General features: G+C 43.4%; 1 protein-coding gene across 2 annotated transcripts; it reads right to left on the reverse strand.

The window, feature by feature from the left end:
• Positions 1-37,433: 37,433 nt before the first annotated feature.
• VIPR1 (vasoactive intestinal peptide receptor 1) lies at positions 37,434-113,381 on the reverse strand. 2 transcript variants are annotated; one of them, XM_039366753.1, is made up of 13 exons: positions 113,032-113,381; positions 81,375-81,471; positions 63,523-63,630; positions 57,891-57,997; positions 55,636-55,736; positions 53,847-53,979; positions 49,350-49,503; positions 47,352-47,412; positions 46,311-46,377; positions 44,771-44,862; positions 42,357-42,495; positions 41,069-41,110; positions 37,434-38,199 (listed from the first exon to the last, which is right to left on the reverse strand). In XM_039366753.1, the coding sequence occupies exons 1-13, from the start codon at positions 113,092-113,094 to the stop codon at positions 38,008-38,010; spliced, it is 1,356 nt and encodes a 451-aa protein (XP_039222687.1). In that variant the 5' UTR covers positions 113,095-113,381; the 3' UTR covers positions 37,434-38,007. The 2 variants fall into 2 exon arrangements, with proteins under 2 accessions (XP_039222687.1, XP_039222688.1); XM_039366754.1 differs by lacking the exon at positions 44,771-44,862 and having other exon boundaries at positions 38,027-38,199.
• Positions 113,382-144,179: the final 30,798 nt, after the last annotated feature.

The raw sequence follows: 144,179 nt of genomic DNA on the forward strand, positions 1-144,179 counted from the left end.
GCAGGCGGGTGTCCTGCCGTCAGCACCCTGCTGGCTGCCCCTTCCCCATGGAGCCAGAGAGCTTGGCACACCACTACCCAGATGCCCTCACTCCCCCCCCCAGAAGTTGTATTTCTTTCCTTACCTGACTCCCAGCCCCGTGCCGTTTCCCCTTCGTGATCCGCCACCGCCATGTGCAGGGAAACAAAAGGTTTTTTGGGGGAAAGGTCAATCAATTCCAACTTCTCGTTAAAAAAAAAAAATCTTGCGAAGTTGGAATTGATTGATGCATCTTTTTCACACACCCCCACCCCCCAAAAAACTTCTTTTGTTTTCTTACAAGCAGTTTGGAAACGGATGGGAAAAGCCATTGTTTTTTTCCCACCCAAGTTTTCCCATTTTTTTCCCCCAGGGCTTCCCATTTCCCGTTAGGGCAGTGGTTCTCAACTTGTGGGTCGGGACCCCATTTGGGGTCGAACGACCATTTCACGGGGGTCGCCAAACAATACAGTCCGCCATTTTTTCCCCTTTTCCTTAGCTGTGCTACTCCCTTTTATTCTGTTGGCTTTTGAAAGACAATAGAATAGACTCTCTTGAATAGAGCCTAATTCTATTGGCTTTCCAAAGCCAATAGGAATTGTCCAGGCTGTCTCTGCCCTGCTGAGCCCGCCAAAAGTCCCATTCTGCAAACGGTGCTGCACCAGTTGAGTAGTCCTTGACTTACGACCGGTTGAGTAGTCCTTGACTTACGACCAGTTGGGGGTCGCGGCATTAAAAAGGTTGAGAACCACTGCATTAGGGTTGGGGGGCAGTGGGGGTTAGAGTTAACGTATGGTAGGCCTGGCAGAGATATTGGGCACGACACGTGAGGTGGCAAACAGCTGCCTTGTGCCCAAACCAGCTGTTTGCCACCTGCCCAATGCCACTGCCATGAGGCCCCCAGAACAAGACAAGCAGCGGTAGAGAACCAGTATACTGGTATCATGGATCAGATCCCCCCTGCCCCATTGTCTTTGCCTCATCACAAAGGCAGGCCATCTGTGTAGGCCCTTAACTAGGGCTTGCTTTCAGGGGGAGGGCTTATATTAGCCCCCCCCTGAAAAACAGCCGGGGCTTACTTTCAGAGGTGGCTTTACTTTCGGGGAAACACAATACTAGACCTCATGGCAAGGAACACAAGACTAATGATGTTACCCAGCTGGGTCACGAAATGTCTGCAAGAAGCATCCAAGCTCAGAGAGCACCGAGAACCCCACAGCTGTCCTGAATTGTGTTCGTAAGTCGAGGACTCCTTGTACTGTTCTTATCCTCAAATTATGACCCTTCATTCAGCAACTGCTCAAAGTTAATGACGGTGCCGAAGGAAAGAACTTATGGTCGATCCTCAAAGTTCGAAAAGATTCTTTATGAGAAGCGCTTTTGGGTAATGGAAGGAAAGATTTGGGTAGCGTTGAGTTAAATCTGTAATTTCCCAATTGCCTAGCTTGCAAAACCTTGCAAGTTGCTGTCTAATCTGCTAAGTTTCCAAGTGCAGGGACATGGTGAACCTTTCAGACACGCCTCCTTTGAAAAAGAGGTGTGGCTTCCATCAGCCAATTGTCCATCTTCTTGACTATTTTGACCTACTTGAGCCCACCCTAATCGCCTTGCCTTGGCAAAGGGCTCTTTTAATTTTGTGACCTCAGTTTATGACCACAATTGAGCCCAAAGTTGTTAAGTGAATCTGGCTCCTCCATTGTTTGTCAGAAGGTCGCAGAAGGGGATCACGTGACCCCGGGACACTGCGACCGTCATAAATACGGGTCAGTTGACGAGTATCTGAATTTTGATCACGTGACCGAGGGGAGGCTGCAATGGACGTAAGTGTGAAAACTTTTCGTTAGTTCCTTTCTTTCGATGCCGTTGTTCTTCAAAGGGTCACTAATTAAACGTTTCTAAGTCAAGGACTGTCTTTTAACATTTTTCTTTTAGGAAACGCAACATGGTTTTTAATCTTCTACTGCAGGGCTTTTCAACCTTTTCACCCATTGTACCACTTTTAGGATATGGCAATCCTAGGCAACCAGTCGCCTAGCAATGTGTCAAAACTTGACCCCCCCCCAAATGAAAAAAAAGTGATAAAAGTACAGGTAGTCCTCGAGTTACAACAGTTCGCTTAGTGACTGAAATTACAATGGCACTGAAAAAAGTGCCCCCCAAGCCACAGCCGAGCAAGACACCTGCCTGCCCACCCAGCGGTGTTCTTCCTCCTGTCCGAGGTTTTCATTGTTGTGAGCATTTCTGTTGAGGAATGGCAGTGGGGGTGGGGTGGGTGTGTGTGTGATTTTTATTCCCCCCCTGTCTGCTGGGTGGTTGCAGTAGGTTTTGGTCACTTCACATGAACCCGGGACACTGTGACCGTCATAAATATGAATCAGTTGCCAAGCATCTGAATGTAAATCACAAGACCCTGGAGAGGCTGCAACATTCCAGCTGATTGGCGCTTCTTCTGGGCTCAGCAGAAGTGCCAGGATCAGTGCTGAGCTCCAGCTGGAGCCTGGCGCTGATCCTGGCGCTTTTACTGAGCCCTGACAGCCCCAAGAAGTGCCAATCAGCTGGAAAGTGGCACTGATCCTGGCGCTTCCGCTGAGCCCTGACAGCCCTGCAGCTCCAGCCGTCTCTCGCTCAGGCTTGTGCGGTGCTGCCACCGGCTCAGCTCATTCCCCTCCCTCGCTACTCCTTATCTAGGATGGTCGCGTACCACCTGCCAGGGGCCAATGTACCACAGGTGGTACCCGTACCACTGGTTGAAAAGTCCTGTTCTACTGTGTATTTTAAAAAGAAATGTATCCCTGTTGGTACAGGGATCTGATTTCCCCCCCCTTTTCTGAATGAAAGCCAACATGTTAAAACCCCCAGTTGCTCCATCTTTGAAATGATCAGAGGATTTTAAACACATTCTGCTTTAAATTTTTAAACCAAAAAACCTTTGGTGTGTTTCTGATTCTCTTTGTCCAGTTCTCCTTTGCACTGAGTTCAAAAGACTCGACTTCTAAATGTCTGGTAGAAAAAAATTGAATTTGTGTATACAAAGAGCAGGAATCAATAAAAAGAATAAAGGATTACATTCCATTTTTGATATGTATTTATGAGTGATGTTTCTATCTTCCCCACCGTCTAGGATCTGGGTAGATTTTATTCAGAGATCATGTTTCTTAAACATCTGTTAAAATCAATGGAGGAAAGTAAGCTTCGGGGAGCTGAAGAGCAGCATAAAAATTTAATAAATATAAATAAATAAAAAGCAGCCAGCAAAATGAGGAACATCCCTCTGCAGTATCAGGAACCAAGAAAAACGTAGAATTATTTCCAAGCAGTTTGCTTTAGCCTTCCTCACTTACAGATGGAAGACTTGCTAAACCAATGTAACTGCAGATAGGCCTCAAAGCTCCAACGGCATTGGAAAAAATAGGACTTAACAATCAGTCCTCACACTTACGACTGCCGCAACATCTTCCCCCCCAGTTGTGGGATCAAAACTTGAGCGGTTAGCAACTGGCTTGTATTTGCAATTGTTGTGTTGTCCTGGGATCACATGATCACCCTTTTATGCCTTCCCAGTAAGTTTCTGACAAGCAGTGTCAACAAGGGAATCTGGTTTCACTTAACGACTGTAGTATTTCTCTTAAGCAGGGCAAAAAAGGTATAATTGAGCGTGACTCCCTTAACCACCTTGCTTACCAATGCAAATTATTGTATTGATTGTGGTCGTAAGTTGAGGAATTTGCAACACTAAAGATATAAGGAAGTCCTCTGGTTAATGAACACAATTGAACCCCGAATTTGTGTTGCTAAGCAAGACAGTTGTTAAGTGAGTTTCTTGTCCCAGTTGTTAAGTGAATCCCTCTAATTAACATGGTTAAGTGAATGTGGCTTTGTTTAGTGACTGTTTCTGGTCAACAACAGCACTGAAAAGCACTTATGAGCGTGTTTCATACTTACAACCATTTGCAGCATCCCCATAGTCACGTGATCAAAATTTGGTTGCTTAGCCACTGACTCATACTTGACGACTCTTGTAGTGTCCTGGGGTCATGTGATCACCATTTGTACTTTCAGCTGGCTTCCCACAAACAAAATCAGTAAGGGAAGCCAGAATTCACTTAACAGCTGCATGATTCATTTAACTGCATGATTCGCTTAACAACTGCAGCAGAAAGGTCACAAAATAAGGCACGACTCACAAGGTGACTGCCTTCCTTAGAAACCAAAACATTGTGGTCATAAGCCAAGGACTACCTGTAGCTTGCAGATCATTCTAGTATGTGAACCCATCCTAGGAAAGAAGCAGGCGGATGTAATATTCACAAGAACATCTTAAACACAAATTCCCTTTTCTGTGCTGTGGAATAAAAAAGCCACTAGGGGTCATTGGTGAGTTAACACTGCATCAGTATATAAACAGGCTGTATTTCAAAATTAACTGCTTGATCTGGTTTAGTTTTTTTAACACAGGTAGTCCTCGACTTATGACTGTTATGGAGCCTTCCTTCCTTTCCTTTCCTTTTCCTCTTTCCCTCCCTCCTCCCTCTTTTCCTTCCTTCCTTCCTTCCTTCCTTCCTTCCTTCCTTCCTTCCTTCCTTCCTTCCTTCCTTTCTCTTTTCCTTTTCCCCCCTCCCTCTTTTCCTTTCTTCCTTTTTTCTTCCTTCCTTCCTTCCTTCCTTCCTTCCTTCCTTCCTTCCTTCCTTTCTCTTTTCTTTTCCTCTTTCCCTCCCTCCTTCTCTTTTCCTTTCTTTCTTTCTTTCTTTCTTCCTTTCTTTTCTTTTCCCTCTCTCCTCCCTCTTTTCCCCTTCCTTCATTCCTTCCTTCCTTTCTCTTTCTCTTTTCTTTTCCTCTTTTCCTCCCTCTTTCTTTCTTTCTTTCCTCTCCCTACAAAATGATTCTGGGTGGCTTAAAAGTTATAAAACAAGTAAAAAGATTAAAAGATTAAAACAACACAGAGTTAAAATATGATTAATAGCTATTCTAAAACCAAAGTAAGATAGCAAAAACCCGGATGAGACGGGGATGAGATGTTCTTTCCCCATCAGCCACTTTATGGCTGTAATTTGAGACCGTCGTAAAGTGGGACACCCACGTAGCAGCCTTTTACAACCTTTTGCAGAGAATGAATTGTTCAACTGTGGGCTGATTTTTCCCAAAACACCAGAAGGAAATGACGATTTTGTGCAAAAATGATGTATAACGTGGGCCATGGGACTCTGCAAATGGTTGTAAATAAATCATACGTCCTTGAGGGCATTATTAATATTGTGTGTGTGTGTGTGTGTCCATCATAGTTTCAACCAGTCATAAGCCAAGGACTACCTGAATGGCTTTGAAAAGGTGTTCTGGCTTTTTTTTTTTACATTTAGAGAAAGAAATTTGTTTTACAGTCTGCTCAGGAAATAGGGTGAGTTTTTTTTTTAAAAAAAAACAGGTTTAAATCCATGATTGGATAATGGGATTTTGCCAACATCTCCTTGCCTTTCTGTGTTCGATGTTCATTTGGTGGAAACTTCTGAATAATTCAGGGATGGAAAGCTTTGTCTGCGGGCTATTCTCTTTGGGAGAACATTCTCGCACTGAGGATTGGAAAAGCAGCTTAAATGGCAAGATCTTTCTTTAGATTCACCCTAAAATGGAACCTGACTTGTTGGTGGACACACACAGACGACAACTTGAATAGCAGAATCACGGAGTTGGAAGGGATCTTGGAGATCTTCAACCCCTGTTCAAGCAGGAGAGCCTTTATACCAGTGGTTCTCAACCTTTTTAATGCCGCGACCCCCAAGTCGAGGACTACTCAACCGGTCGTAAGTCGAGGACTACTCAACTGGTGCAGCACCGTTTGCAGAATGGGACTTTTGGTGGGCTCAGCAGGGCAGAGACAGCCTGGACAATTCTTATTGGCTTTTGAAAGCCAATAGAATTAGACTCTATTCAAGAGAGTCTATTCTATTGGCTTTCAAAAGCCAATAGAATAAAAGGGAGTAGCACAGCTAAGGAAAAGGGGGGGGGAATGGCGGACTGCGTTGTTTGGCGACCCCCGTGAAATGGTCGTTCGACCCCAAATGGAGTCGCGACCCACAGGTTGAGAACCACTGCTATATACCATTCCAGACAAATGTTATTCAATCTCTTCTTTAAAACCTACACAATTTCTGAAGGCAAGTAGTTCCACTGGTTAATTGTTCTCACTGTCAGGAAGTTTCTCCTTAGTTCTAGGTTGCTTCTCTCCTTGATTAGTTCCCATCTGTTGCTTCCTGTCCTGCCTTCAGGCGCTTTGGAGAATAGCTTGACCCCCCCTCTTCTTTGGGGCAGCCCCTCAAATACTCTGCTGTGAAGCCAAAACCCAGTAATAAGTCAGAATCTTAACAAAAACCCTACAAATTTATATAGATATATATTTAAAGACAGAAATTGTTGGTACTAGGAGCTTTTAATCCTTGCTGGCCGTTAATTTAACCCAATTTTTGAGATTTTTGTCAAAACAAAACACAACTGTTGGTACGAAGAAAAGCTGGCTTGCAAATCTGTGTTCTAGTCTGTTTTGCACCATTTTTCAAATGCTTTCAACACAATCAACCATTATTTGGGGGCGGTGATGATTACCAGCAGGCTTTACCCCTCGGTAACCGAAAACACAATTAGAAAAATCCTTTCTTTAATTTAGACAGATACCGAAATTGCTTGCTACCTGTTTTAAGTTTGCAGTCCAATCTCAGCAATTTTTGTTTTTTCATTTAAAAACAGGAAAATCAACAAAAACAGATTCTCTAATTAACACTCCCCTGCGGGGAATAGCTAATGAGGACAAATTGTTCGATTACAAAGAGTGAATTAAATCAGGAAGATTCTGGAAGGGAAAAACTTTTTAATGAAAAGATTTAGTAGCACGGACTGGATTCTTAAAAGAGGAAAAAGAAGAAGGCAAAAATGGCTAAAAGGCAAGGAAGCAGCTAGAATAATCTGTAAAAAATAACACTGAAAGGATATGTAGGTGGTCCTTGACTTATGACCACAGTGAGCCTGAAATTTCCTTTGCTAAACAAGTTGTTAAGTGAGTTTTGCCCCATTTTACGATCTGTCCTGCTATAGTGGTTAAGTGAATTGTTGCAGTTCTTAAATTAGTCTCGTGGTTGTTAAGTGAATCTGGCCTTTGCTCACAGGAGGTACGTGACTGGTCATTAAGCAAAGACTCACAGTATTTGTGGAAGAACAGCTAGTAAGAAAAGCATTTCTTTGACAAGGGCAGGCTGTCACATCAGGCAGGCTCGGAAATGTAGCAGAGCCAGGATGGGAGACCACCAAGTGATTCCAGGACTATGAACTGGCTGGAAAAGGAAGAGAAGGCCATCACGTGATCCCCTTTTGCGTCCTTCTGTTAAGCAAAGTCAGGGGGGGGAAAGCCAGATTCACTTAACGACCATGTTATGTAAAATGGAACAAAACTCCCTTAACAACAGTCTCAGTTGGCAACGGAAATTTTGGACTGTTGTGGTCGTTAAGTTGAGGATGACCTGTATTGGCATTACTATTTTAAAATATAGCCAAACACAGCCTCTACCTACATCTTTTCTGTTTTCTGCCCAGCAATTAGGTCCAAACCATGCAAATCTTCTCTATCCCTTACAGCAGGGGTGTCAAACTCAATTTCATTGAGGGCTGCATCAGCATTGCGGTTGCCCTCAGGGGGGGAGGGTGGGTGTGGCCAGAGTGGGTGCAGCCTACTGGGTGGGTGTGGATGGAGTAGGTGTGGCCTATTGGGTGGGCGTGGCCAGTTCTACATCATTTCTCGTCAAGGGTGCCTGTGGGGGGCCTGGGCAGGAGTGGGACAGATCTGAGGGTCTCTGTCAGAAGGGGGTGGGACTGGGGCAAGTGCCAAGGCATGGTTCACCGGGGCAAGTGCCAAAATGGCCACCACAAAATTGTACATTGGCTCCCAGCCAGCCTGGGCCAGGGACAAGGCAGCGGGGGCCGTTCCCTCACTGTTTCCAGGATGGCTTCGCGGGCCACATGAAACACTTCGCAGGCTGCATCCGGCCCCCCGGGCCTTGTGTTTGACATGTCTGCCTTACAGGTAGTCCTCAACTTACAACTTAAGCCCAATATTTCTGGTGCTAAGCGAAGCAGCTGTTAAGTGAATTTAGCCCCAACTTTTACAACTTTTCTTGTCACTGTTCTTAAATGAATCCTTGCAGCTGTTAAGTTAATAACACAGTTGTTAACGGTTGTTGAATCTGTCTTCCCCCATTGACTTTGCTTGTGAGAAGGTCACCAAAGGAGAATCATGTGACTCCGGGATGCGGCAACTGTCGTAAGTACATGCCAGTTGCCAAGTGTCTGAATTTTGATCACGTGACCCATGCTGCAACTGTCATAACTGTGAAACTGAACTTTTTTCAATGCCGTTGTAACTTTGAATGGTCACTAAACGAAGTCTAGGATGGCCTGCAGCCTTTCCGTAGGTAAGTTGTGCAGTTCTTTCCCCGCCTTGTTTCTCACACAGCTGGATGAGAAACGTGCTATCTCGTTTTCTTTGAAGGCTTCCAAAGGTTTTTTATCAGCATTCTGGACCGCTTTGAAGCAAGGAAATCAATTGTTTTGACAGCAGCCCTTCAAAAAAATCTTGTCTCTGGCAACATGCCAGGGAAGACCCAACCTTCAACCAGAAGCTGATTTTGTATGTGGTGTGGGAAAAAATCAGAGGCAAGAAAGGGGCTTGTTGTGACAGGGCTCAAGCATTGCCTGATTAAACCCTCACGCAGAAATTGTGTTATCATCCATCTGGATGGGGGGGGGGAAATTGGCTCATTGCTTAATTAGGATCACCTTCCTAAAGCACACCCAAAAACTAGTCCTTTCAACAGTGGCTTTGCAGCTAACGTGGCCCCATTGGCCAAAACCCACTTCCAACCCTGATTGGCTGATTTAAATGCCTGTTTTCCTTCATTAGACCAATGAGGGTGGATTGGGGAAGTGATCTGTGGTTGTTCAAATCACTGGCATCTAATAAAAGAGAATATATTGTAATTCAGAGCTGAGCTGTGGGTCCTGGGTGCTCTCTGAGCTTGCTTGCTTGCTTGAAGACGTTGCATGAACCAGGTAGGGAACATCATCAGTGCTAGAAGGGGGTGGGGTGTATGACGGAGGAGGAAGAGGAGGAGGAGGAGGAGGAGGAGGAGAACTGTGGGGTCCTTGGTGCTCTCTGAGCTGGGTGGTTTTCTTGCAGATGTTTCATGACCCAACTAGGTAACATCATCAGTGGGACAAAAGGAGTAGGGTTTGCTTTCTGTTTAAATACAAGTGGATTGCCCTGTTAGTGTTGGTCAGTGTTCTTGGTGGTTTCTTGGTTAGATTGTTGTTTACCGTTAATTTGCATATAGAGAACAAACCCTATTCTGCTATAGCACTGATGACGTTCCCTAGTTGGGTCATGAAATGTCTGCAAGAAAAGAACCAAACTCAGAGAGCCCCAAGGATTGCACACTTGTCTTCCTCCTCCTCCTCCTCCGCCTCCTCCTCCTCCTCCTCCTCCTCCTCCTCCCTTCCTTCTATCACTGATAATGTTACCTAGCTGGGTCATGAAATGTCTGCAGGAAAAGAACCAAACTCAGAGAGCAGCAAGGATTCCACAATTGTCCTCCTGTTCCTGTTCCTCCTCCTCCTCCTCCTCCTCCTCCTCCTCTTACTCCTCCTCCCTTCCTTTTATCCCTGATAATGTTACCTAGTTGGGTCATGAAACGTCTACAAGCAAACAACCAAACTCAGGGAGCACCAAGGACCCCCACAGTTCAACCTTGAGCTAAAATATTCTCTTTTATCAGAGACAATCATCCCAGCTTGATATTGAGCAAGTTTTAACCCTGATTGATTCATCTCAAAAACAAACAAGTCTACTTTGAAATAATCCTTTGGAATATTTCCACTGCTTTCCATGTGTGATTTTTCTCCTAATGCAACCCTGATCCAAGATTTAATGGAAATAGCATGACATCTGTTTGGGCAGGTGCAGAAAAAGAGGCGGGGTGGAATTTAGATGGTAGTTCCACAGGGGAAGTGAGGTTGAAACCTAACCCACCTGCTAGCATCTTGTGAAGGACTGCAGCATCCCATTTAATGTCCATGGAGCTTCTCAGTCATCCGGATCATGGTTGATCCAAAGGTGCTTTTTTTCAGGAGGCAACTGGACCTTCTCATTTTGCTTTCTCTTTGAAGACTTTTTGCTTCTCATCCAAATACAAACGACCAGCTGTCTGCAAGGAGTATCAATCCTTCCATTCCCCACCATCCAGTCAGAGCTGAAGAAGCTTCTGGGATGAGAAGGACAACATCTTCAAAGAAAAACAAGAAAGTCCACTTGCCTCCTGAAAAATCACCTTTGGGAATCCCACTTAATGCCACAGCTGTAAGCATTAATTACATGTCTACAGGAGTCACCTTTGCTGTAAAAACTATTACCTAATTCTCATTTTTAATGCAACAGATGTGGGCTCTGATTAAGTGCATCAAAGATCTTATCTGCTAACAGTAATTTGCAATCCATCAAGGCTTGACTGCAATTAAGTCCTTCTCAGCGGTCTTTATGGGGTCCTTGGCCTCAAAGGAAAATGTCAGTCCTGTTTTATGTCATTAGTTGGTTATTTTTTTTTTAATTTAGGTTCTCTATCTATAGCAGTGGTTCTCAACCTGTGGGTCAGGACCCCATTTGGGGTCGAATGACCATTTCACAGGGGTCGCCAAACAACGCAGTCTGCCATTTCCCCCCCCCCCTTTTCCTTAGCTGTGCTACTCCCTTTTATTCCATTGGCTTTTGAAAGCCAATAGAATAGCCTCTCTTGAACAGAGTCTAATTCTATTGGCTTTCAAAAGCCAATAGGAATTGTCCAGGCTGTCTCTGCCCTGCTGAGCCCGCCAAAAGTCCCATTCTGCAAAGGGTGCTGCACCAGTTGAGTAGTCCTCGACTTACGACCGGTTAAGTAGTCCTCGACTTACGACCGGTTGGGGGTCGCAGCATTAAAAAGGTTGAGAACCACTGATCTATAGAAAAGGAATATGTGGGATAAGTCTTTGAGTATTGCTCCGGTCTAGTTCTTAAAATTTCTGACCAGGTATGGATAGTGCTTGATTTACAAACATTCCTTTAGTGTCTGTTCAAAATCACAACGGCACTGATAAATGGAACTTGTGAATGTTTTTCACATGATGTTGCAGCATCCCTGTGGTCTCGTGATCCAAATTCACGTGTCCACTGGCTCATATTTATGACATATGTAGTATGTAATAGAGCCAGGATGGGAGACCAGCAAGCGATCCCAGGACTATGGACTGGCTGATAAAGGAAGGAAAAATAATCACATGATCCCCTTTTGCGGCCCTCTCTCACTTAACAACCATGTCACTGATTTAACAACTGTAGTGATTCACTTAACAACTGCAAAAAAGTCATCAAACAGGGCAAAGCTCACTTAATAACATTCTCGCTTAGAAATAGAAACTTTTTTTTCATTTACAATCTTTTTTGTCACGGTCGTTAAGCAAATCCCTGTCGTTAAGTGAATCATGTGGTCGTTAAGTGAATCCAGCAAAAAACCCATTGACTTGGCTGGTCAGAAGCCAGCAGAGAAGGTGACAAAAAGTGATCACATGATCCCGGGATGATGCAACTGTCTAAAGTACATGCCAGTTGCCAAGCATTCTAATTTTGATCACATGACTACAGAAATGCTCCAACGGTCATGTGAAAAATGGCCGTAAGTCACTTTTTTTCATTGCTACCGTAACTTCAAATGGTCCCTAAATGGATGGTCGTAAGTTGAGAACTATCTGTAGGGTGCAGAGCAAGTAATTCAATTGCAGTTTTGCATTGCAACTTTTAAATTAGCCGTATAGTTCAAAAGAACTGCATCACGGCCACGCAATGGAAAAGGAAAGACATAGCTGTTTTTAAGGAGTGGCAAGGATATCTTACACGCATTCCCCATGTGCTTATTGCTATAGTGCAGGGAGTTGGACTAGATGACCTCCAAGTTCCCTTCCTACTCTATTATTCTATGTTAACAATGAAGGCGGCCAAGCTTGGACATAATTAATCTATCTGTGCTAAGAAAGGTTCAAATAACTTTTTGGGAGACTGATTTCAAAAGTTTACACAGCTGCAGAAGATATTTTATTTATTTATTTATTATTTAAAAGAGAATTTCCAGCTTATTTTTTTAACCATACTCAATGAATGTGCCAAAAATCTGGAAAAAACTAATGGATAGCATTAAGACCTGGAGCAAGTTTAGAGCAAGTTTTTCTTCATTGTTTACTTATTACAATATTTACATAATGCTGACTGTATATAAAGTTTGCAGGCAGCTGATGTCTCTCTCCGTGTAAAATTAACATAACGATAAACCACAAAGCATTAAAAATAATCAATCATTACTCTGACAAGCATCCGTCGATCCAACAATATTCTTACTAAGGCTTTGCAAAGAGCAAAGGCAGTCCTCAACTTACAACAATTCGTTTAGCGACTGTTCAAAGTTACACTGACAGTTATGACCATTTTTCACAATTACAGCTGCTGCAGCATCCCCATGGTCATGTGATCAAAATTCAGATGCTTGGAAACTGGCATGTACTTATGACAGTTGCGGTGTCATGGAGTCACATGATCCCCTTTTGCGAACTTCTGAGAAGCTGGATTCACTTAATAACTGTTTGACTAATTTAACCGCACTGATTCACTTAACAGCTGTGTTCAGAAAGGTTGTAAAATGAGGCAAAACTCACTTAACTAATGTCTCTTTTAGCAACAGAAATGTTGGGCTCTATTGTGGTCATAAATCGAGACCTTTTCGAAAATCTGAATTTCTGGAAATAGGCTTTTGAAAAAAAAATATATTTGAGAAGTCTCTGTCTCATTTGGTTTGTTCTTGTCCATCCATGGATCTTTTGGGAAATCAACACATTATATCTGTCTGTCTGTCTGTCTGTCTGTCTGTCTGTCTGTCTGTCTGTCTATCTATCTATCTATCTAAATCTATATATATATATAGTTGTTGTTAATTGCGAAGTCGTGTCCGACCCATCGCGACCCCATGGACAACGTTCCTCCAGGTCTTCCTGTCCTCTACCATCTTCTGGAGTCCATTTAAGTTCACACCTACTGCTTCAGTGACTCCATCCAGCCATCTCATTCTCTGTCGTCCCCTTCTTCTATTGCCCTCAATCTTTCCCAGCATTAGGCCCTTCTCCAGTGAGTCCTTCCTTCTCATTAGGTGGCCAAAGTACTTGAGTTTCAACTTAGGATCTGGCCTTCTAAAGAGCAGTCGGGGTTGATCTCTTCTAGGACTGACCGGTTTGAACACCTTGCAGTCCAAGGGACTCGCAGGAGTCTTCTCCAGCACCATAGTTCAAAGGCCTCAATTCTTTTGCGCTCAGCCTTTCTTATGGTCCAACTTTCACAGCCATACATTGCAACTGGGAAAACCATGGCCTGGACTATACGCACTTTTGTTGGCAGGGTGATGTCTCTGCTTTTTAGAGTGCTGTCTAGATTTGCCATAGCTTTCCTCCCCAGGAGCAAGCGTCTTTTAATTTCTTGGCTGCAGTCCCCATCTGAGGTGATCTTGGAGCCCAGAAAAATAAAATCTGTCACTACCTCCATTTCTTCCCCATCTATTTGCCAGGAATTAAGAGAGGCCGGATGCCATGATTTTGGTTTTCTTAATGTTGAGTTTCAAGCCAACTTTTGCACTCTCCTTCTTCACCCGCATCAAGAGGCTCTTTAGTTCCTCTTCACTTTCTGCCATTAGAGTGGTATCATCTGCATATGTTAGGTTGTTGATATTTCTCCCGGCAATCTTAATTCCAACTTTTGATTCATCTAGCCCTGCCTTTCTCATGATGTGCTCTGCATATAAGTTAAATAGGCAGGGCGACAGTATACAGCCTTGCCGGACTCCTTTTCCAATTTTGAACCAATCAGTGGTTCCGTGTTCGGTTCTCACTGTTGCTTCTTGACCCGCATATAGGTTTCTCAAGAGACAAATGAGATGGTCTGATACTCCCATCTCTTTAAGAACTTGCCACAATTTGTTGTGATCCACACAATCAAAGGCTTTTGCATAGTCAATGAAGCAGAAGTAGATGTTTTTCTGGAACTCCCTAGCTTTCTCCATGATCCAGCGTATGTTGGCAATTTGATCTCTAGTTCCTCTGCCTCTTCGAAATCCTGCCTGTACTTCTGGTAGTTCTCGATCCACATACTGCTGGAGTCTAGCTTGTAGGATTTTAAGCATAACTTTACTAGCATGTGAAATGAGTGCAATGGTGCGATAGTTTGAACATTCTTTGGCATTGCCTTTCTTTGGAATTGGAATGTAAACTGACCTTTTCCAATCCTGTGGCCACTGCTGAGTTTTCCAAATTTGCTGGCAAATTGAGTGTAGCACTTTTACTGCATCGTCTATCTCTATCTATCTATCTATCTATCTATCTATCTATCTATCTATCTATCTATCTATCTATCTACATCTATATATCTATATCTATATATTTATATATCTATTTATATTTATATATTAATAATTTTGCCACTGAGTGGGGTTTGAGGAATTGACAGCTTTTATTAAAGCAAAAACATTATTCAGTTTAAAAATCCCCAGGGATTTCCTTTCTCTCAGGGAGAGGTTAAAAACAACAACAACAACTATTTTCTTCTGGATTTAAAGGAAGAAGTGATCACAAGAATATTAGGAGGAAAAAGATGGATGAATATAAGCAGAAATGTCCAGGCTTCCCTTCAGAGGAATTTTAATATCAAAGCTTTTTGGGGGGTGGGGGGTTAAACAAAATTTCTTTTCCAACACAAAGAGACCCCACAGTGGACAGGGCAATGTGCTTTAAACAGTGGCTGATTTAGACAACAGCTGTTCTCACGCTGTCTTTGACAACCCCAGAATTAGCAAAAACAGGCAATTCTCAATTTATGACCATAATTGAGCCCAACATTTCTGTTGCTAAGCAAGACAGCTGTTACATGAGATTTGCCCACTTGACGACCATTCTCACTACAAAAGTTAATCACTGAAATTGTGAAGTTTGCTAAGTGAATCTGGCTCACCCAGTGACTTGCTGGTCAGAGGGTTCCAAAAGGGGATCAGGTGACCCCCGGGGTGCTGTGACCGTCATAAGTATGAGTCAATTGCCAGCTGTCTTGAATTTTGATCACGTGATCACAAGGATGCTACAATGGTTGTAAGTGTGAAAAATGGTCATAAGTCAGTTTTTTTCAGTGCGGTTATGGTATAGGGTTTCCTGCCTGAGCAGGGGGTTGGACTAGATGACCTCCAAGGTCCCTTCCAACTTTATTATTATTATTATTATTACTATTACTATTACTATTATTATAGTTGTAAGTTGAGAACTAACAGTAGAAGGCCGTGCATTTTCACTCTGGAAAAATGCATTTTGAATCTGAACATTCAACCAGCAACTTTAAAATTTGTGGGTTCGAGGCTTTTCCTTCCTTCCTTCCTTCCTTCCTTCCTTCCTTCCTTCCTTCCTTCCTTCCTTCCTCCTCCCTCCCTCCCTCCCTCCCTCCTCCCTCCCTCCCCCTCCCTCCCTCCCTTCTGATTCATGGAGGGTTCATCTGTCTGTTGGGGACTTTTAGGGAGAGTGGTTTTTCTCTGAGATATTTTGCAGGCATTCCTTTTTATTTATTTATTTTCTTTCTAGCAATGACCTAGATTTTATTGACAAAATCCAGGCTCCTGGAATAAAGGTGAGAGACGGCCTCAGTCATCCAACAGAAGAGAGAGGGGGGGGGGAATGAGAAGCCCTGGCATGTCTTTAGTCAAACTGCTGAGGCTACAATATGGAAAAATGTTTTGCTGCTTGTGATTGATTGTAGTTTACGAGTCCTGGGCCTCGTATAAGACAGCTAGGGGAGAGAGAGAGAGAGAGAGAGAGAGAGAGAGAGAGAGAGAGAGAGAGAGAGAAACTGGAGGAAGGGGAGGGAGGAAGGCATCATGAGGAGAGAAAAAGAAAGAGTAGAGGGAGGGAGACGGAACGGTTACTGGAATTGCTGGAATTGGGTATGTCTAGTTCAGGGGTAGGCAGCTGACTCAGGAATTCTGGGAGTTGAAGTCCACGAGTCATAAAAGAGCCAAGGTTGCCTACCCCTGGTCTAGTTTAATGAAAAGAAGGACGACGGGGGACATGATAGCAGTCTTCCAGGATCTCAGGGGCTGTCCTAAAGAAGAGGGAGTCAAGCTATTCTCCAAGAATAGGCAGGAACAGCCAACACTCCAGAAGACAGGCTTAAGATACAGAAGGATCTGGACAGACTTGAACACTGGGCACTAACTAACAAAATGAAATTCAAGGGTGAAAAAAACTAAGGTTCTACATTTAGGCAAGAAAAAACAAATGTACAAGTACAGCATAGGTGGCACCATGCTCAATAGTAGTAACTGTGAGAGGGACCTTGGAGTCCTAGTGGACAATCATTTAAATATGAGCCAGCCATGTGCTGCAGCTGCCAAAAAGGCCAACACAGTGCTAGGCTGCATTAACAGAGGGATAGAATCAAGATCACGTGAAGTATTAATGCCACTCTTCAATGCCTTGGTAAGGCCACACTTGGAATACTGCATCCAGTTTTGGTCACCACGATGTAAAAAAGATGTTGAGACTCTAGAAAGTGCAGAGAAGAGCAACAAAGATGATTAGGGGACTGGAGGCTAAAACATATAAGGAACGGTTGCTGGAATTGGGAATGTCTAGTTTAACAAAGAGAAAGACAAGGGGGGACATGATAGCAGTATTCTAATATCTCAGGGGCTGCCATAAAGAAGAGGGAATTAAGCTATTTTCCAAAGCCCCTGAAGGTACGACAAGAAGCAACGGGTGGAAACTAATCAAGGAGAGAAGCAACCTAAAACTAAGGAAAAACTTCCTGACTGTTAGAACAATTAATCAGTGGAACAGCCTGCCTCCAGAAGCAGTAAATGCTCCAACACTGGAAGTTTTTAAGAAGAGACTGGACAGCCATTTGTCCGAAATTGTGTAGGGTTTCCTGCCTGAGCAGGGGGTTGGACTAGATGAACTCCAAGGTCCCTTCAAACTTTATCATCACCACCACCATCATCATCATCATCATTAATATGAGAGGAGGGAGGGAGGAAACAAAGAGGAAGGAAAGGGAAGGGAAGGGAAGGAGGGAGGGAAGGAAGGAAGATGAGAGAAAAAAAGAAAAATAGAGGGAAGGGAGGAGAGGAGGAAAGAAAGAAGGATGAGGAGAAAGAGGAAGAAGAGAGGGAGGGGAAGTAGGAGAGGAGGAAGGAAGGAGTTAAGGAAGAAAGAGGAGGAAGGAAGGAAGAGGAGGAGAGAAAGAGGAAGAAGAGAGAGGGGGGAAGGAAAAGAGGAGGGAGAGAGGGAGGAAGGAATTAAGGAAGAAAGGAGAGAAGAAGAAAGGAAGGAGTTAAGGAGGAAAGGAAGAGAGGAGGGGAAGGAGGAGAGGAGGAAGGAAGGAAGGAAACAAAGAGGAAGAAAAGGAAGGGAGGGGGAGAGAGAGAGGAAGGATGGAATTAAGGTAGGAAAGAAGGAGAGGGAGGGAGGGAGAAAGGACATGGAAGGAAGGAAGGAAGGGAGTGAGGCAGGGAGGAAGGAAGGAAGGAAGGAAGGAAGGAAGGAAGGAAGGAAGGAAGGAAGGAAGGAAGGAAGGAAGGAAGGAACTTTCCTCAGCTTTTCTAAAATAAACTTCCTACACCAATTTAGGGAATCCTCAATCTTTCTCCTAGGGAAAGTTTTTCAGGCAGAGAAACTGCTGGTTCCTCAAAGACTTTTTCATTTTCTTTCCTTCCCTCAATTCCAGCACCAGCATATTTTGGCCTTAGGGTGCAATTTCTAATTCACAACTCCTGGGATCATAAAAGGATGCCTGGACTGCTATACGAATATGTTTCGTTTTTACAGCATTAGATTACATCTCCTTTCATCTAAATGTGGAACCTTACTTTTTTCACCCTTGAATTTCATTTTGTTAGTAGATAGTGCCCAGTATTCAAGTCTGTCCAGATCCTCCTGTATCCTAAGCCTGTCTTCTGGAGTGTTCTGCAAATGTCATGAGTTTGACTCTTTTTCATCAAAATGACCTCAGTTTTCTGGAATAATTACTCAAATTGGGAAGGAATGGTGTCAACCTCTCCCCAAAGGTGCTTTTTCAAATGGCAACTGGACTTTCTTTTTAACAACAACAACAACAATAACAACAACATAACACCCCAGATTTAACCATTGTCGATAAGAAAGACAAAAAAGTCTGGATAGTGGACGTGGCAGTGCCTGGAGCCAGCAGAATAGACGAGAAAGAACTGGAGAAGATAACAAAATACAAAGACCTACAAATAGAAATAGAAAGACTGTGGCAAAAGCAAGCAAGGGTAGTACCAATAGTCATAGGCTCCTTGGGTGCAATCCCAAAACAACTGGAGCACCACTTGAACACCATTGGCATTGACAAAGTCGCTATTAGTCAATTGCAAAAGGCGGCCTTACTAGGAACTGCTTCCATCCTGCGACGATACCTGTAATACCATCAAACATCCACATCTGCCTATCACAGGTCCTGGGTAAGGACTCGATAGTTAGACAAAATGCCAAATCCAGTCTGAACATCTGGCTGACTGTGCGATGATCCATAATAATAATAATAATAATAGAGTTGGGAGGGACTTTGGAGGTCATCTAGTCCAACCTCCTGCCCAGGCAGGAGATCCTCTACCATTTCAGATAAATGGTTGTCCAATCTCTTCTTAAAAACCTCCAGTGATGAAGCACAACTTCTGGTGGCAAGCTGTTCCACTGGTTAATTGTTCTCACTGTCAGGGAGTTTCTCCTTAGTTCTAAGTTGCTAGACCAAACTAGCTCAAAGACGTTTCGTTTCTCATCCAAAGAGCTTCTTCATTTCTGACTGAATGGTGGGGAATGTGAGGATTTATATTCCTTGCAGTCATCTGGCTGTTAATGCTCTCTCTGAGAGCCGTTGAGGCCACCTGGAGGTTTATCTGTGTCCTCAGAGTCACCTGAATGGTGCAAATGGATGTGGAGCCATCTTGGAAATGCTGAAAGGACCGTGTGATAGACTGCAGATAGATGATGTTTTATCCCTCCCCGTGTTTCAATCTTAATTTAGATGGCCTCTTTGACCCCTTTTTCAAGTGGCCTCAAAAAATCTCAGAAAGAGTCCTAACGACCAGATGACTGCAAGGAATATAAGTCCTTCCATCCGCCACCGTTCAATCAGAATGGAAGAAGCTTCTCGGATGAGAAGTGAAACATCTTAAACAAGGCAAAACATAAGGTGACCACCCGTCCTCCTTTAGGGAGGACAGTCCTCCTTTTGTAACTTCTGTCCTCCCTCGAAAAGTGTCCTCCTACATGTCCTCCCTTTCAATATTTGAAGACTAATCTCCAGGGCTTTTTTTTTCCCCTCATAGACCGCTTAGAATGGCGTTCCGGCACCTTTTTTTGATGTTTTTTTTTTCAACTTTTGCATGAGCTGTGCTACTCCCCCTATTGGCTTTCGAAAGCCAATAGGAATTGCTGCTGAGCACGCCAAAACACCTGGCTGGCAAACTTTGCACATGCAAGTCGTCTGTATTATTGTTGCCATGAATAAAATGTTTCTTTTATTTACGATATTTTTTTCTTCACTTTATTTGTGTCCTCTTTTTCGTTGTAAAAAAGTTGGTCACCTTACAAAACACCTCTGGCACAACCATGATCTGGATGACTTAGAATCCCCACAGACCTCCATTCCAAAGCTTTGGCTGTTTTGCGTCTCCGACTCTCATTCACACATCCTGGAGGCTGTTAGAAATTAAGTGGCAGGTGTGGGTTTCAAGCTGTTGGATTAAAGTCAGCCAAGAAGCACATTTTTTTAAATAATAATAATAATAATGGCCTCCTCTTGAGTTCCTCCTACAAGTTCTTAAATAAATCATAGCAATATGCATCAGTGATGGAGCGGCTTTGGTCCTTGAGGTTTTCAGAAGTTGTGATACAAAGTACTTCCAAAATGGGATGAGAAGAGCACTAGATCAGCTGGATGATCAGAGGCAAGGTTGTGGCTGGGATTTTTCACGGACACAATTATTTTTCTGCAGGGGTGTTGAGGAAGCAAGACGGGGTGTTCCCAAATGTTTAATTGGGAAAGGACAGGTTAGGAATATATTTTCTCCTTTATAGTCAGTATGCTGCAGCTGCCAAAAAAGCCAACGCAGTGCTGATCTGCATCAACAGAGGGAGAGAATCAAGATCACGTGAAGTGTTGATACCCCTTTGTAAGGCCACACTTGGAATACTGCATCCAGTTTTGGTCACCACAATATAGGTAGTCCTTGACTTACAACCACACTTGAGCCCAAAATTTCTGCTGCTAAGCAAGGTAATTGTTAGGTGAATTTTGTCCCGTTTTACTACCTTTCTTGCCACAGTTGTTCAGTGGGTCACTGCAGTTGTTAAGTTTGTAACACGGTTGTTAAGTGAATCTGGCTTCCCTATTGAAAAGCTCTTTGTTCAAAATGGTTTAGGATCACCTGCTTGAGCAGGGGGATAGATTAAAAGGAGGAGGAGGAGGAGGACTGTGGGATCTTTGGTGCTCTCTGAGCTTGGTTGTTTTCTTGCAGACATCTCGTGACCCAGCTAGGGAACATCATCAGTGCTAGAAAGAAAGAAGATTTGCAGAGTGAAAGAGAATGGGAGGAGGAGGAGGAAAGGAGAAGGAGGAGAAGAAGGAGGAGGATGACAACAACAACAACAACAACTGTGGGATCCTTGGTGCTCTCTGAGCTTGGTTGTTTTCTTGCCGACATCTCGTGACCCAGCTAGGGAACATCATCAGTGCTAGAAAGAAAGAAGATTTGCAGAGTGAAGGAGGAGGAGGATGACAACAACAACAACAACAACAACAACTGTGGGATCCTTGGTGCTCTCGGAGCTTGGTTGTTTTCTTGCCGACATCTCGTGACCCAGCTAGGGAACATCATCAGTGCTAGAAAGAAAGAAGATTTGCAGAGTGAAGGAGGAGGAGGATGACAACAACAACAACAACAACAACAACTGTGGGATCCTTGGTGCTCTCTGAGCTTGGTTGTTTTCTTGCCGACATCTCGTGACCCAGCTAGGGAACATCATCAGTGCTAGAAAGAAAGAAGATTTGCAGAGTGAAGGAGGAGGAGGATGACAACAACAACAACAACAACAACTGTGGGATCCTTGGTGCTCTCTGAGCTTGGTTGTTTTCTTGCCGACATCTCGTGACCCAGCTAGGGAACATCATCAGTGCTAGAAAGAAAGAAGATTTGCAGAGTGAAGGAGGAGGAGGATGACAACAACAACAACAACAACAACTGTGGGATCCTTGGTGCTCTCTGAGCTTGGTTGTTTTCTTGCCGACATCTCGTGACCCAGCTAGGGAACATCATCAGTGCTAGAAAGAAAGAAGATTTGCAGAGTGAAGGAGGAGGAGGATGACAACAACAACAACAACAACAACAACTGTGGGATCCTTGGTGCTCTCTGAGCTTGGTTGTTTTCTTGCAGACGTCTCGTGACCCAGCTAGGGAACATCATCAGTGCTAGAAAGAAAGAAGATTTGCAGAGTGAAGGAGGAGGAGGAGGAGAAGGAGGAGAAGGAGAAGGAGGATGACAACAACAACAACAACAACAACTGTGGGATCCTTGGTGCTCTCTGAGCTTGGTTGTTTTCTTGCAGACATCTCGTGACCCAGCTAGGGAACATCATCAATGCTAGAAAGAAAGAAGATTTGCAGAGTGAAGGAGGAGGAGGAGGAGAAGGAGGAGGAGGAGGACGACAACAACAACAACAATGACTATGGGGTCCTTGGTGCTGTCTGAGCTTGGTTGTTTTCTTGCAGACATCTCATGACCCAGCTAGGGAACATCATCAATGCTAGAAAGAAAGAAGATTTGCAGAGTGAAGGAGGAGGAGGAGGAGAAGGAGGAGGAGGATGACAACAACAACAACAACAATGACTGTGGGATCCTTGGTGCTCTCTGAGCTTGGTTGTTTTCTTGCAGACATCTCGTGACCCAGCTAGGGAACATCATCAATGCTAGAAAGAAAGAAGATTTGCAGAATGAAGGAGGAGGAGGAGGAGAAGGAGGAGGAGGATGACAACAACAACAACAACAATGACTGTGGGATCCTTGGTGCTGTCTGAGCTTGGTTGTTTTCTTGCAGACATCTCATGACCTAGCTAGGGGACATCATCAGTGCTAGAAAGAAAGAAGATTTGCAGAGTGAAGGAGAATGGGAGGAGGAGGAGGAGAAGGAGGACGACGACGATGACGACTGTGGGGTGCTCTCTGAGCTTGATTGTTTTCTTGCAGACATCTCGTGACCCACCTAGATAACATCATCAGTGCCAGAAGGGAGTAGGGTTTGTGGAGAGGAGGTCAATAGGGAAGCCGCCAGAGGAGGAGGAGGAGGAGGAGGAGGAGGAGAAAAAGTCCTATGCTTTAGAACCAATCTATAGATCAATCTTCGCTTCTGTTAGTTAAAGAGCAAAATTGAAGAAAATGCAATCAACTGAGATGTTAAACCTTCCACACTCCCTATGTTGTGGTTGTGTTAAGAGCCTCTGGCTGGAAATTAACCTTCTGCCTGCTTCAGATTAAACCATCCCGCAAAGAGCCCTGATATTGATGGTTATTGCTTGAATTAACACTCTAGCTGGAGATCACCAGAGGATTAGAACAAATATTTCAAAATGTTTCTTTTTACAAAGGAGGGTAACCCGGAGGAGGATGTTAAAATGGTCCTTTTTGAGGGTTATTAGTCCTCGACTTACGACCACAGGGGAGCCCAAAAAATTTCTGTTATTAAGGGAGACATCTGTTAAGTGAATGTTGCCCCATTTTACAACCTTTCTTGCCACAGTTGTTAAGTGAATCGCAGCAGTTATTAAGCAAATAACACGGTTGTTAAGTGAATCTGGCTTCCCCCGTGGACTTCGCTTCTCAGAAGATGGCAAAAGGGGATCACGTGACCCTGGGACATTGCATCTGTCATAAGTACAAGTCAGTTGCCGAGCCTCTGAATTTTGATCACATGATCCTGGGGATGCTGCAATGGTCGTAAGTGTGTAAAACGGTCATAAGTCTGCTGTTGTAACTTTGAGTGCTCACTAGAGGAACTGCTGTAAGTCAAGGACTGTCTATATGTAGAATTATTTAGCATTTGGCACATCATACACAGACTAATATTTGATATACTTGATGGTTAGGGGTCTTATATGAAGATTGAGCTATAGAGATAAAAATCAAATAAAGTGCTGCCAACTCTGGCATTAGCTGATGGACCCCCTATTTACAAACTTCAGGTAGTCCTCAAGTTACATCAATTCATTTAGTGACCATTCCAAATTACAACGGTGCTGGAAAAAAGTGACTTAGGACCATTTTTCACATTTACGACCGTTTTGCAGCATCTGACGACGGTTGCAGTTTCCTGGGGGTCACGTGATCCCTTTTTGTGACCTTCTGACCTTCTGGGGGAAGTCACATTCACTTAACGACCATGTTCTTCCCTTAACAACTGCAGTGATTCACTTAACAACTGTGGCAAGAAAGGTCATAAGCGAACCACACCTAACAGCTGGATATTTGGGGCTCATTTGTGGTCGTAAACCGAGGACTTACCTGTGTGAATAAAAGTGAGTCTTTTTTATATGGTTCTTCTAGTTTTATAAACTCGCCTTCCGAAACTGGCCTTTGTCAAAGAGACACCGGTTTATAAAAAGCAATTTCTCCTTCGGTGCTTCTTGAAAAGGTGTTTAGCTTCAAGAGACATTGTCAAGAGGTCTTTTTTCCCTCTTTCCTCCTCATATTTAAAAATAACATTCCCCCCTCCCTTTTTTTTCTTCTTCTTCTTTTACCTCTGTCTTAACTAAAGTCACACAGCTGCATACAGAAGAATGGAGGAAAAGAAAAAAAAATACAGGTAGTCCTTGCCTTAAGACCACAACTGAGCCCAAAATTTATGTTGCTAAGTGAGACATTTGTTAAGTGAGTTTTGCCCCATTGTATACTCTGCCTTTTCACAGATGTTAAGAAAATCACTGTGGTTAAGTTAGTTAACACGGTTTATATGATTTTCCCATTGACCACCTTTCTACAAACCTCATTCTCTTCTAGCACTGGTGATGTTACCTAGTTGGGTCATGAAACGTCTACAAGAAAATCACCCAACTTGGAAAGCACCAAGGACCCACAGTCATTTTCCTCCTCCTCCTCCTACTCCTCCTCCTCCTCCTACTCCTCCTCCTACTACTCCTCCTCCTCCTCCTCCTCCCCCCCTCTAGTACTTGTGATATTACTTAGTTGGGTCATGAAACGTCTGCAAGAAAACCACCAAGTTCAGAGAGCATAGAGGACCCCACAATCCTCCTCCTCCTCCTCCTCCTCCTCCTCCCTGCAAACCCCACTCCCTTCTAGCCCTGACGACGTTACCCAGTTGGGTCATGAAACATCTGCAAGGAAACCACCAAGCTCAGACAGCACCAAAGACTCTTAATTTCAACCTTGAAACTCTACAAATATTCTCTTTTTTTTTAAGGGCGCATGTGATGGTTAAATTTCCACTCTTCTTAAAATTTCTCTTTTCCTTCAGGGCTGTGTAAAATATATGTCACCCATTAAATGCCAGCTTGTTTCCTTTAATTAATCACGAGGGCTGTGCTCCAGAATGAGGCTTATCAGCCTTTCTGAGTGCTTTTTCGTGTTCATGAAATTAATTGTCTCTCTCAGGACAATATTTGCAGTTGCTGATTTCAGAAAGGAATCAGAGAGTAACATCAGTGCAAACCCAGATCTGTCAAGGCTGGAATTTAAGATTTCACTTTTTCCTCAATGTCACCTTGTTTAATGATTTAATTTAACTTAACTTAATTCAGTTTAATTTAATTTTAGTCTATATAATATATTGCATTATTCTTTTTTTCTTGTTTTAAAAATAAGTGTTTAAATTCTGTTTTTCACTCTTACATCCAATTTAAGGTAACATTCTTTTTAATGTTAGAATTTGTCCAAGACTTTAAAATAAATAACCAGGAAAACTGTGTGCTTATGTCCCTAATATTTTATCTCAGACCTTACATTCACATATCGACTGTAACAGCATTTGGAAAATATTATATGTTTGAAAACATCTCTAGGAAATATTCAGCACAGCAACAATATTTTACTGGTTCTGTATTTTTACACTGTTGAAAGGCAGATTTTTTGGATTCGGTTTAAACTAAAAAAAAATCTCTTTTTGTATGTAATTTTTATTATAACTTTGCAACAAGAAGAACAAAATGAACACAAGCTAATGTAGGTAATCCTCGATTTACGATCACAATTGACCCCACAATATCCACCGTTAAGTAAGGCAATTGTTAAGTGAGCCGTGTCACATTTTATGACCTTTTTGCCACAGTTGTTAAGTGAATCACTGCAGTTGTTAAGTTAGCAACTCGGTTGTTAAATGAATCTGGCTTCCCTTTTGACTTTGCTTGTCAGAAGGTTGCAAAAGGGGATCACATGACCCCAGGACACTGCGACCGTCGTAAATGTGAGTCAGTTGCCAAGTATCTGAATTTTGATCACATGACCACGGGGATGCTGCAACGGTCGTAAATGTGAAAAATGGTCATAAGTCACATTTTTCAATGACGTTGTAACTTCAAATGGTCACTAAATGAACTGTTGTAAGCGGGGACTATCTGCAATAGTAAGACCTGCCATTTTTAAAAAAAACAAAACAAAAAACCCCCCTAAGTTTTTGGTTAAATGTCATCATAATTCCTTGTTTCGATTAAAGCACATTATTTTCAAGAAGTGGCAAGCTTTCTATCAGAAGAATAATTTGGGGTTCAAACTTAGTGCATAAGAATAAATAAAAATGAGATCCAGACAGCTGTGAGGAAAAGAGAAGTATTTATTCCTAAAAGCAAAACAGTTTGGTTTTAGGGGGCAGTCTGCAGAGAAATGGGGTACAGTAGCAGATTTTTATAAGGGGAGCTAGTTTTGGGTGTCACATGGTGATTCTAAGGCAGGGGTAGGCCACCTTGGCTATTTTATGACTATGGACTTCAACTCCCAGAATTCCTGAGCCAGCATGGCTCAGCTTGGAAACCTCTCCCTTTCCCCTCACCATGGCTGGCTCAGGAATTCTGGGAGTTGAAGTCCACGAGTCATAAAAGAGCCAAGGTGGCCTACCCCAATCTAGAGTGACACTTGAGAGGTGTGTGTGTGAGTGTGTGTGTGTGTGTGTGTGTGTGTGTGGTGTGTATGTAAGTATGTTTATTATTGTGAACTCTGGAGACATAATTTAATTAACTCTGTATTTGAAGACCTTATCCTTTAATATGTGGATTAGATCTGGGTAAATTACTTCTGGGTTTGAGAAAGTTTGCCAATTTGATTAACTTGGAGACTCTGATCCTCAGACCCTTGCAATTCTGTTAATATTTTAAGGGAAGATGGAAACAGTATAAAGAATAAAATATATTTGGATATAAATGTTTTCACATTTCTAACAGAAGAGGAAGATCAGGGGGAAAAATTATCTAATTTGATAAGGGCGTTTTAAAGAATTTAAGGAGCCAAAGCACCGTGTATTAACTAAACTGAGTTAAATTGTTCAAGTTTTCTCAACTTCCCCAAGCTGAAACTGGGTGGACTTCAACTCCCAGTATTCTCCAGCCAGCCAGAGAATTCTGGGAGTTGAAGTACTCACAACAAACTTGCTGAGGTTGAGAAACACTGACAGTTGTTTTTTTTTAATATCAGGTATCATCCCTGTGAGAGAGGGCTGGGTTTGCTCCCTGTTTATGTGCAGTAATTTGCCCTACACATGCTGGTTGGACTTTCTCCTTGTGCATCTGTCTGTCTGTCTGTCTGTCTGTCTATCTATCTATCTATCTATCTCCCCCTCTATCATATATCCACCCACCCACCCACCCACCCACCCATTCATTCATCTATATCTGTCTATCTATCTATCTATCTATCTATCTATCTATCTATCTATCTATCTATCTATCTATCTATCTATCTATCTATCTATCTATCTCCCCTATCATATATCCACCCACCCACCCATCCATCTATGTCTGTCTGTCTGTCTGTCTATCTATCTATCTATCTATCTATCTATCTATCTATCTATCTATCTATCTATCTATCTCCCCCTCTATCATATATCCACCCACCCACCCACCCATCCATCCATCTATGTCTGTCTGTCTGTCTGTCTGTCTGTCTGTCTGTCTGTCTGTCTATCTATCTATCTATCTATCTATCTATCTATCTATCTATCTATCTCTATCATATATCCATCCATCCATCCATCCATTTGAAGGAAATAAAAGTTATTCTTTTATAAAATTGTAGAAAAATAATTGTAGAAATGTAATGCCAATATATCAAACTGTCTCTTTAGTACAGATGTAACACTGTAACACAAATGTAGCAATACACTGCCAAATGTGTGAGAAGGTTTGTTCAATGTTTACTGCCTAAAAATCCTCTAGACACAGGAACTTACACTTTGAGTAGAAATCACTATCAAAAAGGGGGATTTTGACCCAAACTGAGAATTACAAATAAACAAGATAACAGCAGATGGACGGAAGAGGTCAGGTTAACAAAGTACAACTTCAGAGTACATCTATAAAGATGAAAGAGCTGTTTAGATGTTATATGCATTTTAGGGGGTATAAAATGCAGATCTTGAAACCAGGCCAGTTTGCTCCTGGAATCCAATCTCTTTTCTCTTTTATTCTGTTTATGTTATTCTCCAATAAACCTTTATTTTGTTAACCAGACTTGTCTTTGTATTGTGAGTATCAAAATTTGGGGTTTTTACATCTCACACATCCATGTCCGTCTGTCTGTCTGTCTGTCTGTCTCTGTCTGTCTGTCTGTCTGTCTGTCTGTCTGTCTGTCTATCTATCTATCTATCTATCTATCTATCTTTATCTCTCTCCCCCTCTATCATATATCCACCCACCCACCCATCCATCTATATCTGTCTGTCTGTCTGTCTATATCTATCTATCTATCTATCTATCTATCTATCTATCTATCTATCTATCTATCTATCTATCTATCTATCTATCTATCTCCCCCTCTATCATATATCCACCCACCCACCCACCCACCCATCCATCCATCCATCTATATCTGTCTGTCTGTCTGTCTGTCTGTCTGCCTGCCTATCTATCTATCTATCTATCTATCTATCTATCTATCTATCTATCTTTATCTCTCTCCCCCTCTATCATATATCCACCCACCTACCTACCTACCTATCATCTCTCTCCCTCCTATCTATCTTTCTATCTCCCTTCCAGGGATTCCTGCCAAATTCTCTCTAGCTGTGAATTTGAGCAGCTAAAATCCAGCCTCTTCAGGGAGCAGGCAGGCCATTTTAGACTGCAATGCTCTCCCATCTTGTTCTCATTTGGGAACTTGGACGCCTAAACTGCGTGAAGCCACAGTCTCTTCTAACCTGATGTGTAGAAAAGGATGCCGTTTTTATCCTTTTTCATGCTTGCCCGACTTCTACTCTTTTCCACTTGACATTTTAAACTCTCCGGGTTTTGCAAAAAAAAAAAAAAAAAAAAGATGGTTTAGTGTTTCGAAATGCCTGCAGAATCCTTCCATGCTTTATTATTTTTTTTCAAAGATCAGTGGATCATAGCGGGAACCGAGGCAACTTTCAAACCTCACCCAAGTTGATTGACTCCTAGGAGGGATTTGAAAGAAATCCATCTGTCATCACCCCCCCCCCAAACTCCCCACGAAGAGCCCACTCCATCTGGCATTTGCAGACCGAGTTTGCAAGAAATGTTAAGGGAGAACGATAAACAAAGGCAAACAAAGCAAATGTGTTCATTTGTCACCAGTGACTCGTTGTTTTCCCTAAATCGAAGGATGAATGAAGGCAGGGTCAGGGGTTCAGAAAATCTCTGCAGCTTTTGGGGAGGAAAAAAGAAAAACTTGGCCAGCAGTGCCATTGGGAGCAAAAAAAAATTCAAGGATCCATCCATTTCAAAAGGGCAGAAAACCCAGAGGACTCGTTTAATTAATCAGCAGGGCGTTAAAACTAACAACATCCTTCCTAGTAGCCATTTGGGGATTGTAGAAAAAAGGGAGAATGAAAAAAGGGGGGTGATTCTATCCCATCTCATCCCACCCTATGCTCTTCTGCATCCTATCCTATCCTATCCTGTCCTATACCATCCCACCCCATCCCATCCTATTCTATTCCATTTTATTCCAGCTCCATTCTAATTCTAATTCTAGTTATTCTTCTATTCCTATTCTGTTCTGTTCTATTGTTTCCACTCTATTCTATTGTTTCCATTCCTATTCTATTCTATTCCATTCCATTCCATTCCATTGTTTCCATTTCATTCCATTCCAGCTCTGTTCCACTCCATTTAATTCTAATTCTAATTCTTTTTCTGTTCTGTTCTGTTCTAGTCTAGTCTAGTCTAGTCTATTCCATTGTTTCCATTCCATACCAGCTCTGTTCCACTCTATTTAATTCTAGTTCTAGTTCTAGTTCTAGTTCTAGTTCTATTCTATTCTATTCTATTCTATTCTATTCTATTCTATTCCATTCCATTCCATTCCATTCCATTGTTTCCATTTCATTCCATTCCAGCTCTGTTCCACTCCATTTAATTCTAATTCTAATTCTTTTTCTGTTCTGTTCTGTTCTAGTCTAGTCTAGTCTAGTCTATTCCATTGTTTCCATTCCATACCAGCTCTGTTCCACTCTATTTAATTCTAGTTCTAGTTCTAGTTCTATTCTATTCTATTCTATTCTATTCTATTCTATTCTATTCTATTCTATTCTATTCTATTCCATTCCATTCCATTGTTTCCATTTCATTCCATTCCAGCTCTGTTCCACTCCATTTAATTCTAATTCTAATTCTTTTTCTGTTCTGTTCTGTTCTGTTCTAGTCTAGTCTAGTCTAGTCTAGTCTATTCCATTGTTTCCATTCCATACCAGCTCTGTTCCACTCTATTTAATTCTAGTTCTAGTTCTAGTTCTAGTTCTATTCTATTCTATTCTATTCTATTCTATTCTATTCTATTCTATTCTATTCTATTCTATTCTATTCCATTCCATTCCATTCCATTCTATTGTTTCCATTTCATTCCATTCCAGCTCTGTTCCACTCCATTTAATTCTAATTCTAATTCTTTTTCTGTTCTGTTCTGTTCTAGTCTAGTCTAGTCTAGTCTATTCCATTGTTTCCATTCCATACCAGCTCTGTTCCACTCTATTTAATTCTAGTTCTAGTTCTAGTTCTAGTTCTAGTTCTAGTTCTATTCTATTCTATTCTATTCTATTCTGCTTCTATTCGCTTCCCTTCCCTTCTCCCATCCATCCTATTCTCTGTTGGAAGGGCACTGAATGTGATCTACAGCTGGTCCTTGTACTTACAACGTTCGCAGCATCTCCACGCTCATGTGATGAAAATCCAGGCACTTGGCAACTAGCACGTATTTATCATGGTTGAAGCAACTCAGGATCACGTGATCACTATTTCTGAACTTCCCAGCTGGCTTCTGACAAGCAAAGACAATGGGAGGGGGAGCTGGATTCACTTAAGGACCATGTGAGTCATTTAACCACTGCACTGATTCCCTCAACAACTAGGTCAAAAATGGCCAGAAAATCAACTGTTGCTCATTTAATGACTGTCTTTCTTGGCTTAGCTGTGGAACTGCTGATTCCAGTTATGGTCATAAGCCGAGGACTGCCTTTGCAGGAACGAGGAAGAGAGTAAAAGAGCAAATTGCATCTGTTACGTAGCTGGCTTTTCGGCTTTTCTCTCTTTCCTGCAACTCAGCCAGAGAAATGAAAGGCTGCAGACAGGATTATTTAGGTGAAAACTGCTGGAAATCACTTAGGGGAAGAAACATATATATTTTCTTGGCAGGAGACAGAAAATTTGGAAGAAGGCAAGCTCCATAGGAACTAAAAGGTATTAGGGGTGACACGATAGCCGTGTTCCAGTATCTCTGGGGCTGCCCCAAAGAAGAGGGAGTCAAGCTATTTTCCAAAGCGCCTGAAGGCAGGACAAGAAGCAACGGGTGGAAACTAATCAAGGAGAGAAGCAACCTAGAACTAAGGAGAAACTTCCTGTCAATGAGAACAATTAACCAGTGGAACAATCTGCCTCCAGAAGCGGTGAATGCTCCAACACTGGAAGTTTTTGAGAAGAGACTGGACAGCCATTTGTCCGAAATGGTATAGAGTTACCTGCCTGAGCAGGGGGTTGGACTAGATGATCTCCAAGGTCCCTTCCATCTCTTTCTAATTCCAGGGAATTATTGTCTAGTGCTCCAGCAAGGAAACCAATGTTTGTATGAACCACCCCAAAGGAAAAGATAAATTAGTGATCATTATCTGGCATCTGATTAAAACTATCCTGTGTGGAAATTTAGGAGAAATCCATCCAGGCTAATAAAATACAGGTTTTAATGAACAGGAGGCTGCTTTCCATACAGGTAGTCCTCAACTTATGATCAGAACGGTATAAGGAACATTTGTCATTTGTCTGGAATCGTATAGGGTTTCCTTCCTGAGCAGGGGGTTGGACTAAATGACCTCCAAGATCCCTTCCAACTTTATTATTGTTGTTGTTGTTATTATTATTATTATAGAACTGGGCCTAACATTTCCGTTGCTAAGTGAGACAGTGTTTGGCCCCATGTTAAGGATCTTGCTTGCCCCAGTTGTAAAGTGAATGACTGCAGTTGTTTAGTAACTCAGTCGCTAAGCAAATCTGGCTTTCCCCTTGACTTTGCTTGTAGAAGGGGATTCCATGAGCCTGGGATATTGCAACTGTCATAAATGTGAGTCAGTTGCTAAGTGTCTGAATTTCGATCACGTGACCACGGGGGATGCTGCAATGGTCCCTCCTTCAGTGCTGTTGGAACTTTGAATTGTCACTAAATGAATGATTGTAACTTGAGGACTATCTGTATCATTCTTCATTCTGACTTGTTCTGAGAAATCAGATGGATTTGTTGGAGTTAATTAATTTACTTTTATGCTATCGTTATCATTTTGAGAAATAACTCAAGGCATTCAACATACCTAATGAGGTTGTTTCCTCCTGCTTCCTCTTCCATGTGGGCTGGGCTGGCCTGGGCAACATGGACTGATGGCCCAAAGTCAGCCAGCTGGCTTTCATGCCTCAGGCAGGACTAGAACTCCCCGTCTCCTGGTGATTGGCCCAAAGTCACCCAGCTGGCTTTCATGTCTAAGGTGGGACTAGAACTCCCCGTCTCCTGGTGATTGGCCCAAAGTCACCCAGCTGGCTTTCATGTCTCAGGTGGGACTAGAACTCCCCGTCTCCTGGTGATTGGCCCAAAGTCACCCTGCTGGCTTTCATGTCTCAGGTGGGACTAGAACTCCCCGTCTCCTGGTGATTGGCCCAAAGTCACCCTGCTGGCTTTCATGCCTCAGGCGGGACTAGAACTCCCCGTCTCCTGGTGATTGGCCCAAAGTCACCCAGCTGGCTTTCATGCCTCAGGCGGGACTAGAACTCCCCGTCTCCTGGTGATTGGCCCAAAGTCACCCAGCTGGCTTTCATGCCTCAGGCGGGACTAGAACTCCCCGTCTCCTGGTGATTGGCCCAAAGTCACCCTGCTGGCTTTCATGCCTCAGGCGGGACTAGAACTCCCCGTCTCCTGGTGATTGGCCCAAAGTCACCCAGCTGGCTTCCATGTCTAAGGTGGGACTAGAACTCCCCGTCTCCTGGTGATTGGCCCAAAGTCACCCAGCTGGCTTTCATGTCTAAGGTGGGACTAGAACTCGCTGTGGCCCAAAGTCACTTGGGCAGTTTTCATTCCTAAAGCAGGACTAGAACTCACCATCTCCTGTTGAATCGCCCAAAATCATTCAGCTGGTTTTCATGCCTAGGGCAGGACTAGAACTTACCATCTCCTGGTTGATTGTCACAAAGTCACCCAGCCGGCTTTCATGCCTAAAATGGGATTAGAATTCAAGATCTGGCGATTGGCCGAAGGTGACCCTGCCCCATTCATGCCTAGAACTGATCGTCTCCCCTTTTCTACTCCTGGAGCCTTAGCCACTAGACCAGACTGCCTCAAAGTTGCTGAAAGAATAGTTGGGAAGTTGGAATTTCTCCAGCCATCTAAATTCTGTTTCTGCCAATGTCCACCACGTCTCCAAACCTGTCAGCCTAAAGTTATATTCAATAATAAATTTAGTGCAGTGGTTCTCCACCTGTGGATCAGGACCCCATTTGGGGTCAAACGACCATTTCACGGGGGTCGCCAAACAACGCAGTCTGCCATTTTTTTCCCGTTTTCCTTAGCTGTGCTCCTCCCTTTTATTCTATTGGCTTTTGAAAGCCAATAGAATAGACTCTCTTGAATAGAGTCTAATTCTATTGGCTTTCCAAAGCCAATAGGAATTGTCCAGGCTGTCTCTGCCCTGCTGAGCCCGCCAAAAGTCCCAGTCTGCAAATGGTGCTGCACCCGTTGAGTAGTCCTCGACTTACGATCGGTTGAGTAGTCCTCGACTTACGACCGGTCAGGGGTCGTGGCATTAAAAATTTGAGAACCACTGATTTAGTGGGTGATATTCAAGAGGCTGCCACAAAGAAGAGGGGGGGGGGTTTTCAATTTATTCTCCAAAGCCCCTAAAGTCAGGACAAGAAGCCACGGATGGAAACTAACCAAGGAGAGAAGCAACCTGGAACTAAGGAGAAACTTCCTGACAGTGAGAACAATTAATCAGTGGAACATCTTGCCTCCAGAAGTTTCATTAGAAGTTAAGAAGAGATTAGACAGTCATTTGTCTGAAATGGTATAGGGTCTCCTGCTTGAGCAAGGGGTTGGACTAGATGACCTCCAAGGCCCCTTCTGACACTTATTCTGTTATACTTTCATCTCTGTGAGAGGTGGCAGCAATGAAAGAAGAGATGCTATAATATGCTTAGTTCCTTCCAATAAGTATATCTGGAGTTGGACAGCCCACACCGGGTAACCCTCAGCCAAACTACAAAATTGTGAAAAATTAATGACCAAGTCTACAAATTAATGGATTTCCGATCCAGCTGCCTTTCTTAATTTTACATAAATACTTTATACTAATGCGAACTCAGTTGCAGCAAGCATACAGCCATCCTTTTCTCCAACGATGTGCAGTAATTTTATTTTTTTTTGGCAATGATAATCACACACACACAAAAAATCACCTGGTCCTACTCATCTCCATCTCACTATTCTGAATTTTTATTTTTTTTAAAAAACCAAAACCTGAGATGAATCCATGGAAAGCTCATATTTACAGTTCCGGCTCAATAAATAACAGAAGGTCCGTCAATGGAAACGAGAAGTCTTTGCACGTTTGATGGATTTTTCTTATATAGAAAAATCATAATCGGTGGAAATGTGAAATACCACTTAAAAAATATGTTCAGATTTCAGATGGTGGCTTGGACGGGTCTGAAATATTTACAAGATGGAAGCCACAGTGGAGAACTATTGACTGAAGATTGGTTGAACATTGAAGTTAGGTGTTCCTCAGCTCCTACATCGAAAACAGGTAGCAAGAGATGGTAGGTTCTCCAAAAATGTCCACATCTGTTGGTTATCTTCTCAATTTTCATCCTTGTTAGCTTTGTGGTGCAACAATGAAGGAGATAGAAACCAACAATGTTGATGTTCTTCAGAGATATATCAACAGAAACCAAAATGATCTACTATGAATGGAGGCTTTCATGGGTAGTATCCATCCAATGATGATGGACTTCTGGATCACAGGACATGATCTTGGATCATGGCAAATCAGCACAGAAGCTAACTACCATTGAAAAATGGTCAATGTTGGTCAGTCAAGGTTTGGAGAAGGATCTTCCAGTGTGTGGCTGCTCAGGATTTTCTGGAATAGTTTGAGAAGGACAAACTATTTTCTTCCTCAGCCTGGATATAGGAAGATTTCATGCCTTATCAAGAAGTGCTGCTTGCAGGCTTGACAACGTGCTGTGTGAACTTTTTCTAACCATCATTTGCAGCTTGGCTATCATCTGTAGGTCCAGACCCAACACCAATCAGAAATATGTTGTGAATTTGGAAAGTCATCTTCACTTCTAGCACCAACAGCTTCTAATTTCTACAACTGAGAAGCTGCTACAATAGTACAGGTAGCCCTCATTCATTTAGTGACCATTTGAAGTTACAGTGGCATTGAAAAAAGGAGACTTACGACCGTTTTCCAAGCACTCCCGGAACAAAATTTGGATGCTTGGCAACTGGCTTGTATTTATGACGGTCGCAATGTCCCGGGGTTACGTGATCCCTTTTTGTAACCTTTCAATGAGCAAAGTCAATGGGGGAAGCTGGACTCACTTAACAACCATGTTATAAACTGAACAACTGGAGTGATTCACTTAACAACTGTGGCAAGAAACCTCATAAAATGTGGAAAAAACTCACTTGTCTTGCTTAGCAATGAAAATTTTGGGCTGAATTGTGGTTATAAGTCACAAGTGGTTACATGATTGGAACCGAGGACAGAATTATGATTGTATGTCATTGCAGACAAGGCATCATATGACAGGACTTGATTTTAGGACATTTTCATTAAGCAAACCTCATAGTTGTTAAGTGAACAACATAGTTTTCAGTGAATATTTTCCCCAATTGGTGGTTTTTTGTTTGTTTGTTTTGCCAAAAGCTGGGAATTAATGCCAGGAATCGGTAAACAACCTCACAAATTGTGGTCATGCAACCCCAGGACACGGCAAATGGCTGTAAAAACGAGCTGGTTGCAAGTACTTAAAATGCAATCACATGACTGGGGGAAGGTGTGTGGGTGTCGTAACTCTGAAAACGGGACTTAAGTAGCTTTGGGAAGTCCATTATAATATCAGAAGTTTGTTAAGCAACTGGTCGTAAGTTGAGGACTACCTGTATTTCAGCACTCGAGGTCCAGGAAGTTTCTGTATAGAAAAAGAAAAGGTCTCCCACTGAAGGAAGATGGTTTTCTGGGTTCTGAAACTCACTAGCAAAAAAGAAGAAGAAAGGAACAGATTCTAAGGGCCTGGGAACACGATCCCATCTCAAAAGTTCCTTTGGGTCTTTTCTTGTGGAATCTGCTGGCAAATGAAATAATTGGGTGAAGTCCTGGGCGCCCTCTGAGGTTGGTGGTTTTCTTGCAGACATTTCATGATCCAACTAGGAGAGGAGGAGGAGGAGGAGGAGAAAGAGGAGGAGGAGGAAGATAAGTGTGGAATCCTTGGTGCTCTCTGAGCTTTGCAATTTTGTTACAGATGTTTCATGACCCAACTAGTCCAGGGCTTTTCAACCAGTGGTACGGGTACCACCTGTGGTACATGGGCACCTGGCAGGTGATACTTGACCATCCTAGAAAAGTGGTAGCGGGGGAGGGAAATGAGCTGAACCGGTGGCAGCACCGCACAAGCCTGAGCGAGAGACGGCTGGAGCTGCAGGGCTGTCAGGGCTCAGTGGAAGCGCTAGGATCAGCACCAGGCTCCAGCTGGAGCTCGACGCTGATCCTGGTGCTTCTGCTGAGCCCTGAAGAAGCACCAATCAGCTGGAAAGCGGCACTGATCCTGGCGCTTCTGCTGAGCCCAGAAGAAGCACCAATCAGCTGGAATGTTGCAGCCTCTCCAGGGTCTTGTGATTTACATTCAGATGCTTGGCAACTGATTCATATTTATTTATTTATGAGACTTATTTATTTATGAGACTTATATACCGCTTTAAGTGCAAGCACTCTCTAAGCGGTGTAGACCAGTAAGCAATGTATATATATATATATTTACATTGCCCCCAACAATCTGGGTCCTCATTTTACCTACCCCGGAAGGATGGAAGGTTGAGTCAACCTTGAGCCGGTGAGATTTGAACCCCTCACCTGCTGAACACAGTCAGCTAAAGTGGCCTGCAGTACTGCACTCTAACTGCTGCGCCACCTTGGCTCATTTATGACGGTCACAGTGTCCCAGAGTCATGTGAAGTGACCAAAACCTGCTGCAACCACCTAGCAGATGGGGGAGGGGGAATAAAAACCAAACACCCCCCCACCCCACCCCTGCTGCCAATCCTCAACCGAAATGCTCACAACAATGAAAACCTCGGACAGGAGGAAGAGCGCCACTGGACGGACAGGCAGGCATCTTGCTCAGCTGTGGCTTGGGGAGCACTTTTTTCAGTGCCATTGTAACTTCGAACAGTCACTAAGCGAACTGTTGTAAATCGAGGACTACCTGTACTTTATCCCTTTTTTCCTTTTGGGGGGGGGTCTTCAAGTTTTTGACACCTTGCTAGGTGACTGGTGGTACTCGGATGTTGCCTTATCCTAAAAGTGGTAGAATGCATGAAAAGGTTGAAAAGCCCTGGACTAGATGACCTCATCAGGGCTAGAAGGGAATGGGGTTTGCAGAAAGGAGAGGGGGAAGAGGGAAATAACGAGGAGGAAGAAGGCCTGTGGGGTCCTTGATGCTCTCTTGAGCTCAGCTGTTTTTTTTGCAGACATTTCACGATCCAAGAAGTAGGCAAGGGCAAGGCCATCTGCCAAACGTTTGTTTTTCACAGCTGGTCTTCCATTTGTTCCTGTCCATTCCAGCCAGGCCAGTAGAAGCTGGCGGGGACGTCTTGCAAAAAACCACAAGCCCTCAAGTCTTCGCCTTCAAAGCTGTGAGCAACGCTCTTCGGTTCCAGAACGGAAAAAGGACGAATCTGTCCAGATTTAACCTTTCTCGTTCTGAGTCTCTGGGTCCCAGAATGTTGTCCCGGTCTGCTTGCAAAAATGGGCTTAAATAGTAATAATAATAATAATAATGCCAAATACTGTTGCCATCGCCTTTCTTTGCATCTTATACGCCAGGCGTGGTTGGCTGGTCAGGCTTCTCACACTAGAGTCTTTTCAGCTTGAAAAGTGGAGCTGCGTTGAGTTTTGGGGCTGCAGGTGGCCAGCATGGAAATCTGGGTGCTAAAGTTGGTGCCGCTGCTTCCGACGGACGGGTGGTGATACTTCATATCCGAACCCAGGAAGTGTTCCAGGTGCCACCTACGCCATTTGCGTTTCATTTCGGCTTGAACCTGAGAGAGGCAGGAGGGGAGAAAGGCACAGGAGAGAAAAACATATTATGAGTACTCCTCCATCAATCAGAATAGGGCTGGAAGGGACTTTGAAGGTCTTCTAGTCCAGTGGTGGCGAACCTATGGCATGCGTGCCAGAGGCGGCACTCAGAGCCCTCTCTGTGGGCACGCGCACCGTTGCCCCAGCAGAGTTCGCCAGAGTAACGAGCACTTGGTGTTTGGAAGCGACAGGGCAGGAAATGAGCGAGCAAGTGGCATTGCCGCCCCCCCCCCAGGGATGCCCTGGAAATAGCAAGGAACTGGCCCTGGCCACGTTCACCCAGTCTGGCGTGACCATTGCAGCCAAGCCCACCCAGTGAGCCATGCCCCCCATGAGGGCACCACAATGCTGATGTGGCCCTGGCACTTTGCAATAAATAAGTGGGTTTTGGGTTGCGGTTTGGGCACTCGGTCTCTAAAACAGTGGTTCTCCACCTGTGGGTCGGGACCCCATTGGGGTCAAACGACCATTTCACGGGGGTCGCCAAACAACGCAGTCCGCCATTTTCCCCCCCCTTTTCCTTAGCTGTGCTCCTCCCTTTTATTCTATTGGCTTTTGAAAGCCAATAGAATAGACTCTCTTGAATAGAGTCTCATTCTATTGGCTTTCCAAAGCCAATAGGAATTGTCCAGGCTGTCTCTGCCCTGCTGAGCCCGCCAAAAGTCCCATTCTGCAAACGGTGCTGCACCAATTGAGTAGTCCTCGACTTATGACCGGTTGGGGGTCGCAGCATTTAAAAGGTTGAGAACCACTGCTCTAAAAGGTTCGCCATCACTGTTCTAGTCCAATCCCCTGCTCAACATGAGCCAGTTGTACTAAGGACCTGAATTTTGCTTAGATGTGATGTGCCGGTGCCTGGAAGATGTGAGGGTCTGGATGGGGGTGAACAGGCTTAGACTCAACCCTGACAAGACCGAGTGGCTCTGGGTCTTGCCTCCCAAAGGACAACTGAATGGTCCATCATTAGTCCTGGGGGGGGGGAAATTTACCTCCCTCAGTGCAGGCACGCAACTTGGGTGTCCTCCTGGACTCACAGCTAAATTTGGAACATCTATCGGCTGTGGCCAGGGGGACCTTTGCCCAGGTTCGCCTGGTGTACCAGTTGTGGCCTTATTTGGACCGGGAGGCTTTACTCACAGTCACTCATGCCCTTGTCACCTCAAGACTGGATTACTGTAACGCGCTCTACATGGGGCTACCCTTGAAGAGCGTTTGGAGGCTGCAGTTGGTTCAGAATGCAGCCGCGAGGGCGATTGTGGGCGCGCCAAGGTAAGCCCACGTGTCACCTATCCTCCGCGAGCTGCACTGGCTTCCTGTGGGTCTCCGGACGCAATTCAAGGTGTTGGTTATCACCTTTAAAGCCCTTCATGGCATAGGATCAGGTTACTTACAGGACCGCATACTGCCGCACAGTTCCCAGAGACCGGTGAGGTCCCACAGATTGGGCCTCCTTCAGGTCCCGTCGGCCAGACAATGTCGGCTGGCGGGGCCTCGGGGAAGGGCCTTTTCTGTGGTGGCTCCAAGCCTGGTGGAATCAACTTCCCCCTGAGGTTCAAACTACTCCCACCCTGCCGGCCTTTAAGAAAGCCGTTAAAACTCTCCTGTTCCGGCAGGCCTGGGGCTGATGTCCCTGGGGGGGGGGGCGGGATATGATCGGACATGCTGTATGAATGTATTTATTTTATTGTTTTATTGTCAGATTATTGTTTTAATTTTGTACGCCGCCCTTAGTCCCTTGGGATTGGGCGGCATATAAATTTTAGAAATAAATAAATAAATAGATGACTGCAGAATTTGGAATTTACGTTTTTTAAGTGCTACCGTCATTTAAAGCGATCACCAAATGAACGGTCGTAAGCTGAGGACTGCCTGCAGTGCTTCAGACAACTGATAGTGCCAGCAGCAGGATTTCCTTGGGAAAATCTGCTATGGGCCGGGAGCTGGAAATTCTAGTCCTCTTTTGCAGATGGAAGGCAATTCCCCCTAACCCTGGGCATTTTTAAGGAAGTACAGATAGTCCTTGACTAATGACCGCAGTTGAGCCCAAAATTTCTGTGGCTAAGCAAGACAATTAAGTGGATTATGTCTCATTTTATGACCTTTCTTGCCATGGCTGTTAAGTGAATCACTGCAGTTGTTAAAGTTAATAACTCGGTTGTAAAGTGAATCTGACTTTATCAGAAGGTCGCAAAAGGGGATTATATGACTCCGGGACACTGCGACCGTCATAAATATGAGTCAGTTGCCAAGCATCTGAATTTCGATCACGTGACACTGCAACGGTCGTAACTTTTTTTTTAGTGCCGTTGTAACTTTGAATAGCCAATAGATGAAATGTTGTAAATCGAGGACTATCTGTCTCCATGCAACTGCTGGGCACACTCCTGGGACAATTTCAATTTTCAAGAGGCATTTTATTGGATTGATATTCTGTGTCTGTCGGGACTAATCTGGAAACTCAAATTTAATCAGAGCCACTTTGCATTAAAATCGAGCAGTAATTAAAAAAAACAAGCCCTGGCTTCTAGATTTATCTTACATCAGGCAGTTATCAGAGAGAGACTGCTTTACAATTATTCAGATTAGGTTCTGCACCCTTGGCCAGGTCTCCTGAGTTATTGCAGAAATTCCTACTCGGTTGTTACGGGCTGCACACCAGCCCCTTCATTGTAAATGCCCCGTTGACCTTACAAAATTAAAAAGCAAATGTAATTAAATTTAAGCCCTGCATTAGCTGGCATGACAGCTAGAAAGAAAAAAAAAAAAAAAGGAAGATGATTAACTTTGGAAGCTGACACTCTGTGGTGAAGGATGCATCCAACTTCTTACCTCGCCATTGATGAAACAATACAGCACAGCCACCACGAAGCCCTGAGAGAGAAGAGAGGGAGAAAAAAGAGGGGAAGGATTTCAACAAGGCAAACCCTGTGCGGGATGCGATGCCCAGTACATCGTTGTGCATTCTGTGGGGGTCCCGCGTGCTCTTGGGGGTTTTTTTTGCAGACGTTTCGTGACCCAACTAGGTAACGTCTTCAGTGCTGGAACGGAATGGGTTTAGGAGGAGGAGGAGGGGGAAGGGGTTGGGGAAGGAGGAGGAGGAGGAGGACTGAGGTTGGTAGTTTTCTTGAGATATTTCATGACCCAACTTCATAACATTATCAGTGCTAGATGCTGGAATCCCTTCCTTCCCTCTCTCCCTTTTTCTTTCTTCCTCCTTCTTTCTCCTTTTCTTTCTTTCTTTCTTTCTTTCTTTCTTTCTTTCTTTCCTTCCTTCCTTCCTTTCTTTCTTTTTTCTTTCCTTCCTTTCTTCTTTCTTTCTTTTTCTTCTTTCCCCTTCCTTCCTTCCTTCCTTCCTCTTTCTTTCCTTCCTTTCTTCTCCTTCCTCTTTCTTTCCCCTTCCTTCCTTCCTCTTTCTTTCCTTCCTTCCTTTCTTCTTCTTTCTTCCTTCTCCTTCCTTTCTTCTTTCTTTCTTTCTTTCCTTCCTCTTTCTTTCTTTTTTCTTCGCTTCCTTCCTTTCTTTTCCTTCCTTCCTCTTTCTTTCTTTCTTTTTTCCTTCCTTCTCCTTTCTTTCTTTTTCTTTTTTCCCCTTCCTTCCTTCCTTCCTTCCTTCCTTTCTTTCCTTCCTTTCTTCTCCTTCCTTCCTTCCTTCCTTCCTTTCTTCTCGTTCCTTCCTTTCTTCTCCTTTCTTTCTTTCTTTCTTTCTTTCTTTCTTTCTTTCTTTCTTTCTTTCTTTCTTTCTTTCTTTCTTCTCTTCCCTCTTCCTTCCTTTCTTTCCTTCCTTCCCTCCCTCCCCTTCTTTCTCTTCCTCTCCTTCTAATTCTTCCATTCTTCCTCCCTCCCTCCTCCTTCTTTCCCAGCACCTACTGTTTTGGGGGGGAGATTCTATGGCTCAAAGCCCCCGGGGGCATAAAATACAACCCCCCTCTCCCGCCTGGACCCCAGGCTCTCTTTGATACTGAGTATTCTAGGGAAGAACTGTGCCGGGGGGGTCTCCAAATGTGGCCACCTTAAGACATGTGGACATGCCTACCTGAGGAATTATGGGAGTTGAAGTCCACAAGTCTTAAAGTCACCAAGTCTGGAAAACTCTGGACTATGGGGGTGACAGAGGGCTCACCTGGAAGGACCCCAAAACAAGTTCGAAGACCAGCTTGACATAGAGCACTTCTTTCTTGGCCGTGTCCGGAAAAAAGGCAAATATGGTGTAATGGATGCCAAACAGAGGGATCAGAAGAAGAGTGGATTTGGCTAGTCTCCTGAGCAAGAGAAAAACTGGGGATTAACAGGGGCTAGGAGTGGAGTTTTGCGGTTTAGCTAGCTACAGAATAAGAGTTGGAAGGGACCTTGGAGGTCATCTAGTTCAGGGCTTTTCAACCTTTTCACCCATTGTACCACTTTTAGGATATGGCAACATCCGAGTACCACCAGTCGCCTGGCAAGGTGTCAAAAACTTGATGACCAAAAAAAAAAAAAAAAGGAAAAAAGTGATAAAGTACAGGTAGTCCTCAACTTACAACAGTTCGCTTAGTGACTGTTCGAAGTTACAATGGCGCTGAAAAAAGTGCCCCCCAAGCCACAGCTAAGCAAGACGCCTGCCTGCCCACCCGATGGTGCTCTTCTTCCTATCTGAGGCTTTCATTGTTGTGAGCATTTCTGTTGAGGATTGGCAGCGGGGGTGGGGTGGGGGATGTTTGGTTTTTATTCCCCCCGCCTGTTGGGTGGTGGCAGCAGGTTTTGGTCACTTCACATGACCCTGGGACATTGTGACTGTCATAAATATGAATCAGTGGCCAAGCATCTGAATGTAAATCATAAGACCCAGGAGATGTTGCAACATTCCAGCTAATCGGCACTTCTTCTGGGCTCAGCAGATGCACCAGGATCAGCACCGAGCTCCAGCTGGAGCCTGGTGCTGATCCTGGTGCTTCCACTGAGCCCTGACAGCCCTGAAGAAGCACCGATCAGCTGGAAAGCAGCACTGATCCTGGCGCTTCCGCTGAGCCCTGACAGCCCTGCAGCTCCAGCCGTCAGTCCAGCCATGTGCGGTGCTGCCACCGGTTCAGCTCATTCCCCTCCCCATCCCTTTTCTAGGATGGTCACGTATCACCTGCCAGGTGCCAATGTACCACAGGTGGTTGAAAAGCCTTGCTCTAGACCACCCCCCTGCTGAAACAGGAGACCCTTACAGAATGACAGAATAATAAAATTGGAAGGGACCTTGGAGATCCTCTAGCCCAGTGGTTCTCAACCTTTTTAATGCCGCGACCCCCAACCGGTTGTAAGTCGAGGACTACTCAACCGGTCGTAAGTCGAGGACTACTCAACTGGTGCAGCACCGTTTGCAGAATGGGACTTTTGGCGGGCTCAGCAGGGCAGAGACAGCCTGGACAATTCCTATTGGCTTTTGAAAGCCAATAGAATTAGACTCTATTCAAGAGAGTCTATTCTATTGGCTTTCAAAAGCCAATAGAATAAAAGGGAGTAGCACAGCTAAGGAAAAGGGGGGGAAAAATGGCGGACTGCGTTGTTTGGCGACCCCCGTGAAATGGTCGTTCGACCCCAAATGGGGTCCCGACCCACAGGTTGAGAACCACTGCTCTAGACCAACCCCCTGCTGAAGCAGGAGACCCTTACAGAATGACAGAATAACAAAATTGAAAGGGACCTTGGAGGTCCTCTAGACCAACCCCCTGCTGAAACAGGAGATCCGTACAGAATGACAGAATAACAAAATTGAAAGGGATCTTGGAGGTCCTCTAGACCAACCCCCTGCTGAAACAGGAGATCCTTACAGAATGACAGAATAATGAAGTTGGAAGGGACCTTGGAGGTCTTCTAGTCCAACCCCCTGCTCAAGGAGGATACCCTATAATGACAAATTATTTGGAGGACAGGAGAGAAGATCAGAGATTCACATTCTGGCAATCATTCTAACCCTTAACTGTTTGGCCTAGTGGTGAAGGCACCACGTTACAGAAACCAGGAGACAGTGAGCTGTAGTCCCATCTTAGCCATGAAATCAATTGAGTGACTTTGGCTCAATCACTAGGAGACAGTGAGTTCTAGTCCAGACAGCATCCCAATGATCAAAATTTGGACACCTGGCAAATGGTTCACATTTACGACGGTTGCCATGTCCCGGGGTCATGTGATCCTCATTTGCAACCTTCTGACAAGCACAGCCAATGGGGAAAACCAGATTCACTTTACGACCATGTGACTAACTTAACAACTGGGGTAGTTCACTTAACAGTTGTGGCAACGAAAATCGACAAAGGGGGGCAAACTCACTTAGCGACTGTCTTGCTTAGCAGGGAAAATCTGGGACTCCATTGTGGCCGTAAGTTGAGGACTGCTTGTCATGCGCATGAAAACGGGGCGGAGCTTAATTGCACGATTGTAAACCCCCCCCCCCTTTTTTTGTGAGACTCTCCCTGCAGAGGTCTCCGATCCTGTGTCAGATCCAGGAGACCGGCTCAGGACAAACCCCGGGGTTTTCAGATGACCCTCATCCCCCAGGTCCGAACTTACGAATATTGGCTTGCTTCATTTCGCCCGACATCTGGAGAGTGAAGCTTCTGAACCAGGATCCGAATGATGCAAATAAAGAGCACGAAATTGACCTGTGGATCATATTATTGTTTTTTTTTTTTTTTTTTTTTAAAGCATTAAAATTCCTTGCTGTGCAGAGGACAAAATCCATACAGAGCATCACGGATATTGATCATCTATTTCTGAGACATTTTTTCAGAAAAATGGACAGGCAAAAGGCATAGGAAACGGATATTGTACAGGTAGTCCTCAATTTATGACCAGAATTGGGAGCAAAGATTTTAAAACCTTTTTTTGTCACGGTCATCAAGAAGTTACTACGCTTCAGTGAATCTAGGGTTATTAAGTAAATCTGGCAGGTATTAAGTGAATCAGGCGGTCATTAAGTGAATTGAGCAGTCATTAAGTGAATCCTGGTTCCCCCCATTGCTTGTTGGAAGCCGGCTGGGAAGGCCACAAATGGTGATCACATGACCTTGAGACCATGCAACCCATCATCCATACATGCCAGTTGCCAAGTGCCTGAATTTTGATCATATGACAGTGAGGTTGCTATAAGGGTCGAAACTATGAGGACCGGTCATAAATTACATTTTTCAGTGACATTCCAAGACTATCTGTACCCTGTTTTTTCTCTTACAATATATTTTGACAATTTTATCTTTCGGCTCGGTTGCATTTATTAAGCAGGCCTGAAGGAAAACTCTCCATTTTCCTTCTTACAAGAAAACTGAGGAGGGCGAAGCAAGATTCACTTAACAACCGTGTGACCGACTTAACAACTGCAGTGATTCACTTAGTAACGGGGGCAAGGAAGGTTGTCAAAACAGGGCAAAAATCACTTAACTGCTGTCTTGCTTAGCAATAGAAGTTTTGGGTTTAATTATGGTCATACGTCAAGGACCATTTCTACTGTTTATTTGCACAGAAGCAAACAACAGGGTAGTCCTCAACTTACAACAGTTCATTTAGTGACGGTTCAAAGATATCCCTGAAAAAAAGACTTATGATCATTTTTTCACACTTACAACCACTGCAGCATCCCCATGGTCACGTGATCAGAATTCAGACACTGACTCATATTTATGACGGTCGCAGTGTCCTGGGGTCATGTGATCCTCTTTTGCGACTGTCTGACAAACAAAGTCAATGGGGAAGCCGGATTCACTTAGCAACAGGCTGACTAATTTAGCAATGGCAGTGATTCACTTAACAACAAAGAATGCCTTTACATGGGGCAAAATTTCACATAATGACTGTTTTGCTTTGTAATGGCAGTTTGGGGTTCCATTGTGAACGTACGTTGAGGACCTATTGTTCATTTACACAGAATCAAACTATGGAGATGAAGGAAGTTATTTCAAGGTATTTAGATCAGAGTTCTCCAAACTTGGCAACTTTTAAGACTTGTGGACTTCAACTCCCAGAATTCCTCAGCCAGGAGTTGAAGTCCAAAAGTCTTACATTTGCCAACTTAGATGGTGAAAAAAATAAAAAAAAACCCACACAAATTCCTTACCAATATAGAAACCAAAATGGGAGCTTTGATAATCCACCAATACGGAGATTCGATTAAATCCCAGCAACTGAAAAGAAATTGTCAAATTATCAAATTAGATCAAACCCAAGGGGTCACAGAGGAAGCAAACAGAAAAAATATGATTTTGATTAAAATGACACAACTAAAATACACAACTGGAATGCTCCAGAAGCCCACCCAAATGCAGGCTATACAGATAGTCCTTGAATTAAAATCAAAATCGAGCTTATAACTTGTGTTGGTCATTAAACAGGTGATCACACGATCGGGCTCAATTTTCCAGCCTTTTTCTACATTGGCTGCTAAACAAACATGCTTGTTAAGTCAACGCTGGGGTTGTTCAGCGACCGCTACTGTGGTCATTAAGTGAATCCATTGTTATTATTGGGTAATTTTTTGGTCAGAAATTGGAAATATTGTAAGTGCTGGTTTCCAACAAAAAAGGGTCAGAAATTATGGTTGTGGGAGGCTGCAAATAGCCATGAATTAATATTTTAATGTTTCAACTTTTACTGCACCAATGTTTTATGTTTTAATATTTTGAAGAAGAAGAAGAAGAAGAAGAAGAAGAAGAAGAAGAAGAAGAAGAAGAAGAAGAGGAGGAGGAGGAGGAAGGAGGAGGAGGAAGAGAGGAGGAGGAGGAGATGTAGAGAGAGAGAAAAGGAAAGAAGACAGAAAAAAGAAAGAAGGAAGAAAGAAAGAGAAAGAAAGAGGGGAAGAAGAGAAAAATAAAGAAAGAAAGAAAGAAAGAAAGAAAAAGAGGAAGAGGAAGGGAGGGAAAGAGAAAGAAAGAAAGAAAGAAAGAAAGAAAGAAAGAAAGAAAGAAAGAAAGAAAGAAAGAGAAAGGGAAGGTGGGAGGTAAAGAAAGAAAGAAAGGAAGAAAGAAAGAAAAGGATGGAAGGAAGGAAGGAAGAAGGAAGGAAGGAAGGAAGGAAGGAAGGAAGGAAGGAAGGAAGGAAGGAAGGAAGGAAGGAGAGAGATGTAGAGAAAGAAAGAAGCAGAATGGAGATGCCTGCTTACCCCGTATTTTCATAGTGTATCCTCGTGATGGTCCAAGCCAAGATGAAAAGCATCGGAGCACCTGAAACAGGATTAAGGATTTGTCACATTTTTTTTATTGCACACCCTAAAGGCAATAAAGGCAGAACAACAACAATCAAGAAGTCGCACAATCAGATGTGCCAAATTAGCAGCACAACATTATTTTGCCTGCTGGACACCATTTTGAATATTATTATTATATAGGAAGACGTGGGAAATGGCCTTCATTACCTACTTACAGGTAATCCTCAACTTATGACAGTTCATTTAGTGACTGTTTGAAAGGACAACAGCACTGAAAAAATGATTTACGGCCCTTTTTCACACTTATGACCACTGCAGCATCCCCAGAGTCACGTGATCAAAATTTGGGCACTCGGCAACTGACTTGTACTTATGATGGTTGCAGCGTCCCAGGGTCACCTGAACCCCTTTGGCGACCTTTTGTCACACGAAGGCCAACGGGAAAGCCACAACACAACAACTGTGTTGCTAACTTAAAAATTGTGGTGATCCACTTAACCACAGTGGCCAGAAAGATTGTAAAATGGGGAAAAACTCACTGAACAACTGTCTCACTTAGCAACGGACATTTTGGATTCAGTTGTGACCATCTGTTGAGGACTACCTGCATTGAGATAAATTCAGACATAATTCAATGCTCATAATTATTATAAGGGGAAACTCTCTAGTCTGAGGAATTAAAAATGCTATTTACAAATTGAGTTTCAGCAGGATCACAATTCTAACATTCTGGCTTCCTCATAAAAATGTTATTTTTATGTGGACACCAACTCCAAGCTCAGCTTTCTCCATCCTGGGGACCATGGCTCCATCACCACTGGTCAAGCGTTGCTCAATTGTGATAGGGGTGCAAGAATTCTAAGCCTAACAGCAACCAACCATTTAAATAAGTAAAGGATTATTATAATAAATAGAGCCAGTTTGGTTAGTGTTTAAGCCACCAGGCTACACACCAGGAGGCCGTGAGTTCTAGTCCTGCTTTAGCCACCAAAAGCAGTTGGGTGACTTTGGGCCAATCACCAGGAGACGGTGATTCTAGTCCTGCTTTATGCATGAAAGCCAGCTGGGTGATTTTGGGCCAATCACTTTGGGCCAATCACTAGAGAGAACTAGATGGTGAGTTCTAGTTCTCTCTTAGGCACAGAATCCAACTGGATAACTCTGGGCTAATCAAATGCCAGAACATTCAGACCAATCAGTGGCCTAGTGGTTAAGAGACCAGGCTAGAAACACGGAAACAGTGAGTTCTAGTCCTGCTTTATGCATGAAAGCCAGCTGGGTGACTTTGGGCCAATCCACCAGGAGACAGCGAGTTCTAGTTCTGTCTTAGGCACAGAAACCAACTGGATAATTCTGGGCTAATCAAATGCCAGAGCATTCAGATCAATCAGTAGTCTAGTGGTTAAGGCACCAGGCTAGAAACCCGGAGACGGTGAGTTCTAGTCCTGCTTTATGCACGAAAGCCAGCTGGGTGACTTTGAACCAAACACTAGGAGACGGTGAGTTCTAGTTCTGCTTTATGCACAAAAGCCAGCTGGGTGACTTTGAACCAAACACTAGGAGACAGTGAGTTCTAGTCCTGCTTTATGCATGAAAGCCGGCTGGGTGATTTTGAACCAATCACTAGGAGACAGTGAGTTCTAGTTCTGCTTTATGCACAAAAGCCGGCTGGGTGATTTTGAACCAATCACTAGGAGACAGTGAGTTCTAGTTCTGCTTTATGCACAAAAGCCGGCTGGGTGATTTTGGGCCAGTCCCTCTCTCTCAGCTCAGCCTACCTCACAGGGTTGTTGTGGGAAAAACAGGAGGAGGAAGGAGTCTAAAACATGTTCGCAGCCTTGAGTTATTTATAAAAATATTAAAGACAGGATGCAAATAAACTAATCGATAAGTACAAGAATATCGGCAATGTGTGGAAGGCATCTGTGTAGGGAAACGAGAAAGGCACCATACCCCAGCCTATGACAATGTACCACCAGAAGTATTTCTTCTCTGAAAAGAAGGAGATGACCAAGAGGGTGTGAAGATACAAGCCCTCGACCAGAAGCCAAAAGAAATTAGCCATGATGCAGTACTGGAAAAACACCATCGCAGCTTTGCAACCCACCTGAAGAAAGAGAAACAAACCAACTTGGATTAAGGATTCAGATTGCAAAGATGAATTTGCTGTTTATTTGCTGTCTAGACACACTTTTCTAATAATGCGTGTGGCTCTAAAACAACCCTTTGGTGGCCGACACAGTTTCTCAGTTTGCTTCTAGGTCATCCTCGAATTATGACCGCTTACAAGTAGGACTCAATTGCTAGGACATGGTGAGTTCTAGTCCCACTTTAATTCTAGATCCCACCTGGGTGGGTGTCTTTGGGCCAATCACAAGAAGACAGTGAGTTCTAGTTCCACCTTAATTCTAGATCCCACATGGTTGAGTGACTTTGACTCAATCACTAGGATGTGGTGAGTTCTAGTCCTACTTTAATTCTAGATCCCACCTGGGTGGGTATCTTTGGGCCAATCACAAGAAGACAGTGAGTTCTAGTTCCACCTTAATTCTAGATCCCACATGGTTGAGTGACTTTGACTCAATCACTAGGATGTGGTGAGTTCTAGTCCTACTTTAATTCTAGATCCCACCTGGGTGGGTGTCTTTGGACCAATCATTAGGAGATGGTGAGTTCTAGTGCTGCCTTAGCCATGAAAGCCATCTGGGTGACTTTGGGCCAATCACCAAGAGATGGTGAGTTCTAGTCCCACTTAATTCTAGATCCCGCCTGGTTGAGTGACTTTGACTCAATCACTAGGATGTGGTGAGTTCTAGTCCCAATTTAATTTTAGATCCCACCTGGGTGGTTGTCTTAGGGTCAATCATTAGGAGAAGGTGAGTTCTAGTGCCTCCTTAGCTATGAAAGCCAACTGGGTGACTTTGCGTCTATCACCAGGAGACTGGGAGTTCTAGTTCTGCTTAGCCATGAAAGCCAGCTAGGTAACTTTGAGCTATCTCTCTCTCTCCCCAAGCCACCTCACAGGATTGTCGTTATGGGGAAAATAGAAGGAGGAAAATGTATTGGATGTGTTGGTTGCTTTGAGTGATTTATAAAAGCAATAAATAAATAAAATATTTATTTATAAGACACCCACCAAAAGTGTTCAGGGAAGCAAAAACTTTGGCCTCCAGTTTAAGTCTTGTTCCCCCCCCCCCCCATGGCCAAAGAAAGAAAGAAATAGCCATGAATCAGAAAGAATATAACAGGTTATTAAGGCTGTTTGTCTTTTTTATAGTATCTCTTTGAGTAATCCTTCTGTCACCCGTAAGAACAATGACCCAAAACGACCTCTTTATAGTTAGAGATTGTAAAAATGACTTGGCAAAACTTTTTTCCTCTCTCTTTCTCTCTCTCCAGGACTAAACCTGCTGTCACATACGCTAAGAAGGGGGGACTATTACGCAATATTATGTATATTTGTTTGTTTTTCCCCACCGGTTGGTTTTTATTAGCTTGTGCCGGCTGGCTTACATTAGCAATATCCTGCTTGCTTTTTACACTCCGGATGTGTTTTCACACAAAGTTTGCAACGGACCAATTTAATTAGGCAATTAAAAAAGAGCACTGTTCATTATTTGAAAAGGTGAGGCTCCGTTCGATCTGCGGTCAAGTATTCAGTGAGTATTCATTTAGTGACCGTTTCAAATTACAAACCAAACTTGAGGGCATAGTTTGACTTACCACAATTCGTTTAGTAACCATTCAAAGTTACAATGGCACTGAGTTATGACCGTTTTTCACACTTACGACCGTTGCAGCCTCTCCAGACTCACGTGATTAGTATCCAGTTGCTTGGCAACTGATTCATATTTATGACGGTCACAGAGTCCCAGGATCACGTGATCCCCTTTTGCGACCCTCTGACAAGCAAAGTCAATGGGGGAAGCCCGATTCACTTAACAACTGTAGCACAAAAGGTGATAAAATGGAGCAAAATTCACTTAGCAACTGCTTTGTCTAGCAATGGAATTGTTGGGTGCAATTGTGGTTACAAAATTGAGGGCTACCTGTATTATTCCTCTAAAAATGTTTTGAGTAGCTTATTCAATGGATACTTTGACGACTGATTGGTCTTTTCATGGCATGACTAAGCATTTAAAAGAAAATTACAATTATTATACAAAATATTATACAAAATAATTACAAAATTATTTTTAATCATTTCATTCACCAATCGATTAAAGTAATTAAATTAAATTAAAGCAATACAAAGGTAGTCTGCAATTTACAAATCATTTAGTGACTGTTTGAAGTTACAACGGCAACAAAGAAGTGATTTATGACCATTTTTCATACTTAACAACCTTTGCATCATGTGATCCAAATTCAGGCGTTTGGCAACTGATTCACATTTATGACGGTTGCAGGCCCTGGAGTCACATGATCCTCTTCTGTGACCTTTTGTCAAGCAAAGTCAATGGGGGAAGCCGGATTCACTTAACAATTGTGTTACTAACTTATCAACTGCAGTGATTCACTTAACAACTGGCAAGAAAGGTCGTAAAATGGGGCAAAGCTCACTTAACAACAGTTAGCAACACAAAGTTTGGCATCAACTGTGGTCAGGGACTATCTGTATATTATTTGATATCACAATTATGAGTATGGGAAACTTCTATAAAATTTCTTTTGCCTTCCCTAAACAAGCAATTTAATAAAACCTGATTGCTCGCTTGCTCTTTGGTGTGGATCAAGCAAACACAGCTACCAGGAATGGACAAACAACATGAACAATTGTGCTATTTGTGATGTGTGTTATCGTAATATCAGATGGGCAGCTTTCAAAACTGGAGACACAAGGCTGTAATATAATTCTGAGGTATAAATGCAGAACTTCAGCAAAAATGATTGGGAAGAAAACCAATTACGGCAGGGAAGAACAGAAGTGCTGGTTAGCATCATTCTTTAATGTTAGTTAAATCTATGGAAGCCGACAATGAGGATCTCCCTCCCTCCCTCTATCCCTCCTTCTCCCCTTCTCCCTCCCTCCCTCTCTCTCCCTTCCTCCCCCTCTCTCCCTCTCTCCTCCTCTCTCCCTCCCTCTCTCCCCTGTTCCCTCTCTCCCCCCTCTCCCTCCGTCCCCCTCTCCCTCCCTCCCTCTCCCTCCCCCCTCTTCCCCCTCCTCCCCCTCTCTCTTCTTCTCCACTCCCTCCCTCTCTCTCCCCCTCTTCCTCTCTCTCTCCCTCCCCCCCTCTCTCCCTCCCCCCCTCTCCCACCCTCCCTCCCTCCCTCCTGCTCTCTCTCTCGTTCTCCCTCCCTCTTTCCCTCTCTCTTTTTCTCTCTCTCTCTCTCTCAAAAAAAAATACATTGTTAAACTGGGATCAATGCAGAATTGGCTAGAAAAATGCAGGGGTCACAATCACTTGACCGTGGGAAAGCTGCAACGGTTATTAAGTATGAAAAATGATCATCAATCACTTTTTTCAGTGCCATTGTAACTTTGAATGGTCACTAAATGAACTGTTGTAAAACCGAGGACTAGTTGTACCCTCTAGAACAGTGGTTCTCAACCTTTTTAATGCCATGACCCCAACCGGTCGTAAGTCGAGGACTACTCAACCGGTCGTAAGTCGAGGACTACTCAACTGGTGCAGCACCGTTTGCAGAATGGAACTTTTGGCGGGCTCAGCAGGGCAGAGGCAGCCTGGACAATTCCTATTGGCTTTGGAAAGCCAATAGAATTACTCTATTCAAGAGAGTCTATTCTATTGCCTTTCCAAAGCCAATAGAATAAAAGGGAGTAGCACAGCTAAGGAAAAGGGGGGGAAAAATGGCGGACTGCGTTGTTTGGCGACCCCCGTGAAATGGTCGTTCGACCCCAAATGGGGTCCCGACCCACAGGTGGAGAACCACTGTTCTAGAAAATGAGGGTAGGGAATTCTCCAGATGAAAAAATGCGCTCGTATTTATGCATTTTAGGAAAGGAGGGGAAAAAAAATGATACACTTGAATATAGGTAGTCCTCAACTTACAACAGTCCATTTAGTGACTGTTACAACACTGAAAAAGTGACTTATGACCAGTTTTCACATTTATGACTGTTGCAGCGTCCCCATGGTCACGTGATCAAAATTTGGCCGCTTGGTGACTGGCTCATATTTATGACGGTCACTGTGTCCTGGGGTCACGTGATCCCCTCTTGTGACTTACTGACAAACAAAGGCCATGGGAAAACCAGATTCACTTAACAACCTTGTAACTCACTTAACAACTGCAGTGATTCACTTAACAACTGGAGCAAGAACGGTCCTAAAACTCACTTAACAAATGTTTCCCTTAGCGACAGAAACTTCGGGCTTAACTGTGGTCGTAAGTCAAGGGCTGCCTGCAGTTAAATTACGGGGAATGGAGAACCGACATTCCAAGGTAGGAGGACACTGGACAGAGTGGACAATAGGCAAGACTGACCGAGCCTACGAAGCAATATTCCGATTCTCCGTTTTCAAACAAAATGATGTCCTTGACGAAGACAGCCACGGCACGCAGGATGAAGGACATAAATAGATGCATGTGGATGTAATTCCGGGTGCAATGCAACTTCCTGGAGAGGAGAAAGAGGACATGTTGGACATTTCACGTATCTGAAGGGGCTTCCGATCATCTCCGGTGGACCTCAAAGGAACCTGAGAATCGGAAAGCTGCTTAATTCGGAGAATTCTTCAGCTGAAAGTTCAGACGAAGCCAGAAGCTTCTCTTTTAGGTTTGATGGATAACCAGGTTGAAAAGAGGGTTAAAGTGCGTAGACTTCAACTCCCAGAATTACCTTGCTAGTAGGGCTGGATTTTGGAGGAGGAGGAGGAGAAAAACGATGAGAAGGAGGAGGAAGAGGCGGAAGAGGAGGAGGAAATGGAGGAGAAGGTAATGAAGGAGGAGGAGGAAGAGAAGGAGGGGAAGAGGAAATGGAGGCGAAGAAGAAGAAGAAGGTAATTGAGGAGGAGGAGGAAGAGAAGGAGGAGGAAGAGGGGAAGAGGAGGAGGGGAAGAGGAGGAGGAAGAGGAAATGGAGGAGAAGAAGGAGAAGAAGGTAATGGAGGAGGAGGAAGAGAAGGAGGAGGAAGAGGGGAAGAGGAGGAGGGGAAGAGGAGGAGGAAGAGGAAATGGAGGAGAAGAAGGAGAAGAAGGTAATGGAGGAGGAGGAAGAGAAGGAGGAAGAGGGGAAGAGGAGGAGGGGAAGAGGAGGAGGAAGAGGAAATGGAGGAGAAGAAGGAGAAGAAGGTAATGAGGAGGAGGAGGAAGAGAAGGAGGAGGAAGAGGAGGAGGGGAAAAGGAGGAGGGGAAGAGGAGAAGGGAGAGGAAATGGAGGAGGAGAAGAAGGTAATGGAGGAGGAGGAGGAAGAGAAGGAGGAGGAAGAGGAGAAGAGGAGGAGGAGGAAGAGGAAATGGAAGAGAAGGAGAAGAAGGTAATGGAGGACAAGGAGGAAGAGAAGGAGGAGGAAGAGGAGGAGGGGAAGAGGAGGAGGAAGAGGAAATGGAGGAGAAGAAAGAGAAGAAGGTAATGGAAGAGGAGGAGGGGAAGAGGAGGAAGAAGAAATGGAGAAGAAGGAAAAGAAGGTGATGGAGGATGAGAAGAAGGAGGAGGAGAAAGAGAAGTAGGAGGAAGAGGAGGAGAAGAGGAGGAAGAGTAAATGGAGAAGAAGAAGATGATGGAGGACAAGAAGGAGGAAAAGAGGAGGAAGCTAGAAAAGTCCACATATCTTCAAGTTGTGAAGGTTGAGAAACACTGTTACAGGTAGTCCTTGACTTGTAATCATTTGTTTAGTGATGAAAGATACAACGGCACTGTCCGTTTTTCATCCTTGCGACATTTGCAGCATCCCCAGGATCACGAGAGATCACAATTCAGATGCTTGGCAACTGACTCATATTTATGACGGTCCCGGTGTCCAGGGGGTCACGTGATCCCCTTTTGCGAATCCTTCTGACAAACAAAGCTACAGGGCAAGCCCAGATTCACTTAACAACCCTGTGTCACTAACTTAAACAACTGCAGGGATCCACTTAACAACTTTGACAAGAAAAGTTGTGGCGAAACACGGTAAAAAACCGCTTAAGAATGGTTTTGCTCAGCAATGGAAATTGGGAACTCCACTGTGGCTGTAACTTGAGGATGGCCTTTATAGAGGGCTGCATTTGGGGGGGCGAAGAAGCCCAACCTCTGTGCCCCTCCCCCAATCCCAGATTCAGGTGATTCCCATTACCTGAAGATGCAGAGGACCATCATGGCAGCTGCCAAAGCAATGAGAGACAAGCTGTGTCCAATTGTGTAACCGGTTTTCACTGTGCCGTAAAAGACGACACTCTGAGAAAAGAGAGAGAGAGAGAAAGTGGTCAATACTTCCATATGGATTGACAAATACAGGCAGTCCTCGACTTACGACCACAACACTTAATTTCCGTTGATAAGCAAGACAATGGTTAAGTAGAGTTTTGCTCCATTTTACGACCTTCTTTGCCACAGTTGTTAAGCAAGTCCTTGCAGTTGGTTAAGTTAGTCACACAGTCGTTAAATGAATCCGGCTTCACTCATTGAATTTGCTTGTCAGAAGGTCACAAAAAAGGGATCACGTGACCCCAGAGACACTGCAACCGTCGTAAGTATGAGTTAATTGCCAAACATCCCGAATTTTGATCACGTGACCCTGGGGATGCTACAACGGTCATAAGTGTGAAAAATGGTCATAAGTCTCTTTTTTCAGTGAGGTGGCCACTTTGAATGGTCAGTAAATAAATTGTTGTAAGTCGAGGACTAATTAAATCAGGGGTCTTCAAACTTGGCCCTTTGATGACTTGTGGACTTCAACTCCCAGAATTCCTCAGCCAGCATGCCTAGCTGAGGAATTCTGGGAGTTAAAGTCCACAACTCGTAAAAGGGGCAAACTTGAAGACCCCTGAATTAAATGAACTGAGAAGCCATTAAATCCTTGTTCTGAAGAATCTTTTGTCTAGTTATCTCTAAGGGTAGTCCTCAACTTACAACAATTTGTTTACCGGCCATTTGAACTTAAAACAGTACTGAAAAAAAGGACTTAGGATGGGTCCTCACACTTACGACTGTGGCAGCAAAAATCTTCCCATCCACTTTCTGGCAAGCAAAGTCAGTGGGGAAAGCGGGATTGGCTTCACAACTGTGGGACTCATTGTACAACTGCATGCTTCATTTTACAACCAGGGGAGATAAAGTGGTGAAATCGAGTGTTAAGTGAGTACTTAACAATCAATTGCCTTGCTTAGGCATCCTGTGGTTATAAGCCGAGGACTTTCTTTACCTGCAAACGGAGCCTTACATGGAGTAGACTTCAATGACAGTCTCAACCACAAAAACAGCAACACAATTCTCCTGCAAGGACACCATCTGTGCTCTGCTTTTATCAGTGCTGCAGCCATCCATCAAGTACAAGAGAGGCAGTTTGGTCCAGTGGTTATGGCACCAGGTTAGAAAACAGAAAGCTGCGAGTTCAAGTGTTGCCTTAGATATGAAAGCCGGCTGGGTGACGTTGGGCCAATCACCAGGAGACAGGGAGTTCTAGTCCCGCCTTTAGACATGAAAGCCACCTGGGTGACTTCAGACAAGTCCCTATTCTCAGCCCAACCCACCTCACAGGGTTGTTGTTCAGGGGAAAACAGGTTTGGTGGATATGTTTGCTGCTGAGTTATTTGTAATAATAATAAAGGTTGGATACAGCTAAATAAACAAAGCCCTCTTGGTCAACTTCCTTCTTTTCTTTTTGGTCTCCTTCCTTCCTTCCTTCCTTCTTCCTTCCTTCCTCCCACTCTCCCTCCTGTCCTCTCTCTCTCCCTTCCTTCCTCCCTCCCTCCTGTCTTTCCTTCCTTCCTTCCTTCCTTCCTTCCTCCCTCCTGTCCTCTCTCTCCCCCCCTTCCTTCCTTCCTCCCACTCTCTCTCCTGTCCTCTCTCTCTCTCTCCCTTCCTTACTTCCTCCCTCCCTCCTGTCCTGTCCTGTCCTTCCTTCCTCCCTCCCCTCCCTCCCTCCCTCCCTTCCTTCCTTTCTTTTTTTTCTTTCTTTCTTTCTCTCCCTCCCTCCTGTCCTCTCTCTCCCCTTCCTTCCTCCCTCCCTCCCTCGTCCTCTCTCTCCCTTCCTTCCTCCCTCCCTCCCTCCTGTCTTTCCTTCCTTCCTTCCTTCCTCCCTCCCTCCCTCCCTCCCTCCCACTCTCCCTCCTGTCCTCTCTCTCTCCCTTCCTTACTTCCTCCCTCCCTCCTGACCTTCCTTCCTTCCTTCCCTTCTCTTTCTTTCTTTCTTTCTTTCTTTCTTTCTTTCTTTCTTTCTTTCTTTCTTTCTCTCTCTCTCTCTCTCTCTCTCTCTCTCTCTCTCTCTCTCTCTCTCTCTCCCTCCCTCCTCTTCTCCTCCTCCTTCTCCTTCTTCTTCTCTCTCTCTCTCTCTCTCTCTCTCTCTTCTTTTCTTTTCTCCCCCCCCAACTAGGTTCCCCTTGTACTGACCTGTTCCTCAGTGGTTGTCATGTTGGAGTCATACCCACAAGCCACTGGATAGGGGGCAGGATAAATTTCTGACCAGCCATCCCTGGTGCAGTTCCTGCTGATGTTACCTAGATGGGCAACAAAGAAAGAGAGCAATAGCAATAAGACTTATATACCGCCTCACAGTGCTTTACAGCCCTCTCTAAGCGGTTTACAGAGTCAGCATCTTGCACCCCTCAACATTTTGGGTCCTCATTTTACCGACCTCGGAAGGATGGAAGGCTGAGTCAACTTGAGCCAGTTAGGATCGAACGGCTGACGGTCGGCAGAATCAACCTGCAACACTCCATTCTAACCACTGCGCCACCACGGCTCCTTATCATAAAATGTGCTCCCCCCACTTAGAGTTATACTGTCCACTATCATAAGTAGTCCTCGACTTACAACCACAATTGAGCCCCAAATTTCTGTTGTTAAGTGATACGTCTGTTAAGTGAATTTTGCCCCATTTTACAGTCTTTCTTGCCCTAGTTGCTAAATGAACCATTGCAGTTGTTAAATGAGTAACATGGTCGTTAAGTGAATCAGGCTTCCCCATTGACTCTGCTTGTCAGAAGGTCGCAAAAGGGGACCACATGACCCTGGGACACTGCCACCGTCATAAATACGAGTCAATTGCCAAGCGTCTGAATTTTGATCCCGTGACTACGGGGGATGCTGTAATGATTGTATGAAAAATAGTCATAAATCATTTTTTTTCAATGCTGTTGTAAGTTCAAACAGTCACTAAACAAACGGTTGTAAGTTGAGGACTACCTGTACAGCTGGAAAGGGCTGGTTGATGGTTAGAGGAGGCTCTCTCCACATTTTAAAGTCCAATTTTGCAAGGTTTTTTTTTTTCTTCCCTGTAAACGACTCAGAGCCACTTTGATACTGAGCAAGATGGTGTGTAAATTTGATTAATAGATAATTAAATAGAAAGAAAAGATTGCTATCCGGTCTTCTCTCCCAGGATCTGGAATTCATTTTGCAGGATCCAATCCGGGACCAAAATTCTTTCAAACTTTTGGACTCATGTTAGAGTCCATTCTCAGGAAACTTCTTTTTACAGAACGTGTGCTTTGGGCTATTTGATGTGTCATATTCATGTGGTGCCTGGTTGTGTGTGGTCTTTCAGTTGTTGATTGGAATGTTGATGGCCAGCTGTCATTGGCTGTTGTTTCCTTGTGCTGCCAAGTCATTGGCTCCCAGATACCCGATAAGCTGGCGGTGAATCAAATAAACAAGGACATACATTCATTTTCATAGCTACTAAGATTGTCGGCCGAGCAGGTACAAAAACAGCCAAGGAAATGATTGAAGCCTGGGAAATGGCCCTTTGTCAGTCCACAGGAATGCTGATTTACCACCAGTTTAACAAGGTACTTGGGGGCCAAGGGCTTGGCAGCACAAAGAAACAACAGCCAGCCATCGACCCCCCCCCCAAACAACAATTACACACAACCAGGCACCACATAAATACCACACATAGAATAGCTCAAATTACACACTCTACTAGAGAGAAGTTCTTCAAAGATGGAATGACTGAAAGCTCATAAGTCAAAACCTCAGATCCCAGAAAAGAGCCCCAATTGTGTCCTGCAACATTATTCTGGGACACGTGTATTTGCCTTTACCCAGAATTCATTTTATTTGCATTAAATTCTTTATTCAGCTTGATTCACAGATTCAAATGTGAGCAGAACTCCCAAAGAACTCAGAATTGGCATGCAAAAACTCGGAACTGGAAAGCGTAAAAGAAATATTTAGAGTTGTCGCCGACTTGCAGGGACCGCAATGATTAATTCCTGGGGCGGGGTGACGCATTCGGAGAACACAATGATCCATGTGTGTTTGCATTAGGGATTGAGACATTTCCTGGTTTGTCATTCAATACAGAAACAGAGATGCAGAGAACGCAATAACTTTTCCGAATAAACTTCGAGGCCAGAAAAAAGGAGAAATTGTTGATTTGAGGCAGAATAAAAACCAAGAATGCCTGAGGCGATAGGGTTGGAGATAATAGCTGGGTGTGTTACACAAAAATTGTATTTTTGTGACACTGGTGAATAACATTTTTATTGGCCTAACTACTCTGCTCAAAGCAGTCCTCGACTTACGACTGCAATTGAGCCCACAATTTTGGGCATAAGTCATGATAGTTGTTAAGCAGATGACTGTGTAAGCTGATTTTACAACCTTTTTTGCGGCGGTCATTAAGTGAGCATGGCGGTCATAAAACATACACAAACATACACACACACACACACACACACACACACACACACACTTGGAGTCCTTGACTTATGACCACAATTGAATTCCAAATTTCCATTGCTAAGCAAGACAGTTGTTAACTGAGTTTTGCCCCGTTTTACGACCTTGTGGCCACCGTTGTTTAATGAGTCCCTGCAGTTGTTAAATGAGTAACACGGTTGTTAAGTGAATCTGGCTTCCCCATTGATTTTGCTCGTCAGAAGGTCGCAAAAGGAGATCACATGACCCAGGTCACTGCAACCATCATAAATACGAGTCAGTTGCCAAGGGTCCAAATTTTGATCACGTGACCAGGGGGATGCTGCAACGGTCGTAAGTGTGAAAAACGGTCATTAAGTCACTTTTCTTCCCACGCTTGCAGAATTTCAAATCGTTGTAAGTCGAGGTCTACTTCTATTTGTGTAAGTGCGGATTTATTTATTATTTATTATTTATATTATTTATATGTCAGAAACCGGATGCAAATGCAAGTTTCCACCAAAAACATCACAAATCACGATTATGTGACCACAGGATGCTGCCGATGGCCGTAATACAGGCCAGTTATTGAGCATCCAAAATGCAGTCACGTGACTGGGGTGGGGGTGGGGAGACTGTCCGGATGTGAGAACTTTTGAATCTAGAGTGATATGTAGCATTTTTTTGTGATCAGTACGTGTCGAACAGTCAGTAAGCAACGAGTTGTAAATCGGGGACTTCCTGTACACTCAGAATGAGAAGATAAGAAAAGAAGTGTTGGGTCTGGCTGACTTCCTGTAGAAATTTCATAACCCAACCAGATAACTTCGTTAGCTTCTGGGGTGCTAATCTCTTCTTGCATGGATGATATGAACTAGTTCGGTAATGAAATGTCTGCAGAAATACAGCCAAGGACAGACCACCAAAACCCTACAATGCTCCTCCTGCTCCTCCTCCATCCTCCCTCTCCTCCTCCCTGTCCTCCTCCCCTCCCCCTCCTCTTGCTGCTCTTCCTCCCCTGCTACTCCCTTCTTCCCTCTCCCCTTCTCCTCTTCCTCCTCCCCTCCTCTTCCCCCTCATCTCTTCTTCCTCCTCCCTTCTCCTCCTCTTCCTCTTCCCCTTCCCCCTCATCTCTTCCTTCTCCTGCTCCCTACACTTTCCCCCCCCCTTCTAGCCCTGATGATGTTACCTAACTGAGTCATGAAACGTCTGCAAGAAAACCCCCAAGCTCAGAGAGCACCAGGGACCCCACAATTTAACCCTGAGCTGCAAATATTCTCTTGTCAACCATCTGTGGGAAATCAGCCTCCCCCCAGAGAAAGAAATATTTAAAAGGCAGAATATATTTCGCTAAAGGATTTTAAAAGCAAAAACCAATCCCGCCTCAAGTCTCTCTGTCCCAAACAGAAACCAGGTCTGCAGAAATGCAGATGTGATAATCTTGTCAGAAAGACTGGAGTCAGGAAACTGGAATTAGGAAAAAAGATCCCTACAATCAACACACCAAAAATCTAAGAGTCATCAGCCACAGTCCCAGGGAAGCAGGATATGACCTTTGGGACATAATAGGATTAACTCACCACCATCAGAATACCAGAAAGGCACAGACTCAGGTCAAAGTTCATGCCACAGGAACAACTCCAAGCAAAAGGCTCTAGAGGGTATAAAAACCCACTCCCTACATGTGCTCATCCTCTTTTCTTCCAGAGCCATCTTTCGGTCTGGCTCTCCTCTTCAATAAATTGCAGCCTTCTTTCTAAAGCAGTCACCATGTTGTTTATTCCCGGCTTGGACTGAACCATGATGAAGACTTTTCCTTCAACACTTCTTTTTTCTATCTAGGGATAATTTAATCATTGGTTCCCGATGAGAAGAAAACTTACTCCTTTAGACAGAAAGCTGTCTGGCTGTTAATGATAAGCCTGCCATTTGACAGTCTTTAAGATATATGATATTCATTGCTTTTTCCTGAAAGTTGGCAGGAGGCCGCCTGCAATTTCAGCCTTCACACCAGGTTGTATCATATTTCCACACCAATGATAGCAATTTGTTCTGGGATCATTTTGCCAGTCAAGTCACTGGTCGCCAGTGATGGATATCGTGGCATAAAGAGTTTGTGGTCAGGGCACAAAGTCTGAGGTTTAAATTATCAGCTTATTGTTTCAAGCATCCTAAGCAGTTAACCATGATATGCATGTTGGCATGCTGTCTGCATGAAAGCCCTGTGAGCAAAAAAAAATCTTTATTTCCAATTTTGGGCTGAAAGAGTAAATCAGACAGGAATCAGATTAGATGCACTAATTCTATCTTCTTATAAGCTATACAGGCAGTCCTCTACATATGACCATAAGGGAGCCCAAAATTTCCATTGCTAAGCGAGACAGTTCTTAAGTGAGTTTTATCCCCATTTTATGACCTTGCCACATTTGCTAAGTTTGCTTGTCAGATGGTCGCAAAAGGAGATAACGCAATCATTATAAATATGATGCTTGGTAACTACCGTGTCTTTATGACAGTTTCAGTATCCTGAGGTCATGTGATCCCCTTCTGACAAGCAAAGTCAATGGGGAAGCCGGATTCATTTAATGACCGTATTATTCACTTAACAACTGCAGTGATTCACTTAACAACTGTGCCAAGAAAGATCATAAAGTGTGGCAAAATTCACTTAACAAATGTCTCACTTAACAACAAAAAATTTTGGGCTCAGTTGTGGTCGTAAGTTGAGGACTACCTGTATTTATTTGTAAATGTATCAGTCGCCCAGTTGTGGTCGTAAGTTGAGGACTACCTGTATTTATTTGTAAATGTATTAGTTGCCCATCTTAACACTGGTAAGTCTGAGTAACTCATACTGTATAGATAGTCCTTGACTTACAACCATTCACTTTGCGACTGTTTTAAGATACAATAGAACTGGAAAAAGTGTTTTATAACCAATCCTCACACTTATGACCATTATAGTATGTGATCAAAAATTGGGAACTTGGCAACCGGCATATATTTATGATGGTTGCAGCATCCCAGGATCACATGATCACTATTTGTGACCTTCTCAACTGGTTTCTGACAATGAGGAAAGTCAGATTCACTTAACGACCGCATGATTCACTTAGCAACCATGGTGATCCACCTAACAGCTGTGGCAAAAAAGATCATCAAACTCGTTCTGATTTTAGTACCAGATTGGCCAAATTAGAGAATTAAAACTATTTCACCTAAATTACAAAAATTGCGAATCATTAGATGGCAGCAAAGAGTTCACAGGCGTTTCCTTGCTCTTTCATGCCATCTTGTGGTAGATCGCATCCCAGATTATGCACAGCACAAAATTACATTGATCAATTTTTGGAGAAAAAAAAACTTTAGGTCAACTTACCTTGAATTTTTGAAAAGTAGGTGAAAAGGAGTGGGCAGGAGAGCACTTTCGTTTCCCCGAAATTTACGGCGGGCCAGCAACTAATGTTATCCCAGAGGCTTCCACAACCTGTGGGAAAAGAATAACACATATTTTACAACCTGCTTTTATTTTTTTATAAACAATGCAAGGCAGTGAATGTATCTAATATTCCTTCCCTGTCCTCTTTTACCCACCATAACAGCCCTGTGAGGTAGGTTGAGCTGAGAGTGAGAGATTGGCCCAAAGTCACCCAGTTGGCTTTTGTGTCTAGGGAAGGACTAGAACTCATTGTCTCCTGGTGATTGACCCAAAGTCCCCCAGTTGGCTTTTATGCCTAGGATGGGACTGGAAAATGGCCTTAGTGAAAAGCACAAGGAATAGAATAGAATAGAATAGAATAGAATAGAATAGAATAGAATAGAATAGAATAGAATAGAATCAAAATAGAGTAGAGTAGAGTATAGAGTAGAGTAGAATAGAATAGAAGAATAGAATAGAATAGAATAGAATAGAATAGAATAGGAATCAAAATAGAGTAGAGTAGAGTATAGAGTAGAGTAGAATAGAATAGAATAGAAGAATAGAATAGAATAGAATAGAAGAATAGAATAGAATAGAATAGAATAGAATAGAATAGAATAGAATAGAATAGAATAGAATAGAAGAATAGAATAGAATAGAATAGAATAGAATAGAATAGAATAGAATAGAATAGAATAGAATAGAATAGAGCAGTGGTTCTCCACCTTTCTAATGCAACCCCATAATACAGTTCCCCATGTTGTGGTGACCCCCAACCACTTATACATCATCAGGTGCCAGGGGTGTAGCCAAAGAAAAGGGGGAAAAAATGGCGGACAGCCTTGTTTGGCAACCCCCGTGAAATGGTCATTCGACCCCAAATGGGGTCCCGACCCACAGGTTGAGAACCACTGGAATAGAATAGAGCTGGAAGGGACCTTGGAGGTCTTCTAGTCCAGCCCCCCTGCTTAAGCTGGGGAACCTACACCATCTCAGACAGGTGATTGTCCAGTCTCTTCTTAAAAACCTCCAGTGATTTAGCACCCACAATTTGTGGAGGCAAGCAGTTCCACTGGTTAATTGTCCTCACTGTCAGGAAGTTTCTCCTTAATTCCAGGTTGCTTCCCTCTTTGGTCAGTTTCCATCCATCGTTTCTTGTCCTGCCTTTAGGTCAGTGGTTCTCAACCTTTCTAATGCCGTGACCCCATAATACAGTTCCCCATGTTGTGGTGACCCCCAAGTGGGTGTGGCCACCAATAAGAGGGAGTAGGACAGCTAAGGAAAAGGGGGGAAAAATGGCGGACAGCGTGGTTTGGCGACCCCCGTGAAATGGTCATTCGACCCCAAATGGGGTCCCGACCCACAGGTTGAGAACCACTGGTTTAGGCGCTTTGGGGAAGAGGTTGACCCCCTCTTCTTTGTGGCAGCCCGTCAAATACAAAGTTATGGGATTACATATAGTCCTCATCTTATAGCCTGCTGCTGAGTGACCATTAGAGGTTACAACAGTTTTCTTGCAGACGTTGCATGACCCAACTAGATAACATCATCAATGCTAGAAGCTATAAACCCCTTCCCTTCCTGGCCCCTCTTTTCTTTTCTTTTCATTTCTTTCTCCTTCCTTCCTTCCTCTCCTCCCACTTCTTTCCTTCCTTTTTCCTCCCTCCCTCCCACCTGAGCTTAGTTGTTTTCTTGCAGACATTTCATTACTAAACTAGATACGATTATGAGAGAGGGGGGGGGGAATGCCATTCCTTTCTAGCATTGATGATGTTACCTAGCTGAATTATGAAATATCTGCAAGAAAACAACTAACATCAAAGAGTATCAAGGAGTTCTCAATTTTTCTCCTCCTCCTCCTCCCCTTCCTCCTCCTCCTCCTCCTCCTCCTCCTCCTCCTCCTCCTCCTCCTCCAACCGCACTCCCTTCTAGCACTGATGATGTTACCTAGTTAGGTCATGAAATGTCTGTAGGAAAACCACCAAGTTCAGAGAGCACCAAGGATCCCACAGTCCTCCTCCTCCTCTCCACCAGCCCCATCCTTTTTACTACTGATGATGTTGCCTAGCTGGGTCATGAGACGTCTGCAAGGAAACCACCAAGCTCTGAGTGCACCAAGGACCCCACAGTTCAGCCCTCAGCTGCAAACTTTCTCCTCCAGAATCCTGTGAAAAAGCAGTTGAGCTATTTCTTATTTGGCCAAACTGCTCAGGCTGAAGTTGGAAGAACTGCGCTTTTTTTTTTTTTTTTTTTTTAAAAAAAAGAAGAAACATGCCGAGTCAGTATGACAAAGGGAAATGTGGGATACGAGCCCTGAATAGTGGATGAAATAGAGGTGGGCCTCAACTTACCACAATTCATTTGGTTCAAAGTTACAACAATATTGAAAAAAGTGACTTATGACCATTTTTCACACTTATGACCATTGCAGCAGTCCTATAGTCATATGATTTATATTTGGAAGCTTGACAACCGACTCATATCTATGATGGTCACAGTGTCCCCCCCGGGGTCACGTGATCCCCTTTTGTGATCTTCTGACAAGCAAAGTGAACGGGAAAGCCAACAACTGTGTTACTAACTTAACAACTGGAGGGATTCGCTTAACAACTGTGGCAAAGGAAGGTCGTAAAATGGAGCGAAATTCACTTAACAATCGTCTCACTTAGCAACAGAAATTGTGGACTGAATTGTGGTTGTAAGTCAAGGGCTTACAACATCTTGCAACATCTTTGGTGTGCCTGCCTTCCAGGTCCTAAGCTTTGCAGACCCTCCCCATGGAAGGTAAAAAAAAATAGTGGTATACTCTAAAGGGCAGGGAATGACTTGAGTTGTGACACACAACATGCTTCCTTGGGTCAAGTGAGGGCCAAGCAGCCTCACTGGCTAAATTTGGATTAGTGTGTGTTTGTACACTTTAGCCTATTTGGTCAGTTGTGATCCAGTTGGTTGAGCTAATCTTGAAAAATGAGCTCCTTCTGTCGCCATGTGTGTTATGTAAACACAACTGGAGGTTTTTCATTTTTGTTCAGTGATAACGTAGCCCAGAATAACCGGCTGGGTGGCGAGTCTGGAAATGAGAAATTTCTGAAAAGATCTCCAAATACTTTGGTTGCTCCAACACTGGGGGATCTTAAAGAAGAGACTGGAATGGTATAGAGTCTCCTGCTTGAGCAAGGGTTGGATTAGATGACCTCCAAGGTCCCTTCCAGCTCTGTTATTCTATTGTGGGTGCTCCATCAAGAGTCTACCACCTTAGGATCCCCATCACCTGTATGAGATCCCCACCATGGGATCAGTATGAAATCCCCATCACCAGTATGAGATCCACCCCATGGAATTTCTATCACTAGTATGAGATCCCCATCCTAAAAACTAGTATGAGATCCCCACCATCATTATGAGATCTCCACCACCAGTATGAGATCCCCATCACCAGTATGAGATCCTCACCATGAGATCCCCACCATCAATATAAGATCTCCACCACCAGTGTGAGATCCATATCATGGAATCCTCATCACCAGTATGAGATCCTCACCATGAGATCCCCACCATCAACATGAGATCTCCACCACGTATAAGATCCCCATCACGGGATCCCCATCACCAGTATGAGATCACCATCCTTGGTATGAGATCCCCATCAGGAGGTTCCCATCGTCAGTATGCGATCCCCACCATGAGATCACTGTCAGATCTCCATGGCTGAATCTCCACTGCTCCCAGATTGAGAGATTCTCACCGGACTCTTCCATTGGTGTTATTGACTCAACCAATCAAAGAAGGAATCTTCCAATTAGCACCCTTTTGCAGTAGATCCTCACCCCCAAAGACCGCCTCTAGATCTTTCCCTCAAAAGCTCCTGCCCAGTTCCATCCAAGCTTTTGGTGGTCTTAGATCAGGGGTCTCCGAACTGGGTAACTTCAAGACTTATGAACTTCAACTCCCAGAATTCCTCAGCCAGCCATGGGGAATCCTGGGAGTTGAAGTCCACAAGTCTTAAAGTTCCCAGTTTGGAATCCTCAGTCTCAAATTAAAAAAAAAAAAAAAAGATGCATTTCAACCAAAGTGAGAGGAACTCCCGGATTCTCTTTGCTCTTCTGTTAAGGAACAGCCACACAGATCTCTAAAGTTACTGGTAGTCCTTGATTTACGACCGCAATTGAGTCCAAAGTTTCTGTTGCTAAACAAGACAATCTGGCTTACCAATTGCCAGCTTTTGAGAACAGCCATTGCGGTAAATTTCAACCAAACTAGCTTGACCCACATCTCTACTTCCTGTGATGTGCGGTAGAGGTAGTCCTCGCTTTACAACTGTTCGTTTAGTGACGGTTCAAAGGTACAACAGCACAGAAAAAAGCGACTTATGACCGGTTCTTGCAGTTATATTCCTTGCAGTCAACTGATCAAAATTCAGACACTTGGCAACCAGCACTATTTATGACTCTTTCAGCATCCTGGGTTCATGTGATCACCGTTTGCGACCGTCCTAACCACGCAAAGTCCACGGGGGAAGTTGGAGTTGGTTAACAACCGCATGCTGAACTTACAACTGCAGTGATTGACTTAACAACCATGGCTGGAAAAAAAAAATCATAAAATCAGATGCGACTCACTTAGCGACCGACTTGGGAAATTCTGGTACCAATTGTGGTCGTTAAGTCGAGGACTCCCTGTGAATGAATAACATTCTTGTCTGAATTTTTCTCTGCTGAGATATTGATCGGTTTTGTGCTCTCTATCTCTGTTTGCTTACTGACTCAGCCTGCAAAATGTAAAATCCCAGGATAACTGACTCAGCCAAGCCAAATATTGAATTTTTTTAACTAAAGAAGCTCGAGAGAAAGCAATTTGCAGTCCCTGAGGTGAGTTTTTCTTTCTGAACTGTCAACTATTTTTATTACCGGGCTAAAAAAATAATAAACAAAACATTCATTTAGGGGGTGATCTAACCCACCAATTTTCCCTGCAGCAAATATTGGATTTTTGGAGGCAATTAACTGGGACAATATCTCGATTATCCAGACAATCAATACATTCCGAAATCTAGAAAATGCCTTTGGATCCAGCTTAAGAAATAAGACTCATTTAGGACAGACACAATGCTAGAAAAGGTACAGGTCATCCTCGACCTACGACCACAGTTGAGCCCGAAATTTCCGTCGCTAAACGAGACAGATGTTAAGTGAATTTTGCCCCACTTTAAAACCTTCCTTACCACAGTTGTTAAGTGAGTCACTGCATCTGTTTAGTGAAACATGGTTGTTAAGTGAATCTGGTTTCCCCGTTTGACTTTGTCTGTCATAAGTTGTGACCCTGGAACACTGCAACGATCATAAACACGAGTCACTCGTCAAGCGTCTGAATTTTGATTGTGTAGTGCAGTGGTTCTCAACCTTTTTAATGCCGCGACCCCCAACCGGTCGTAGGTCGAGAACTACTCAACCAGTCGTAAGTCGAGGACTACTCAACTGGCGCAGCACCGTTTGTAGAATGGAACTTTTGGCGGGCTCAGCAGGGCAGAGACAGCCTGGACAATTCCTATTGGCTTTTGAAAGCCAATAGAATTAGACTCTATTCAAGAGAATCTCTTCTATTGGCTTTCAAAAGCCAATAGAATAAAAGGGAGTAGCACAGCTAAGGAAAAGGGGAAAAAAATGGCCGACTGCATTGTTTGGTGACCCCATGAAATGGTCGTTCGACCCCAAATGGGGTCCCGACCCACAGGTTGAGAGCCACTGGTGTAGTGCTTCCATTCTCGTAAGTGTGAAAAGTCGTCATAAGTCGTTTTTTTCTGTGCTGCTGTAACTGTCACTAAATGAACCGTCGTAAATAGAGGACTACTCAGGGAGTTGGGAGGAGTTTCTTTGCTTCATCCTGTGATATTTAAATACTGTTTTATTGATTGGAAAGGGAGGCGTTGAAGAAAATTCAAAGGGAGAATTAAAGGAGATAGGGCTTGGCCAGTGGAACTACTGGCCACTAGAATTCTCTCTAAATAAAGATCTTCTATCTGCCCCGGGTCTGGGGATACGGAGTATGGGTGGAAAGGACCTCTTGCTTTTCTCTGCCACTTTTCTGTCAATGCTCCAGTGCCTCCCCCCCTCTCCCCGGCCTGTGCTGTGTCATTTTTGTTTTCAGATATTTTTTTATCTCTGCATCCCCTTAACTGCATCTGCTCTGATTTGCTCTTCGCTGTTCTTTTGCCAAATTCTCCTACACTAAATCTGGTTTCATTTTGCTCCACCATGGATGGATGGGTTGAGGTTTTTGTATAAATTCTATGCAACATGCTGGGAGGGAGGGAGGAAGAGGAAGGAGAGGAAGGGAGGGAGAGTGGAGGGAGAGAGGGAAGGAGGGAGGAAGAAAGGAAGGAAGGAAGGAAGAGAAAGGAGGAAGAGAGGGAAGGAGGAGGAAGGAAGAAGGAGGAAAGATAGGAAGAATGCAAAAAGGAAGGAAGGAGGGAAGGAAGGAACAGAGGAAGAAAGAGGAAAAGAGAAAGGATAGACGGAAGAAAAGAGAGAAGGAAAGGAAGCAAGGGAGGAGGAAATGAATCAGGAAGGAAGAAAGGAAAGGAGAGGGAAGAGGAGGGAAGGAAAGAAAGAGGAAACGAAGGAAGGGAGAAAGAAAGAGGAAAGATAGAAAGAAAGGAAAAAGGAAGGAGGGAGGGAAGGAACAGAGGAAGAAAAGAAAGAGGAAGAGAGAATAATTGAAGAAAAGAGAGAGGCAAAAAACGGAGGAAGGAAGCAAGGGAGGAGGAAATGAATCAGGAAGGAAGGAAGATAGAAAGGAAAGGGAAGAGGAAGAGGAAGGAATGAAGACAAGAGAGGAGGGAGGGAGGGAGGGAGGGAGGGAGGGGAGGAAAAATCCCTAACCCTAACCCAACTTTGATTCCTAGTTGGGGACCATCGCCTTTAAAGGCCCGGGTGGGAGTGGGGAAGAATTGTGCTTCCAGACCTGCAAGTTGGTTTTTTTTTAAAACTTCCTCCTTGTCATAAAAGTAATTTTAAAACTCCCGGTAGTGATTTCTTGTCTGGGCTGACAGATCTCCCGTATCGTCTTTCAGAGGTTATTTTCCCGTAACAGGCATTAAGCAAACATTCTCCACTTGTCTGAAAGAATTCTCCCACGTTATAATGTTTTGACATCTTTATTGCAAGAAGGAAAAAGTAAAAAAAATAAAATAAAAAATTCTCCATATATCTTGCTGCTGTTTTAATGGGAAAAAAAAACCAGAAAGTCTATCTTAACGTTTCTCTGTTACCCCTTCTATACAGCATGGTAGCTAAATTAACACAGGTAGTCCTGAAGCAGGGGGTTGGACTAGATGACCTCCAAGGTCCCTCCCAACTTTATTATTATGATTATTATTAACTGACAACAGTTCATTTAGCGACCGTTCGAAGTTACAACAGCACTAAAAAAAGTGGCTTAGGACCGTTTCTCACACGGAGCACCTTTGAGGTCACATGATCAAAATTCAGACGCTTGGCAACTGACCTGTGTTTATGACGGTCGCAAGGTATGAAATGCAGAGGAGGAGGATAAGATCCACGGTGAGGGATCTAGGTTGCAACTTCGTGGAGGCAACTCCAATAGATCGTCAAGATCGACCTACACTTACAACCACAATTGAGCCCGAAATTTCTGTTGCTAAGCGAGACAGTTGTTAAGTGAGCTTTGCCCCATTTAATGACCAGTTGTTAAATGAATCCCTGCAGTTGTTAAGTGAGTCACATGGTTGTTTAGTGAATCTAGCTTCCCCATTGACTTTACTGGTCAGAAGGTTGTGACCCCGGGACACTGCATCCGTCATGAATGTGAATCAATTTGCCAAGCGTCTGATGTTTGATCATGTGACCAGGGGATGCCGCATTCTAGGTCATAAAACGAATTATTGTAACTCAGGAATTACCTGTACTCTAGTCTAGAGCAGTGGTTCTCAACCTTTTTAATGCCGCGACCCCCAACCGGTTGTAAGTCGAGGACTACTCAACCGGTCGTAAGTCAAGGACTACTCAACTGGTGCAGAAATGTTTGCAGAATGGGACTTTTGGCGGGCTCAGCAGGGCAGAGACAGCCTGGACAATTCCTATTGGCTTTGGAAAGCCAATAGAATTAGACTCTATTCAAGAGAGTCTATTCTATTGGCTTTCAAAAGCCAATAGAATAAAAGGGAGTAGCACAGCTAAGGAAAAGGGGAAAAATGGTGGACTGCGTTGTTTGGCGACCCCCGTGAAATGGTCGTTCGACCCCAAATGGGGTCCCGACCCACAGGTTGAGAACCACTGGTCTAGAGACATTGTCTGACTTTCCAAATTTTGATAAACCAGGAGGTGTTACCAAGGGTGAGGAATGCTGGAAATTGTAGTTCAGCACCTGTAGAGTTTGCTCATCATTGGTCTGGAAGACACAGAAGACCATGGGAGCAATCCTTAATTTGGACTGAGAAAGAGGGACTGGCCCAAAGTCATCCAGCTGGCTTTCATGGCTAAGATGGGACTAGAACTCCACATCTCCTGGTGATTGGCCCAAAGTCACCCAGCCGGCTTTCATGGCTAAGGCGGAACTAGAACTCATTGTCTCCTGGTGATTGGCCCAAAGTCACCCAGTTGGCTTTCATGCTTGAGGCAGGACTAGAACTCTCCATCTCCTGGTGATTGGCCCAAAGTCACCCAGCCCGCCTTCATGGCCAAGGCGAGACTAGAACTCCCTGTCTCCTGATGATTGGCCCAAAGTCACCCAGCCGGTTTTCATGTCTAAAGCAGGACTAGAACTCACTGTTTCCTAGTGATTGGCCCAAAGTCACCCAGCTGGCTTTCATATCTAAGGCGGGACTAGAACTCACCGTCTCCTGGTGATTGGCCCAAACCATTTCCCAGATGGTTTTTATGCATAAATGGAAATTAAAATTCCAGTTGCCTGGTGAATGGGCAAAAACACCCAACCCTATTTCATGGCTAAGGCAAGACTAGAACTCACCATCTCGGTGATTGGTCCAAAGTATCCCTGCCAACTTTCATGTTTGAGACAAGACTAGAACTCACCGCCACCTGGTTTCTACTCTGGTGCCTTCCCCATTATACTATGAGATGACTCTCCTCTTCAGCTAACAGAATGCCTCGGATTCGAATTCCAGTATTCTCCTATGATCCCTGGAATTCCGAATTTAGCAGAGTCTGTTCGTTAGTGAATCAGAGACTCAAAGCATTAGAAGGGGCCTGGGAGATCATCCAGTCTCCCCAACCCCTCACTTTAAAACCACACTGACAGAGGAAGACGCTCCTTCCCTTCTTCCTTATCTCTGCAGAGTTGAGCAACATCCCCACTGCTCAGGCCTTAATTCAGCCGCACTGCTGTAAAGTCATTTTAACACCATGCTCATTTTTAATTTTTTTTTTTTTAAGCAGGTGGCAGCGCATCAACCCAATGCAGGAAAAAAAAATCCATTTTGTTTTTTTTCTGCTCCTTTTCCCACCCTTGTGCTCCACGAACCTGGGTCCCCAGCGTTTGTCTCTGATTCACTTGTTCCAGCCCCGAATTATTAACGCATTTGCCGAGCACTTAATGAGGCTTGCAAAATTTGCTGGCCGGCATTGTGGTTATCCCAGTTGCTTCCTTTCAGCATGTGGGGGGGGGAAGGAGGGGGGCATTGCCCTGTTTCTTGTTTTTTGGGGACGTGTGTGTATGTGTCTCTCTCTGTGTGTTTGAGCACAGAAAAGCTGCAGGCTGTCTGAACACCAAGATCCAGCTGAGTGCACACGCAGCAGTGCGTGTCCAAAATTGTGCACATATTTGATAAAAGGAAGAAACGACGCCCGGGGACACCGATTAGCGCTCTCCGGATCACCAAATGACCCAGAGGTGGATAAATAGCTGTGACACCATTTCCCCGTATTTTGGGAAGATAGCTATGACATGAAAACCGAGTATAGGTAGTCCGTGAGTTACAACAGTTTGTTTAGTAACCGTTCGAAGTTACAAGGACGCTGAAATTTCCTGACCGTTGGAACAATTAATCAGTGGAACTCCTTGCCTCCAGAAATTGTAAATGCTCCAACACTGGAAGTTTTTAAGAAGAGACTGGATAATCGCTTCTCTGAAATGATATAGGGGCAGGGGGTTGGACTAGAAGATCTCTGAGTTTCCTTCTAACTCTGTTATTCTGAAAAAAGTGACTTATGACCGGTTTTCACACCTACGACCGTTGCAGCATCCTAATGGTCATGTGATCCAAATTCAGACGCTTAGCAACTGACTCATATTTATGACGGTTGCAGTGTCCTTCTGACAAACAAAGTCAATGAGGGAAACCCAGATTCATTTAACAACCGTATTACTAACTTAACAACTGCAGTGATTCATTTAACCACTGTAGCAAGGAAGGTCGTAAAAAGGGGCAAAGCTCACTTGACAAATTTTTCACTCAGTAATGGAAAGTTTGGGCTTAATTGTGGTCGTAAGTTGAGGACTACCCATACCATCATGCAGGAAAGATTTGATAAGGGTGAAACTGGGTGCTTTTTGCCGTAAAAATATGATTTTCCTCTTCCCTTTATGTAAGAGAGGAAGAAAGATGGGGAATGGTAGACAAATGGTAGTTAAATGTTGGTCTGTGCTGAGGTAGCCTTTTCTTGCAGCAACTGTCACCGTGAGAAAATCTTTGGGCAAAACAAATCAACCCAGCCAATACCTTGTTTACGAAATACTAATGAAATGTAATAATAAAAAATTAATAAAATATTATATATATAAAAAAAATCTTTGGACAATCAGGAAGGAAAACCAGAAAAAAAATTACACGTAATCCTCAACGAATAACAACAACAACAATAATGTTGGAAGAGACCTTGGAGGTTTTCTAGTCCAACTCCCTGTTCAGGCAGGAAACCCTGTACTATATTCTCCAAAGCGCCTGAAGGCAGAACAAGAAGCAACGGATGGAAACTAACCAAAGAGAGAAGCAACCTAGAACTAAGGAGAAACTTCCTGACAGTGAGAACAATTAATCAGGGGAACAACCTGCCTCCAGAAGTTGTGTCTGTTCCATCACTGGAGGTTTTCAAGAAGTCATTTGTCCAGAATGGTATAGGGTTTCCTGCCTGAGCAGGGGGTTGGACTAGATGATCTCCAAGGTCCCTTCCAACTTTTTCTTCTTGTTCTTGTTTTTCTTGTTCTTCTTATTCTTGTTCTTGTTCTTCTTCTTGTTCTTCTTGTTCTTCTTGTTCTTCTTCTTCTTCTTCTTCTTCTTCTTCTTCTTCTTCTTCTTCTTCTTCTTCTTCTCCTCCTCCTTCTTCTTCTCTTCTTCTTCATCTTTTCCTTCTTCCTCGTCTTCTTTTCCTTAATCTTCTTTCTCTCCTCCTCCTCCTCCTCCTCCTCTTCTTCTTCTTCTCCTTCTCTTCTTCTTCCTCGTCTTCTTTTCCTTCTTCATCTTTTCTCTCCTCCTCCTCCCCTTCTTCTTCTTCTTCTTCTTCTTCTTCTTCTTCTTCTTCTTCTTCTTCTTCTTCTTCTTCTTCTTCTTCTTCTTCTTCTTCTTCTTATTATTATTATTATTATTATTATTATTGATGATTGATCATCGCGCAGTCAGCCAGATGTTCAGACTGGATTTGGCATTTTGTCTACCTATCGAGTCCTTACCCAGGACCTGGGATAGGCAGATGTGGATGTTTGATGGTATTACAGATATCGTCGCAGGATGGAAGCAGTTCCTAATAAGGCCGCCTTTTGCAATTGACTAATAGCGAATTTGTCAATGCCAATGGTGTTCAAGTGGTGCTCCAGTTGTTTTGGGATTGCACCTAAGGAGCCTATTACTATTGGTACTACCTTGCTTGCTTTTGCCACAGTCTTTCTATTTCTATTTGTAGGTCTTTGTATTTTGTTATCTTCTCCAGTTCTTTCTCTTCTATTCTGCTATCTCCAGGCACTGCCACGTCCACTATCCAGACTTTTTTGTCTTTCTTATCGACAATTGTTAAATCTGGGGTGTTATGTTGCAGGTGCTTGTCTGTTTGAATTCTGAAGTCCCAGAGCACTTTAATTTTATCATTTTCTATGACTTTCTATATTTTATGATCCCACCAGTTTTTGCTTACAGGCAAATGATATTTTTTGCAGATCTTCCAATGCACCATTGTTGCTACTTTGTCATGCCGCTGCTTGTAGTCAGTCTGTGCAATCTTCTTGCAACAGCTTACCAGGTGGTCCACTGTTTCTTCAGCTTCTTTGCATAGGCGGCACTTATTGTCTGTTGCTGTCTTTTCAGTTTTGACTTTATATGCATTTGTCCTTAAGGCTTGGTCTTGTGCAGCCAGAATTAGTCCCTTGGTCTCTTTCTTCAATTTTCCTGCTCTTAGCCATTGCCAGGTCTTATTATTATCTGCTTTCCCAGCTATTTTTTTAATGTATTGGCCATGTAGTGCTTTGTCTTCCCATGCCTCTATTCTATTCTTCATTTGGTCTTTCTTGTAGGCCAGTTTGGTCTCTTCAGTAGTCAGTAAGCCTTCCTGATATACTAATTTCAGTGCATCTTCATCATTGTTCTTCAGATATTCTTCCAAAGCCATTTTTTCTTCTTCAACCATCTGATATTATTATTATTATTATTATTATTATTATTATTATTATTATTATTATTATTATTATTATTTCAGACAAATGTTTGCCCACTCTCTTCTTAAATTTACAATAGTTCATTTAGCAAAGCCAGATTCGCTTAACCGCTGTGTCTTGCTAACTTAACAATTGCAATGATTTGCTTAGCAACTGTGGCAAGAAAAGTCATAAAATGGGGCACTGTCTCACTTAACAACAGAAATTTTGTGGCTATAAGTCAAGGACTATCTATATTCCTTTTTACTTTAAAGGACACATTTGGACTTCTCGTTCTTAGCAAATCCTGCACAATCACGGTTCTAAATTTGAGTCACAGAAGCCCTTGTCATGGGCTGTGTTGATGCATCATGTTAAGCCATGTTGGGTTAAACAGGGTTTGTTGAATAAACTGCATTTGTCTGGGTAAGCACACCTTAAGTGATAGACAATAATGTCTACCGGATAAGATTAAATAAGCCATATTGCGGGAAAGATACAGGTGGTTCCCAACTTGGGACATTAATTGAGTCTAAAATTTCTGTTGCTAAGTAAGACAGTTATGTGAGCTTTGCCCCATTTTATGACCTATCTTGCCACAGTTGTTAAGTGAATCTCTGCAGTTAAGTTAGTAACACAGTTGTTAAGTGAAACGGGCTTCCCCTTTGACTTTGCTTGTCAGAAGGTCACAAAAGGGGATCACTTGACCCCGGGACACTGCGACCGTCATAAGTATGAGTCAGTTGTCAAACAGCCAAATTCTGATCACATGATCATGGGGATGCTACAACTGTTTTAAGTGTGAAAAATGGTCTGTTATGGAGAAAGCTGGATTCACTTAACAATTGCATAACAATAGCAGTTATTTCCTTAACTACCGTGACAGAAAAGTCTTAAAATTGGGTGGAACTCACTTAATGACCGAAATTTTGATCCCAATTATGGTCCTAATTTCGAGGACTGCTTGTAATTACTTCAAACTGATGCTGCATTGACTACCAGGGATGGTTACTAATTACACCCCCTTTTCTGAATGATTCATAGCAGGAAATTGCTTTTTATACCCAGCATCTGGGGGGGGTAGAAGAGGGAGGGATGATGGATGAAGTGTTAAGCTGGACTGTTGTGATGCATGACTTGTTCCAGGGCAAACTTAACTGAGTCTGACGGGATGAATCAACTCGGATCAAGGCGATTGATCACGGGGTGACTCAATCCAATGCACTTTTCAGTTTATCCTGATTATAGCTGACTGCTTTCTCTAAGGAACCGCTGCTCATTTAATTAGAACTGCAGAATAGACGATGTCTGCAACGCCAGCCCATAATTCCACCTGGCAACGGGATGCAAAACAGCCAGCAGTTTCTGTGCAAACCCACCTAGGAAATGTTTTACAGGTACTCCTCGACTTACGACCACGATGGAGTCCAAAATTTATGTTGTTAAGTTGGGCAGCTGTTAAGCGGGTTTTGCTCCATTTTGCCCCCTTTGTTGCTACAGTTGTTAAGTTGATGACAAGGTTTTTTTTAAATAAATCTGGCTTCTCCCCATTGCTCATCAGATAGTCGCAAAAGGGGATTACGTGACCCCCGGGACAATGCAACCGTCATAAATAGGAGTCAGTTGTCAAACATCTGAACTTTGACCGCATGAAAAGGGGATGCCACAAGCTTTCTAAGTGTGAAAAAGAATGGTAACTCACTTTTTTCAGTGCTGTTGTAATTTCGAATGGTCGCTAAATGAATGCTTGTAAAGCGAGGACTGCCTGTGTTAGATTTGAGGGGATCAAAAAACTTGCAACCTTAATGCTCCTCATACTGAAATGCATTTTAAGTAGGAAGGAACAGACTGGCAATGCTAGATTTATAGAGCTGGCTTGCAACTCACAGAACAGCCCATAGATGGCAGCTAAGAGGCACGAATTCCACATCCCCTTGCGCCACCTGGTGGCCATCTGATGTACTGCAAGGCAGGTTAGGTTGTCAGAGTTTAGGCTGGGTCTGAGATCAAGATAAAGCCAACGGAAGAGAATATGTGTAGCTCGGTCTTGAACTATGGCAGTGGTTCTCAACCTTTCTAATGCCACGACCCCATAATACAGTTCCCCATGTTGTGGTGACCCCCAACCACTTATACATCACCGGGTGCCAGAGGCGTGGCCAAAGAAAAGGGGAAAAAATGGCGGACAGCCTTGTTTGGCGACCCCCGTGAAATGGTCGTTCGATCCCAAATGGGGTCCCGATCCACAGGTTGAGAACCACTGAACTATGGGGTCCGTAGTACTCTCTGAGCTCCGGTATTTTCTTGCGGACATTTCACGACCCAGCTAGATAATGTCATCAGTGCTAGAAGGGAGTGGAGGGTATAGAGGAGAGGAGAGGGAGGACTGTGGGGTCCTTTGTGCTCTCTGAACCTGGTTATTTTCTTCCAGATGTTTCATTAGCAAACTAGGTAACATCATCAGTGCTGGAAGGGAATGGAGTTTATGGAGTGGAGGAATCCAGATTAGGTATCATCAGTGCTAGAAAGGAGTTGAGTAGGTGTAGTAGAGAGAAGGGGAAGGAAGAAGAACAGGTGGAGAAGGAGGAGGAGGAGAAGGAGGAGGAATCTGGGGTATTTGGTGCTCTGTGAGCTTCGTTGTTTTCTTGCAGACATTTCATAACATGACTAGGCTACAGTATGTCATCAGTGCTAGGAGAGAGTGGGGTTTTCTCTTTTTATACTCTAGTGCACGGGTCTTCAAACCTGGCCCTTTTATGACTTGTGGACTTCAACTCCCAGAATTCCTCAGCCAGACAGGTGTGCCTGGCTGAGGAATTCTGGGAGCTGAAGTCCACAAGTTATAAAAGGGCCAAGTTTGAAGACCCCTGCACTAGTGCCTTAGCCTGTCAGTGTTGGCACTCAGTCAAATCAGCCATCAACAGGCACAGAGAGATAAACAACATCTACCTGCTATTCAAAAGAAACAATCAAACCACCAAAATGGAAGCAAAAGGACTAAGCACCTCCTGGCCAGCAATCAAAACCCAGATAAGCAGAGATTAATCACAAGAACAACACCAGACTCGTAATACTCCAATCAAGGAAGTGCCAATTCAGAGAAACAATCCAACAGTAACAGAAGCAGCCAAATCAAGGAATCACCAAGAACGCTCCTGCCCACACTGACAGGGCAAGTCACTAGTACTGGAAAATGGAAAAAAGTTCATTTAGTCACTGAAAAAAGTGACTTATGACTGTTTTTCACACTTACGACCGTTGCAGCATCCCCATGGTCATGTGATTGAAATTCAGACGCTGGACAACTGACTCATATTTATGACGGTTGCACTATCCTGGGGTCATATGATCCCCTTTTGCGACCGTCTGATAATCAAAGTCAAATGGGGAAGCCAGAATCACTTAATCATGTGATTCACTTAACAACTGTGGAAGAAAGGTCATAAAATGGGGCAAAACTCACTTAACAATGGTCTCGCTTAGCAACTGAAATTTTGGGCTCCGTTGTGGCCGTAAGTCGAGGACTACTTGTATATAAATACATATTGCCAGGAAAAAAAACAACTGAAAGTCTATGGATGTATGATAATATTAAAGGAACCTCATGACAGCTCACTTTAAGTGATTTAATAGAAGTTAATTCAGTTCCTGAATTAAACAATAACACAACTCTTCTGTTCTCTTACTTCCTTACTTTTCATCAAGTCAGATTGCAAAGTCAGGAAGAATTTGAGAGGGCCGCGAAACTGAGCGATTGTTCAGAGTTTATATAATATTATGGATTACCTTTATATGCTTACAATAAAAAAGAACCCAAGGAATTTGCATGGGCAGATGCATAAACTAGAAAGTTTTCCAGAAGTCTTTGTAGAGTTCATTTTTTTCCTATGGAATATTCCACATACAATTTATTATTGACCTGCTAGTATGATAACATGAACAGGGGGTTGGACTAGAAGACCTCCAAGGTCCCTTCCAACTCTGTTATTCTGTTATTATCTGAGGCTGCTGAGTCTTTTGCTTTGCCTCAGCCGGCTCGATGGAGGTTTAAAACAGGATCCCCTGGTTTATGAGTCCCTGTCCGTTGTTAAACACCAGTTGGCACCAACAGAACCACTGATTTGCAATTGGTTACCTTGCATAAAGCGAAAAACAAACATCTTGTTGAAACAGGGAATGCTTCTTTTCAGCTGATGCCAACCCATAGCATGCACTGTTTATTCTGCAGACAAACTCATCCAGTTCTTAAACCCTTTTGACCCCTCAAACAAGTTTGGCGACTCGGACGAGACTAAGGAAAAAGGCAAGTGTAACAGAATAACAAAAGTTGGAAGGGACCTTAGAGATATATTATTCAGAATAGGAATAGAATAGAGTTGGAAGGGATTTTGGAGAATAGAATAGAATAGAATAGAATAGAATAGAATAGAATAGAATAGAATAGAATAGAATAGAATGGAATGGAATGGAATGGAGGGGAGGGGAGAGGAGGGGAGGGGAGAAGAGAAGAGAAGAGAAGAGGAGGAGGGGAGGAGAAGAGAAGAGGGGAGGGGAGGGGAGGAGAGGAGAAGAGAAGAGAAGAGAAGAGAAGAGGAGAAGAGAAGGGAGGAGGGGAAGGGAAGGGAGGGGAGGGGAGAGGAGGAGAAGAGAGGAGAGGAGAGAAGAAGAGAAAAGAAGAGAAGAGAAGAGGAGGAGGGAAGGGGAGGAGAAGAGAGGAGAGGAGAGGAGAAAAGAGAAGAGGGGAAGGGAGGGGAGGGGAGAAGAGGAGAAGAGAGGAGAGAAGAGGAGAGGAGAAGAGAAGAGGATGGGATGGAACAGAAACAGGAATAGGAATAGGAATAGTCACTTTAAATGTACACCACTAATCAGCATACCTTAAAGTGAAATTTCATTGCATTCAGTTCTCAAAATAGTCATGTCCCCCTTTTTATTGCCGTTGTAAATTCAAATTCAAATCTTGTCTGTTTATCAGATGGACCATTGTCTGAACTTCCAAATTAATAGCTGAAGAGCTGACCACAGTGGAGACCATCAGCATTGGCTCTCAGAGAAATGTTTGTTCAGAAATAAAGGTCACATCTTTGCTCATACAACATGACAATTCCATAATAAGAAACGGGGTCAGTCATAACTCTGTTGCCCAGAAACCAGAATGCTGGTTTTAGCTTAAACATCTCTGTTTAAGGCGATGAAAAGCTTGTCCAATCTCTTACCTAAAGTCAGATTATCTGAAACGGAGTATCTCAGACACTTTCCTCGTTCAGCCTCAATGGCCATCATAATGGCACACTCTGGAGCTGTTCCAGATACCTACAAGAAATCCAGAGGGGGAAAAAAAGTTAGAAACTGTTTGTCATTCCTCCTAGGCCAGAGATAGGCAACCTTGGCCCTTTTATGACTCGTGGACTTCAACTCCCAGAATTCCTGAGCCAGCCATGCTGAGGCGAAAGGGAGAGGTTTCCAAGCTGAGCCATGCTGGCTCAGGAATTCTGGGAGTTGAAGTCCACGAGTCATAAAGCGGCCTAGGCCTTAGGCCAGAGGTAGGCAACCCTGGCTCTTTTATGACTCGTGGACTTCAACTCCCAGAATTCCTCAGCCAGTTATGCTGAGGGGAAAGGGAGAGGTTTCCAAGCTGAGCCATGCTGGCTCAGGAATTCTGGGAGTTGAAGTCCACCAGTCGTAAAAGAGCCAAGATGGCCTATCCCTGTCCTAGGTAAACATTTCCTTACAAAATACCGTTTAAAAATGGCCAAATCGAAGCCAAAGAAGGGCAAACGTGAAATTTGAAATCTGAAAATAAATAATCAGTAACAAGCAATCGAGATGCCACTGTCCATGAAAAGAGCACAGAATCCAAGAGTTGGAAGAGACCTTGAAGGTCTTCTAGTCCAGCCCTTTGCTCAAGCAGTAGACACTGAACCAGGGGTAGTCAACCTTGGCTCTTTTATGACTCGTGGACTTCAACTCCCAGAATTCCTGAGCCAGCTGTGCTGGCTCAGGAATTCTGGGAGTTGAAGTCCACGAGTCATAAAAGAGCCAAGGTTAACTACCCCTGCACTGTACCATTCTGGATAAGATAGTTGTTAAGTGATATTTGCCTCATCTTACGACCTCCCTTGCCACTGTTGTTCAGTGAATCATTGCAGTTGTTAAGTTAGTAACCCGAATTGTTGAGTGAATAACCCACTACAATTGTCATAAGTATGTTCCAGTTGTTGAATTTTTATCACATAACTGCAACAGACATACGTGTAAAAAACGGTCATAAATCACTTTTTTCAGTGTGATTGCAATTTGAGTAGTCACTAAATGAATAGTGTCCGTTCAAAGTTACGATGAAACTGAAAAAAGGGACCTATGAACATTTTTTCATATAACAAGGGTGTTGTTGGTAGTTGTAAGGACTATCTGTAACACCTCTGTTTATTTTCCTAGCTTTAATGAAATCATATGCTTTTTTTTCCCTGGGAAAGTCACAGACACACACATAATTTGTTTATCATTTTAGCGGTTAGGGTTATTCTTCAAGTTCGAAATTTCTTTTATTAGATTAATCTGGATCTCTCGCAATAAGCCATCATTAAACCAATGTTGTGCAATGTGGAAATGATTGGACTAAGTGTGGGGAGAACTGAGTTCTAATCCTCCTAAGAGACTATGGGCAATTTACTTACAGCCCAACCTACCTCACAGGATTGTGGTGGCAGTGGGGAAAATTGAGGAAGGAATCTTATATCACTGTTTCTTAAATTGAGCAATTTAAAGGTGTGTGGACTTCAACTCCCATTTGATGACCTTTCTTGCCACTGTTGTTAAGTGAATCACTGTTAGGTTACAGGTGGTCCTCAACTTACAACCGTTCACTTAGTGACCATCTGAAGTGACAACAGCACTGAAAAAAGTGACTTGGGACCATTTTTCACACTTGCGACCTTTATAGCAGCCCCATGATCGCATAATCAAAATTCAGATGCTTGACAATTGATTCAGACTTACGACGGTCGCAGTGTCCCCGGGGTCACGTGATTCCCTTTTGCGACCTCCTGACCAGCAAAGTCAATGGGGAAATCCAGATTCACTTAACAACCGTGTTACTAACTTATCAACTGCAGCGGTTCACTTAACAACAGTGGCAAGGGTGGTTGTAAAATGGGGCAAAGCTCATTTTAAAAATGTCTCATTTAACAACAGATATTTTGGGTTCAACTGTGGTCGTAAGTCAAAGACTACCTATATAGTAACAAGGTTAAGTGAATCTGGCTTCCTTTTTGATTTTGCTTGTCAGAAGGTCGCAAAAGGGGATCACATGACCACGGGACGCTGCAGCCGACATAAATACGAGTCCGTTGCCCAGCATCGGAATTTTGATCATGGGGGATGGGATGCTGCAACGGTTGTAAGTGTGAAAAACGGTCATGTTGCTTTTTTTCTGTGTCAATGTAACTGTGAACAGTCACTAAACGAATGGTTGTAACTCAAGGAGTACTGTAGAGCAGTTGCCTTTCATGTCCAAATTTGCTTCCAAAATCCTGGCGGGTAATTGGTGTTTCGGAGACCCCCCCACCAACCACTGCAATCAGCTATTAAAATCCATGGCAAATTCAGGCAAAATCAAGTGTAAACATTTCCAGCATTGAGAAAATGTAATAACTCCATTAGGATATAATCTGTTTGCCAATATGGTCATATCCTCTGAGTAAATATTTTCTGCATCACCGCACTCTGTGCACCATTAAGTCGATAAATATTTGGGGTGGCTGAATTTGAACTAATCTCAGCCTCACCAGGTAGATCAAACAGGAAACGGGTGCAGATGAGCTAATGTCTACCTTAGAAAAGATTATTTATAGCTCAGGGCTGAAATGAGAGGTCCTTGGTGCTCTCTGAGCTTGTTGGTTTTCTTGTAGATGTTTCATGACCCAACTAGGTAACGTTGTCAGGGCTAGAAGGAGGAGGAGGATGAGGAGGAGGAGGAAGACTGTGGGGGTCCTTGGTGCTCTCTGAGCTTGTTGGTTTTCTTGCAGACGTTTCATGACCCAACTAGGTAACGTAGTCAGGGCTAGAAGGAGGAGGAGGAGGAGGAGGAGGAGGAGGAGGAGGAAGGAGGAGGAGGAGGAGGAAGGAGGAGGAGGAAGACTGTGGGGGTCCTTGATGCTCTCTGAGCTTGTTGGTTTTCTTGCAGACGTTTCATGACCCAACTAGGGAACATCATCAGGGCTAGAAAGGAGAGGAGAGGAGGAGGAGGAGGAGGAGGAGGAGGAAGAAGAAGAAGAAGAAGAAGAAGAAGAAGAAGAAGAAGAAGAAGAAGAAGAAGAAGAAGAAGAAGAAGAAGAAGAAGAAGACGACGACTGTGGGGTCCTTGGTGCTCTCTGAGCTTGGTTATGTTCTTGCAGACGTTTCATGACCTAACTAGGGAACATCATCAGTGCTAGAGGGAGGGAATTGAGGAGGAGAGGAGGAGAAGGAGGAGGAGGAGCTGTGGGATCCTCTGTCCTCTCTCAGCTTGGATGTTTTCCTGCAAACGTTTCATGACCAACCAGAGAACATCATCAGGGCTAGAAGGGAGTGGGGTATGTGGAGAGGAGGAATGGGAGATCCTTGATGATGTTCTGTGAGCTACAACTAGTCCTCAATGTATAACCACAGCTGAGCCCAAAATTTCAATTTTTAAGTGAGTTTTGCCCCATTTTACAACGCTGGCTGAGGAATTCTGGGAGTTGAAGTCCACAAGTCATAAAAGGGCGAAATCTGAAGACCCCTGGTTTAAACTTTATTTTATGTTTAAATCTGTTATTCAGATAATTTTCACAGCACTTAGAAGTAAAATATATATATTTAACCTCTCTTTCTAAAGTTACATCATCTTACTCTTATTTCTATAATACAAAGGCAGTTTTATTAGGGGCCTGCATGTTTTAGGGTGCTGAATTGTGCTCTTTGTAGTCCATCCAATCACTTAGTTCTAGGGGAAGTTCTACAGGTAGTCCTCGACTTATGACCACAATTGAGCCCAAAATTTTTGTTACTAAGTAAGACATTTGTTAAGTGAGCTTTGCCCCTTATTATGACCTTGCTTGCCACAGTTGTTAGATGAATCCCAGCAGTTGTTAAGTTAGTCACATGATTGTTAAGTGAATCTAGCTTCCCCCCATTAACGTTGCTTGTCAGAAAGTTGCAAAAGTGGATCACGATACCCCAGGTCATAAATAGGAGTCAGTTGCCCAAGTGCCTGAATTCTGATCATGTGTCCATGATCAGGGGATGCTGCAATGGTCGTAAGTATGAAAAACGGCCGTAAGTCGCTTTTTTCGGTGCTGTTCTAACTTCAATCTGTCACTAAATGAATAGTTGTAAGTCAAGGATTACCAGTATAGAAGCCAGATTAAGCCCTTCCTTTCCTTGTAAGTTTTTAGTTTCTATTTTAGTTGTAATCCTCCAAGCTATATATAGTTTTTCACTGAATCGAAAGGAACTCAGATGTTTTTAAAGATTGTGTGTCTGTGTTTTGGGGTTTTGTTCTTTTTATCTTCCCACGCTGAATTCCTTCTCATTTTTCACCTCTGGATCCTCATCAGATATGCTGGACTGGGGTGCCCATCATCCACTGCATGCATGTTCGCTGGGAGGATGGGAAATGTAATCTGACAGATTTGAGCCTCCTATCTTAAAGGCTCTTAACGGGATCACTTAAAAGTGATTATTCAAGTCCTCGACTTACAACAATTCTGTTTAGTGACTGTTGGAAGGTAGAATGGCACCGAAAAAAGGGATATATGGCTGTTTTTCACACTTACGACCGTTGTGGCAAATGAAATGTGGCTAAAACGAGGGCTACCTGTATTTGCAGAGAAGATTGGAGGGGAAAAAAAACCTTGCTAACTTCCTTGAACATCCTTGCCTTGCGGACTTTGCTGGAGCAACGTAATTGGACTTGTAGTCCAAGATGCCTAGTGGGCCTACTATCTTGGGGAAAAATGCTTTGCATTAACGATTCTTTTGGCCCTCAATCTGGGGTAGGATTCCCGTCTGTATCTACCACAGAAAATCCATTTAAAGACAAGTAATCCTGCATGTGCGACAGATCACTTAAAGCAGACATGTCAAACACAAGGCCTGGGGGCCGGATGTGGCCCGCGAAGTAGTTTCATGTGGCCCGCGAAGCCATCCTGGAAACAGTGAGGGAACGGCCCCCTCTGCCTTGACCCTGGCCCAGGCCGGCCAGGAGCCAATGTACAATTTTGTGGTGGCCATCTATGCTGAAACACATTCAGTCTTAGCTCCACAAGGCTGTCCGGAAACAGCAAGGAACCGACCCCTGTTGCGTCGGCCCAGCCCCCTGGTTGCATGCTGGGGAGGTGTCCCCCTTTGTGAGGAATGAAGAAATGCACCATCGCCTGGAAGTGGCCAGCGAATGGCCCTCGCCTACTTCACATATCCGGCTTGATGGGCTATGGGAGAGGGGTTTTGGCAGGCAGTGAGGCTCCTCCAGTGGACCGTGCCTTGGCGCTTGCCCCGGTCCCCCCCCCCTTCTGCCAGATCTCTCCCACTCCTGCCCAGGCTCCCACAGGCACCCTTGACACGAACGATGTATTGCTGGCCATGCCCACCCAGTAGGCCACACCCACTCCATCCACACCCACCCACTAGCCCCCCCTCCCTGAGGGCAACCGCAATGCTGATGAGGCCCTCAATGAAATTGAGTTTGACACCCCTGGCTTAAAGACTGTTCAAAATTTCAAATTATAATCTCAATGCAATTATCGTGTATAAAAACAGAATTCCGTGGCTTTTTTCCCCCAGTTGCTTGTTGTAAAAGTCAAGTCAAGTCTCTGATTTCAATTGCACTTTAACTTTTAAAACCTCCGGAATTAATATATGTAAAGTCACCCAGTTGGCTTTCGTTCCTAAAAAGGGACTAGAACTCACCCTCTCCTGCTGATTGGCCCATAGTGACCCAATCAGCTTTCATGGCCCAGATGGGACTAGAACTCACAGTCTCCTTGTGATTGGCCCAAAGTCACCCAGCCAATTTTCATGCTTAAGGCAGGATTAGAACTCGCCGTCTCTTAGTGATTACCCCAAAGTCATCCAGCGAGCCTTTGTACATAAGGCAGGACTAGAATTCACAATCTCCAAATGACTGTCCCATAGTCACCCAATCAGCTTTCATGCCTAAGGCAGAACTAGAACTCACCGTTTCCTGGTGATTACCCCAAAGTCATCCAGCGTACCTTTGTACATAAGGCAGGACTAGAACTCGCAATCTCCTGGTGATCTGCTTGACCCTCTAGCAACCTCAACTATGAAAAACAGCCATCCCAGCTGTGATGTTTCATTCTTCACTCCTTCTTTAGGATCAATATTGCACAAGGCATTAATTAAAAAAAAAAGTCATAGTATTTCCGATTCTGGTTTTACATCTGGACAAGCTTCCTATAAACTACCCAATAATTGGTTGGCTGGACGTTCTTACAAGCCATGAAGAATGTATTAAAAAGTTCAAACCTATGGCAGCCAACATTTGAACCAGCAAACGAAGTTTGCGGAAACCACATTTAAAAAAACAACACCACCACCCTTTCCTTAGAATATCCATAAACACAGCACTAAAATCAACATTATAAACATAGCAGTTAAGAAAGGTCCCAAATGTTGAAATGTGATTCTCAGGAGAGGCATTGTACACATACAGTATACACACATACACACACACAGTGCGCGCTAATGCAACAATAAAAAAGACTTTGTTTTCTTGGCATATCCAAATAAACACACAATCACGCACATGCACACCCCTCCTCCACCTAATGGGATGCACAGAGAAAGTGCAAAAGAGCACAACTCAGTGCAAACACAAGGAGCCATCGACTTACAACCACAACTGACCCCAACATTTCCATTGCAAAGCAAGAGCTGTTAATGAGTGTTGTTCCATTTTACCACTTTGTTAAATGAATCTCTGCAGTTGTTAAGTTAATATGGATTAGATTTGCAGTCTACAAGGGCAGCCCAAAATTTCCATTGCAAAGGGAGACAGATGTTCAGTGAGCTTTGCCCCATTTTATGACCTTTTTCCCTACAGTTGTTAAATGGATCCCAGCGGTTGTTACGTTAGCAACACGGTTGTTAAGTGAATCCGGCTTCCCCATTGACTTTGCTTGTTGGGAAGGTCGCAAAACGGGATCATGTGACCCCGGGACACTGCAACTGTCATAAGTACAAGTCAGTTGCCAAGTATCTGAATTTTGAATGTAACCACGCGGTTGCTGCAATGGTTGTAATTGTGCAAAATAGTCCTAAGTCACTTTTTTCGCTGCCATCATAACTTTGAATGGTCACTAAATGAATCATAACCTTGAATGGCCACTAAATGAATCATAACTTTGAACGGTCACTAAACAAAGCATAATTTTGATGGGACATTGCAGCCATCTTAAATATGAATCAGTGTCAAACATCTGAATTTTGATCATATAACCATGGGAATGCTGTAACGGTCGTAAGTGTGAAAAACGGCCACAAGTCATTTTTTTTCAGTGCCATTCAAATGATCACTAAATGAGCAAGTAGTCTTGACTTACAGCAATTCATTTAGTGACCCTTCAAACTTACAACATCACTGAAAAAAGTGACAGGACCATTTTCCACACTTACGACCGTGGCAGCGTCCCCCGTGGTCACATGATCAAAGTTCAGACGCTTGGCAACTGACTCATATTTATGACGGTCGCAGTGTCTTGGGATCACGTGATCCCCTTGGGTGACTTTCTAACAAATAATGTCATCTGCAAAGCCAGATTCACTTCACATCTGTGCTAACTAACTGAATAATTGCAGTGATTCATTTAACAACGATGTCAGGAAAGGTTATAAAATGGGACAAAATTCACTTAATGGTCTCACTTAGCAGCTGGAATTTTGGGCTCGGTTGTGGTTGTAAGACAAGGACTACGTATATACAAATACATATTGCCAGGAAAAACACCTTGAAGTCTATTGATATATGATAATATTAGAGTTACCCAATGACAGCCCTCTTTAAGTGATTTAATAGAAGTTAATTCAGTTCCTGAATTAAACAATAACACAACAATTCTGCTGTTGTCTGACTTCCTTACTTTTCATCAAATCAGGTTGCAAAATCAGGAAGAATTTGATGAGCGATTGTTCAGAGACTTACCCAAGTTTATATCACGGAAATTTTAAAGAGCAAAAATACAAGCAGCCCTCAAGCTGCGGTCACCATTGACCCCAAAATTTCTGTCGCTAAGTAAAACCGTTGTTAAGTGAATTTTGCCCCATTTTACGATCTTTTGAGATCTTCAGCCAAGCAAAGTCAATGATAGCAGCCACGTTCCTAACTTAACAACTGCAGTGTTTCACTTAACAACTGTGGCAAAAAACAATCATAAAATGGGGCAAAACTCACTTCACAAATAATAATAATAATAATAATAATAATAATAATAATAATAATAATAGTAAAGTTGGAAGGGACCTTGGAGGTCATCTAGTCCAACCCCCTGCTCGGGCAGGAAACCCTACACCATTTCGGACAAATGGCTGTCCAGTCTATTCTTAAAAACTTCCAGTGTTGGAGCATTCACAACTTCTGGAGGCAGGTTTTTCCACTGATTAATTGTTCTAACTGTCAGGAAGTTTCTCCTTAGTTCTAGGTTGCTTCTCTCCTTGATGAGTTTCCACCCGTTGCTTCTTGTCCTGCCTTCAGGTGCTTTGGAAAATAGCTTAATTCCCTCTTCTTTATGGCAGCACCTGAGATATTGGAATACTGCTATCATGTCCCCCCTTGTCCTTCTCTTCGTTAAACTAGACATACCCAATTCTAGCAACCATTCCTTATATGTTTTAGCTCCAGTCCCCTAATCATCTTTGTTGCTCTTCTCTGTACTCTTTCTAGAGTCTCAACATCTTTTTTACATCGTGGTGACCAAAACTGGATGCAGTATTCCAAGTGTGGCCTTACCAAGGCATTAAAGAGTGGTATTAATACATTAAAGAGTGGTATTAATGTCTCACTTAACAGAAAATTTGGGCTCAATTGTGATCGTAACTCGGGGACTACCTGTATTTTGAAACTGAAAAGACTGGAGGTTTCAACCCCAACTTGGAAGTGTACTGTACTATTGTTCCAGCCTCTCTGAAAATATTTGAACTTTTTCTGTTATTGTTTCATAATTCCATTTTTTTTGTTTTTGAAAGAACACCCATTTTTCTTCTGGACTTTTCCCTAGCTGACAAAACTTTTTTTAAACACAGCTCCTCCGAATAAACACAGCAATTAGTCAAAAGTCCCCCCCAAAAAAGTTTCTCGGATCTTCTCGGTTGTATAAATTTCCAATCAAGCCTAGTTTTCAGAAACAGGAAACCATTTAGATGCTTCAATAAATGTCTTTGGGGAATGGAGTTTTGATCTGAGAAAAATAAATTCCGTTCCAAAATGGAACGAAGTTGAGTTTGTCCAAAAGTGTCATTTATCCTTCGACAAATGGATGGGTGGAACTAAAACTTAACAAAAAATAAATAAAATTGCGTAGCTGATTTGTTTCGCAACCCAAGTTTCATAAACAGGTTTAAGTTTGCGCTGCTATTAAAACTATGTACTGTTCCTAAGAGGTCCCCAAACAGATTACAAAAGAGATTTTCATAATTCTTTATCCTGTTCTTAAGCACAAACAGAAGTGAGGCCAGCTCAACTATTTTTTTCCAGCGAGAATAATGTAAATTTCTCAGCCACATTGTTGGCATGCTATTTACTCTGTTTTTTAAAAAAAGATTTGAGTGAAATTATTTTCTATGAAAGGCATTTTTTCTTAAGTCTCCCTTTTCTTCCCGTGTTTTAAATCAACAAAGGAGTCCAAAAAGTAAATGCAATCAAAACCACCTTCTTGACTATTTTGACCTTCCCAAAAGTGCCCCTGAAGTCAAATTTGAAAATTTGGGAAGAAAAAAAAATCTTTAAAAATGTAAATAACTAAAAATCAAGACCACTGTTTTTTTTTCCTTTCAAGACATGGAATTCTGGGAGTTGAAGTTCTCCCATCTTAAAGCATCCTGGCTGAGGAATTCTGGGAGTTGAAGTTCTCCCATCTTAAAGCATGTAGGCTGGGGGATTCTGGGAATTGAAGTCCATCCATCTCAAACATGCTGGCTGGGGAATTCTCAGAGTCAAAGTCTACATACCTTAAAGAATGCAGACTGGGGATTCTGGGAATTGAAGACTATCCTTCTTAAAGCATGCAGGCTGGGGAATTCTGGGAATTGAAGTCCATCCATCTTAAATCACGTAGGCTGGGGAATTATTCTCTGAAGAAAATCTACCAGCCGACTTTCATGCCTAAGACATTAAAGGCCTTCTCCTATGGCTTCATTTATACAGTATTTATGTTTTTAATTAGTTAAGACTGTTTTCACAGTTTTCCTTTTATTGTATACCACCCAGGGTGACATCCGTGGCTGCGAAGGAGCGACTATATAATTGTGATAAATACACAAATAAAACCCCCTTTCCATCCCAAGAAATAGGCCTGGATGTTTTGGCTAGGCCAAACAAAATTTTTCAGTTCCCTAGGATGTCCGCACCCCAAGTGGGCTTGATATCTGCACCCCAAGTGGGTCAGACGGGAAGCACGACACGATGAGCTGATTCTAGTTTGTTGTCAGAGGCATTAAAACAATTTCTCAAGTAAGAGAGTCTCTCGCCTCTCTTTTTACATCCTGATACAGGATATTCCTCGACTTACGGCAGTTCATTTAGTGACTGTCCAAAGTTACAACGGCACTGAAAAAAGGACCAGTTGCGACGTTTGCAGCATCCCCATGGTCACGTGATCAAAATTCAAACGCTTGGCAACTGATTCATATTTATGACGGTGGCAGTGTCCCAAGGTCATGGGAACCCCTTTTGCGACCTTTGCCTAAGCAAAGTCAACGGGGGAAGCCAGATTCACTTAACGACCGGGTTGCTAATTTAGCAACTCCGTTGATTCATTTAACAACTGAGGCAAGAAAGGCTGGGGGGCCAAATCTCACTTAGCAAAAGAAAATTTGAGCTCAGTTGTGGGTCATACATCGGGGACTATCTGTAATTGATCAGATCCATCCTAATCCTTTCTTTCTTTCCTAATTTTTTTTCTCTTCCTGTTATGCAGCTAAGGGCTCCTCGTCCTTTTATCTGCTACTTCCCCAGACACAATTTCTTCCTTGTCACCCAAGGCCGTTCCCAATGCGACACTAAATTTTTTGCTGGCAGATCCTCAGCTACATCTGGATCAGTGGTTCTCAATCTGTGGGTCGGGACCCCATTTGGGGTCGAACGACCATTTCACGGGGGTCGCCAAACAACGCAGTCTGCCATTTTTTCCCCCTTTTCCTTAGCTGTGCTACTCCCTTTTATTCTATTGGCTTTTGAAAGCCAATAGAATAGACTCCCTTGAATAGAGTCTAATTCCATTGGCTTTCAAAAGCCAATAGGAATTGTCCAGGCTGTCTCTGCCCTGCTGAGCCCGCCAAAAGTCCCATTCTGCAAACGGTGCTGCACCAGTTGAGTAGTCCTCGACTTACGACTGGTTGAATAGTCCTCGACTTACAACCGGTTGGGGGGTCGTAGCATTAAAAAGGTTGAGAACCACTGGTCTGGATAATTCTCTGCTGCTCTCCACAGACCTCATTGTATAGGTCAGTGGTGACGAACTTATGGCACGCGTGCCAGAGGTGGCACTCAGAGCCTTTCTGTGAGCACGTCACCATCACTCCAGCCCCGTCTCCCCGTGGCCCCCTCACCAACAGCCTCCCTTTCAACCCCCGGCGCAGCCTGCGTGGAGCAGCACAGCCAAGCACATGGCAGCCGGGCAGTGGGGACAAGTGACTCCGCCCTCGTGCCCCGTCGCACGCAGATGATGCTATTGGGCATGGGTGGAGGGCATGGCCACCATGGCGCTGCAGGACCGCCTGGGGGATCTGCTGTCGCAGGGCTGGAGGTGGTGGGTGGACCTTTGGGCAGGCGGAACAGCGGCAGAAGGGGCGGAGCAGGCGGGCGGGTGGAGCAGGGGCGCGGCGGTTTGGTGGCACTTGGTCTCTAAAAGGTTCGCCATCACTGGTATAGGTAGTCCTTGACTTACGACCACAATTGAGCCCATGATTTCTATCACTATGTGAGACAGTTATTGAGTTTTGCCCCATTTAACAACCTTTCTTGCCATTGTTATTAAATGAAGCACTGAGGTTGTTAAGTTAGTATCATGGTTGTTAAGTGGATCTGGCTTTCCCCATTGACTTTGCTTGGTAGAACGTTGCAAAAGGCAATCGCGTGACCCCGGGACACTGCGACCATCATAAATACGAGTCAGTTGCCATGTATCTGAATTTTGATCCACGCGGATGTTGCAATGGTTGTAATTGTGCAAAACAGTCCTAAATCACCTTTTTCGCTGCCATCATAACTTTGAATGGTCACTAAACGAGTCATAACTTTGGTTATTAAACAAGTCATAACTTTGAATGGTCACTAAACGAATCATAACTTTGAATGGTCACTAAACGAATCATAACTTTGAATGGTCACTAAACGAATGGTTGTAAAGTCAAGGGCTACCTGTGCTTTTAATTTGCTCATCCCAAACCTGAAAAATCATCCATCTTCCCCCAGCCCTTTTTTCAAGGTTTTCCTATATTTTTATCGAGTTTTAGAAACATTTGATTCAACAGTGTCATTAAGAGGGTATCAAATCTTGTTCCAGCCATGAACTCTCTAAACCAGTGGTTCTCAACCTTTTTAATGCCGCGACCCCCCAACTGGTCGTAAGTCGAGGACTACTCAACCGGTCGTAAGTCGAGGACTACTCAACTGGTGCAGCACCGTTTGCAGAATGGGACTTTCGGTGGGCTCAGCAGGGCAGAGACAGCCTGGACAATTCCTATTGGCTTTTGAAAGCCAATAGAATTACTCTATTCAAGAGAGTAATGGGGTCCCGACCCACAGGTTGAGAACCACTACTCTAAACTAATCCCTTTTTTTCAGCAAAAGCCAGGACAAACTTTTGGGACTCCTTGCCACTTGATTTCCACACACCCCTTTTATTGCACCATCTAAATCAGTGGTTCTCAACCTGTGGGTCGGGACCCCATTTGGGGTCGAACGACCATTTCACAGGGGTCGCCAAACAATTCAGTCTGCCATTTTTTCCTCTTTTTCCTTAGCTGTGCTACTCCCTTTTATTCTATTGGCTTTTGAAAGCCAATAGAATAGACTCTCTATGAATACAGTTTAATTCTATTGGCTTTCAAAAGCCAATAGGAATTGTCCAGGCTGTCTCTGCCCTGCTGAGCCCGCCAAAAGTCCCATTCTGCAAACGGTGCTGCACCAGTTGAGTAGTCCTCAACTTACGACCGGTTGAGTAGTCCTCGACTTACGACCGGTGGGGGGGGGGTCGTGGCATTAAAAAGGTTGAGAACCACTGATCTAAATAATTCTTTCAGGTCCAGGCGACTGCGTGCAGGTAGTCCTTGACTTACAACGTTTTGTTTAGTGGCCGTTTGAAGTTATGGCGGCACTGAAAAAAGTGACTTACAACTATTTTTCACACTTAACGACCGTTGCAGCATCCCTGTGGTCACGTGATTAAAATTCAGATGCCTGACAACTGACTCATATTTATGACAGTCGCAGTATCAATGGGAAAGATTAACAGATTAACAGCTGCAGTGATTCCCTTAACAGATGCTGCAGGAAAGGTCGTAAAATGGGGCAAAACTCACTTACCTATCTCGCTTAATAACAAAAATTTTAGGCTCAACTGTGATCATAAGGTGAGGACTACTTGTATTAATTCTCCTTGGCCCTTGATTAAAGTTTCAATGCTGCCGTGCTATTTTTAATTTTTACTGCGGCTTTTATTCATTGCGGTACTGTTTTATTCATTTGGTCTATTTGATTGCAATTTGGAGGATGAGACTTTTTTTTTTTATTAATTATCAAGAGATTTTTTTTTTCAAACTGAGCCACATTCAATCAGAAATGGCATGTAGATATTGCAATTTAGTGGAACAAATAGAAATAAATTGAAACTCCCTTGGAAAAAAAATGTTCAAAGTCTGTTTCCCCTCCCCCGCTAAAAATGATAACTGGTCCAGTCTTGTTATGGAAATGGACAGCGTCTAACCTTAAATTAAATAAATGAAATAAAGATAAACGGATTTCTTCATACTGCCCATTTTTAAAAGTACAAATTGCTGGCTATAATTTCAACCACGAGTTTGCTTGTAATATGATGGCTGCAGTCTTCGAAGTTCACCTTGAGTCTTTTTTTTTTTTCCTTCTCTGCTTTCTTTTTTAAAAAGCAGTTTATAAGCAGAATAATCTGCACATATTTGTGCATAATGAATTTTCCTACATCTCTGATTTACATTGGTGGGGTGCTCCCTTTTGCTATCACATTAAAAAAAAACTGGGTTTAGTGGGGGGTTTTTTTAAATAAAAAATTAAGCTATTCTCTTCCTTTTGGGCTTTGTGGATATGATGCTTTCAGACTCCTTGGGGAAGGAAAGGAAGGAAATTTCAATTTTTATTTTCTTGGGATTTGAGCTGAAAGTTTGGGCAATCTTTGGAGGAGCCCTTGGTTGGATGTCAACAAGTTGGGTAAAAAATTTTAAGTTTGTGTGTGCGCTTTTAAAATTATTTTCCTGGAAAATACTTGGCGCTCTCTGACCTTGGGGAATTCCTTGTAGACATTTCATGGCCCATCATGGTAATATCATCAGTACTAGAAGAGAGAGGGGTTTACTCTCAGTTTACATGCAAGGGGCAAGCCTCTTTGCTGGGAATGTTCTTGATTAGACTGTTGTTTAATGCTTGATTGTCTGTCTGATGTTAATATAAGCTTATTTGGGTTTTCTTCCTGTGAGGTGGGAAAAGGAGGAGGAGGAGGAGGAGGAGGAGGAGGAGGAGGAGGAGGAGGAGGCCGACAACTGTGGGGGTCCCTGGTGCTCTCTGAGCTTGGTACTTTTCTTGCAGATGTTTCATGACCCAACTAGGGAACATCATCAGTGCTAGGAGGAGGGGGGGAGGGGGAGGAGGAGGAGGAGGAGGAGGAGGGAGGAGGAAGGAGGACTGTGGGGGTCCCTGGTGCTCTCTGAGCTTGGTACTGTTCTTGCAGACATTTCATGACCCAACTAGGCAACACAGATAAATAAAGTGTATTGTCATTTTTTTTACTGTGGGCACATTGGTACACATTAAAAATGAAATTTAGTTGCTTGCTCTCGAAGTGTACACATACATAACACACATTTAAAACATCCTATATACAGCATATGTATAGACCTACACCCTTAGCTAAAGGTAACATATAAATATTAATCACTGTCCATCTTGACTACGTAAGGGAAGGAGGAAGCTTTAGAGTTCACAAGGTTAATACGGTATGGAACAAAGCTGTGGCTGAATCTGGATGTTCTGCTTCGGATACAACAAAGCCCCCTCCTCCGAGAAGCTAACAAGGAGAACAGATCATAGAGAGGGTGTGTAGCATCCCAGACAATCCTGCGGACCCTGCTCAAGCAGCGCTTCTGTGCTATGTCCTGGATGGGAGGGAGGGAACTGCTAATAATCTTTTCTGCTGTCCTCACCACTCTCTGCACTGCCTTCCTGTCTGAAGCAGGGATGCTTCCAAACCAGACTGGGATGCTGTATGACAGGATGGTCTCAATCGTCCCTCTGTAGAAAGTGGTCAGGACAGGGGAAGGAAGATGTGCTTTTCTCATGCGACTTGCAGAAAATGCAGGCACTGCTGTGCCCGCTTCACCCAGTGTCTCACTGTGCTAGAAGGGGGGAGGAGGAGGAGCAGGAGGAGGAGGAGGAAGAGGAGGAGGAGGACGACGATGATGACCGTGGGGTCCTTGGTATTCTTTGAGCTTGGTGCTTTTGTTGCAGACATTTCATGATCCAACTAGGCAGTTGGATCAGTTGACTGAATTAAAAAGCAAACAATACTGTTCAAATGCCATTACCAGACTACTAACAAACAGCAAGTATCTTCTCTTATAATCTACAATATGTGCTTCTTTACTGGTCCATTAAAAGAATTTATTGATGTTACCAAACCTTTTGGGAGTTGGAAGCTGTGAGTCACTTTGTTGCCTACATTCATCATTGAAAGAAACGCTCACGTTTCACTTCCAGTGAAAATACATTTGAACAATCCCACCCCCCCCCCAATTTAAGCTCACAAACACCCATCCCTTCCCCAGAATTGATCCACAGACACCTAGCTCCATCCTCTCATCTCCTTCTCTTCCTTTCTTTTCCTCCTCCTCCTCTTCCTCATCCCTTTCTTCCTCTTCTTTCTCTTTTCCTTCCTTTCCTTGTCTTCTTCTCCTCTCCTCCTCCTCCTCCTTTTTCTCTTCCTTTCCCTGTTCCTCTTCTTCTTCCTCTTCTTCCTTGCCTCTTCCCCTCTTCTCCTCCACTATTCCTCTCCTCCTCCTCGTTTTCCCTTTCCTCCTTTTTTCTTTTCTTTCCTCATTTCCCTCTTTCCTTCCTTCTTCCCTTTTTTCTCCCCTCCTCTCCTTCTTTCCCTCCTCCCTTTTCTTTCTCTTCTTCCTCTCTTTTCTTCCTCTCTCACTATTTTTTCTCCTTCCTTCTTTTCCCTTCTCCTTCTGCTTTTTCTCTTCTCCTTTTTCAACCTCTTGTTGCCCTTTCCTTCTCTTATCCTTCCTCTCCTCCCTCTTCCTTTTTTCCTCCTCATTCTCTTCCACTTCTTCCCCTCCTCTTCCTCCCCTTTCTCTTCTTCTTCTTCCCTTCTCCTCCTTCCTTCTCTCCCTTTTCTCTTTGTCTTCTCTTTTCTTCCCCTTGTCTCCTCCTCCTCCTCTTCTTCCTTTCCCTCCCCTTTCTCTTCCTATTCTTCCCTTCTCCTCCTTCTCTCTTCTTCCCTTCTTCTCCTTCTCTTCCTCTGCTTCTTTTCTCTTCCTCTTTTCCCTCTTCTTCTTGTCTCTTCTTCCCTTTTCTTCCTCTTCTTCCCTTCTCTTCCTCTGCTTCTTTTCTCTTCCTCTTTTCCCTCTTCTTGTCTCTTCTTCCCTTCTTTTCTTCCTCTTCTTCCCTTCTCTTCCTCTCCTCCTCTCCAATCTTCCCCTCTTCCGCTCCTTCCCCTCTTCCTCTTCCTCTTCTTCTCCTGCTCTTTTCTCTTCCTCCCCTTCCTCCTCCTCCCCTCCTCTTTCTCTTCTTCCCCTTCCCACCTCCCCATTCCCTGGGCAGTCTAGATAGCTAACAACAACGTACAACCAGCCCTTTCCTTTCAAATACCCATCATCAAAATAAAATCGTTATAAGCCAGTTTACTCACACCCTCTTCCCCACAGCTGGCCAAAAGGGAAAAGTTTTGACCCCAGTCCTAAAGCAGGAAATTGGAGATCAAGGACCCCTCCCTCTGGGTTTTCTAGTTTGACCCTGTAGGTCAGGGGTGGACAATTAATTTTCCCAGTGGGCCCCATGAGAAACTGGACTGTTGCAGAAGCTTGAACTTAATTCTGCTCAAGATTAATTTTATCGCTTTATAAAAAGCAGTAAATGATCTGGTTTGATTAGCTGCTACCAGGAAGAACACGTCGGGAAGGTGCGTGGGCACGTGCAAAGATACATAAATTGGGGGGAAAAAAATAGCACTTGCTTTCGAAATAAAAAAAAAAAACAATGCAGCTGTACAGGTAGTCCTGTATAAACGCAATTCAACCTAACGTTTCTGTTGCTAAGAGACAGTTGTTAAGTGAATTTTGCTCCATTTTACAACATTTCTTGCCACAGTTGTTAAGGGAATCACTGCAGTTATTAAGCAAGCAACATGGTTGTTAAGTGAATCTGGCTTCCCCCATTCACATTGCTTGCCAAAAGGTGGCAAGACGGGATCACGTGACCCCGGGACTCTGTAACCGTCATAAATATGAGTCAGTTGCCAAGCATCTGAATTCTGATCATGTGACCATGTCGATGCTGCAATGGTCATTAAATGTGAAAAATGGTCATTTTTTCAGTGCCGTTGTAATTTTGAATAGTTACTAGGCAAACTGTTGTAAGCGAAGCACTCCCTGTAATAGAATAACAACATAATTGGGAGGAACCTTGGAGGTCTTCTAGTCCCACCCCCTGCTCATGCTGGAAGCCCTATAGCCATGGTGGCGAACCTATGGCACGCATGCCACAGGTGGCAAGCAGAGCCCTTTCTGTGGGCACGCGCACTGTCGCCCCAGTCTTATCCCTTCAGCTGGATTTTATAAAACCTTTTTGCTTTAAGCCTCCGCTGCTTTGTGGGAAAAAAAAAAGAAAAAAGGTTCAATCAATCAACCCATTTTAACTTCTCGCAGGAAAAAAAAAAGATCTCGCAAAGTTGGAATTGATTGATTGAACTTTTTAGTCCCACCCAGTCTACCATTACGACTGCAGCCACACCCACCCAATGGGCCACACCCACCCAATGGGCCACACCCACCCAGCACCCGATGATTCATAAGTGGGTTTTGGGTTGCAGTTTGGGCACTCGGTCTCTAAAAGGTTCGCTATCACTGCCCTATAGCATTCTAAGGAGAAATTTCCTGACAATCAGAGCAATTAATCAGTGGAACAACCTGCCTCCAGAAGTTGTGGATGCTCCAACACTGGACGTTTTTAAGGAGAGACTGGACAACCATTGGTCTGAAATGGTGTAGGGTTTCCTGCCTGAGCAGGGGGTTGGACTAGATGACCTTCAGGGTCCCTTCCAACTTGGTCATTCTATTCCTATTCCTATTCCTATTCTTACTCTTTCTTTTACTCTTACTCCCTATCCTATCCTATCCTATCCTATCCTATCCTATCCTATCCTATCCTATTCTCTATTCAAATGGCTGTCCAGTCTTTTCTCGAAAACCTCCAGTCATGGATTACCCACCATAGAATAGAATAACAGAAAATAACAGAATATCACTGTTGGAAGGGACCTTGGAGATCTTCTAGTCCAGCCCTCTGTGCAAGCCGGAAACCTAGGTTCTGAGAGTGAGCTTGCCTGGATTCCTGCTTCTTTTAACAAAACTGGGTCAGGGCAGAATAACAGAGTTGGAAGGGACATTGAAGGTCTTCTAATCCAGCCCTCTGCTCAAGCAAAAGATCCTGTTTTATTCCAGAGAAATGTCTGTCCAAACTCTTCTTAAAAGTTAATTCTATTCAATATTTAACCCCAGCTAGGTCTTCTCCAAGGGGAGCCCACTCTGCTCTTCCCTATCATAGCTCTAAATCAGTGGTTCTCAACCTGTGGGTCGGGACCCCATTTGGGGTCGAACGACCATTTCACAGGGGTCGCCAAACAACGCAGTCTGCCATTTTTTCCCCCTTTTCCTTAGCTGTGCTACTCCCTTTTATTCTATTGGCTTTTGAAAGCCAATAGAATAGACTCTCTTGAACAGAGTCTAATTCTATTGGCTTTCAAAAGCCAATAGGAATTGTACCAAGCTGTCTCTGCCCTGCTGAGCCCTCCAAAAGTCCCATTCCGCAAACGGTGCTGCACCAGTTGAGTAGTCCTCGACTTACGACCGGTTGAGTAGTCTTTGACTTACGACCAGTTGGGGGGTCACGGCATTAAAAAGGTTGAGAACCACTGCCCTAAATGGAACCACTGTTGCTTGCCTTCATCAGCAACTTCCAAACCCAGGAAAACGTCCAATTTTAAACATTTTCCTCCACCAGCTTTGTAAAGCTCAGGCTGCATGGAAGGGCAACCCTTCCCCCCCCCCAATGTATGCCCCACCTCCTCAATTTCCTTTTCTCTCTCACAAGCGATGCCAAAGTTGCTTGGCTGGTTGCCCCCAGTTTGTTTGTCACACTTTGCTGGAGACGTTCTCTGTTCCAAAGCTCGAACCAAAAAAACAGCTGGCTGCAGATGCAGAACGCCGGCCAAGCTTTCACAGATGCCGAAACACAGAACTGCAACAGCAGCAGCAGTGAGGCACGGGAAGAGAACTGCTAAAAATAAAACTTTGCCACCAGCCATCCAGAGGTGGAAACGGTAAAAACGAGCTCCAGTTTTGGCACTTTTTTTTGCAAAGGCTGCTGTGCCAAGGAGAAATTGCAAACTCAGGGCTTCTCAAGATTGCATTTGCTGCTGTGGGTGACAAGCAGGGCAGGGGTAACCCTCTCCCCCCCCCACCTTGGAGGAATTCAACTGGTGCAGTGCAGGTAAAGCAAGAGCAGGAAATGCTTCCTCTGTTGAATATCAGCCTGCTAAACTGGCCAGAGATGCTTACTTGGAAAGGAGACCAACAAGAGAAGCTAAAGTAATGTTGCTTTTAGGATTAGGACTTCTCTGAGACCCCGAATTAAGCCCATTCTTTGGAAGGCTATAGATAGTCCTCAACTTACAGTCATTCATTTAGGACAGTGGTTCTCAACCTGTAGGTCGGGACCCCATTTGGGGTCGAACAACCATTTCACGGGGGTCACCAAACAACACAGTCCGCCATTTTTTCCCCCTTTTCCTTAGCTGTGCTACTCCCTTTTATTCTATTGGCTTTTGAAAGCCAATAGAGTAGACTCTCTTGAATAGGAGTCTAATTCTATTGGCTTTCAAAAGCCAATAGGAATTGTCCAGGCTGTCTCTGCCCTGCTGAGCCCACCAAAAGTCCCATTCTGCAAACGGTGCTGCACCAGTTGAGTAGTCCTTGACTTACGACCGGTTGAGTAGTCCTCGACTTACGACCGGTTGGGGGTTGCAGCATTAAAAAGGTTGAGAACCACTGATTTAGGAGGTAACGTCATCGGTGCTGGGAGGTTCTAGCTGCTAGCATTGATGGTGCCACCTAGTTGGGTCATAAAATTTCTGCAGGAAAACAGCCAAACTCAGCTTTAAGGAGAGAGAGGGTGGGAGGGATGGAGGGTGGAAGAGAGGAGAGGGGAGGGGAGGGGAGAGGAGAGGAGAGAAGAGAGGAGAGAAGAGAGGAGAGGAGAGGAGAGGAGAGGAGAGGAGAGGAGAGGAGAGGAGAGGAGAGGAGAGAAGAGAAGAGAAGGGAAGGGAAGAGAAGAGAAGAGAAGAGAAGAGAAGGGAAGGGAAGAGAAGAGAAGAGAAGAGAAGAGAAGAGAAGAGAAGAGAAGAGAGAAGAGAGGAGAGGAGAGGAGAGAAGAGAAGAGAGGAGAGGAGAGGAGAGGAGAGGAGGGAAGGGGAGAAGAGAGGAGAGGAGAGAAGAGAAGAGAAGAGAAGAGAAGAGAAGAAAAGAGAAGAGAAGAGAGAACTTGGCAGACGACCAAGAAAAAAAAAAAAATCCGGTGCCAGCAATCAAACAAGGAAAGGCGGCCAATCAAAATAGCAGCACAGTTTTGCTGGAGCATAAACCAAGTGTCCCCATTTCTCCCTGGAACAATCCCAGTCCCCCCCCCCCGCCTTCCGACTTCAATTGCCAGCCAAAGAATAAATGTAATTGAACAAAAATACAATAAGTAGGCCTGATAGAAAGAGTGCCTCTAAGCATGCACAGACTTTTTGGCTCTCTGATGCGAAAGCAATGTAAAGCGAGCTTTTGCATTTAATGTGTGCGGAGGGGGGACGGGAAAATCTTTTTAAACAAAAGTAAGTGAGACAATAATGTAAAGTCGTTGGTGCTCTCTGAACTTTGTTGCTTTCTTGCAGACATTTCATGACTAGGGAACATCATCACTGCTAGAAGGGAATGGGGTTCGTAGAGAGGAGGAGGAGGAGGAGGAGGAGGAGGAGGAGGAGGAGGAGGAGGACGACGACTGTGGGGTCCTTGGTGTTCTCTAAGCTTGGTGGTTTCCTTGCAGACGTTCCATGACCCAACTAAGGAACATCATCAGTGCTAGATGGAAGGAGGGCTTTGGGGGGAAGGAGGAGGGGGAGGAGGAGGAGGAGGGGGAGGGGGAGAAGGAGGAGGAGGAAGAAAAGGCTGTGAAGGGTGCTCTCTGAGCTTGGTGGTTTCCTTGCAGACATTTCATGACCCAACTAGGTAACATCATCAGTACTAGGAGGGTGGTGGTGGTGGAGCAGCAGGAGGAGGAGGAGCAAGAAGAGGAGGAGGAGGAAGAGGAGGAGGAGAAGGAAGAGGAGGAGGAGGATGAAAAGGAGGAGGAGGATTGTGGGGTCCTTGATGGTGCTCTCTGAGCTTGGTGGTTTCCTTGCAGACATTTCATGACCCAGTTAGGTAACATCATCAGTATTAGAAGGGTGGTGGTGGTGGTGGAGCAGGAGGAGGAGGAGGAGGAAGAGGAGGAAGAGGAGGAAGAGGAGGAAGAAGAGGACCCAACTAAGTAACATCATCAGTAGTAGAAGGGTGGTGGTGGTGGTGGAGCAGGAGGAGCAGGAGGAAGAGGAGGAGAATTGTGAGCTCCTTGGTGCTCTCTGGTAGTTTTCTTACAGACATTTCATGACCCAACTAGGTAACAACATCAATGGTAGGAGCGAGTGGAATTTGCTCTCTGTTTATGTACAAGTGTTTTGCCCTGTTGTGGGAGTGTCCTTGGTGTTCTCCTTGCACCCAGGCCCCAGAGCCTCCATCCACTTACTGTGGAGATGAAAAAAATCGATCAGGAAGGAAATACAAGTGCTAACGGGGGGGGGGAAAGGAGGGGTAGCTTTCAACCTCTCTTCCCCTGTTGAACTTCGTTCCAATTTCTATCCGGATTCTTTTTCTGCCTGTTATTTGAATACATGCAGCCCGTTTTCCATTTGCTCTCCCAGTCACATTAGGAGAAAAAAAATCACCCGTGGAGAGCAGTCGAAATATTCTGCTTAATGCAAATGATTGTTCTGAAGGAGTCTTTGTTTGCTTATAAGCTGAATCAATAAAGGCTTAAAGCTTGGTCAATATCAAGCTGGGATGGTTGTCTCCGATAGGCCAACTCTAACTAGGAATAATTTTAGAATTAGGATAGGTTACTACTCTACTGTTGTAGAAACAAGCGCACCTGTTTGAAAAACCCATTTCTAGTTACTTAATAAAAGTGACTAGAAAAGCTGTTTTCTTCCTATTTAACTAGCTGCCTGGGCTATCATACATTTTCCCCACCTTCCACCCAAATATATTTTCTTAGAGCAGGAGTCTTCAAACTTGGCCCATTTATGGCTTCTGGACTTCAACTCCCAGCATTCTTCAGCCAGCGTGCCTGACTGAGGAATTCTGGGAGTTGAAGTCCACCAGTCATGAAAGGGCCAAGTGTGAAGAGCCCTGCTTGTGGACTTCAACTCCCAGAATTCCTCAGCCAGGCACGCTGACTGAGGAGTTCTGGGAGTTGAAGTCCACAAGTCATAAAAGGGCTGAGTTTTTGAAGACCCCTGTCTTAGAGTCTTCAAATATTTGTAAATCCTTATATAGGTTTAATGGTAGCATCAGAACAAGGAGGGTATTGCACCAGAGTAATGGAACCAGAATGGCAAGTGTGTGTGTGTGTGTGTTGTATTGTGTGTTGTGTGTGCATGTTTATGTATAGGGAGTCTCCTTGTAGAATCAATTGAAACAATCATGAACTGGATGAGACTCTGTGCTGCTTAGTTGCCCCCCTCTATTTCAAGGTGCTCTCTGAGATCAGTGCTTTTCTTGCAGACGTTTCATGGTCCAACTAATAATAATAATAATATTAATGATAATGTTGGAAGGGATCTTGGAGGTCATCTAGTCCAACCCCCTGCTCAGGCAGGAAACCCTACACCATTTCGGACAAATGGCTGTCCAGTCTCTTCTTAAAAACTTCCAGGGTTGGAGCATTCACCGCTTCTGGAGGCAGGTAGTTCCACTGGTTAATTGTTCTAACTGTCAGGAAGTTTCTCCTAGGGATGTTCATCAGTGTTAGAAAGAGGTGGGATTGTAGTTTCTAGCCCTGACAATGTTACCTAGTTGGGTCATAAAATATCTGCAAGAAAACAACCAAGCTGAGAGAGCGCCAAGGACCACACAGTTGTTGTTGTTGTTGTTGTTGTTGTTGTTGTTCTTCTTCTTCTTCTTCTTCTTCTTCTTCTTCTTCTTCTTCTTCTTCTTCTTCTTCTTCTTCTTCTTCTTCTTCTTCTTCTTCTTCTTCTTCTTCTTCTTCCTCCTCCTCCTCCTCCTCCTCCTCCTCCTCCTCCTCCTCCTCCTCTCTGCAAACCCTTCTAACACTCATTATGTTCCCTAGTTGGGTCATGAAATGTCTGCAAGAAAACTACCCAGTTCAGAGGACACCCAGGACCCCACAAATTTTATTTCACTTTCTTCTTGCATGAAGCTAACAGTTGGGGTCTGCTTTGGTTAACAATATTAAGCAAACATTATATCCATGTCAGCCCTATAAGGTAGACCAGGCTAGGTGACAGACACCCTGTAGAACTATAGCTACATGGCAGTCATATATTTGTTTGTTTTAAATTACTTATATGTATTAAGAGGATTTTTTCCATAAGATAAAACAGGCAGAATCACCAAAGGAGAAAAACTACACTGGCAGGACAATCTAATGTATGTACTCAGGGAACAAACCCCACACTCCTTCTAGCATGGATGATGTTACCTAGTTGGGTCATGAAATCTCTGCAAGAACACCACCAAGCTCAGAGAGCACCGGAGTCCCCAGATGTCCTATTTCCAGATATCAAGATGGGCCAAACTAGGCTGACGTTTCATAAGTCCCTAAACACCCGTTTCTTGCCTGTGCTTGTATGTGCCTTGAGGACATGTACGAACTGTCTCCTAGTTATACTGACAATCCCAGACGAAACATTGTCCTCGACCATTCTGTGTATTTTTATTTTTCTATTGTGACATCAATTGGTTTTTAATTGCTGTTTCAATTGTTCATTGTCATATGGGAAGAAAGAAAGGAAGGAAGGAAGGAAGGAAGGAAGGAAGGAAGGAAGGAAGGAAGGAAGGAAGATGCAAATGCATCTTTCCTTAAACCTAAGATTAAAGGAAAAACTTGAAAAGAAAAAAGGAAGAAAGAAAGAAACATAGATAGATAGATAGATGCAAATGTATCTTCCCCTGAACCTAAGATTAAAGAAAAAACTTGAAAAGAAAGAAAGAAAGACGTAAATGCATCTTTTCCTCAAACCTAAGATTAAAGGAAAAACTTGAAAAGAAAAAAGGAAGGAAGGAAGATGCAAATGCACCTTTTTCTTAAACCTAAGATTAAAGAAAAACTTGAAAAGGAAGGAAGAAAGAAACATAGATAGATAGATAGATAGATACATAGATAGATAGATACATAAATAGATAGATAGATGCAAATGTATCTTTCCCCTGAATCTAGGATTAAAGGAAAAACTTGAAAAGAAAGAAAAAAGAAAGAAAGAAAGAAAGAAAGAAAGACGTAAATGCATCTTTTCCTTAAACCTAAGATTAAAGAAAAACTTGAAAAGAAAGAAGGAAGGAAGGAAGAAACATAGATAGATAGATAGATAGATAGACAGACAGACAGATAGATACATAGATAGATAGATAGATGCAAATGTATCTTTCCCCTGAATCTAGGATTAAAGGAAAAACTTGAAAAGAAAGAAAAAAGAAAGAAAGAAAGAAAGACGTAAATGCATCTTTTCCTTAAACTTAAGATTAAAGGAAAAACTTGAAAAGAAAAAAGGAAGGAAGGAAGGAAGGAAGGAAGGAAGGAAGGAAGATGCAAATGCATCTTTTTCTTAAACCTAAGATTAAAGGAAAAACTTGAAAAGAAAGAAGGAAGGAAGAAAGAAAGAAAGAAACATAGATAGATAGATAGATGCAAATGTATCTTTCCCCTGAACCTAGGATTAAAGGAAAAACTTGAAAAGAAAGAAAAAAGAAAGAAAGAAAGATGTAAATGCATCTTTCCTCTGAACCTTAGATTAAAAGAAAAACTTAATTTGGTGCATTCACTCAAAAGGAAGCTAGTAATAAATTCAAAGAAAGAAGGAAACGAAACTGTGCAAGAGAGTAATGACACAACCCCCATGTGTGAGGTTTTCCCCTCTCCATTTGTTGCTTTTGAGGAGTGTCACAGTTTAATTCCAGTAATTTTCAGAACATCGCAAAATCTCAGACTTCTCGGAGGGCATCCGAAATATGCAAAGAGAGAAAACTAGAATTGGACTAGAAACTTTATATTTTCCCAAATTCTTCCTTCTGAGTTTCTGCGGTGAATGGGCTGTTTTATGTTCTGTGTTCCCCAGATTTTAGACCAAACATCCCTCTTGCAAACCACAAGAAACCGTCCACTAAAATGCATCCAGGCTTGCTAATTAACTCTATTTTTCATTGAACCAATGCAAAACAAAGACAGTGTTGAAGCTGCAATATTTTTTTAGCAGTACAAAGAAGAAACAGAAGCTATTTAGAAAGAAAAAAAGAAACACCATTGAGGGTGATCAATGATAGGGCAGATCAATGAAAAAAAAATCAACCACAGGTAATTCTTGACTTACGATCACAACTGAGCCCAAATTTTCCATTGCAAAGCAAGACAGTTGTTAAGTGAGTTTTGCTCCATTTTACGCCCCATCTTTCTTGCCACCGTTGTTAAGTGGATCACCACAGTTGTTAGGAACACGGTTGTTAAGTGAGTGTGGCTTTCCCCATTGACTTTGCTTGTCAGAAGGTCACAAAAGGGGATCACGTAACCCTGGGACATTGCAACCGTCATAAGTATTAATCAGTTGCCCAGCATCTGAATTTTGATCATGTGACCACGGGGATGCAACAATGGTTATAAGTGTGAAAAATGGCCATAAGTCACTTTTTCAGTGCTGTTGTAACTCAAACAGTCACTAAATGAATGGGCGTAAGTCAAGGACTGTCTGTATTCCACACAAACTTCTAAAATACTTTTTTATTTGGATATTTAAAGGTTTGTTTTGAGAGGCGAATATCAGAGATACATTGCCAATTGTGGAAATTGAAGGAGAGATAATTTCTTAGAAATGATTATCCCAAAGCTGCTTTTTTCAGGAGACAACTAGACTTTCTTGTGTTTCTTTTAAAGACAGAAGACATTTGGAAATGACTAAAACTGGCAAGGCAGCCAGAAGGGCCAGGACCCGTAGAAAAAAAATAAAACGCTTTGCTTTTGATGTATGCTTTTGGAGTGATAAGTTAGTGATTAGAGAAAAGGGTAAAATTACTAGAAGGTCAACAGTGGCAGATCGTTGATGAGGAGAATGTCCAAATTAAAAGGTCAATTCAAAGGCCAGCAGCTATGAGTAGAAGAGAGAAAAAAGAGGCAAATTCCAGGATCTGGAATCTCTCAGAAGTGAAAATTAACATACCAAGATAATCATCCATCCCTCCATCCATCCATCCATCCATCCATCCAATTCTCTCTCTCTCTCTCTCTCTAATATAATGTATCTGTCTATGTCTATCCATCCATCCATCCATCATCTATCTAATCTTTTGCCTATTTTCTCTCTCTAATACTCTGCCTTTATTCTCTCTATATATACAATTTATCTAATCTTCTATCTCTCTTGTTAATATTCTGTATTCTATTTATCTGTCTGTCTGTCTGTCTTATCTATCTATCTATCTATCTATCTATCCAATTTTCTCTCACCTCTCTCCTAATATTCTGTGTCTGTCTGTCTGTCTATCTATCCATCCACCATCTATCTAATCTTTTGCCTATTTTCTCTCTAATACCCTGCCTTTATGCTCTCTCTATATACAATTTATCTAATCTTTTATTTCTCTTGCTAATATTCTGTAACTATATTCATCTGTCTGTCTGTCTGTCTTATCTATCTATCTATCTATCCATCCACCCACCCATCCATCCAATTTCATCTCTCTCGCTCTAATATTCTGTGTCTGTCCATCCATCATCTCTCTCTCTCTCTCTCTCTCTCTCTCTCTCTCTCTCTCTCTCTCTCTCTCTCTCTCTCTCTCTCTCTCTCTCTCTCTCTCTCTCTCTCTCTTTCTCTCTGTCCCCCCCCCCTTCATCTGGAGCAAAAAACTGTGCAAAAGAATCCAGAAAATCCAAAGAATTTGGGGCAAAAGCCTAGAAGTTAATGCAACAGTCTCTGTAATTTTTCTTACCGTACTGTGAGAAGATTTAACAGAGGCATTCATTATAGTCTCATCCATTATACACATGTAGAGGGGTTTTCTCCCCCCGTTCAAATTCTTCCCTCAGAATTTTTGGGGGGTCGTGTCTGTTATCACTCAGGTTCAAAAAAGAGAGAGAACTTTTTTCTTTTTCTTTTTTAAAGCAAGGTGTGTATTTCAGCAGCGTTGTTGGCTGCCTCTGGATGTGTTGACAGCTATGATTTAGAAAGAGTTAAAGGAGACCAGAGAAATTCATGCTAAATTGGGCACCAACAGATGCTATTTTGGGTGGCTGAGAACTACAAGCAGAAAATTATCAATAGCAACAACGAACAGGAATAACAACAGACTGAGGCCACCAGCCCTCCTATCCACAATTGTCAGCTTCCAAAATTCACTGACCAGTGACCAGGTAAGACGGAATCTCAGGTATGATAGAATAAACCAAGATGAGAAGCCCTCTTTTATTTTAATTAGATAACTCCTTGTTTCTACAATCAATCAACCTAGCACCTTTCAAGTACCTGGGACTACAATCACCATCATTCTCAGCTGGCCTGCCAGGAAGGAATTATGAAATACCTGGCCCAGCACAAGAAGATGCTTGCAGTCAAGCTGGACTATAGGCAGTCTTTGATTTACAACAGTTCGTTTAGTGACTGTTCAAAGTTACAACGGCAGTGAAAAAAGTGACTTACGACTGTTTTTCACACTTACGACCTTTGCAGCATCCCCAAAATTCAGGGGCTTGGCAACTGACTCATATTTATGACCGTCGCAGCGTCCTGGGGTCACGTGATCCCTTTTTGCAAACTTCTGATAAGCAAAGTCAGTGAGGAAGCCAGTCGTAAAATGGGGCAAAACTCACTTAACAAATGTCTCATTTGGCAACAGAAATTTCAGGCTCAATTGTCGTCATAAGTCGAGGACTACTTGAATTTATCTGCGTTTTTCTTTACTCCCAAATCTTTGATCCATATTGTAAATTGCTTATTGAGAATTTAATTGCATATTTTTCTTTAGTTAAGCGTTTCTTCCACCCTTCTTTTATAAAATATTTATACCCTGCATTTATGAAACATTTATGCTCTACATTTGTGACGCCAAAGAGCTTTTGGTTTTATAAATACACATTGATTTATTATTTTATATACTGAAGCATTTCTTACGTAAATAAAAAGGCATATTTTGCCATTTTTTTTCTTGAATTAAGTATTTTTTCACCCAATATTTATAAAAACAAAGGATCTTTACTTTTATCAATACACATAGATAGATAAACTTTATTTATTTGTTTCTTACAATACAAAAGCATCTTACATTTTTTTTCTTTAGTTGTTTCTCCACTCTATATTTATAAAGCCATTTTTTTGCCTTTTTAAATACGCATAGATTTATTACATAGGTGCAATTTTATTTATTCAGGCATTTCTTACTTGAGTAAAAAGGACACCATCTTGCAATTTTTATCTAGTTAAGTGTTTTGTATACTGTATTTATATAACCAAAGAACTTTAACTAAACATAAATGTATTAAATAGATGCAATTTTTATTTACTGAAGCAATTCTTGCACAAATATAAAAGGCATCTTGCCATTTTTTTCTTTAGTTAAGCAGTTTTTCACCCTACATTTATAAAATTAAAGACTTTATGCTTTTATAAATACACACCTATTTATTAAATAGATGCAATTTTATTTATTTAAGCATTCCTTACAATATATACAAAAGCATCCTTCTTGCAATTTTTTTTTGTTTAGTTGTTTCTTCACCTTATATTTATACAACCAAAGGCCCTTTGCTGTAAATAATTATACATAAATATAATCAATAGGTATAATTCTATTTATTTAAGCATTTCTTACATTAATTAGAAAGGCATCCATCTACTGATCTCCATTTGCACACAAATATTTCAACCTCACAACAATCTTTGCGAGACCCATGGAGAAATTGTGACTCACAAAAAGGAATTTCATGACTTACTGAAAGTTTAAATCCGGATTTCTCCAGGCTGCTTTTTATTTTTGTACCACTTTCTTTTAATGATGTACGCTCAAGCTAAACTCTTATCTAACCAAAGTTGTTCATTTTTTTGGTTTGCCTGGAAGCAGAAAAACCAGTGCAGAAAAAGGAGAATTTTTTTGCAACATTCAGCCTAGGGCAATATAATATTTTACAATTTTTCTCTTTAGGAAGAAAATGACACTCTAGAAAGACAATCTGTAGTACAATCAAAGGATTATGCATGTCGCAGAAAACGGAAGAGATGAAGGACTGCATCCCTCAATTTGACAACCCCAAACCAAGCCCCATAATTCCCATCTCGCTGCAAGATGATGGGTATTGTAGTCCATTCCTTGGGGAGGCAGGAAACTGCTGATTTTGGCAGCTCTGAACTCATCCAGCCAAAATTTAGCTCTTCAACAGACTTTTAAGCAATTTGAGAAGGAGAAAGAACGAATCAGTGGCTGAACTTGAAGATCAGAAATATGGAATTTAGAACTAACTAGGTTTGTCAAGTTTAAACAACAAATGTGGGTTTAAGGGCTCTGAAAGGGCAGCTCAGACCCAGAATCTCATAAATGTGGGGTAAATATTAATTTAAATGTATTGATTGCCCGACCCCACTGGAGTCTGGACAGTGTATATTTATTTATTTATTTTGTTTGTTAAATCATTTTAAGTGGCCACATGTAAGTGACTCCAGGCATTAAAAAAACAAAACCAAAATATTTTTAGCATCTACAACAATCCTGTGGGAGGGGTTTTTTTTTTTCCCTCTCAGAAGACTTTTTTTCAACCAGACTTAAAAAAAAAAGGGGGGGGACCCCAAGTTTATCCACAAGAGTCTTTTGAGCTGACTTTCAAATCAGAACCAGCCATAGGTTTTAACCCCTCCAACCAATCGTGCTGAGAAATGAGCAACCAGGTGAGCACCCAAGCATGTGCAGAGTGTTTTTTTGGAGCATGTGCAGAGTGCTTTTTTCTGATTCAGCAAAGACAGCAAAGGACGTGGGTCTTGATTTGGATGAAGAGAGGAGAGATCCGAGATGCCTAATATCTGACACATAAGTGAGCGTGTGTGTGTATCTACACACACAGACACACACATACTCTCAGAAGCCAGATGTGACATTAATGCAAAAAGATCACTGGGATGGACAGTCCTTATAACCAAGGTGACATGTTATAGGTAGGAAGTGCCAGGTGCCTTACAGAGTCATCCAACAGAAGACACCCAATTCCATCTTAAATGCCTGATTTTTAGGGTTAGTTACAAGCCATAATTTTAATTGTGATTTTATTGGGAATCTTTATATATTTGCCTGTCTATTTACATGGGCTCTTTGGAGATTGGAAGTTGCCATGCAGCCAGAGTTTTTTTTGGGGGGGGGCGGGGTGGCAGGCAAGCAAGCTAATTTAAAGAACAGAATATAGAATATAGAATATAGAATAGAATAGAATAGAATAGAATAGAATAGAATAGAATAAGAATAGAATAGAATAGAATAGAATAGAATAGAATAGAATAGAATAGAATATTCTTTATTGGCCATGTGTGATTGGACAGAAGGAACTTGTGCATAAGTTCACAGTGTACATACAAACAGCCAGTTATAGGGCATAGATCATAAATACATAAAACAAATACATAAAATTAAAATAAGTAAACAAATAAGCAAACAAACAAACAAACAGGCATAGCGAGAAATGACAGCGTAGCAATTTAATAAACGAAATAAATGGAATATAAAACGGAGGATGGGGGGGGGCAATGCTGAGTTCGGAGCCCCCCACCATCTTTGCAGAGACCCCCCCCTCCCCAAAAAAACCCCCTCACTCACCCCTGGCAGGAAAAAGCCGGAAAAAGCAGCACAAAGCCAAAACCGGAGGAACGTGGAATCCATCGCGGGCGAGACGAAAGGCGAAAATCTGATTTCCCCGCAGAGTTGTCGGGCAGAAAAATCGGAATTATTGCGGTTAGGGTGCGAAAGGACGGCGGGCTTGCATCGCGCGTCCCGGATAGCGTCGGGGGTCGCAACAGAAGGGCAAGTGGCAAGGGACGCTTCCAGCTGCCTCTTGCGCGGCTTCGTTGGCCAGCAGCTGGCAGAGCCGCCGGGGATCCGCAGTGGAGGAAGAAGCAGCGCGGCGGGAAGAGGGCGAGCCCAGCCGCGGGTCTCCCACGGGCGGGTCGGGAAGGGAGGGGGCGGGGAGTCCCTTTTTCCCAGGTTCGGGGGGGAGGGGGAGGGGGCGGGGCCGGAGGATGGGAAGCCCAATGGGAGGCTGGCAGGGGGAGGGGGCGAGTCCCACGAGGCAGGTGAGGTCCGCGCGGAACGATCGGGCGGAGGAGAAAGGGAGAGGCTGGAGGAGGGAAGGAAGGAAGGAAGGAAGAAAGAAAGAGGGAGGGAGAGCGGGAGGAGAGGAAGGAGAGAGAAAGGATGAAGGAAGGAGAAAAAGAATGGATGGAAGAAAAGAGTGAAAAGAAGGAAGGAGAGAAGAAAAGATAAAAAGGGAGAGCTGGGGAGAAAAGAGTGAGAAAAAGGAAGGAAGGAAGGAAGGAAGGAAGGAAGGAAGGAAGGAAGGAAGGAAGAGGGAGGGAGAGAGGGAGAGCGGAAGGAGAGGAAGGAGAGAGAAAGAATGAAGGAGAAAAAGAATGGATGGAAGAAAAGAGAGAGAAGAAGGAAGGAGAGGGAGAAGAAAAGATACAAAGGGAATGCTGGGGAGTAAAGAGTGAGAAAAAGGAAGGAAGGAAGGAAGGAAGGAAGGAAGGAAGGAAGGAAGGAAGGAAGGAAGGAAGGAAGGAAGTCCGAGGCCCCCCCAGTTTGTTCTCCAAACTAAGCAGCCAAAGAGAATCCAAAATCTGCGAGATGCCTTTGTAAGTCCCATTTCAATTTCTGCCCTGAGTGGTGGGTTTCAATTGCCTCGCTTCGGTCTCCGCACCGTCGGCGCCAAAGCGGGAGGACTCGAGGTCCCGATTGTGGGCAAGAAATTTGGTGTTAAAACTCCATAAAAGTGGGAAATGAAACATAGAGATGGCTGCCATTGATGGATCTGGTCTGGCATTGATCGCTGGTTTGGCTTGGAAAAATAGTCACCCACTCTTTTTGACATAAAGGATTTAATAAACCACTCTTCCTTCCTTCCTTCCTTCCTTCCTTCCTTCCTTCCTTCCTTCCTTAATTCCTTCATTCCTTCCCTTGCCCTTTTCCTTCCTTCCTTCCTTCCCTCCCCCTCTCTCTCTCTATGGTACACGGAGGCCCTCCTAACTTGCTTTTCGTCAACCTCTGCTTCTCTTTCTCTCCAGTGTTCCCACAATTGTACATTTCTCAAAACAGAAAGATCTCCACATTAACTGATTGCCTTCAAATCAAGGTCAACTCTGATTGACCACATAGACCAAGGGGTCTCCAAATATACTGGCTGAGGCATTCTGGGAATTGAACTTCACAAGTCTTAAAATGTGGAGACCCCTGACATAGACATATCTTCTTGAGGATTATCTGGACCCAGCTTGGTCCTTGAGATCTTCCTACAGGGGTGCAGCCATCACCACTGTGAGTCCATCCACCTAGTTGTCCTCTTTCCTTCCACCTTCCCCAGGATCAGCGTCTTCTCCAAAGGAGGATAAATTGCGCCTTGCTCTATGCTGCAAGTGAGAACTCTGATTTTATATATATATATATATATATATATATATTTATATATATATATATATATATATATATGTAGGTCTTTGATTGTTCGGGTTTTCTCCCGCGTAAAATTGGAAGTGTCTTGGCGACGTTTCGACGAAGTCCCATTCGTCATCTTCAGGCTGGTGCTTTCAGCTTCGTGCTTTGAGCAGCTGCTCAAAGCTTTGCTGCTCAAAGCACGAAGCTGAAAGCACCAGCCTGAAGATAACGAATGGGACTTCATCGAAACGTCACCAAGACACTTCCAATTTTACGCGGGAGAAAACCCGAACAACCAAAGACCTACATACAAATACCCGCGAAAACCTCAGAAAACACACACACACACACACACACACACACACACACACACACACATATATATATAAATACATATACATATATTCATATATACATACATATATATATATATATATATATACATATATTCATATATACATACATACATATATATATATATATCAACAAAGTCCCATTCATCATCTTCAGACTGGTGTTTTCAGTTTCGTGCTTCGAGGATGAATTGCTCCTCGAAGTACGAAGCCGAAAACACCAGCCTGAAGATGACGAATGGGACTTCATCAAAATGTTGCCAAGACACTTCCAATTTTACGCGGGAGAAAACCCGAATAACCAAAGACCTACATACAAACACTCATGAAAACCTCAGAATATATATATATATTCATACATACATATATATACACATACATATACATATATATATATATATACATATATATATATATATATATATATATATATATATATATATATATATACACACACACATATACATAAATGGAATGAATAAAGCACGTTCACCAGGAGAGTTTAAAGTTAAAATACTTTAATTAAAGTATTTTACTATATTAAAAGGTTGCCAAGCTTTCGCTGGGAAAACTCCCCAACATCTTCAGGGCTGAGAGACATACATACATACATACATACATATTTGTTTGTGTGTGGACTTATTTCTCAACCAACTACCATCTCTCTGGTAACCCTGATAAGCATAATATTTGTTCTGCAGAAGGCTATTATGGTTTCCTTGAAGATTAAGGTAAAAGAGAAAGACATGCACCAACCGATAAAAGAAAGCAGGAAGGAATGTGCTGAATCAGAGTTTAACCAGCAAACAAACTCGCAACTTGATAAATACAGGAAACCCTCAGCATATCAACAAAAGAAGAGTTATCAGAACTTGCCTTTCAGTTTTACTAAAGTTTACCAAGGCTTTCTGTGGTTTTCTTCCTGTTCTTTTTTGACCAGGTCTCTCAAGGAAGGGAGGAAGACTGGGTGACTTTGGGCCAATCACCAGGGGACGGTGAGTTCTAGTTCCGCCGTAGGCACAAAAGCTGACTTTCGGCCAATCACCAGGAGACAGTGAGTTCTGGTCCCATTTTAGGCATGAAAGCCAGCTGGGTGACTGTGGACCAATCACCAGGAGTCAGTGAGTTCTAGTTCTGCCTTAGGCGTGAAAGCTGGCTGGGTGACATTGGACCGGTCCCTCTTTCTCAGCCCAACCCACTTCACAAGGTTGTTGTTGAGGGGAAAATAGGAGGAGAAAGGTTTGGTGGATATGTTTGCTACCACGTTATTGGTAATAATAATAAAGGTCGGATACAACTAAATAAACAAAGACTTTGGGCCAATCACCAGGAGACGGTGAGTTCTAGTCCTGCCTTTCACATGATAGCCGTCTGGGTGACTTTCAGCCAATCACCAGGAGATAGTGAGTTCTAGTTCCACCCAAGGACAAAAGCTGATTCTATGACTTTAGGCCAATCGTCAGGCGAGGGTGAGTTCTAGTCCCGCCTTGACAAGAGAGCTGGCTGGGCGACTTTACATGCATTAATTCAGGCAGTTTTAAAAGTTAATTGCAATTGAAACTAGAGACTTTTTGGTGGAGATTTATGTACAAACAAAATTAATGGAATTTTGTTCTTATATACAATAATTGCATTGAGATTATAATTGCACAGGGATGGAAAGATTCAGTATTACTTTCAGCAAGGATTAGAGAAGATAATGGAACTTGCCAAATGAATATGTTTGATTTGAGAAACAAGACAATATCTGCATTTTTGGCTGACTGGAAACACATATATATATATATATATATTTTACATGCAATGGAAATAAACAAATGCGCTTGCAATTCTAAGTATTTTTGATGATAAGAAAAAAACCCTGATAATAGAAAAAGATAATTTTGTCGCTGTGGTTATATTTTCTGCAAAAGGAAATAAAAAATCGTTTTTCTTACTGCACTTCTGTTTTCTTTCTTCTTCCATTTTTTCTTTCCCGCTTTTGCTCTTTATTAGTTAGTTTTTATGCTCTTTGTAAAACTTAAAAAAAACGTATAAAGAAAGAAAGGGAGATTAGAGCTACAGGAAATCTTTGATTTACAACAGTTTTTATAGCGACTGTTACAACAGCAGTGAAAAAGTAATTATGACCATTTTTCACACTTAAATCCATTATAGGATCCTCGTGGTCACATGATCAAAATTCAGACACTTAGCAACTGGTTTGTATTTTTCATATTATTTTAAGCCTAATCAATATGTAAAAGGATCTCAGTCATCATGTTTTTTTTAAAAAAATCACATTTGGAAAGTGATATAGTAATAGTAATAGTAGTAAAGTTGGAAGGGACCTTGGAGGTCATCTATATAGGTTGTCCTGGATTTCCAACGATCTGTTTAGTGACCGTTCAAAGTTAAAATGCACTGACAAAAGTGACTTATGGCTGGTTCTCACACTTACGTCCATTGCAGCATCCCCGTGATCAGAATTTGGGTGCATGGCAACCGACTCACATTTACGATGGTTTCAGTGTCCCGGGATCATGTGATCCCCTTTAGCGACCTCATGACAAGCAAAGTCAATGGAGGAAGCCAGGTTCACTTAACCAGCACATGATTTGCTTAACAACTGCGGTGATTCGCTTAACGACTGTGGCAAGGAAGGTTGTAAAATGGGACAAAACTCAGCTTAGCTTAGCAATGGAGATTTTGGATCGCCAGTTGAGGACTGCCTTTATCTAAAGCATCTAAATGTGAAATTTCCTGTAACCTTTTTTAAAAAAAAAACATTGCAGATTGAAGTTGCCAATCCTTGATAAAGCAGATGGGTTGAAAACAGGAAAGAATTTGAACCATTTCCACATGGTGGCCAATCCGCTGGAAAATTACTCCAATGGAAAAATAGACAATAGAAGACAACAACATCACAACAACACCAAAGATTAATTTTAATTTCTCTGGTTTAAACTTACAAAAAGCATAATGTCAGTTTACTACCTGAATCCAGGTTCTTAAATAATCTAGTCTAAACAAGGGGTTTCATATTTTAAAGCAGGAGATCCTTAAAATAAATACAAAACTGAAACCAGAGACTTTTAGGACTTGAAAAAATATATTGTTATTATGGATGCTGACTGCAGGAAGAATTCTTTACAGGCAAAAATGTCTACATCTATATATATATGTTTTCTGAGGTTTTCGCGGGTGTTTGTATGTAGGTCTTTGGTTATTCGGGTTTTCTCCCACGTAAAATTGGAAGTGTCTTGGCGAGGTTTCGCCGAAGTCTCATTCGTCATCTTCAGGCTGGTGCTTTCGGCTTCGTGCTTCTAGGAGCAAGCAATATATATAATATATATTTTATTGGTTTTTTAATTTTAACAAAAAGTACTTAAGACACACTGTGGTGTTTGGGTAAACAAACATTCCAAGGTAAAAAGCATACAAAAACAGCTCAACTTAATACATTCACTATCATCTCTCTATTTCTCACAGATAACAAAATAGATTTAATATATTCCATTTCTAGCTTAAATTTCTATTACTACTCCATCTGTTTTAAAGCTTTATCAATTTAGAATTACCATAATCAAATATTGTTTTACATCAAAAAATTATCACTTCAAATATCTCTACCAAGTGTATTGAAGTTCTTAATCTCTCTCAGCCCTCTTTTTATCACCAGTCTCATTCGTTTCTTCTTCCAATGATAACTAACTTAATTAAAAAAAACAATGTTAAACCTTAATTCCTTTCAGTTCATTACACAAACTTCAAGTTCCATCCAATTAATTATCATACCTTATCAGATCATATTATTATAGACAAAAATCACCTAATCAATTTAAGCACTTCAGAATTACATTCTCATGACTGAACATTTTTTCCAGAACATATATATATCTATATATATATGATTATATATTTTTATCCTTAATACAGTCTTTTTTTCAAACAAAATCTCCATACAACAACAAAAAAGCATCTAATTAGTTTAAACACATATGTATATAATTGTAACTAATTTAATTAAAAAAAATAGTGTTAAACCTTAATTTCTTTCAATTATATCCATGTACATATAATAATACTAGTAATGTTGGAAGGGACCTTGGAGGTCATCTAGTCCAACCCCCTGCTCGGGCAGGAAACCCTATACCATTCCGGACAAATGGCTGTCCAGTCTCTTCTTAAAAACTTACAGTGTTGGAGCATTCACCGTTCTGGAGGCAGATTGTTCCACTGATTAATTGTTCTCACTGTCAGGAAGTTTCTCCTTAGTTCTAGGTTGCTTCTCTCCTTGATTAGTTTCCACCCGTTGCTTCTTGTCCTGCCTTCAGGTGCTTTGGAAAATAGCTTGACTCCCTCTTCTTTGGGGCAGCCCCTGAGATATTGGAACACTGCTATCATGTCCCCCCTCGTCTTTCTCTTCGTTAAACTAGACATACCCAATTCCAGCAACCGTTCCTTATATGTTTTAGCCTTCAGTCCCTAATCATCTTTGTTGCTCTTCTCTGTACTCTTTCTAGAGTCTCAACATCTTTTTTACATCGTGGTGACCAATTCATTACACAAACTTCAAATTCCATCCAATTAATTATCATACCTTATCAGATCATATTATTATACACAAAAATCACCTAATCAAAAAAAATGGAGAGATATATTAATCCCCACGATGGAAGAACGGATGGAAAAATTGATGGAGCCTGCAGAGGTAGCCAAATTAACTGTTTTAATCCAAGAATATACTGAGTTTTGCTTCTACTTGGAAACCACTTCTGGACTTTGTGATTGAGACAGGGGAAAAAAAAAATGAAATTCTGATTTTGATATTTAGTGATTAGTTAAATATATTATTAGAGAAATGACTGGTCAGTCCAGATAGTCCTTGACTTACAACCAATTTCTATAACATTTGTTAAGTGAGCTTTGCTCCATTTTACGACCTTTCTTGCTGCAGTCGTTGTGAATCACAGCAGTTGTCAAGTTAGTAAAACAGTTGTTAAGTGAATCTGGATTGACCGTTGACTTTGCTTGTCAAAAGGTCACAAAAGCGGATCACGTGACCCCGGGACACTGTGACTGTCATAAATGCGAGTCGGTTGCCAAGCTTCTGAATGTAGATCACGTGACCACAGCGATGCGGCAACAGTTGTGTGAACAACAGTCATAAGTCACTTTTTCAATGCTGTTATAAATAGTCGTAAATTGAGGACTACCTATGGAGATGGAGGTGGCTAGTTTTTGGATGAGGTGCCAGTGACAATGTCCAGATTTTGAGCCACTAGAAATGGAAAGAATATCTAGGAAGTTGGTAAATCACTTTTATGCTGCTTTGGGGGAAAAAAAAAATCCATGGGTGAATCAATAAGAGCAGAATTCAACTCAATGGGTCCTTCTGTTTCCTTTTTTTATCGCATCCTTACACAGGTAGTCCTTGAGTTATGACTGTAATGGAGCCTGCCCTGTAAGGGTTGTTAAGCAGATTGGCCAAGTGACCAATCTGATTTTATAACTTTTTAAATGTATTTATTTCTATCCCGTCTTTGTTATTTTTACAAATGTATCCAACACACCTTCCTCTTCTTAGTTTTGCAACGGTCATTAAGTTAATGCGCTGGTCATAAGTTGGAAGCTGTTATTTGCCACAGATGTGGTTTTGCCCCATAATGGAGGCACAGGTTTTCACCACAACTGCTGTAAAGTTTATCCCGTGACTTCAAGATACTGCAAATAGCCACAACGTGCTGTGTTACTGCACACCCTGAGGTGGGAGTGGGGCCCCTGTCAGAACTTCGGATCTGGGTTGTAAGTCCCCTCTTTCAAGTGGGTCATAACTTCCAAACCTCGCTAAGCAAGCAGTCATAAGTTGAGGAATGCCTGTAGCTTGATCATTCTTCTGTAAGAATTGCTGTAATGAGTTCACAGGACCGTTTCCTCCTAAAGATATATGAGACTGTGTCTTTATAATGCGCAGGACTAGAAACACTTTTTTAGCCACTAGTACAATGATGGAGAACCTTTTAGAGCAGTGGTTCTCAACCTGTGGGTCGGGACCCCATTTGGGGTCGAACGACCATTTCACGGGGGTCGCCAAACAACACAGTCTGCCATTTTTTTTCCCCTTTTCCTTAGCTGTGCTACTCCCTTTTATTCTATTGGCTTTTGAAAGCCAATAGAAGAGACTCTCTTGAATAGAGTCTAATTCTATTGGCTTTCAAAAGCCAATAGGAATTGTCCAGGCTGTCTCTGCCCTGCTGAGCCCGCCAAAAGTCCCATTCTGCAAATGGTGCTGCACCAGTTGAGTAGTCCTCGACTTACGACCGGTTGAGTAGTTCTCGACTTACGACCGGTTGGGGGTTGCGGCATTAAAAAGGTTGAGAACCACTGTTTTAGAAACCGAGTGCCCAAACTTCAACCCAAAACCCACTTATGCATCGTCGGGTGCCGGGTGGGCGTGGCTGCTGGGTGGGTGTGGCCTGCCAGGTGGGTGTGGCTACAGTGGTCATGGCAGATGGGTGGGTGTGGCCAGGGTGGGCATGGCCAGCTTGATGTTGCTCGTGGGGAGGGACGCCTGTGGGGGCCGGGCAGGGTTGGGGGAGATCCAGGGGTCTCTGGTGGGTGGGGTGGTGGGCAGGAGGCTGGTTCTGCAGGGTGAGGCGAGGCAGGGCAGGGGTGCCATGTCGCAGGGCAAGGTGAGGCAGGGGCCAGGGCGGCTGCTGCCTGACACCACCGGCTCCCGCACACAAAGGCCAGCGAGCGCAAGGGTGCTGGGATGCATCTGGCCACATGGGACCTCGGCGAGTTAGTGGGCGGCTGGTTGAAGAAGACGGTTGCCATCTCTGGAGCATGGCGCATGTGCCCACAAAGAGGGCTCTGAGTACCGCCTCTGGCACGCGTGCCATAGGTTTGCCACCACGGCACTAGTATATAAAAACAAGAGCTCACCTGACTCTCTTCTAGCACGGATGATGTTTCCTAGTTGGGTCATAAAATGTCTGCAAGAAAATCACCAAGCTCTGAGAATACCAAAAACTTCAGAGTTCTTCTCCTTCTCCTTCTCCTTCTCCTTCTCCTCCTCCTCCTCCTCCTCCTCCTCCTCCTCCTCCTCCTCCTCCTCCTCCTCCTCCTCCTCCTCCTCCTCTCCTCCTCCTCCTCCTCCTCCTCTTCCTCCTGCTCCTGCTCCTCCTCCTTTCTAGCACTGATGATGTTACCTAGTTAGGTCATGAAATGTCTGTAGGAAAACACCAAGCTCAGAGAGCACCAAGATCCCACAGTCCCCCTCCTCCTCCTCCTCCTCCTCCTCCTCCTCCTCCTCCTCCTCCTCCTCCTCCTCCTCCTCCTCCTCCTCCTCCTCCTCCTCCTCCGTGTATCTTCTTTTTCTCCTTCTCCACCCATCTCTTCAACCCTGAGGATGGTACCTGGTTGGGTCATGAAACGTCTGCAAGAAAACCAACAAGCTCATAGAGCACCTCCCTCTCCTCCCCCCTCCTCTTCTCCACAAACTCCACTCCCTTCTAGCACTGATGATGTTAACTAGTTGGGTAATAAAATGTCTTTAAGAAAACAGTCAAGGTCACAGAGCTCGAAGTTCAGTCCTGCACTGTAAATATTCTCTTATGTCAGTAACACATTTTTCAATAGTTGTTTAAGGAAATCCATAGGGAATTAATTTTCAATCTGTTAAGCAAAGTTTTTGTAAACATCTATTGAATCTGGAAACTGATGTTTTAAACTGCGTCGCTTTCTTTTCCAAATGAGATTGTCAATAACCCTTTGTCTGATGGGGTAAAAATATGAATTTTGATTTGGGATGTGCAGTAGACAGCAGCTAAGACATCTCAATGCAGTGAGTTTTCTTACTTGAGGTGAATTAAACTTGCATTTTTTTTTATGTAGCTTCCCCAAAGCCAGGTGCAATTTTCAGCTGCATCAATCGAAATATAATTGGCAAATCACGCAAGTAATTCTTCCAAGTTATTCTGTTTTTGTCAGATCCTGCTGTCAGAGGTTAGCCCTAGGCCAGTAATGGTGAACCTTTTAGAGTCCGAGTGCCCAAACTGCAACCCAAAACCCACTTATGCATCGTCGGGTGCCGGGTGGGTGTGGCCCATTGAGTGGGTGTTGCCCAATGGTAACAGCAGACTGGATGGGACTAAAAAGTTCAATCAATCAATTCCAACTTTGCAAGATTTTTTTCTCCCGCGAGAAGTTGAAATTGATTGATTGATTGAACCTCTTTTTTTTTGCACATGGTGGCAGAGGCCTAAAGCGAAAAGGTTTTATAAAACCCAGCTGAAGGCCTAGGACTGGGGCGACAGCACGCGTGCCCACAGAGAGGGCTCTGAGTGCTGCTCTGGCACCCGTGCCACAGGTTCGCTACCACTGCCCTAGGCCACACCAATGGCTTCTCTCTTCATAGGATCTCAGTCTGCATTCAAGACAAAGACAATGACTTGGTCTGAGCAAGTAAAAAAAAAAAAGTTAATTATGGTTATTAAGTAGTTTAGGACAGTGGTGGCGAACCTATGGCACGCGTGCCAGAGGCGGCACTCAGAGCCCACTCTGTGGGCACGCACACCATTGCCCCAGCAGAGTTCGCCAGAGTAGCGAGCATGTGGCGTTTGGAAGCGATAGGGCAGGAAGTGAGCGAGTAAGCGGCATTGGCTCCACGAGGATGCCCCAGAGATGGCGAGGGACTGGCCTCTGCCCCCCTGGCCCCGGCTACACTCACCCAGTCTGCCATGACCACTGCAGCCACGCCCATCCAGTGGGCCATGCCCCCATGCCCCCCCTGTGGGCACCACAATGCTGATGCAGCCCTGGCACTTTGCGATAAATAAGTGAGTTTTGGGTTGCAGTTTGGGCACTCGGTCTCTAAAAGGTTCGCCAACACTGGGCTAGGAGGAAGGAAGGAAGGAAGGAGAGAAGAAGGAAAAAACAAAGAAAGGAAGGAAGGAAGGAAACAGGAGGGAAAGAAAGAAAAGGATGGAGAGAGGGAGAGAGGAATGGAATAAGGAAGGAAGGATGAAAAGAGGGAGAGAAAGAAGGAATGAGGGAAGGAAGGAAAAAAAATGCAAAGAAAGAAAGAGGGAGGGAGGGAGGGAGGAAAGAAAGATGGATGGAAGAATGGAATAGAGCAGTGGTTCTCAACCTTTTTAATGCCGCGACCCCCCAACTGGTCGTAAGTCGAGGACGACCCAACCAGTTGTAAGTCAAGGACTTTCCCTGCCCAGGAGCGCCGCACATGCGTGGTGCCGCCCCCTGCGCTGGCCGAGACGTAGCTGGCAAGCAGCAGAGACGGCGCAGGCCGACCACCGGCTGGGCCACCAGCTGGCCCAGTAAGGCACCCGCCGGGCCCCACACGTGCCAGCAACCCTCCCTGTGCCCGCCGGCCTTCCACCTCCCACCCCTGGCCCTCTTTTACTTACATTTTTAGTAGTTGCTCAGCAGGGAGGGGTAGAAGCTTCCAGACAGCTCGCCTTCGCTGCAGACAACTTGCAGCACCGTTTGCAGACTGGGACTTTTGGCGGGCTCAGCAGGGCAGAGACAGCCTGGACAATTCCTATCGGCTTTTGAAAGCCAATAGAATTAGACTCTATCCAAGAGAGTCTATTCTATTGGCTTTCAAAAGCCAATAGAATAAAAGGGAGTAGCACAGCTAAGGAAAAGGGGGGAAAAATGGCGGACTGCGTTGTTTGGCGACCCCCGTGAAATGGTCGTTCGACCCAAATGGGGTCCCGACCCACAGGTTGAGAACCGCTGGAATAGAGGAAAGCAAGGATAGAGAATGGAAGGGAAAAGGGAGGGAGGAAGGAAGGAAATGAGAGAAGAAGGCAGGAAGAAAAAGAAGAAAGGAAGGAAGGAAGGAAGGAAGGAAGGAAGGAAGGAAGGAAGGAAGGAAGGAAGGAAGGAAGGAAGGAAGGAAGGAAGGATCTGTGGAGTGAAGACTTTTCTCCGAGGCCTATATTTGGGGTGAGTCCATCAGCTTTTCTTTCCTGGAGCAATACATTCTTTTATCATCTTCCTCCTTCATTTTTATGGTTCTAGACTTCCAGACTGTAAACCACGCAGAGTCCTCTAGAGTGACCTTTAAATTTAAACAAACAAAGGCTAGGTGGATATGGGAGTGTGTGTACGCACACTATCCACCGTTTTAAATTCCAAGTTCTTCCCACGTGCCACACCTTGTTGCTACCTCTTTGGCTGGACTGTCGATGTCGGGGCCTGTGTTGTGTATCCATCATTGTTGGTTTTACAGCTAACTCCACCTCTCAAACCCATCTAGGATAGGGGTGTCCAACTTCGGCAGTTTTGAGACATCTTGATTTCAACTCCTAGAATTCTCCAGCCAGTCATGATCTAGAATACAACAGAACGGAATAACAGAATTGGAAGGGACCTTGGAGGTCTTCTAGTCCAACCTTTTGCTCAACCAGGAGACCATTTCAGACCAGTCTGAAGGCTTCAGACAAATGGCTGTCCAGTCTCTTCTTTAAAACCTTCCAGTGTTGGAGTGTTCACAACTTCTGGAGGCAGGTTGTTCCATAGGTTAATTGTTCTCCCTGTCAGGAAGTTTCTCCTTAGTTCTAGGTTGCTTCTCTCCTTGATGAGTTTCCATATCTGTTGCTTCTCGTCCTGCCTTCAGGTGCTTTGGAGAATAGCTTGACTCCCTCTTCTTTGGAGCAGCCCCTGAGATACTGCAAGGCTGTTATCATGTCCCCCCTCGTCCTTCTCTTCATTAAACTAGGCAGACCCAATTCCAGCAGCCTTTCTTCATATGTTTTACCTCTATTGTTGCACAAATATTACTGTTAGGAGTTTTCCCTTATATTTAAATATATAAACAATGCTTTCTTCGCTATTGACATAAGGAAAAGAGCTCTTGAGTGCTTTGCAAGTCAAAAGTTCGTTTTGTGTGTTAACGTTTCTACCTTCTGCATTAGTTACCTGCTGATACGCTTCCATTTTTCTTAGACGTGCTGCTTTAAAATCTTAAATTGTTCCTTCACATCTTTTTGCAAAATGCCACTTTTTTCTTTCGTTATTATTCTCTTATTTTGAGAGGCTGCCAAGCCTCCTTTAAAATCCTTATGAAGTTTTCTTCTTTTTTCATTACACCTTCTTTTTCTCTATCAAAACTGGCTCTTATGTAATATTTTTTCCCTTTTTCTTGCTTTCTAGAGAAAGAATAGAAGCAAGCCCAAATTTAAAAAGATTAAAAAAAAGAAAAGAAATCAAGAAAAGAGAGAATAAAGCACAAAGGAATAAAGGTGGGGTCTAAAAAAAATCAGGGAGGTTATAGTGTTCCAGGATATCATTTAGTAAATAATAATATATGTAGTTCTCGACTTATGACCAAAACTGAGCAGAAAATTTCTCTCACATTTGTTGAGTTTTGCTCCATTTTATGACCTTTCTTGCAACCGTTGTTAAATGGATTGCCACATTTGTTAATTTAGTCACATGGTTGTTAAGTGAATCCGGCTTCCCCATTGACTTTGCTTGTCAGAAGATCACAAAAGGGGATCAGACAACCTCAGGACTCTGTGACCGTCACAAATATGAGTCATTTGCCACAAGTCTGAATTTTGATCACGTGACCACAGGGATGCTGCAATGGTCATAAGTGTGAAAAATAGTCAAAAGTCATTTTTTTTGTACCGCTGTAACTTTGAACAGTCACGAAACAAACTATTGTAAGTCAAGGAGTACCTGTATATTAATTTAGATCAACGTTTCTCAAACTTGGGGACTTTAAAACGTGTTGCCAGGCTGGCTGGGGTCCAAAGACTGAAAAAATAAGGATTTAGATCATTAAATATACAAAATACAGAATATCAGAGTTGGAAGGGACCTTGGAGATCTTCTAGTCCAACCCTGTGCTCAAACCGGAGACCCTATACCAGGGGTAGGCAGCCTTGGCTCCTTTATGACTGGTGGACTTCAACTTCCAGAATTCCTGAGCCAGCCATGCTGAGGGGAAAGGGAGAGGTTTCCAAGCTGAGCCATGCTGGCTCAGGAATTCTGGGAGTTGAAGTCCACGAGTCATAAAGCGGCCTAGGCCTAGACCAGGGGTAGGCTACCTTGGCTCTTTTATGACTCGTGGACTTCAACTCCCAAAATTCCTGAGCCAGCCATGCTGAGGGGAAAGGGAGAGGTTTCCAAGCTGAGCCAGGCTGGCTCAGGAATTCTGGGAGTTGAAGTCCACGAGTCATAAAGCGGCCTAGGCCTAGGCCAGAAGTAGGCAACCTTGGCTCTTTTATGACTTGTGGACTTCAACTCCCAGAATTCCTGAGCCAGCCATGCTGAAGGGAAAGGGAGAGGTTTCCAAGCTGAGCCATGCTGGCTCAGGAATTCTGGGAGTTGAAGTCCACAGGTCATAAAAGAGCCAAGGTGGCCTACCCCTGTCCTATATCAATCCGGACAATATTAATTCTTAAAATATTAATACCTGTATTAAGGTTTGAACCAGTGGTTCTCAACCTGTGGGTCGGGACCCCATTTGGGGTCAAACAACCATTTCACGGGGGTCGCCAAACAACGCAGTCCGCCATTTTCCCCCCCTTTTCCTTAGCTGTGCTCCTCCCTTTTATTCTATTGGCTTTTGAAAGCCAATAGAATAGACTCTCTCGAATAGAGTCTAATTCTATTGGCTTTCAAAAGCCAATAGGAATTGTCCAGACTGTCTCTGCCCTGCTGAGCCCGCCAAAAGTCCCATTCTGCAAACGGTGCTGCACCAGTTGAGTAGTCCTCGACTTACGACCGGTTGAGTAGTCCTTGACTTACGACCGGTTGGGGGTCGTGGCATTAAAAAGGTTGAGAACCACTGGTTTAAACAAAGATGCATTCTAAGAACCAGGGGCAGAACAATAATCAGCTACCATATAAAATTACAAGCTATAAGTCATGGAGAATTTGATCTGCTTTAAATATTCCATGGAACTGAAGCATGAATTCTAAACATGGGAGAAATTTGGGATTTGGGTAAAGTTATAGTTCAGGAATGGATTCTATTTTGGGTTACAGGTGGTCCTTGACAATTGAGCTAAAATTTTCTTTTGCTGAACAAGACAATTAAGTGAGTTTTGCCTCATTTTATGACCTTTTTTGCCCCAGTTATTAAGTGAACCATTGTAGGTGTACAGTTAGTAGCACGGTTGTTAAATGAATCTTGGCTTTCCTGTTGACTTTGCTTGTAAAGTCAACAGGAAAAAGAAATTCTTGCTTTAGTATGGGTTAATTTATTAGAGATTAATGAAACTTGTTTTAACTTGGATCAAGCAGAATTTTTCCTTCATGATCTTAGGCAGTCTTTCTCAACCTTGGCAGTTTTATAATAATGATAATAAAGTTGGAAGGGACTTTGGAGGTCATCTAGTCCACCCCCCTGCTCAGGAAGGAGACTCTATACCATTTCAGACAAATGGCCGTCCAGTTTCTTCTTAAAAACTTCCAGTGTTGGAGCATTCACCGCTTCTGGAGGCAGGTTGTTCCACTGGTTAATTGTTCTCACTGTCAGGAAGTTTCTCCTTAGTTCCAGGTTGCTTCTCTCCTTGATTAGTTTCCATCCGTTGCTTCTTGTCCTGCCTTCAGGCGCCTTGGAAAATAGCTTTTAAGGTGTGTGGACTTCAACTCCCAGAATTCCCCAGCGACCAGCTAAATATGGCTGGCTAGGGAATTCTGGGAGTTGAATACTTGGATCCCCTCTGTTCTTTTGGTGAGGAAGAACAACAGAGATCATGATACAGCTAGTCCTCTACCTACGATGACAATGGAGCCCCAATTTCTGTTGCTAAGCCAGACAGTTGCTAAATGAGTTTTGACCCATTTTACAACCTTTCTTGTCTCAGCTGTTAAGTGAATCACCACAGTCGTTAAGTTAGGAGCACGGTTATTAAGTGGATCTGGCTTCCCCATTGACTTTGGGATCGCATGATCCCAGGAGAACTGCAACTGCCGTAAATGTGAACCAGTTGCCAAGAGCCAAGGTGGCGCAGCAGTTAGGGTGCAGTACTGCAGGCCACTTTAGCTGACTGTGTTCAGCAGGTCAGCGGTTCAAATCTCACCGGCTCAAGGTTGACTCAGCCTTCCATCCTTCCGGGGTAGGTAAAATGAGGACCCAGATTGTTGGGGGCAATGTAAATATATATATATACATTGCTTACTGGTGTACACCGCTTAGAGAGTGCTAAAACTTAAAGCGGTATATAAGTCTCATAAATAAATAAATAAAATAAATAAGTGTTTGAATTTTGATCACGTGACCACGGGGATGCTGCAATGGTCATAAGTGTGAAAAATGGTCATAAAATCACTTTTTTCAGTGCGGTTGTAACTTTGAATGGATGACTGGAAGCCGAGAAGTACCTGTTCTTTGGGAACTATTGAGAAGGAGCTGTCTTCACCCTCTTTCTCACACATGAACTGTGTTCTCTTCTGCAATGGAGCCCCCCCCTTCCTGGGAACGAGGACATTTTATCACAGCTATAAAGTTTTTCACGTCATAAGGCCTGGTTTTGTGAGAGACAATCTCCCTCTTTTAGTTTCTGCTTATCTTATATGATTGGACATATAAATCTTTTTTTTTTTTAAAAAAAATAATAATTAAATTTTAATTAAAGTTGTGGGTGCTCCAACACTGGAAGTTTTTAAGAAGAGACTAGACAGTCTAGACTTGTCTGGAATGGCATAGGGTCTCCTGCCTGAGCGGGGGGTTGGACTAGATGATCTCCAAGGTCCCTTCCAATGCTTTCATTCTATGTTTCTGTAAGGGTCTTCTGCCTGTGCAGGGAGTTGGACTAGATGACCTCTAAAGTCCCAACTCTGTAATTCTATGATTCTGTAAGGGTCTTCTGCCTGAGCAGGGAGTTGGACTAGATGACCTCTAAAGTCCCAACTCTGTAATTCTATGATTCTGTAAGGGTCTTCTGCCTGAGCAAGGGGTTGGACTAGATGATCTCCAAGGTCCCTTCCAACTCTGTCATTCTCTATTCTGGACTGTTGTGTTGTTTAGGGAAAACAACACACAGCAAAACAAGATTTCTGAACTAGATTCATTTATTAATGCAGTTACAGACAGTTCTCAACTTATGACTGCAATTGAGACTGGAATTTCTGTTGAAATTCTGGTGAAGTGAGTCAAATCCAATTTTACAGCCATTTTGGCCAGGGTTTTTAAGTGGATCACAGCAGTCATTAAGTGAATCACATCATGAAATGCATCCGGCTTCCTCCATTGACTTCGCGTGTCGGAAGCCGGCTGGGAAGATTGGAAACGGTGATCATGTGACCCCGGGATACTGCAAATGTTATAATTACATCCCGGTTGCTGAGCATCTCTGATCACGTGACATGGGGAATGCTGCTATGGTCATAAGTGTGAGGACCATTTTAAGTCACTGTTCTAACTTTGAAGAGTCACTAAAAAATGAATAGTAGTAAACTGAGAACAATCTGCATTTTTTCAGATCACTGTGGCCATTGAATAATTTAAAATAATGAAGAACTATGGAAAACGGAAGCTCAATTCCTGGCTACTGCTCAATTAGGAAAGAAAACTAATGAAGTTTTATATTACACATAAGGCATTTTCTTTAAGTGGATCTTTTCAAAGAGGATTGAAATAAAGCCAGAATCTTTAAAACACTATCAGTTTCTGGGGGATAGGAGGTTTAATTCCCAGGCTGAAAAAATTCAAGGAAATCATTGTATAAACAATTTTTCGGTTATCAGTGAAAAAGCATGCATTGCTGGTAGCCAAAAAAATAATTAGGATTTTTTTTCCCCCTGATGTAGAACAGCTTCATATAAGAGCTGGAGGGGATCTGGTGCTCTTGGAAATGGAATTTTTAATTTTTAATTATTGAGGAGAGTGACGCCAAAAGATTTCATTGCCAAGATGACTGATAAAAGAACCCTTTTGCATTTAAGCAACAGATGGGTTAAAAATATGAACTTTTTAAAGGTCGCACCTTCATTAAAAGGATTAAACAGCTGACTAGTTACAGTATTTTTATTCTGGGATTAACAGATTAGCAACTAAAAAAAGTCATGACATTTTCTTTTTATACATGGAAACTGCAGTGACACTGCTCTATGCTCAAAAGTGGAAAAGGTTAATAATACTCACAATGGTGCTACCTAGGAGACCGGGAGTTCTAGTTCTGCCTTAAGGATGAAAGCCGGCTGGGTGACTTTGGGCCAATCACCAGGAGATGGTGAGTTCTAGTCCTGCCTTAGGCATGAAAGCCAGCTGGATGACTTTGGGCCAATCGCCAAGAGGCTGTGAGTTCTAGTCCTGCCTTAGGCATTAGAGTCAATTAGACTTTGGGCCAATTGCTAGGGGACTGTGAGTTCTAGTTCTCCCTTAAGTATCAAAGCCAGCTGAGTGATTGCAGACCAATCACAAGGAGACAGGGAGTTCTAGTCTCATTTTAGTCACAAATGATTTTGGGTGGGTGAATTTGGGCCAATCACTAGGAGACAGGGAGTTCTAGCCCTGCCTTAGGCATAAAAATGAGCCAGCAGGGTGAATTTGGGCCAGTCCCTCTCTGTCTCAGCCCAACCCACCTCACAAGGTTGTTGTTGTGAAGAAAATAGGAGGAGGAAGAAGTATTAGACATTTGCCCCACTTTTTTTTGTAGAAATAATAAACATGGTTGTCACAGGCTGTGTTGTTTACAGCCACATCGGTCTCTAGTTAACCCACACCCCAGTACCCCAAGGTTGCTACTCACTGCTCCCTATTCCACTCTTTTCCACCTCTGCTGCACCTCCTCCTCCTGTTCCTCCAAGTACTACTCCATCACTAGAGTTTTTTTTAGAAGAGATTGGACAACCACTTGTTCAAAATGAGATAGGGGATGGACTAGAAGACCTCCAAGGTCCCTTCCAGCTATTATATTGTTCGGCTGGAGAAGAGCAGCTCTTTCTGTCTGCTATGGGTGCTTCAGACTGCTTTACAAACACACAAACACACACACACCCTTCCCTCTGTCCCACACAATAATAACACTACCACACCCAACTGCTTGTCATTCAGCTTTTATAGCCAACATATAGCTAAGCTGGCTAAAGAGAGGACTTAAAGGGACAGGACACAGCGGAACAGATCCTGGCTGTTTTGTACCTCTCACAATGATATATTAATAAAATGAAATTTTGTTTCCTACCCCCAAAACCCTAATATTTCATTTACGGCCGCCCGGAAACCTCTTACAGGTAGTCCTTGACTTACGACCGCAGGTGAGCCTGAAATTTCCATTGCTATGCGAGAGTTTTGTTGTTAAGTGAGTTTCGCCCCATTTTATGACCTTTTTTTGTCACTGTTGTTAAGCAAAACACTGCAATTACTAACACAGTTGTTAAGTGAATCCAGCTTCCCCCACTGACTTTGCTTGTCAGAAGGGTCACGTGATCAGAATTCAAAGGTTTGGCAACTGACTCGTATTTATGACGGTCGCAGCATTCCGGGGGTCACGTGATCCCCTTTTGCGACCTTCTGACAAGCAAAGTCAATGGGGAAGCCAGATTCTCTTAACAACTGTGTGACTCACTTAACAACTGTGGCAAGAAAGGTCACCAAATGGGGCAAAATTTACTTAACAAATGTTCCACTTAGTAACGTAAATTTTGGGCTCAATTGTAATAATAATAATAATAATAATAATAATAATAATAAAGTTTGAAGGGACCTTGGAGGTCATCTAGTCCAACCCCCTGCTCAGGCAGGAAACCCTACACCATTTCAGACAAATGGCTGTCCAGTCTCTTCTTAAAGACTTCCAGTGTTGGAGCAGTCACCGCTTCTGGAGGCAGCTTGTTCCACTGGTTAATTGTTCTAATGTCAGGAAGTTTCTCCTTAGTTCTAGGTTGCTCCTCTCCTTGATTACTTTCCACCCGTTGCTTCTTGTCCTGCCTTCCGGCGCTTTGGAGAATAGCTTGACTCCCTCTTCTTTGGGGCAGCCCCTGAGATACTGGAACACTGCTATCGTGTCCCCCCCTCGTCCTTCTCCTCATTAAACTAGACATACCCAATTGCAGTCATAAGTGGAGGATTACCTATATTTGTTGCAGAAGAAATGAAAAAAAATATTTCTTCCTATTCTATCTGCACTTCTGTCTTTTTTCTTCTGCTTTTTTCTCCCTCTTCTCTGCTTTCACTTTTGATTGGTTTGTGTAAATTTCAGGTTGGCTTTAGGCAACAGAAATTTATACCTCTCTCTCTATATATATAAAAAATGAGAAATAAGCACCTGGATACATTTCGTAAGGAAATGTCAACTTGCCCTCTAAATACTCTGAGACCAGCGTCATTATCAGCAATTGAAATGTTCATTATAGTCCCGGTTTTTATGACCTTTAACAGCCGAGAGAAGCATTTCAAACAGATAACTGGAGGCACGAATTGTAAAACACGACATCAGGAAATGAAATGCAGAAGAGAGTGATCATTTCCTTAAAAGTCATACTTATGGTGCAGAAAGTCCTTGAGTTACGACCACAATGGAGATCAAAATTTCTGTTGCTAAGCAAGACGATTGTTAAGTGAGTTTTGCCTCCTTTGACGAACTTCCTTGCGATGGTTGTTAAGTGAATCCCGGCAGTTTCTTTATGGAGACGCATCCAGGTTGTGGTTGTCCCCAAAGGTGCTTTTTCTACAGGAGGCAACTGAACTTTCTTGTTTTTCTTTTGAAGACGTTTCACTTCTCATCCAAGAAGCTTCTTCAGCTCTGACTGGAGGGTGGGGAATGGAAAGATTTATACTCCTTGCAGACAGCTGGTCGTTTGCAGTTGTTCGTTTAATGGCATGCTTGTTGAGTAAATATGGCTTCTCCGTTGACTTTACTTGTCAGAAGGTCGCAAAAGGGGATCACGTGATCCCGGGACACTGCGACCGTCATAAATAGGAGCCAGTTGCCAAGCGTCTGACTTTTGAACACAGGGAGGGCTGCAACGGTCATAAGTGTGAAAAATGACCATAGGTGCCGTTGTAACTTTGAACGGTCACTAAAGGAACTATTATAAATTGAGGACTATCTTCACAGCCATTCTTACATTTATGAACTGGGATACATAAGTTGGGTCTGCAAAGTAAACTTAAATAGCTCTACATCCTGATGCTTACTGTGGACATCATACTATGTTTGGCTAGTTTTAATCATGGTTTGTTTAGTGGGGCTTAAAGCATTGTGTAAATCCAGTTTTTGGTTGGGTGGATGGCATTTAACCAGAAAATGGGTTAATTCAGTTACTAGTTCAGTGTTTCCCAAACTTGACAATTTTAAGGCATGTGGACTTCAACTCCCAGAATTCCACAACTAGCCATGCTGGCTGCAGAATTCTGGGAGTTGAAGTCCACAGGCCTTAAAGTTGCCAAGGTTGACTAATTAGACAAACGATTTTGTTCAATTGCTACCATCCAGACTGTTCTTCAAACTATATAAAACTCCTTCTTGAAAATAATCGGCTACAAAGCAAAAATTTGTCAAGTTAAGCCATTTCAGATGTTCACGAATCTGGAAATTAGGTTGATGAAGCAGCCAATCCAAAAATTGTTGGCTGCAATTCTATCAATCTGATCATCATCAAACATAGTGAGTGGGATACACTGAGAAACAGGTTCACAAGGGCTGGTGGGTTAAACCTTCAGTACCATGGACAGAGGCACACAATTAATTTAATGCTCTTTTTTTTCCCCCAGTTATAAAAGGTACAAGTCAGAACCAGTATGGATTTTCCTGAGAGATCATCAAGGAATATTTCTGTGCAATGACTTTGGGGTAATCACCAGTCCTGTCTTAGGCATGAAAACAAGCTGAAAGAGCTTTTAGACCAGTGGTTCTCAACCTTTTTAATGCCGTGACCCCCAACTGGTCGTAAGTCGAGGACTACTCAACCGGTCGTAAGTCGAGGACTACTCAACTGGTGCAGCACCGTTTGCAGAGTGGGACTTTTGGTGGGCTCAGCAGGGCAGAGACAGCCTGGACCATTCCTATTGGCTTTTGAAAGCCAATAGAATTAGACTCTATTCAAGAGAGTCTATTCTATTGGCTTTCAAAAGCCAATAGAATAAAAGGGAGTAGCACAGCTAAGGAAAAGGGGGAAAAATGGCGGACTGCGTTGTTTGGCGACCCCTGTGAAATGGTCGTTCGACCCCAAATGGGGTCCCGACCCACAGGTGGAGAACCACTGTTTTAGACAGAGCTGGCCTAGTCAGACTCCCCTCAGTATCAAGGCTGCAGCCGTGGAGGTGGCCAGCAGTAGTAAGTACCTGGGGGTGCAGATAACTAACAATCTGAATTGGCCTCTCCACACCTCATCCTTAGTGAAGCCTGCCAACCAGCCTCTGCATTTCCTGCGTCGGATGAGGAGAGCACGTCCATCTCTCACCTTCTGTCCTGGCAACTTTTTAACAGAGGCGCGATTGAGAGAGTCTTCACAAACTGCACCACTGTCTGGTTGGTGGCAGCAGAGCCTCAGGTGAAAGAAGGTCCATACAGAGAGTGGTGAGGACAGTTGAGAAGATCATAGGAAGCTCACTTCCCAGTTATTCAGGATACGGCTTACAAGCGCTCATATCTGCTTAGAGCTCAGAGCATTGTTAGAGAACCCTCATGCCCACTTAATAGTCTGTTTCTGTTGCTCCCCTCTGGGAGGAGGTTTTGAAGCATTTATAGCAGGACTACCCTATTGTGTAATAGCTTTGTTCCCTGTGCCATCTGTCTGGTAAACTCGCAAGATTCGTTTTTCTCACCATGCACATGTATACATAACCCGGACTAGACTATGTTGTTTCTCTGTGTCATAGAATGTATGTGGGTATATGCATAATTCTGTATTTATTTATTTTTGTCATATTTATGTAGTGGATATCGGAGATGGTGACCGTTTGAGAGCTGTATGCAATGAAATTTCATTTTAATGTATGCCGATTAGTGTACATTCAAAGTGACAATATAGTTATTATTCTATTCTATTCTATTCTATTCTATTTTATTCTATGTCACTTTGGACCAATAACCAGGAGTTGTTGAGTTCTAGTCCTGCCTTATGTACAAAAGCTACCTGGATGACTTTGGGGTAATCACCAGGAGATAGTGAGTTCTAGTCCTGCCTTAGCCATGAAAGCCAACTGGGTGACTTTGGGCTGATCATCAAAAGACTGTGAGTTCTAGTCCTGCCTTAGGCGTGAAAGCCAACTGGGTGACTTCGGGCCAATCACCAAGAGACTGTGAGTTCTAGTCCTGCCTTAGGCATGAAAGCCAACTGGGTGACTTTGGGCCAATCACCAAGAGACGGTGAGTTCTAGTCTCTCGTTAGGCATGAAAGCCAACTGGGTGACTTTGAGCCAGTCTGTACTTCACAACCTATCCCACAGGGTTGTTGTGGGGAAAATTGGAAGAGGAAGGATAATTAGTTATGCTTGACACCTGGAGTTACTTATATAATAGTTTAATAAATAAAATAAAAAATAGATCAAAGAGGATAGGAGAGGAAGATCAAGATAAAAGTAGAGGGCATCTACTTTTTTAGGTGTAAGGCATTTATTTACTTATAGGTAGTCCCCGACTTACAACTATTCATTTAGTGACCATTTGAAGTTACAACAGCACTGAAAAAAGTGTCTCATGACTGTTTTCCACACTTACGACCGTCGCAGCATCCCCATGGTCACGTGATCAAAATTCAGACACTTGGTTACTGACTCATATTTATGACGGTCGCAGTGCCCTGGAATCACGTGATCCCCTTTGGCAACCTTCTGACAAGCAAAGTCAATGGGGGAAGCCGGATTCACTTAACAACTGTGTGACTCACTTGACAACTGTGGCGAGACAAGTCATCAAACGGGGCAACACTCACTTCACAAATGTCTCGCTTAGCAACAGAGGGGCTCAGTGGTGGTCGTAAGTCAAGGACTACCTGTATTTGGCTGCTCAGGTGACTGAGCATTTAATGCATATCGGGAGCTGCATCCCCCCCAGCTGCCCTCCACAATGTTGCAATCCTCAGAGTAATAGTAAAGATTGTAATAGTAGTAAAGTTGGAAGGGACCTTGGAGGTCATCTAGTCCAACCCCCTGCTCAGGCAGGAAACCCTACACCATTTCGGACAAATGGCTGTCCAGTCTCTTCTTAAAAACTTCCAGTGTTGGAGCATTCACCGCTTCTGGAGGCAGGTTGTTCCACTGATTAATTGTTCTAACTGTCAGGAAGTTTCTCCGTAGTTCCAGGTTGCTTCTCTCCTTGATTAGTTTCTACCCGTTGCTTCTTGTCCTGCCTTCAGGTGCCATCAGCTTGGAGAAAAGTAGGCCACAAGGAGATCAACTTGGAGACCTTGATGTTAACCTAGAGATCTTCACAACGGGCCTAACCGGAAGCTGGTTTTTCTTTTGTTGATCAAGGATTTGCAGAATTCTTAGATCCTAAATGGAGGCCTGATCTAGGAATATGGCAAGTCCTTCTCTGTGGTCTTCAGGTCCTCCTGGGTGCGAAAATGACAGACAAGGAGCCGAGAAATGCTGTGTATCTCTGGGGGAAAGCAGCATAGACAGAGACGTTGGCTGCAGCTCAGTCAATTCTCCGTTAAGAAAGCCTTCTCTATTTCCGAGTTGTGATGGAAGGTGAAATAAATCTCTGCGCTCTCCAGACAACTTGATTAGCTGCTGCTTATGTAGCTATTATTCGGCAAAGAAAAACAAAATGCAAATGAGACCTTCTCTATTTATTTGAAATCAGATCTGCATATAGATGCCCGATGGGATAGAGCTGCAAGGAAGGGAGGGAGGGAGGGAGGAAAGGTAGGGAGGGAGGAAGAAGAAGAGAGGGAGGGAGGGAGGAAGGAAGGAAGGAAGGAAAAGCAGGGAGGGAAGGAGAAGAAAGAGGAAGAGGAAAGAAGGAAGAAGGGAGGGAGGGAGGGAGGGAGGAAAGAAGGAAGGGAAAACGGGGATGCAGGAAGAAAAGAGGGAGGAAGAAAGTAGGTAGGGAGAAAAAAGAGGGGAGGAAAGGAGAGGGAAGAAGGAGGTAGGAGGAAGAAGGTGGAAGGGAAGGGAGGGAGGGAGGGAGGGAAAGCAGAGAGGGAGAAAAGAGGGAGGGAGGGAGGAAGGAAGGAAGGAAGGGAGATGAAAGGAGGGAGGAAGGAAAGAAGGAAGAAGAAAGGGAGATGAAAGGAGGGAGGAAGGAAAGAAGGAAGAAGAAAGGGAGATGAAAGGAGGGAGGAAGGAAAGAAGGAAGAAGAAAGGGAGATAAAAGGAGGGAGGAAGGAAAGAAGGAAGAAGAAAGGGAGATAAAAGGAGGGAGGAAGGAAGGAAGAAGAAAGAGGGATGAAAGGAGGGAGGAAGGAAAGAAGGAAGAAGAAAGGGAGATGAAAGGAGGGAGGAAGGAAAGAAGGAAGAAGAAAGGGAGATGAAAGGAGGGAGGAAGGATGGAAGGAAGAAAGGGAGATGAAAGGAGGGAGGAAGGAAGAAGAAAGGGAGATGAAAGGAGGGAGGAAGGAAAGAAGGAAGAAGAAAGGGAGATAAAAGGAGGGAGGAAGGAAGGAAGAAGAAAGAGAGATGAAAGGAGGGAGGAAGGAAAGAAGAAAGGGAGATAAAAGGAGGGAGGAAGGAAGGAAGAAGAAAGAGAGATGAAAGGAGGGAGGAAGGAAAGAAGGAAGAAGAAAGGGAGATGAAAGGAGGGAGGGAAAGAAGGAAGAAGAAAGGGAGATGAAAGGAGGGAGGAAGGAAAGAAGAAAGGGAGATGAAAGGAGGAAGGAAGGAAGAAGGAAGGGAGATGAAAGGAGGGAGGAAGGAAAGAAGGAAGAAGAAAGGGAGATGAAAGGAGGGAGGAAGGAAAGAAGGAAGAAGAAAGGGAGATGAAAGGAGGAAGGAAAGAAGGAAGAAGGGGAGATAAAAGGAGGGAGGAAGGAAGAAGAAAGAGGGATGAAAGGAGGGAGGAAGGAAGGAAGGAAGAAAGGGAGATGAAAGGAGGGAGGAAGGAAAAAAAAGAAGAAAGGGAGATAAAAGGAGGGGGAAGGAAGGAAGGAAGAAGAAAGGGAGATAAAAGGAGGGAGGAAGGAAGGAAGAAGAAAGAGAGATGAAAGGAGGGAGGAAGGAAAGAAGAAAGGGAGATAAAAGGAGGGAGGAAGGAAGGAAGAAGAAAGGGAGATGAAAGGAGGGGGAAGGAAGGAAGGAAGAAGAAAGGGAGATAAAAGGAGGGAGGAAGGAAGGAAGAAGAAAGAGAGATGAAAGGAGGGAGGAAGGAAAGAAGAAAGGGAGATAAAAGGAGGGAGGAAGGAAAGAAGGAAGAAGAAAGGGAGATGAAAGGAGGGAGGAAGGAAAGAAGGAAGAAGAAAGGGAGATGAAAGGAGGGAGGAAGGAAAGAAGGAAGAAGAAAGGGAGATGAAAGGAGGGAGGAAGGAAGGAAGGAAGAAAGGGATGAAAGGAGGGAGGAAGGAAAGAAGGAAGAAGAAAGGGAGATGAAAGGAGGGAGGAGGAAAAAGGAAAGAAGAAAGGGAGGTAAAAGGAGGGAGGAAGGAAGGAAGAAGAAAGGGAGATGAAAGGAGGGAGGAAGGAAAGAAGGAAGAAGAAAGGGAGATGAAAGGAGGGAGGAAGGAAAGAAGGAAGAAGAAAGGGAGATGAAAGGAGGAAGGAAGGAAGGAAGAAGAAAGAGGGATGAAAGGAGGGAGGAAGGAAAGAAGGAAGAAGAAAGGGAGATGAAAGGAGGGAGGAAGGATGGAAGGAAGAAAGGGAGATGAAAGGAGGAAGGAAGGAAAGAAGGAAGAAGAAAGGGAGATGAAAGGAGGGAGGAAGGAAAGAAGGAAGAAGAAAGGGAGATGAAAGGAGGGAGGAAGGAAAGAAGAAAGGGAGATAAGGAGGAAGAAGGTGGAAGGGAAGGGAGGGAGGGAGGGAGGGAAAGCAGAGAGGGAGAAAGGGAGGGAGGAAGGAAGGAAGGAAGGAAGGAAGGAAGGAAGGGAGATGAAAGGAGGGAGGAAGGAAAGAAGGAAGAAGAAAGGGAGATGAAAGGAGGAAGGAAGGAAGGAAGGAAGGGAGATGAAAGGAGGGAGGAAGGAAAGAAGGAAGAAGAAAGGGAGATGAAAGGAGGGAGGAAGGAAAGAAGGAAGAAGAAAGGGAGATGAAAGGAGGGAGGAAGGAAAGAAGAAAGGGAATGAAAGGAGGAAGGAAGGAGATGAAAGGAGGGAGGAAGGAAAGAAGAAAGGGAGATAAAAGGAGGGAGGAAGGAAGGAAGGAAGAAGAAAGGGAGATGAAAGGAGGGAGGAAGGAAAGAAGGAAGAAGAAAGGGAGATGAAAGGAGGAAGGAAAGAAGGAAGAAGAAAGGGAGATAAAAGGAGGGAGGAAGGAAGGAAGAAGAAAGAGATGAAAGGAGGGAGGAAGGAAAGAAGGAAGAAGAAAGGGAGATGAAAGGAGGGAGGAAGGAAAGAAGGAAGAAGAAAGGGAGATGAAAGGAGGGAGGAAGGAAGGAAGGAAAAGGGAGATGAAAGGAGGGAGGAAGGAAGAAGGAAGAAGAAAGGGAGATGAAAGGAGGAAAGGAAGAGAAGAAAGAGGGATGAAAGGAGGGAGGAGGAAGAAGGAAGAAGAAGGGAGATGAAGGAGGGAGGAACAGGATGGAATAGGAGAAGAAGGAGATGAAGGAGGGAGGAAGGAAAGAAGAAGAAGAAAGGGAGATGCGGAGGAGGGAGGACGGAAGAAGGAAGAAGAAAGGGAGATGAAAGGATGGAGGAAGGAAAGAAGAAAGGGAGATAGGAGGAAGGAAGGTGAAGGGAATGGGAGGGAGGGAGGAGGGAAGCAGGAGAGGGAAAAGGGGAGGGGGAAGGAAGGAAGGAAGAAGAAAGAGGGAGATGAAAGGAGGGAGGAAGGAAGGAAGAAGAAAGGGATGAAAGGAGGGAGGAAGGAAGGAAGGAAGAAGAAAGGGAGATGAAAGGAGGGAGGAAGGAAAAAAAAAGAAGAAAGGGAGATAAAAGGAGGGGGAAGGAAGGAAGGAAGAAGAAAGGGAGATAAAAGGAGGGAGGAAGGAAGGAAGAAGAAAGAGAGATGAAAGGAGGGAGGAAGGAAAGAAGAAAGGGAGATAAAAGGAGGGAGGAAGGAAGGAAGAAGAAAGGGAGATGAAAGGAGGGGGGAAGGAAGGAAGAAGAAAGGGAGATGAAAGGAGGGAGGAAGGAAGGAAGGAAGAAAGGGAGATGAAAGGAGGGAGGAAGGAAAGAAGAAGAAAGGGAGATGAAAGGAGGAAGGAAGGAAGGAAGGAAGGAAGGGAGATGAAAGGAGGGAGGAAGGAAAGAAGGAAGAAGAAAGGGAGATGAAAGGAGGGAGGAAGGAAAGAAGGAAGAAGAAAGGGAGATGAAAGGAGGAAGGAAAGAAGGAAGAAGAAAGAGGGATGAAAGGAGGGAGGAAGGAAGGAAGAAGAAAAGGAGATGAAAGGAGGGAGGAAGGAAAGAAGGAAGAAGAAAGGGAGATGAAAGGAGGAAGGAAAGAAGGAAGAAGAAAGGGAGATAAAAGGAGGGAGGAAGGAAGGAAGAAGAAAGGGATGAAAGGAGGGAGGAAGGAAAGGAAGAAGAAGAAAGGGAGATAAAAGGAGGGAGGAAGGAAGAAGAAAGAGGGATGAAAGGAGGGAGGAAGGAAAGAAGGAAGAAGAAAGGGAGATGAAAGGAGGGAGGAAGGAAAGAAGGAAGAAGAAAGGGAGATGAAAGGAGGAAGGAAGGAAGGAAGAAGAAAGAGGGATGAAAGGAGGGAGGAAGGAAAGAAGGAAGAAGAAAGGGAGATGAAAGGAGGGAGGAAGGATGGAAGGAAGAAAGGGAGATGAAAGGAGGAAGGAAGGAAAGAAGGAAGAAGAAAGGGAGATGAAAGGAGGGAGGAAGGAAAGAAGGAAGAAGAAAGGGAGATGAAAGGAGGGAGGAAGGAAAGAAGAAAGGGAGATGAAAGGAGGAAGGAAGGAAGGAAGGAAGGAAGAAAGGGAGATGAAAGGAGGGAGGAAGGAAAGAAGGAATAAGAAAGGGAGATGAAAGGAGGAAGGAAAGAAGGAAGAAGAAAGGGAGATAAAAGGAGGGAGGAAGGAAGGAAGAAGAAAGGGATGAAAGGAGGGAGGAAGGAAAGGAAGAAGAAGAAAGGGAGATGAAAGGAGGGAGGAAGGAAAGAAGGAAGAAGAAAGGGAGATAAAAGGACGGAGGAAGGAAGGAAGAAGAAAGAGAGATGAAAGGAGGGGGAAGGAAGGAAGGAAGAAGAAAGGGAGATGAAAGGAGGGAGGAAGGATGGAAGGAAGAAGAAAGGGAGATGAAAGGAGGGAGGAAGGATGGAAGGAAGAAGAAAGGGAGATGAAAGGAGGGAGGAAGGAAAGAAGGAAGAAGAAAGGGAGATGAAAGGAGGGAGGAAGGAAAGAAGAAAGGGAGATAAGGAGGAAGAAGGTGGAAGGGAAGGGAGGGAGGGAGGGAGGGAAAGCAGAGAGGGAGAAAGGGAGGGAGGAAGGAAGGAAGGAAGGAAGGAAGGAAGGGAGATGAAAGGAGGGAGGAAGGAAAGAAGGAAGAAGAAAGGGAGATGAAAGGAGGAAGGAAGGAAGGAAGGAAGGAAGGGAGATGAAAGGAGGGAGGAAGGAAAGAAGGAAGAAGAAAGGGAGATGAAAGGAGGGAGGAAGGAAAGAAGGAAGAAGAAAGGGAGATGAAAGGAGGGAGGAAGGAAAGAAGGAAGAAGAAAGGGAGATAAAAGGAGGGAGGAAGGAAAGAAGAAAGGGAGATAAAAGGAGGGAGGAAGGAAGGAAGGAAGAAGAAAGAGAGATGAAAGGAGGGAGGAAGGAAAGAAGGAAGAAGAAAGGGAGATGAAAGGAGGAAGGAAAGAAGGAAGAAGAAAGGGAGATAAAAGGAGGGAGGAAGGAAGGAAGAAGAAAGGGATGAAAGGAGGGAGGAAGGAAAGGAAGAAGAAGAAAGGGAGATGAAAGGAGGGAGGAAGGAAAGAAGGAAGAAGAAAGGGAGATAAAAGGACGGAGGAAGGAAGGAAGAAGAAAGAGAGATGAAAGGAGGGGGAAGGAAGGAAGGAAGAAGAAAGGGAGATGAAAGGAGGGAGGAAGGAAAAAAAAAGAAGAAAGGGAGGTAAAAGGAGGGAGGAAGGAAGGAAGAAGAAAGAGAGATGAAAGGAGGGGGAAGGAAGGAAGGAAGAAGAAAGGGAGATGAAAGGAGGGAGGAAGGAAAAAAAAAGAAGAAAGGGAGGTAAAAGGAGGGAGGAAGGAAGGAAGAAGAAAGAGGGAGATGAAAGGAGGGAGGAAGGAAGGAAGGAAGAAAGGGAGATGAAAGGAGGGAGGAAGGAAAGAAGGAAGAAGAAAGGGAGATAAAAGGAGGGAGGAAGGAAGGAAGAAGAAAGGGATGAAAGGAGGGAGGAAGGAAAGGAAGAAGAAGAAAGGGAGATGAAAGGAGGGAGGAAGGAAAGAAGGAAGAAGAAAGGGAGATAAAAGGACGGAGGAAGGAAGAAGAAAGAGGGATGAAAGGAGGGAGGAAGGAAAGAAGGAAGAAGAAAGGGAGATGAAAGGAGGGAGGAAGGAAAGAAGGAAGAAGAAAGGGAGATGAAAGGAGGGAGGAAGGAAAGAAGGAAGAAGAAGGAGGGAGGAAGGAAGGAAGGAAGAAAGGGAGATGAAAGGAGGGAGGGAGGAAGGAAGGAAGAAGAAAAGGAGATGAAAGGAGGGAGGAAGGAAAGAAGGAAGAAGAAAGGGAGATGAAAGGAGGAAGGAAAGAAGGAAGAAGAAAGGGAGATAAAAGGAGGGAGGAAGGAAGGAAGAAGAAAGGGATGAAAGGAGGGAGGAAGGAAAGGAAGAAGAAGAAAGGGAGATAAAAGGAGGGAGGAAGGAAGAAGAAAGAGGGATGAAAGGAGGGAGGAAGGAAAGAAGGAAGAAGAAAGGGAGATGAAAGGAGGGAGGAAGGAAAGAAGGAAGAAGAAAGGGAGATGAAAGGAGGGAGGAAGGAAGGAAGAAGAAAGGGAGATAAAAGGAGGAGGAAGGAAGGAAGGAAGAAGGG

Source organism: Crotalus tigris, unplaced genomic scaffold (genome assembly GCF_016545835.1).
Source record: "Crotalus tigris isolate CLP2741 ecotype Arizona unplaced genomic scaffold, ASM1654583v1 scf7180000020352.946698, whole genome shotgun sequence".
Taxonomy (NCBI): domain Eukaryota; kingdom Metazoa; phylum Chordata; class Lepidosauria; order Squamata; family Viperidae; genus Crotalus; species Crotalus tigris.

Coding starts and splice junctions, on each gene's coding strand:
- VIPR1 (XM_039366753.1), bottom strand. CDS start 113,094: ATGGATTCCACGTTCCTCCGGTTTTGGCTTTGTGCTGCTTTTTCCGGC. Junction 63,631..81,374: donor TTCAGATAATCTGACTTTAG/GTAAGAGATTGG, acceptor CTTTTCCCACAG/GTTGTGGAAGCCTCTGGGAT. Junction 38,200..41,068: donor ATTGTTTCATCAATGGCGAG/GTAAGAAGTTGG, acceptor TGCCTCTCTCAG/GTTCAAGCCGAAATGAAACG.